At 43.3% G+C, this 144,179-nt stretch overlaps 3 protein-coding genes across 4 annotated transcripts in view; 2 read left to right on the top strand and 1 right to left on the bottom strand.

The window, feature by feature from the left end:
* PKD1L2 (polycystin 1 like 2) overlaps positions 1-5,337 on the bottom strand; it is a 61,617-nt gene extending 56,280 nt beyond the window's left edge. The window contains 3 exon segments of the mRNA XM_023752549.1: positions 213-442; positions 2,603-2,767; positions 5,037-5,337. Of these exon segments, the coding sequence (XP_023608317.1) occupies positions 213-442; positions 2,603-2,767; positions 5,037-5,337 (696 nt within the window).
* Positions 5,338-19,141: 13,804 nt separating this feature from the next.
* On the top strand, positions 19,142-55,238 carry BCO1 (beta-carotene oxygenase 1). Its single transcript, XM_023752582.1, has 11 exons — positions 19,142-19,205; positions 25,876-26,004; positions 29,533-29,662; positions 31,633-31,780; positions 33,632-33,795; positions 37,323-37,530; positions 40,336-40,593; positions 47,896-48,001; positions 51,511-51,605; positions 52,816-52,927; positions 54,806-55,238. The coding sequence occupies exons 1-11, from the start codon at positions 19,142-19,144 to the stop codon at positions 55,027-55,029; spliced, it is 1,638 nt and encodes a 545-aa protein (XP_023608350.1). The 3' UTR covers positions 55,030-55,238.
* Positions 55,239-77,546: 22,308 nt separating this feature from the next.
* On the top strand, positions 77,547-131,171 carry GAN (gigaxonin). 2 transcript variants are annotated; one of them, XM_023752581.1, is made up of 12 exons: positions 77,547-77,944; positions 106,614-106,728; positions 109,073-109,423; positions 111,109-111,326; positions 111,536-111,657; positions 115,537-115,649; positions 116,843-116,992; positions 117,875-118,011; positions 118,262-118,390; positions 128,265-128,374; positions 128,462-128,688; positions 130,276-131,171. In XM_023752581.1, the coding sequence occupies exons 1-11, from the start codon at positions 77,778-77,780 to the stop codon at positions 128,641-128,643; spliced, it is 1,794 nt and encodes a 597-aa protein (XP_023608349.1). In that variant the 5' UTR covers positions 77,547-77,777; the 3' UTR covers positions 128,644-128,688; positions 130,276-131,171. The 2 variants fall into 2 exon arrangements, with proteins under 2 accessions (XP_023608349.1, XP_006087106.1); XM_006087044.3 differs by having other exon boundaries at positions 128,462-131,171.
* The last annotated feature ends 13,008 nt before the right edge of the window (positions 131,172-144,179 follow it).

Here is a 144,179-nt window from a genome sequence, read left to right as displayed (position 1 = left end):
GTTTTAAATTAAGTTAAAAAAAGAAAGTGATGTTTCTTGCATCCAAGTTGGGTGGGGAGCAAAAGTGAAGGGGTGAGCTGTAGCTCCCTTGCTTCCCAGCTCAGTGCTGTGGCGGAGACTGGCTAGTTTTCCCAATGTTGGAGGCTCAAGGTCATATGTGAGGATTAGTGGAGCCTTCCAGAACCTGTTGCTGGGCGCAGGACACCAGGAACTGCCCTGAGCTCACAGCCAGAGCTGTGGAGCCCTTGGGCCCTACCTGACACCTCGTCCTTGACGCTGACCCAGCTGCATTCCTCCTCCAGGTCCAAGGGGCTCCCAGCGTCCTGGGTGCAATAATGGCGAGTCTGGCGCCCGTAGAAAGCATCCCGGATCTGAATGACCTCCCCGGAGCCACAGTGCATGGTGACATCATGGCCCTCGCAGGCCAGACTCTGGCTGACACCTGTACAAAGGTAAGGTGATACATAGGAGGCTTATGGTCATGGGTGGGCAAGTGCCTGGTTGATGGGAAGTGGAATAGTCTCAGGGGTCAGGACTGTGAGATGCAAGGACACAGCAGAAGCAGACTCAGCAGGGATGAGAGTAACTCTGGAGCCAGACTGCCCAAGAGCAGATCCAGCCTAGCTACCCAGTGGCTGTGTGACCTCTGCAAATTACTTAGCTTCTCTGTGCCTCCTTTGTATAGGGGGAGTCTACCCCATACTCCATATGGTCATTAGGAGGATTAAATGAGTTTGTACACTCAGAATATGGGCTATTCAAGTAGCAATTATTATTCTACCTATTTCAAGTACCTTCCTTGAGCCTTATTTGAAAACAATGCCCGGTACATGATAGATGCCAAACAAGCTTCTGTTGAATGAATGAGTGATTTCAATGAGTCTTTATACCAATCCTATAAGCTGAGCTATTATTCTCCCCATTAGGAACATGGGGCTCAGTGGGGTCACTGTGCCAAGAGCCCCACACCAACCCTGCTTCCTGGCACCTGCTCAGTAAACATTTGTTGCAAAAGAATGACCTGGCTCAGGTGTGCACAGCCAGAAAGTGGGAAATGCTGAATTCACACTCAGGCCTGTTTGCCTGGTGGGAAGTCCACAGAGTAGGAGAGACCAAATCTGTGTTCATTTTCTTATGGCTGCTTGTAACAAATTGTCACAAATTTATAATATTATAGTTATGAAGGTCAGAAGTCCACAAATGAGTATCACTGCACTGATATCAAGGTTCTTTCTGAAGGCTCTAGGGGAGAATCTGTTTCCTGCCTTGTCCAGCTTATACAGGCTGTCAGCATTCCTTGGATTGTGGCCCCCTCTTCCATCTCCAAAGCGTGCGTCTCTCTCTCTCTCTCTCTCTCTCTCTCTCTCTCTCTCTCTCTCTTTCTCCTCTCTCTCTCCCTCTCCCTCTCTTTCTCTCTCCCTCCCTCTCTCTCTCTTTCTCTCTCCATAGGCAAAACTGCTTTAGGTCTCATCTCTGTCACTTCCCAGCTCTCTGGCCTTGGACAAGGAACTTAGCCTTTCTGACTCTCACTTATTTTAGCTTTATAACAGGCCTATAATAGAATGGTGGACGGACTTCTATTATGGTGAAGAAATGTACATGGAGTGTCTGGCTCAGTGCTGGAACTTTTGCTTGATACTCATTAGTTCTTCATAGTGTGACCTCATGCCAGGGCTCCAAGACCCTGGGGCTGACAGAGTCTGAGAGACAGGCTTGAAGTTGGGGTGGTGGAGGGGACAGGGACTTGGGGAGGCTGTGATAGAAAGAGGCAAGTTGCATAATGCACAGACCAGGGAGGACTTCACAGGAGCTTCCACCTTTTCAGAAGTAGTCAGGCAGGGCAAAGTGCATCTATTTAAAACTAGGGGAGAAGAAGAATGGAGCAGGAGCTCCTGTGAATGTTCAACCCAGGACAGGGCCTGGGAACCAGGGGCTTAGAGCCAGGGAGGGGGCTGGACCCAGGAAGCCCAGAAGGTTCTATCAAGCCTGGCTTGTGGGTCAGGGGACCAGGAGGCTCAGCTCTAAGGCCAGGCCCCAATCCCAGTCCCCACCTGGTGGGTAGGACCTGGTATGTGGCTACATCCCATTCCGGCAGGGTCTCTTATACACAGTCCCCAGCATCTACATTGGGAGTCGGGCATGGGTAGCAGCTAGAAAGGGCACAAGAGAAGAACAGTTGGGAGCTGGTGGGATGTGGGCATGGGGGGCTCAGACTCAGGCTGGCCAGGGAGCAGGAGTTAAGGGTGAGTGGGCATTTCCCCCTAGATGCAGATATATGAGGAAGAAAGACAGAGAGAGACAAGCAAGACTAATAGGCAGGTAAATGGACAGGGAGAGCAAGGATATGAGCTAGGGAGATGGAGGGACACTCAGAGAGACTGGGCACATAGACAGAGGCAGGTGGGCATTTAGAGAGAAACAGAGATAGAAACAGAGAGACAGATAGAGACAGAGAGACATGAAGCATCACACAGAGACAAGTGGGCATTTAGAGAGACACTCAGAGAGACAGAGATAGAAGTAGAGAGACACACAGGAAAACAAGGAAACAGAGACAGGAAGAGACGGGGCAAAGGAAGTAGACTCTACAACAGAGGCTCACCAAACTCGCAGATGAAGGCGAACAGCTGTGCGCAGTTGTCTGAGGCAGCCCACCTGGCAGAAGGGTCTCTCCCGATGTAGCCGCAGGTGTCGGGAGCAGGAGAGGCCTGCCCTCCGTGCCAGTGGCTATAGTTCACATTTGAGGTGTCCAGCCAGACCCCCGGTCCTGGGAGGGAACACAACCACCAGGACTTTTTCTGATCCGTTTTATGTACAAGGCTTGTCCCAGCTCAGCTCCTTGTGAGCAGCAGGTGCTCAATCAGTGCTGAAGGCCTCTCCCATGCCAGCAATGGAGCATTTCCTACCCATGATCTTTCAACACTCAAACACAAGAACTCGACCTAAACACCGGGAACCCAAGTTGGAGAGCCTGTAGAAGTTGGCTTGACTAAATAAATGATGCTTTCAGCTCTATCTAACCGTAACCTAAAGAAGAGCACAGAGTGTGCCCTGGGGAGTTAAAAGGTATTTCACATAGAAATGGGGCCCTTGACAAATAGAAATGGGCAATGCTGAGCTACAGCAGACACAGTTTTCCTTACTTCAGGACTCTTCAGAGCCTTGAACCCAAGGATGTTACGTGTGTGTGTGTGTGTGTGTGTGTGTGAGAGAGAGAGAGAGAGAGGGAGAGAGCGCAACAGAGAGAGACAGAGGGAAGGAGGGAGATACAGAGGCATTTCAAGGATACTAGAGATCTAGAAAACACTAGATATAAAATATTTGCTGTAAAGACTCAAAAATGTATTTATTAATTTTTAAAAATATGTATATTTTTTATTTCGGAGAGGAAGGGAGGTAGGGAGAGAGAGAGAGACATCAATGAGAGAGAATCATTGATCGGCTGCCTTCTGCATGCCACCTACTGGGGATTGAGTCTGCAACCTGGACACGTGCCCTTACCCAGAATTGAACCAGTGACCTCCTGGTTCATAAGCCAGTGCTCAACCACTGAGCTATGCTGGCTGGGCTATTTATTAATTTTTTAAAGAAAAGAAATCCATACAAATGGTTAAAAAATTTTTAAAGAGTAAAAAGAGAATGAAATGAAAGCATCTTCCCTTTCCCAACCTATGAACCACTCCCATTATTGTTGTTTCTTGCGTGTTGTTCCACGTTGCATTTTATCTATGTAGCAGCACTCGTCAGTACCTGAATCTATTTACACAAATGCCATCATATTGCTCAGAGCACCGTCTCTTGCCTCTCAAATAACATTACTTATTGGAAGCTGTTACATATCAGCCTACTCAGATCTACTTCATTTTTTGTAAAGCCATGCAGTATCCCCTGAATATTTTAAATAGACCCGACTCCTTTAAATGCATATGAATGGAAATTCACAAATTGCTGCATCTACAAAGCAAAAAACCATTCAAGAGATATTGGCTGAAGACACATTGTAGAAATTGCATCCCTTTGGCTGTGAGCTTCCTCAAATGAGCTTCCCATCTGCCCCTTTATTAAAGCATTTCCATCCACTCTGGTATATTTCTCTAGGTACTTAGCACAGACCAAGTTTTTCTTTTCTAAAACCCAGTATCTTCCACAGAGCAGTTTGAGATGACGGGACACTGGCTCAAGACCTCACTGCCCTTCCCTAGATGTGTTTTCATGAGCAAGGCAGTTCCTCTCTCTGGACTTCATTTTCCTCACCCATAAAATAAGAGTAGCAAAGCCTACCTCATGGGGCCGGTGTAAGGATTAAATACGAAGGTTTATGTGTCCATTCTTGGATATGTATGGACACTGGGGGTGGGAGGGATTGGCCAGAATATGGTTCCTTCCCTTAAAGAGCTTATTGTCTATGGGGGAAGACACCTAAATAACAAAAGTCATGTCAAAAGGGTCCTACAGGTACATAGAGAAGGACTCAACTGGTTGTGCTGGGGTTGGAGGAAGGAGCCCTCCCAGAGAAAGGCTAAGTGAGAGTTCCTGGAAGAACCATTAACATGAGACTATCCCATGTGAACTGAACCACGCTAAGCACTTGACCTGCTTCAGTCTCATAGGGAGGAAGACATGTGGAAATGCTTTGAAAATAGCTTAGTAATTATTTCCCGAGGCTCAGTTTTCTCACCTGTAAAATAAAGACAGCAATAATAATTATATTATCAGTTATTGTGAGGATTCAACATGATAATGGACATGACGCACTCAGGATAGTGCTGGACACTATTCTAACAAGAACCAAAGAATTCATAGATATTATGAATATTAGGCATATGCAAAGCAATGCACGTCTCTGGTGTCAGCTCTGTGCCAGGCACTGTGCTAAATACTGTGCATGAATTATTTTATCCACAAAACAACCAAAGAGGAGGGTTTGCTTACTATGAGAATGGGGCATATTAATTTGTTTTATGGAGCTCTGGGTAGAAAGCAATGGGAGAATTGCAGCCACTAGCTCCCATAAAACATAGTATCACAGCACCTACCTTCTGCGGTTCCATTCTGAGCCGAGTTCCCTGTGAGTCCAATCCACCATTCCCTGTCCTGAGAGATGTGGTTTTGCAGAAACTGCTGGGTGCTTTCGTCGTGAATAAAGACCAAATGGCCTCCTCGCTCCTCACACCAGTTCTGGGCACCATAGAAAGAGTGGCCAAAAGGCACAAATTCATAGCAAGAGCCTCTGAAAGCCACTTGGTTCTTAGAGCAAACGCTGCTCTCCTCTGGCTTAGCGGGAGTGGCCATCAACCTCAGAGCAAGCCCCAGGAGGACCAAGCCTGCTGCGCTCATCCTTGAACCAGCTGGAGAGTCTGGATGGAGCTGGCTGTCAGTCCTTCATATGCTGTTGCCTTCACAGCCATCTGCCATCCATCTTCCTTTTCTCTTTGCATCAAATAATAGCGACCACCTCCTGTTTAAGAAACAATGACTCAGGATGAATGTGTCTGCTGTTTTGTTTTCCCCAGCTCTTTGTTTAATGCCAGTTCTAAATACAATGAATTTGCAGAATGTTCTTCTAGAGAAAGATAAAGCTGCTATCTCACCTGTCTTCTTGTCGTTTGCTCAGCTGTTAGCTTCCGATAAAAATTCCTGGCTATTGGTTTTATGTCGTCACCCTTAAAGGCCAAATGCTTCATTAGAAGCCATCAGCATGTGGGAAGGATGTGATACAAGAAAAATGGCAGGAAAGTTAGAGTTATGGGATTGTAAAAAAAACAGATTGCACTCATATCCAATCTTATTATCTAGAATAACTGCCGTACCTAAATGATAATCACATTTTCTCCAGCATGGCTTAAATCCTAATGGAGATTCCCCCTCACCCTCTCTGATTCATCACATTACCACTCATTGTCTGTTAGAGAATAAAAATTTCCTACAACATTAATTTGATGTTATTATGCAAATAAGCTTTAAAAACTTCTAACCTGCCCTGGCCGGTTTGGCTCAGTGGATGGAGCGTCGGCCTGTGGACTGAAGGGTCCCAGGTTCGATTCCGGCTAGGGGCATGTGCCTTGGTTGCGGGCACATCCCCAGTAAAAGGTGTGCAGGAGGCAGCTGATCGATGTTTCTCTCTCATCAATGTTTCTGGCTCTCTGTCCCTCTCCCTTCCTCTCTGTGAAAAATCAATAAAATATATTTAGAAAATAATAATTAAAAAAACAAAACAAAAAACTTCAAACCTATCCATCCTCATCCAGTGTTTAAACCCTCCGGTGGGTGTCATGGTCTGTGGATCAAGTTCAAACTTCTTTGCTTAGTATACAAGGCTCTCCATGAACTGGTAATTGACAATATTTCCAAACATATTCCCCAAAAGGCGGGGAACCAGGCTCTTTTACCCATTGCCAATGGAAGAATAAATTGGTACAACCTCTATTGTGAGCAGTGTTACAATATCTGTCAAAATTTAAGTCCCTCTCCCCAGCTGCTGGTAAGATGCTGGGTTCTTCCTACGAAGCTAAGGCCGAGTTGGGGTGAGGCCCTCACTCCATCCAGCAACTAGCACCCTGGCTAGCAGCACTCACCCAGCGCCCACCCACACCAGCTCAGACCTCATCCTGCAAAACGATGAGGTGATGGTCACAGAGGATAAGATCAGTGCCCTCATTAAAGTAGCTGGTGTAAAGGTTGAACCCTTCTGGTCCAGCTTGTTTGCAAAAACTCTATCCAACGTCAACATCAAGAGCCTCATCTGGAATGTAGGGGCTGGCAGACCTGCCCCAGTAGCTGGTGCTGTACCAGCCAATGGTCCTGCCCCCTCCACTGCTGCCCCACCTGAGGAGAAGAAAGTGGAGGCAAAGAAACAAGAATCTTTGGAGTCTGATGATGACACGGGCCTTGGTCTTTTTGACTAAACTTCTTTTGTAACGCGTTCAATAGAAAGTTGAACTCTGAAAACAAAATTAAAAAGCACAAGCGCTGTAATGTAGCAATTTCACTTCTAGGAATTTCACCTACAGATAAATCCATACATATGTGAAATGTACTATATATAAGATTATTTATTGCAGATTTTTTTAAGAAGGAAAAATTGAAAACAACCTAAATGTCCATTGATAGGAAATTGGTTTATCAAAATGTGGTACATCCTACATACCCATTAAAAAATGAACAAATTCATTGTATACAAATTTGGAAGGATATCTAATATTTTTGTTAATATTAAAAGCAAAGTATGAGACATTGTTGATGGTCTAATGCAGCGGTTCTCAACCTGTGGGTCACGACCCCTTTGGCGGTCGAACGACCCTTTCACAGGGGTCGCCTAAGACCATCCTGCATATCAGATATTTACATTACGATTCATAACAGTAGCAAAATTACAGTTATGAAGTAGCAACGAAAATAATTTTATGGTTGGGGGTTACAACATGAGGAACTGTTTTAAAGGGCCAGAAGGTTGAGAACCACTGGAATGCATTTACATAAAAACATATATGGTCCTAGCTGGTTTGGCTCAGTGGATAGAGTGTAGGCCTCCGGACCAAAGGGTCCCGGGTTCAATTCTGGTCAAGGGTTTGATTCCGGTCAAGGGCACATACCTCAGTTGTAGGCTCCTCCCTGGCCTGGACCCTGGTCGGGGCACATGCAGGAAGCAACCAATTGATGTATTTCTCTCACATCGATGTTTCTCTCTGTCTTTTCTCTCTTTTCCACTCTCCCTAAAAATCAATGGAAAAATATCCTCCACCCCATCCTCCACAAGCTCAAAGTCACAGCTCTTTCTATCTTCATCGATTGCTGGAGACCTTTCCTCACACTGTGTGCTCCTGTGCTGTCCCCTCGGCCAGGAGCCACTTTCTTCCTAGTCCTTCCCTGATCACCTTCAAGATTCAGCTCAAATCTCACTTCCTTTGTGAACTTTGTAGAACTTGCTTCATATAATATGCTTCTCTTCTCTGAATGTTTTTCTCTTTTTTCAATAAAAGCTTTACTAAGATATAATTCACATGCCATACAATTCACCCATTTAAACTATACAAGTCAATGTTTTATATTTTTTGTTTTTTTGTTAATCCTCACCCAAGGATATTTTTTCCATTGATTTTTTCTTTAGAGAGAGTGGAAGGGAGGGAGAGAGACAGGGAGAGAGAAACATTGATGTGAGAGAGTCACACCAATTGGTTGCCTCCCACATACACAAGGATTGAGCCTGCAACAGAATTATGTTGCCTTGACTGGAATCGAAACCTCGACCCTTCAGTCCATGGGATGATGCTCTAACCACTGAGCACCCGGCTAAGGCAAGTCGATGTTTTTTAGTATATTCATGAGGTTGTGTTAGAACATTTTCATCCCACCAAAAGGAAATATATTAGCATCTTCACCCCATTTCCTCCTTCCCCAAGCATCAGAGAACCACTCATCTACTTTCTGTCTCTGGATTTGCCTATTCCGGACATTTCATGTACGTGGCATCATCATACAATATGATGATGACCTTTTTGTGACCCACTTCTTTCACTTTAGCACAGTGTCTTCAAAGTTCATCCGATCTTGTAGCCTGTGTCAGTGCTTCATTCCTTTTTATGACTGGATAATATCCTATTATATGAGTAAACCACATTTTGTTCATCCATTCATCCATTGATGGACATTTGAGTTGTCTTATTCTGTGAATTTTTTGAGGGGAAAAAATAATGTCTCTTAAACTCTCTATCTATCCCATGGCTGGTACGTAGTAGGACTCAATGAACATTTGTCACCCAGGTCCCTGGGGCTGACTCTTGTCCCCCTTTGATTTCCCAGAAGCCCTTGCAAGCCCTCTGGAATATTCCTGCCAGACAGAGCCCAAGGCAGGATTCGATGTCATTGCTGACTCACAGGCTGGGCAGAATTGGTCTCTTATCTGTGGGAGCCAAGCTTCTAATGACTTCCATTAGAAAACTATGTGGAAGGCCTCACACAGAGATAATGTATCTTCTGGGTAAAGGCTTAATTTGTGCCGCTGGTGGAACGTGCTTGGAGACATTTGATAAGGAACACAATCTGCAGGCTAAATTCTATTTTCACATTCTTTACATTCTGATAAATTGCAGGCTCCTGGGCACAGAATCTGTCTTGATGATGTCAACTCCCAAAGTTCCTCAGCCTCTGTGTACATGAAGAAAGGAAGCAGGACATGGCTGGACATGTGTGAACGTATTTCCAACGATCTGAAGCAGCTGTCTGAGCCGCCAGATGCTGATTTTTGGGATCAGCAAATGAAAACAGAAAGAGAAGGAGTTTGGTTTAAATTGAATCATGAAAAGAACCATAAAGATGTTCATGCCCTGTGGCCCAGACACCCCAGTCCTGGGAATAGACCAATTTTAGTTTGGGTTCCCCCAAAAGCTAACTGAGACACGAATTCAAGCACCAGTAGGAAACAGTGGCAGGGGAGTGTGGAGTACATTGATCTATGTGAATTGGTGTTTTTATTTTATTTATTAAATCTTTATTGTTCAGATTATTACAGTTGTTCCTCCTTTTTCCCCCCATAGCTCCCCTCCACCGGGTTCCCACCCCACCCTCTGCCCTTACCCCCCCCCAATGTCCTCATCCATAGGTGTATGATTTTTGTCCAATCTCTTCCCACACCCGCACACCCCTTTCCCTCTGAGAATTGTCAGTCCACTCCCTTTCTATGCCCCTGATTCAATTCTATTCACCAGTTTATTCTGTTCATCAGATTTTTTATTCACTTGATTTTTAGATTCACTTGTTGATAGATATGTATTTGTTGTCACTTTGTTGTTCATAATTTTTATCTTTACATTTTTCTTCTTCTTCCTCTTCTTAAAGAATACCCTTCAGCATTTCATATAATACTGGTTTGGCAGTGATGAATTCCTTTAGCTTTTTCTTATCTGTGAAGCTCTTTATCTGACCTTCAATTCTGAATGATAGCTTTGCTGGGTAGAGTAATCTTGGTTGTAGGTTCTTGCTATTCATCACTTTGAATATTTCTTGCCACTCCCTTCTGGCCTGTATGGTTTCTGTTGAGAAATCAGCTGACAGTCGTATGGGTACTCCCTTGTAGGTAAGTAACTGTTTTTCTCTTGCTGCTTTTAAGATTCTCTCTTTGTCTTTTGCCCTTGGCATTTTAATTATGATGTGTCTTGGTGTGGTCCTTTTTGGATTCCTTTTGTTTGGGGTTCTCTGTGCTTCCTGGACTTGTAAGTCTATTTCTTTCACGGTAGGGGAAGTTTTCTGTCATTATTTCTTCAAATAGGTTTTCCATATCTTGCTCTCTCTCTTCTTCTGGCACCCCCATAATTCGGATGTTGGTACGCTTGAAGTTGTCCCAGAGGCTCCTTGCACTGTATTCATATTTTTGTATTCTTTTTTCTTTTTGCTTTTCCGGTTGGGTGTTTTTTACTTCTTCATATTTCAAATCTTTGACTTGATTCTTGGGATCCTCTAGTCTGCTGTTGGATCTACGTATAATATTCTTTATTTCAGTCAGTGTATGCTTAATTTCTAGTTGGTCCTTTTTCATATCCTCGAGGGTCTCACTAGATTTATCGGCGGTTTCTAGAAAACTCTTGAAAAACCTTATAACCATGGTTTTGAACTCTATATCCAGTAGTTTGCTTTCCTCTGTCATTTGTGACCTATTTCTTTGTCTCTGCATTTTGGCTGCTTCCCTGTGTTGATAGATTGGCTTTGTGTGCTAGGTGTCTTATAGGGCCCAGTGGCTCAGCCTCCCCAATTACCTGAGGTGGACACTCTTGGTGCACCCCTTTGTGGGCTGTGTGCACAGTCTTGTTGTAAGTAAGCCTTAATTGTTGTTGGTATCACTGGGAGGAATTGACCTCCAGGCCAATTGGCTGTGAGAATCAGCTGTGTCTATGGTGGGAGAACTACTTCTGTGCTGGAGACACCCTTATGGGGCAAGACTTGCTTCAGTGGGGCTTTGGTGCTCACTGAGTCTCCCCCTGAGTGTGTCCCTTATGGATCTGAGTAGTTGTAATCTGGGTGGTCCCACTCTGACCACTGGGTACACTGGCTCTTGGATCTCTAAGGAGGTGCTAATTTAGCCTCTGCCTGAGGCTACCCAGCAGGAGCTATGGAGAGATATGCAGAATCCTCTTCTTTGTTTGGGGTTTGGAAGTGCCCAGATGAGGCTCAGCTGTGAAGCAATGCAAGCTGCTGTGGGGCCTTGGGCTTTCTTTTGGATGTTCTGGGTCTCTCTGACCCAGCTGCAGTTTGTTAGGTAATTTTAGATTGCAAAGGGCCAGGCCATTCATATGCAATAGCCTCTGCACACAGCTTGGGTGGGGCCAGGTCTCAGGGAATCAACAGGGTGGAGCAAACAGCTATGGCTGATCCTCAGCCCTGCCCTAAGAGGCCCTGGGTCTCAGTGTCCCGCGGTAATCCCTACAAGCACCTCTGAGAGAAAGCCGCCCTCGAGTTCCGCCCAATGCCAGACAGTCCAGTTTCTCCCCATATGAGTCTGGGTCCCCAGAGACTCACCCGGAACTGGAGTTCAGAGCAGTTGGGAGCTTGAGACTCCCTCCCAATTGAGAAAGACAACCGTGTCCTCAGTTGCCAGCCCTTTCCACATGCGCCTCGGTACCTCTGCACTTTACTTCCTCACCTCCTCTGAGTCTCAGTGTGCTTTTCTCTTTCCTTTTAGTTGTAGAATTTCCACTCAGCCAGCCTTCCTGTGGTTCTGGATGATGTCCGTTTTGTCTTTTAGTTGTAATTTTGAAGTGGTTGTGCAAGGCAGCAATTTCAGGTGTTTACCTATGCCGCCATCTTGGTTTCTCTCGTGAATTGGTGTTTTTAATTAGTCATAGTAAATCTTTGCTCTCCACTCGGTTGAAAAGACAACTTAGCAAAAGAATTCTCCTGGTTCCATCACCCTCATACATTTTCAGTTCTTTGTGGTTCTCTTGAATGCTTCTTGCTTGAAGATAGACATTTACCTACGCACAACCGTAGTATACGTATCACTAGTTCACATTGCATCCTGCACTTCCCACTTAGCATCTGATGGTGAGTCTTTTCTATGCTGCTCAAGGGCTTTGAAAGCGGCATGGTGGTAGCTGTACCTCCTTTCTTTAAATGGACATCACTAAACCATCCCCACATTGCTAGATATTTTGTGTGGTTTTCATCATTTGTTTACCATGTGTTCAGTTTTGCTATTCTAGTCAACACTGGACATCTTTTTGCATTTACCCTTTAGCCTGGGCTGAGTTCTCTCCTGAGGGTTGTCGTAGACACTGTCAATGTCCCACCTTAACCCATCACACTTACCATGTAAGGCTTCTAAATGCTCTTTGCACCCATGGCTCTTTGCCTTCCTCTGCCTACGAGGGACAGGATGGAAGTGCCTGGAAGTTAACGCCTCTCATGGGAAACTCTCACCCTTGACTGACTGGCACTGGTGGACCAGTCCCCCATGTCCCTCAAAATCACTCTGCGGCAGGTTCACAGCATCTCCGAGTCCCCCAGCCAGACAGCTTCAGTGTCTGTGATGGCAACGACAATGTACCTAGTGTCTTCCCTCCCTGTTTTACTCCCCCATCTGCTGCTGGCCTTTCCCGGGTTCACCTCACAAATAAACCACTTGCATTTGAATCCTTGCCTTGGGGTCAGCTTCTGGGAGAGCCCACGCTTGGACAGGTCTGTTCCCACTGAGTTTGTGGTTCTTTGTTAAGGCAGCCTCAGGAAACGCTGCAACACGATGTGGCACAGTGAGGCCAGGTGCCAGGCACTGTGCTCAACTCTGGCTTTTAAATGGGAGAGTGACAGGATCGGGTGTGGATTTCAGCTAGGTCACCTGGTGGCAGCAAGGAAGGTTGATTGGAGGGACTGGGACTGAAGTCAGGGAGACTGTGAGGAGGCTGCTCCCAAGAGGCACACGGTAGTGAGGACAGTGGCTGGAGAGCTGGAGGAGAGAGGAAGAATCCGAAAGTTATTTAGGAAGTAGAAATGTCAGAACTACAATCCAGGCTATAACCTAGGAGTTATTATTTAAATTGAATTTTTTGTCCAGCCTCACTGATTGGGCCTGAGTACACGGTGGAAAATGTAGGTCTTCCAGCTCATTCATTAGAAGGAATTCTTTTTCTAACAGCAATACCCATTGTATTTCAATCTCATCAATTCTACCTCCCAAGAGTGGCTTATTATTATTATTATTATTACTGCTACTAATACTATTTGTATTCCTTTCTCCCTTGTTAGTCTCTGAGTTCATTGAAGTCAGGACCCCCCCCCACCCCCGCTTTTGTTTAATCTCTAATACCCAATATGACACTAGTCTCTGCTGTCCAGTAGGACTTTGTGGAATTAATGAATGCTCTTAAGTGTTAATTGCCTAATGTGTGTTCTTTCCTTTAGTGGTGAAGTGTTCACTCCAGGAGTCCCAGGGCTGCTCTCCCACCACTCCCTCCCTCCTGCACAGGCCTGTGGAGAACTGGGGTTTTCCGGAGCTCACCTCCAGTGCTTCTCCCTCAGGGAGGCGGCTGCACCTCTGCTGGGACTTTGCCTGCCACCTTGAACCTTGTTATCTAAGATTTCCACATTATCTGCTCAGCTCATCACCCTGGCTAATTAAAGGTACCATTTAGAAGCTAACTTAATTGGAAAACTGCAAAGTAATTTAGATATGATAACATTACCTCTGAAAGGGAAATATTAACTCACTTCAGGCAATAACTTTGTAATAGGAGCTACAGAATTGCAAACGAAGACTGCTGTTTTTTATAGCACAAAAATGTTTCTTTTTGAATTCAGCTTTCACTTTTTCACCTCATGACTGTTTTATGGACATCACACATATGTGGAATAAGTGGCCTCAGGGAAGGGTAGCCTCCTCCTCTGGAATCCTTCCCCCGATTTATGAAGTAAGAGGATGGCACAGTTCAAATCTTCTACCCTGCCACATGTCGTGTGATCTCTGGCCTAGGGGCACAACCTCACCAAGCTCCAGTTGCTTCCTCAATACAAAGGGGTTAATAATTGCCTGCCAGGCCTGTGCCAGGATTAGAAGATACGGTGTGTGCAAATCCAGAGCAAGGTGAACACCCTTCCTTCTCCCTCCTGAAGGGAGGAGACAAAGCCTTCCGGCTCACCCTGTGAGCAACTCAGACTCTCCAAAGGCCAACTGAAACCATCTATAAGATGAGTTACCTCCCTTCACGTGCCCATTGCCCTGTTCTCTTATGCACTGGCCAGTTTTCATCCCATTTGAGGCAGCAAATACGTTCTAAAAACATTGTCTGTGGAACATCCGCTTTTGCTCTCATATCTCCTCAACCAGGATCTTCAAAAGGTGGGAGGCACTACTGTGTAGTGCAGGGGTGGGCAAACTTTTTGACTCGAGGGCCACAATGGGTTCTTAAACTGGACCGGAGGGCCGGAACAAAAGCATGGATGGAGTGTTTGTGTGAACTAATATAAATTCAAAGTAAACATCATTACATAAAAGGGTACGGTCTTTTTTTTTTTAGTTTTATTCATTTCAAACGGGCCGGATTCGGCCCGCGGGCCGTAGTTTGCCCACGGCTGGTGTAGTGGGAAAGACTATGCATTGACCAGCTGTTGACCTTGACCCTCCGCATCTCTGAGTCTATAAAAGTAAGATTGCTAATGATTCCCTTTCAGGGATGGGTAAGGATTAGAGAAAAGACTGCTAATAAGATGCTTAGCATAGTACTTGGCATGTGTCAAGTGTCCAGTGAATGGCATTTATCAGAGGCTGGAGGATGGGCCAGGAGACTAACAAGTCCCTTGTCCTGCTCTTCCCATGTTAGTAAACACCTCAAAGCAGTGATCAGGCTTCCTCAGGCTCAGAGCAATGCCAGAGCTTCTTGTTATCTCTGTTTATAAAGAGGAAGGATGGAGGGTCAACATGAAGACAGTCCCTAACCCCTCTGGGAAATTCATGTCCTTTGGGATATGCAAACTCGACCCCAAACAAAAAGAACCTAACGGGAGCCCAAAAAGGCAGAGATTGAGTCTCACGGATCACCTCTGTATCCCTAGAACTTGGCGTGTAGTCGGTGTGAATTCTAAGAAGGCACAGAATTCGTGTTTTATTCGCTGTTGTATTTATAGCATGTAGTAGATGCTCAGTAAATAAATGTTGAATGTGAATGAATGTGAGAATGCATGAATGCTGTACTGCCTGTAGGTTGCCTATCCCAAGCCATTCCCTCCTTTTTTCCTTGGTAATGAAATCTTGATATCATTCAGGTGACAACCTGCTGCCCCCAGAAGAGACTCCTGATTTCCTATCAGGGCACTCCAGTTCCTCCTCACCAGGGATTGGCCTGGGATGATCATGTGACACAGTTCAGCCAATGAGACTAAGAAAATAATCAGGGATTCTGGGAAAGATTTTCCTTTAGCTTTAAAGGAGAGAGATGTGAAGAGAAAATGCCTCTTTTGTCCCCACCTACTGGTATGTCCCTGCTTTTGCATATTACTATGCCAAGACAATTCCTGGAGTGAAGGCAGTCATTCATAAGCAAAACTGAACAAGCCCACGGATGAGAAACCACCTCTCTGAAGATGGCAATGTGTCGGATGGAATGGATCCTGACGAGATGACTCAGGTGAGCTTCTGAGCTACCAGGACCCAACAGATGACATGATGTCCAAGATGAATGCACATTTTCAGGAGTTCAGCAGATATTCTTGTTAATTTCAGCCAAAGCATCTTCCATTAACTTGTTGAGCCTTCATGATATTGTTATGGGCTGAATTGTGTCCCCCCAAAATTCATATGTTAAAGCCCAAACCCCTAGTACCTCAGAATGTGACTGATAGCACTTTTATTTTATTTATTTTTAAGTATTGATTTTTTTTAGAGAATAAGCATTCATTGGTTGGTTCTTATATGTGCCCTGACTGGGGACCCAACCTGCAACTTTGACATATCAGGATGATGCTCTAACCAACTGAGCTACCCGGCCAGGGCTGATAGCACTTTTAAAGGGGTGATTAAGTTAAAGTGAGTCCATTAGGTTGGGCCCTCATCCAATCTGACTGGTGTTCTTCTTCTTTTCTTTTAAAATATATTTTTGTTGATTTCTGAGAGGAAGAGAGAAAGAGAGAGAGAATGAATCATCAATAATGAGAATCATTAAATTAGCTGCCTCCTTCACGCCCCCTACTGGGGATCGAGCCTGCAACCCGGGCATGTGCCCTGACTGGGAATCGAACTGTGACCTCCTGCTTCATAAGTCGATGCTCAACCACTGAGCTACAGTAACTGGGCCTGACTGGTGTCATTCGAAGAGGAAATTTGGACACACAAAGAGACACTAGGGATGCAGGCCCCCAGAAGGAAGACTATGTAAGGACACAGTGAGAAGAGGCTATCTGCATGCCAAGGAGAACAGCCTCAGAAGCCCTGCCAACACTTTGATCTTGGACTTCCCAGAAATGTAAGTAAATAAATTTCTGTTATTTAAGCCACCCAGTCTGTGGTCCTTTGCTATGGTAGCCCTACAAAACTAAGACAGATAGATATCTATCAGTATGATCAATATATTATCACCATTATTTAAAAAAATCCTTATCTCTGAATCCTTGTTCCCAGGGTGCAGATGGGTCCTAAATGAAGAGAGCTTGCCTTGGTGCCTCAGTATTTTGTAATAAGGCAATGGTATCAACTAAAGACTGGCTCTCTCATGGTCCTCCACTCGTCAACACAACCACCTGATACTTCATTCAATAAAAATCTAGCAAACATCCATCATGCACTGGGGCTGTGTGGAATTGTCACAGATTATGGTACACATTGAAGTCAGACTGCCTGGCTTGGCTTCCTAATTCGATCTCTTAATAGCTGTGTATCCTAAGGCAAGTTGGTTATCTTCCCTGAGCTTTCTCATCTCTAGAATGATGCTAAGAATACCCATCTCATACGATTATATAAGGCCAGAGCGAGCTGTTACATGTGGAGTGCTTTGCAAAGCACTTGACTCAGAAAATGAGCTCAATGGTTGGGGGCATTGCTTTTCTGAAGACACAAAATGGACAAGAAAGGAGAACATGTCAGTTTTCATTTATACCAGTGATTCCCAAAGTGGGCGCTACCCCCCCCCCATGGGCGCTGCAGCGATCCAGGGGGGCGGTGATGGCCACAGGTGCATTTGGGGGTGATGAGTAACTGCTATTAAAATTTTAAAAAAATTAATTTCCAGGGGCTGAGTAATATTTTTTCTGGAAAGGGGGCGGTAGGCCAAATAAGTTTGGGAACCACTGATTTATACTTTTAATAAAGGAGAATATGTCATGTTTTCATTTATAATTTCAATATAATCCTCCCAACAAACCTTGTGACATATGTATTGCCATCCAGTTTTGCCAAGTGAGGATGCAGCTTTCACAGCCTGGGAATAAATAACCCTGACATGGATACACATGTTTAGACCAGATGGCAGAATAAACTGGCAAGTATTACGGGACTTAATGGGAAATGCAGGTCAAAGGGAAGTGGCTTCTGAGAGAAGGGGCCAGAATAGGGAGGCAATAACATTGATGGATAACTGTTTGGGGCCAGGTGCTTTTACTAGATCTTTGATCTACAATAACCTTGAGATTTTGATATCATTATGCCCCCATTTTACAGTTAAGGAAATAGAGGTTCAAAGAGGACAAGACACACAGAAAAGGGAGGAATGTGAATCTGGTATCAACACAAGTTTGTACATCTGCCCTGGATGTGGGCTTCTCAATGTCTGCTGCACACAGAGAATCATCTAGAGCAGTGGTTCTCAACCTTGGCTGCACATTAGAATCACCTGGGAATCTTTTTAAAATCCTGATTTCTGGGCCTCATCCTCCAGAAATTCTGTTTCTTTGTTACTAATGTTGTGGCCCCACCCCATAACAAAGAAAGAATTTCCGGAGGATGAGGCCCAGAAATCAGGATTTTAAAAAAGATTCCCAGGTGATTCTAATGTGCAGCTAAGGTTGAGAACCACTGATCTAGAGACATTTTTAGGACATTAAATGGCTGGGCTCCATCTTCAGGGATTCTGAATCATGGCTCTGGAGTGGGGCCCAGCCAGGTGAAAGGAATGTGCAGCCAGAAGGAAAGCACAGCCAGCTGCTGTCGGAACTGAGCCCTGAGCTACTGGAACACAGTCTCCGCCCGGGCCTGACAGTAATTCCACTCAGCGGCCGCACCACCCTCTTTCCTTAGGGAATGGCTGGTTCTTTCTTTAAGCAGCACAAGTTAAGATGAGCTCACGAATTTATCACCCAACATTCCCAGCAACTGAATATAGATTTTAGGCAATGGCATTGCATCAAGATTCACAAATATAGGGAGATCCTAAAATCAAATTCAGGCATCCTTTCTCCCTCCTGATAGGCCAGGAAGTTAAGCTGAAGTTTGTTCTTGGTTTCCTCCATTTATTGTTTAAATAGGTACATAAAATATTTTATGTTTACTTCTCCAAAAGAGAAATACGAATTAAGTTGCTCTTTACGTATGATTTGGAGGGTGGGGATGGGGAGTGGGGTAGGAGGCTCAGCAACCTTTATTTAAAACCAAACCAAAAAGTCCTTTCCCGTCTCTGCAGAACTTCTCATGATGTGCAGCAGGAATTCACATGATTAGCGTGCTCTTGGCACCCCCTGATTCCAGGTGTCTTTTCTTCTTCTTCTTCAAGACAATATGAGTGCTCATCAATGAGTCCAGGTGTCTCTGATGGTCCTGACAGCCTCCCTCCTGATTATAAACCACCCCCACCTCCTGGTCGGATTATTTCAGATGGCTTACCCAAGCTGAACGCACTGCTAAATTGTCTCTCCAATCTAAGCCCAGCAAGAAACTAGCTTTTCTCCCTTAAACCAAAAGTGGAACTGGAAAGCGAGAGACAATAGGAGGATTAAAGATTAACTAGGACACGTGGCTGGGGAATTGACATTTGACCAAACATAAGAAGCCCAGGTGCAGCTTCCCCCTGGTAGGTGAAGAGATACCAGGCCCTCAGAGAAGGAAAAGCCAAGGGAGAAACAGGGCACGCCAGGAGGGAAGCTGCCGGAGGCGCAAGGAGGAGCCAGGGAGCAGTCGCCTTGAACACAGAGGAGTGTCTGCTCACTGTCAATGTCACTCTCCCTCGGGGCCTGTGCGATGGAGGTACTATTTGGCAGAAATAAGAAAGAACAACCAGAGCCTGTGAGAGCCAAAGTGACAGGTGAGTGTTTTGTACAAATGATTGGCTCCTCTGATGTTTAGATGTATGCTTTTTTCTGCTTTTTAAAGTTATTTCTGGAAAACAGTATCTGGGAGAAAATGACCCATAAACCAGACACATTCTCTGTGACAATCTAGGTGTGCTTTTGTATATTATAACTCGGTTTCCAAGGAGAGGGAACTGTCCTCACTATTTCCAGGAGAAAAGTCCCAGGAATGCTGCATCTGGCATATACTGGTATACAACGGGATTATTCTGCAAAATGTGGCCCATTCCAACTGGGTGCTGTATTTGTGCAAATGTGTGTATCCTGAATTAATTTCAAAGTGGTGCGAGAAGTGGGGTGAGTTCCCACTCCTGCATGTGCTCACCGGAAGGCATGGGGAACCTGATGTGATGTCCTCCCAGATACCACAGGGGTGGTTTGGGCATGGAGTGCCTGCAGAGCCAAAAGACCCATTCCTTGTGTCTCCTTTATTTCTCTGGCTTTCTCCTCTTCTGCATTGCAACTTGACTTTCTGGTACCGTCTTGTTTAGATTCTACATACAGGCTAGTGACTGGGTCTGAACTCTCGGGTCCCCAGCTTGTCGTTTGCTCTGTGTTCTGAGAACAGCATGTGGGGCAGCTCAGGCTCAAAGTTCATCTTTGGAGAAATTAACTGGATATTTTACGTGAGGAGAGGAAAACAGTGAGCATTCTTTAGGAGGAAGGTCAGATTGGAGCTTTTCAGCTGAGAATTTGCCTTGGAAATTGCATAGTGCTCAATAAATGTTGTTCCTATTATGTATCTATGACATTACCTCTATGCTCCAATTCACCTCTCACCTGCTCCTTCATCCTGGGTTTCTCTGAATAGTCCCCCCAAGGGGACTTAGTGTCCCAAGGCAAGAGACTTACTTGGCTTTTTTTTCCTCCCCTTTCCTCCATATTTTTTTTAAATAAATCTTTATTGTTCAGATTATTACAGTTGTTCCTCTTTTTCCCCCCATAGCTCCCCTCCACCCAGTTCCCACACCACCCCCTGCCCGTACCCTCCCCGCACTGTCCTCATCTATACGTGTACGATTTTTGTCCAGTCTCTTCCCACACCCCACACCCCCTTCCCCCTGAGAATTGTCAGTCCACTCCCTTTCTATGCCCCTGATTTGATTCTATTCACCAGTTTATTCTGTTCATCAGATTTTTTATTCATATGATTTTTAGATTCACTTGTTGATAGATATGTATTTGTTGTCACTTTGTTGTTCATAAATTTTTTATCTTTACCTTTTTCTTCTTCTTTCCTCTTCTTAAAAGAATTCCCTTCCAGCATTTTCATATAATACTGGTTTGGCGGTGATGAACTCCTTTAGCTTTTTCTTTTTTTTTTTCTTTTTATAAGCTTTTTAAAAAAAAATATTTTATTGATATTTTTACAGAGAGGAAGGGAGAGGGATAGAGAGCTAGGAACATCAATGAGAGAGAAACATTGATCAGCTGCCTCCTGCACACCCCCTACTGGGGATGTGCCGGCAACCAAGGTACATGCCCTTGACCGGAATCGAACCTGGGACCCTTCAGTCTGCAAGCTGACGCTCTATCCACTGAGCCAAACCGGTTAGGGCTCCTTTAGCTTTTTCTTACCTGTGAAGCTCTTTATCTGACCTTCAATTCTAAATGATAGCTTTGCTGGGTAGAGTAATCTTGGTTGTAGGTTCTTGCTATTCATCACTTTGAATATTTCTTGCCACTCCCTTCTGGCCTGTATGGTTTCTGTTGAGAAATCAGCTGACAGTCGTATGGGTACTCCCTTGTAGGTAACTAACTGTTTTTCTCTTGCTGCTTTTAATATTCTCTCTTTGTCTTTTGCCCTTGGCATTTTAATTATGATGTGTCTTGGTGTGGTCCTCTTTGGATTCCTTTTGTTTGGGGTTCTCTGTGCTTCCTGGACTTGTAAGTCTATTTCTTTCACGGTAGGGGAAGTTTTCTGTCATTATTTCTTCAAATAGGTTTTCAGTATCTTGCTCTCTCTCTTCTTCTGGCACCCCTATAATTCGGATGTTGATATGCTTGAAGTTGTCCCAGAGGCTCCTTGCACTGTCTTCATATTTTTGTATTCTTTTTTCCTTTTGCTTTTCCAGTTGGGTATTTTTTGCTTCTTCGTATTTCAAATCTTTAACTTGATTATTGGGATCCTCTAGTCTGCTGTTGGATCTCTGTATATTATTCTCTTTTTTTAATTTTTAAAATATATTTTATTGATTTTTTTACAGAGAGGAAGGGAGAGGGATAGAGAGTTAGAAACATCGATGAGAGAGAAACATCGATCAGCTGCCTCCTGCACACCCCCTACTGGGGATGTGCCCGCAACCAAGGTACATGCCCTTGACCAGGATCAAACCTGGGACCCTTCAGTCCCCAGGCTGATGCTCTATCCAGTGAGCCAAACCAGCCAGGGCTGTATATTATTCTTTATTTCAGTCAGTGTATGCTTAATTTCTAATTGATCCTTTTTCATATCCTTGAGGGTCTCACTAAATTTATCAGCGGTTTCTAGAAGATTCTTGAGTAACCTTATAACTGTGGTTTTGAACTCTATATCCAGTCGTTTGCTTTCCTCCATTTCTTTCATTTGTGACCTGTTTCTTTGTCTCTGCATTTTGGCTGCTTCCCTGTGTTGATAGAGTGGCTTTGTATGCTAGGTGTCCTATAGGGCCCAGTGGCTCAGCCTCCCTAATTACCTGAGATGGACACTCTAGGTGCACCCCTTTGTGGGCTGTGTGCACAGTCTTGTTGTAGTTAAGCCTTGATTGTTGTTGGTATCCCTGGGAGGAATTGACCTCCAAGTCAATTGACTGTGAGGACTAGTTGTGTCTACAATGGGAGAACTTCTGTGCTGGAGACACCCTTATGGAGCAGGACTTGCTTCAGTGGGACTTTGGCGCTCACTGAGTCTGCCCCCTTGAGTGTGTCTCTTATGGATGTGAAGAGTTGTAATCTGGATGGTCTCACTCTGACCACTGGGTAGACTGGCTCTTGAATCTCCAAAGAGGTACAAAGTCAGCCACTGCCCGAGGCCACCCAGCAGGAGCTACAGAGAGATCTGCAGATTCCTCCTGTTTGTTTGGGGTTTGGAGGTGCCCAGATGAGGCACAGCTGTGAAGGAATGCAGGCTGCTGATGAGCCTTAGGCCTTCTTTTGGAAGCTCTGGGGTTCTCTGACCCAGCTACAGTTTAACAGGTTTTTAGGGGGAGAAAGGCCAGGCCATTCGTATGCAAAAGCCTCTGCTCACAGCTTGGGTGGGGTTGTAAATTGGGTGGTGCGGGGGTCTCAGGGAGTCACCAGGGTGGAGCAAACTACAATGGCTACCAGTCTGCTCTGCCTTGGAGAGGTCCTGGGGTCTGTGTCCCGCAGCCCCGTGTAGGAACAGTGAACACTGCAAACACCTCTGTGAGAAAGTCGCCCTCACATTCTGGCCCAATGCCAGACAGTATAGTTTCTCTCCATATGAGTCTGGGTCCCCAAATTCTTGCCCAGAACTGGAGTTCAGAGCAGTTGGGAGCTTGTATCTCCCACCCTATTGAAAAAGACAACAGCCCCTTTCGAGCATGCCTCTATACCTCCATACTTCCACACCTGCACTCCTCCTACCGGACTCAATGCGTGTTTCTCTTTCCTTCTATTTGTAGAATTTCCACTCAGCCAGCTTTCCTGTGGTTCTGGATGATATTCGTTTTGTCTTTTAGTTGTAGTTTTAATGTGGTTGTGTGCGACAGCAAGTTCAGGTGTTTACCTATGCCGCCATCTTGGTTGTCTCTGTCCTTTCCTCCGTATTTAGTCCAATTCTGAGTCCTATGAGTTCTGTCATCCAAGTCTCTTTGCTGTCCACACTCCATAGCACAGCCAGAGACAACTTTCAAAATCCCAAATCTGAGCATATTTCATTGATATGAGATGTTCAGAAGAGGCAGATCCTTAAAGACAACAAGTAGATTAGTGGTTGCCCAGGGACTGGGGCTGGGGAGTGGGAATGACTAATGTGTGGGTACAGAGCTTCTTTTGGGGGTGATGGAAATATTCTGGAATTAGATAGTGGTGATGGTTGCACAATATTGGGAATATACTAAAAATCCCTGAATTATACACTTCAAAATGGTGGATCTTATTTTGTGTGAATTTTCTGAATAAAAAAAAAAATTGCACCCATCAGCAGACGAGTGGATTAGAAAACTGTGGTACATCTACACAATGGAATTCTACGCTGCTGTAAAAAAGAAGGAATTCTTACTATTTGCAACAGCATGGATGGAACTAGAGAGCATTATGCTAAGCGAAATAAGCCAGTCAGAGAAAGATAAATATCACATGATCTCACTCATTTGTGGAATATAATGAACAACAAACTGATGAACAAAAATAGAGCCAGAGACATAGAAGTATCGAACAGACTATACAACCTATGAAGGAAGGTGGGGGTGGGGTGAGGGGGTAAGAGATCAGCCAAAGGACTTGTATGCATGCATATGAGCAAAACTAATCGACACAGACAGTAGGGGGGTGAGGGCTTGAGGTTGGGGGTGGGGGTGGCAAAGGAGAGGTCAATGGGACGAAAAGAAGACTCATGTAGTACTTTAAACAATAAAGAATTAAAAAAAAATTGCAGCCGGGTCAGCATGCCTTAGTGGTTGAATGGCGACCTGTGAATCAGGAGGTCATGGTTCAATTCCAGGCCGGCACATGCCCAGGTTGCAGACTCAATCCCCAGTGGGTGGTGTGCAGAAGGCAAGGTGATCAATGCTTCTCTCTCATCCATGTTTCTATCTCTCTCTCTCCCTTCCTCTCTTTCTAAAACAATAAAAACATATTTTTTTTTGTAATGTCAAAAAAAAATCTGATCCTGCCCTGGCCAATGTGGCTCAGTTGATTGGAACATCATCCCGAACACCCAGAGGTTGCAGGTTCGATCCCTGGTTTGGGTGCATGTGGAAAACAACCTGTCGATGTTCTCTCTCACATCAATGTTTCTTTGTTCTCTCTTTCTCCCCCTCCCTTTCTCTCTAAAATCAGTAAGCATATCCTCAGGTAAGGATTTTAAAAAGTCTGATCCTATTATTCTCTGTTATAACCGTCAAAAGTGTCCCATTCTTCTGAACATAAAATCAAAGCCCTTGGAGTATGGTCTTGTTGACCTTTGTCACTTGGCCCCTGCTTACCTCTCTAACCTCAATACTTATGATGTTCTCACTCAAAAATTACAGTCCAGCCCTGACCGGTTTGGCTCAGTGGATAGAGCGTCGATCTGTGGACTCAAGGGTCCCAGGTTCGATTTCGGTCAAGGGCATGTACCTTGGTTGCGGGCACATACCCAGTAAAGAGTGTGCAGGAGGCAGCTGATCAATGTTTCTCTCTCATCGATGTTTCTAACTCTCTATCCCTCTCCCTTCCTCTCTGTAAAAAAATCAATAAAATATATTTTTTTAAAAAGTGTCATGAATCAATGGCAATACAATGTTTGTTGTTGTTTTTTTAAAAAAACATTACAGTCCAGTCTCACTCAACAGCTGGCACATCTCCTGGTCTTTAGACTGGTCTTTGATCTCTTGGTTTGGGTTCTTTCAGCGACAAGCATTCAGGTGTAAGTAGTTTATTTGGGGCTCGATTCTAAGAAATACTGGGAGGGAAGCCAAAAAAAAGGAGCATTTCAAGACACTGACCACTGGGAACCATTGGAGCTGAATCCTCTGGGCATAGTATAGCACTTGCCTCACATTGTCCCAGCTCAGGGCAAGGAAGTGGTGGCATTTGACCCCCCACGCCCCACCCACTGATGCGTGAGAACTGCCTCCAGGGACGTTAGCTCTCCAAGGTGCTTCCAGCTTGTCCAGCACTTGAGCAGAGCAGCTCCCAGCAGGAGAACAAAGCCCTCAGGGGAGGTGGGTGGGGACCAACACCATCCGCTACAGCACTCTATCTTTGGAGCAGTGCTGTCCAATAGAAATATTATGCATGCCATATGTGCAATTTTCAGTTTAATAATATCCACATTCAGAAAAGTAAAAAGAAACAGGTGAAGTTAATTTTAGTAGTATATTTTATTTTGCACACCAGACATATCCAAAATATGACCAGTTTGACATGTAATCAATATTTTAAAAACTGCTAATGCAATATTTTGTATTTTTTCATAGTCCCTGAAACCCGGTGTATATTTTATACTTAAAGCACATTTCAGTTTGGACTAGGCACATTTTAAGTGTTTAATCGCCACAGGGGGCTGGAGGCTACCATACTGGATTGCACAGCTCTAAAATGTTATTTCCTCCGGCAACTTTCCCTCCAGTCTCATCCAAGTTGCTTCCCCTAGGAAGCAGCTCTCACCCTACTGCACTCCCCTCACCTCCTGGCTGCATCTTGCATTGCCTTTAGCACAGTTCATTTTGACTGTTCATTCTTCTGTCTCTGTCTCTCAATGGACGGAGAGCAACTTAAGGACAGGGGCGATGCCTCTTCATCTTGGTATCCTCAGGGCTGGCACCATATCAGGCATATGACACACTTTCTGGAAATGACTGCTAGGTAAATGAATGGATGTAGTGAGTGGTATGGCCTCAATTCCCTTCCATGGTCATTTCTCCTAGCTTTTTGGTTTAGACATGGAAACTGGAAACTAAACATTCTTTCTCTTAACAGGCAAGATCCCAACCTGGCTACAGGGAACACTGCTTCGAAATGGCCCTGGGATGCACACTGTGGGGGAGACCAGATACAACCATTGGTTTGATGGCCTAGCCTTGCTCCACAGCTTCACAATTAGAGATGGTAAAAGCACTATATTAGCTTTCTATATGATGTAACAAGTGACCATGAATTTAGTAGCTTCAAATAATACAAATTAAATTTTTTTTATAGTTCTGGAAGTTGGGAGTCTAAAATGGATTTCACTGGGCTAAACTCAAGGTGTTGGCAGGGCTGCATTCTTTCAGGGCTCTAGGAGATAATTCACTTTCTTGCCTTATCCAGCTTCAGAAGCTACCAGCATTCCTTGGCTTGTGGCCCCATCTTCCTCTTCAAAGCCACCTCTCTCTCTTTCTCTGTTTCTGTCTCTCTCTCTGATTCTGTAATCACATATCCTTCTCTGACTCTAACCTTCTTATCTCCCTCTTATAAGGATCTTTATGATGACATTGAGCACATCAGATAATCCAGGATCACCCTCCCTCTCAAAGTAATTAAGTAATTACCTTAATTATATATATGAAGTCTCTTTTGCCCTGACAGGGAACTTATTCACAGTTCCAGGGACTAGGACATGGACCTCTTGGGGAGGTGATTATTCAGCCCACCATAAGCATAAACCTCCCTGGAAAGGTGGCCAAGGTTCCTTTTCAAAGAGTTCAACTTGCAAAATAATATGTATTCTCAATAAGGTGGGCAACCACAGGCAGAAGATTACAGGCTTTGGAATCAAACATGCATCAAATCAAAATTGGGGGAGTACGGAGCTGAAAAGATCAAAGTTGAATGCATTGCTCAGAAGAGCCATGTCACTCAAGTAATACATTCAGTAGCTCTCCCTGAGTGGACACAGAATATAGGGCAGAAAGTAGGGAGTGCCACCGATAAGGCGAAATTCTGAGTTCAGGGTACTGGCTCAAGAAGTGGATTGTAGCCCTAACTGGTTTGGCTCAGTAGATACAGCGGGTCCTGGGTTCAATTCCCGTTAAGGGCACATACCTCAGTTGCAGGCTTGATCCCCCACCCTGGTTGGAGAGCACGTGTGGAGGCAACCAATCAATGTGTCTCTCACACATCGATGTTTCTCTCTCTCTGTTTCTTCCTCTCCCTTCCACTCTCTCTAAAAATCAATGGAAAAATATCCTCAGGTGAGGATTAACAACAACAAAAAGTGGAGTGTAAACTCTTTGCTGTTGGCCACTGGCTGGTTTATGTCACAGCAGCATGAGCTGAGTTCTCCAAGAGGTCCAGGATGGCTTGCATGAGGCTTTAATAGGCTCAGGGGCACATGGTGGGAAAATTCATGTTCAAGAACTTCAGCTCGGTGAACTTTTTCTTTAACCCCTGTGCTTTAGGCTGGGCAATCTGTGGTCACTCACCTCCTTTGGCCTCTGCAGTGAAAAGAGCATAATCATCCTCCCCTGATTGCTGTTGTGATGCTTAGAAGTATAGATGACTAGCAAGGGCCTGGCACCTGGGAGACGCTCAGTAGATTAAAAACCATTATCACTATTTCTGGGGTTGAATCCCAGCTCCACCATCCTAGCTAACATGCACCTATGTTGTGTGACCTTGGCCAAATATCTCATAGAGTTGCTGTGGAATTTAAAGGCATTAATATGTGTAAGAAGCTTTGTATAATGTCTGGCATATAATCCGTGCTCAATAAGCATTAACAATTATTTTTGCATAACTATTATTTCTTCCAAGCCAGTCAGCAATTATTGACTCTATGCCAGCAATTTGCTCAAACGTTTCAGGAATGTGTGAAAACCATGAGCTCTGTTTGCAAAAACTTAGACATTTGACTCAGACTGCGCTGCAGAGAGGGTGGTTCCATATTTCCTGATAGCCCCAAGCTCTAACAATCTCCTCCTTTTCTAGACAGAAGTCACCAATGGTTCCGGGGGGAATAAATGCTGTGCTGGCTGAGGTGCCTAAAAGGTGGCTTCCTTTCTGTGAGGCTCTGCCTCACCAGCCTGCCAGGTCCTCTGTGGCCATATCTGGTGCTCATGTTGATACTGTAGGAGGTGTTCTGGTCCCCTCTTTGCAGGTGCAGAAATGGAAACTTTAGAGAGGTTGAGTGACTTATCCAGGTCGGGCTGAGGTCTCAACTTGTGTTGTCTGGAGTTTAGTTTGCAGCCATCCTCCTCCCTCGCCACACACACACACACACACACACACACACACACAGCCATTCCCTCCCCCAAACCAGACCTTATTCTAGAAGATTCCAAACAGGAGACTGTTTACTTGTGTTCCTTTAGAACAGTGGTTCTCAACCTTCCTAATGCCGCGACCCTTTAATACAGTTCCTCATGTTGTGGTGACCCCCAACCATAAAATTATTTTCATTGCTACTTCATAACTGTAATTCTGATACTGTTATGAATCATAATGTAAATATCTGATATGCAGGATGTATTTTCATTGTTACAAATTGAACATAATTAAAGCATAGTGATTAATCACAAAAACAATATGTAATTATATATGTGTTTTCCGATGGTCTTAGGGGACCCCTGTGAAAGGGTCGTTCGACCGCCAAATGGGTCGAGACCCACAGGTTGAGAACCGCTGCTTTAAAAGGAATGTGGCTAATTGGACTCTTCCAGGAGCGGGGGTGGGGTAGGGTGGGAGGTGACTCCTTCTTTAATGTCAGCCTTGAGCAATTCCAGAGACATTTTCCTGTGGCCCCAAGTGCTCCGTGCTCTGGGGCTGGTTGTTTACAGGAAATGGGCTGCCTGGATTGGGTGTTTACATTTCAAGTAAACAGAATTCAACATTTTAAGTAAAGCACCACAGGGCCAAAGCACCTTAGCCAGTGCCTGTGGGTGGTGACTCTCAGAGAGAGGCCAGGAAAGAACAGCCCAGTTCAAGGGGAGACTAGGATGTCCCTAGAGCAGCTTCTGTGTAGCATTTGGTTGAAGACCAGTGTGTGTAGCTTCACCAAGCCCTAACTCAGGGGTCCTCAAGCTTTTTAAACGGGGGACCAGTTCACTGTCCCTCAGACTGTTGGAGGGCCGGACTATAGTTAAAAAAAAACTATGAAAAAATTCCTATGCACACTGCACATATCTTATTTTGAAGTAAAAAAACAAAACGGGAACAAATACAATATTTGTATTTGCATGTGGCCCGCGGGCCGTAGTTTGAGGACCCCTGCCCTAACTGATCCTTCTGCCTCCAGGATTTTGTTGGACAATCCAGAATTTCAGCAGCCATCAGTTATCAATGTGTAACAATGGCCCAAAGCCTTGTCCACTCTACTCTGCATCTCAATAGCATAGGTAGCTTTTATTGAGCACCTACTATATGCCAAGTGCTATACAGGCCTTAAATGCCACAGTAATTCTGTGAGAAAGGTATCAGGATCCTCATGTCACAGTGAAGGGGGCTAAGCCTGCACATGACACAAGGTCAAGTGCATGGCTGGTAGATGATGGAGCAAGGATTCATATCCATGTGGAGACTTGCATCTCCTCAGGGGTAAAGCTCATGCCTATACTGCTCACCCTAATATCCCCCGGTAAAACCCCTGGGATGGCTGAAATCTTCGTGAAAGCCTGGTGAAGGTGTCAGCCTGCGATGATTCTGCTTCTTCTCTTTCAGGTGAAGTCTATTACAGGAGCAGATACCTGAGAAGTGATACCTACAATGCCAATATGGAGGCAAACAGGATTGTGGTGTCAGAGTTTGGAACAATGGCCTATCCAGACCCCAGCAAAAACATATTTTCCAAGTAACTGTCCATTTTGAATCTGGTCATGCTTTCTGATATCCTTGATGGTCAAAACAACCAGTGTTTGCTGCTCTGACGACGGCCTTTAGGGGAGATGAAAATGTCACGTGACCGGCCTTGGCCTGTCTTCACTAGGCAATTTTCGGTCACTGATAGCAAGAGAGGCAAAGAGCATCTGACAGATTATTAGGTATTCTCCCACATGGCTGGTGGGAGAGCAATTTGAAAGTGTCTATCAAAATTGCAAATGCACATTCCCTTCAGTCCAGAGGCATACTTGTTCCTGGTATCTATCAAAATTGCAAATGCACATTCCCTTCAGTCCAGAGGCATACTTGTTCCTGCTGAAATGACAAACACACAACAGGGGAATGGTTAGATTACTAACAGTAAAACTACAAAAAAAAAACAACAACAACAACAAAAAAACGTACCAGGCAGAAGTAAAAAAAAAAAAAAAAAAAAAAAAAGGATGTTTTCTATGTATCAAATGGGAAGATATATTAAGTTAAAAAAAAATCAAGGTATATAAATAGCAAATAAGTCCTGGCCGGGTAGTTCAGTTGGTTAGAGTGTCATCCAATATTCCAAGGTTGTGGGTTTGATCCCTGGTCAGGGCACCTATAAGAATCAACCAATGAATGCATAAATAAGTGGAACCACAAATTGATGTCTCTCTCTCTCTCTCTCTCTCTCTCTCTCTCTCTCTCTCCCTTCCTTCTCCCCCCCTTCCTTTCTCTGAAATCAATAAATAAAAATTTAAAGAGCAAATAATATGCTATATTTTGTGTAAAAAGGCAGGAAGAAATATAGATTTATTTTGCTTGTACATACAAAAAGAAACTGGAAAGATGCATAAAGGAGGTGGGAAACTGGCAAATGGGAGAAAAGGCTAGGGGAAGAATTTTAGTTGTATATATTTTAAATCATCTGGGTTATGATGCATATGAATGTATTACATATTTAACAATTAAATTGTTGGCCATGGAATCGGGCTTGCTGTCAGTATCCCCTTCCTGGTACTCTTTATATATTATAGAAGAATTATGAAACGTATTAGGGGTAGAGGGACCCAGAGATGGATGATGGCTTCTGCTTTTCCAGAATTGCTCTAAACTCACATTTGCAGGAGGGGGAAGAGGCAGCAAAGAAAAGGGGAGGGGAGGGAATGAATATAAAACCACCTTTGGGGCATCCTTGCTGTTATATTACTTGCCAGTAGAGGGAGCACTAACCAATACAGGAATCCAGGGTCCTTTTTTTTCTGCTTTGGGTTTGCCTTTTTTTCTTTTTCTTTTTCTTTTTTTTCAATTGAATTTATTGGGATGATGTTGATTAATAAAAGTATACAAGTTTCAGGCATACAATTCTATAATACATTATCTGTATATTGTAGTATGTTTACCACCCCAAGTCAAGTCTCGTTCTATCCCCATTTATCCCTTAACTTTCTTGAGTTTGCCTTATGATCAAATTAGTTATGGGTTCTTAACTTAAAATTAGTTTGCTTTCTTTAAAAAAACAACAACAACTCATTTTCTGGACAAATTTGAGGTAACCAGTGTGGACTCACATTCCTGCCAAAAGCAAAGATTAGTTGTTTTGCTAGTCTTTAGGGACCATTATGGGTACATGTATGGTTTCTATAGAGCTTCTTTAAAATCTTCAGAATAACCCACTAGTTCTTTCTGGCTTTGGTGCGGGAGACTTTTGGATTTTTGAGAGCCCAGGAGGGCTCAGTTGGTGGCCATGTTGTCCAGCTGATTGTCACTCCTTAGTTTATTCATTATGGTGGTACCTTTGGCCACTTGATATCTGAGTCCTCAAGTGACATTTTGGGACTCAGCACTTTTTCTGCCTTAAGTTGAAGTAGCACATTTTAAGTGTTAGGAAAACTAAAATCATCTCAAGCAGAATTTTCCAGCTGGGTAGACCCAGCCACTGACCCATCGATTTGCTTTCTTCCCCAGAGCTTTTACCTACTTGTCCCACACCATCCCAGATTTCACAGACAACTGCCTGATTAACTTCATGAAGTGTGGAGAAGACTTCTATGTGACCACGGAGACCAATTACATCAGGAAAATCAACCCACATACTCTGGAAACTCTGGAAAAGGTATCGGTGAATTTACAATGAGCATCAGTTTTTGACTCAAGACAGGAACCCCTTAAGGGGTGGCCATGTGGCCTGCAGGAACTCATGGCATTTACACTAGATTCTAAGCTTTTTTAGGGCTGGGACTGTGTTTTTTTCATTTTTGTGGCTGTTTTCGTTCCTAGGGCTACCATAGCAAGCGCCACAAACCAGGTGGCCTAAGACAATAGAAATTTGTTCTCTCACAGTTCTGAGGGCTGAAAGTCTGAAATCAAGGTGTCATGGAGCCATGTTCTCTCTGAAGGAGGACAGTGTTCTCTAGGGGAGGATCATTCCTTGCCTCTTCCAGCTTCTGGTGGTTGCCAGCAATCCCTGGTGTTCCTTGACTGATAGATAGGATGTATCACTCTAGTCCCTTCTAAGGATATAGATCATTGGATGAAGGCCACCCTGATCTAGCATGACTTCATTTTAACTTGATTACATCTACAAAGACCCCATTTCTAAATACAGGTACCAGGAGTTAGGACTTCAACATATCTTTTTGGAAGACCACAACTCAACCTTTAACAGAGTCCATAATTCTTGGCTCTGAGTGGTAGCTCAGTGAGTGTCTAAGTGAATGGCTATGCTGGACCTCCCAGGAATTGCAGTGGCCCTACCTTGTATTGACCTGAAGAGGGAGGCATTAGACAGAGAGCAAGAGTACAAAAATAAATGCCCAAGCAGATGCCTTTCCTGGGCCGAATCAAGTCAACATTTTTGTCAAAATCAATAGACCCACTTTCAATTTTTTTCCAGCTGGCCGTTCAAAGCCTCAATGACTTCATCATACATTTTAATGATCTGTTAAAAGGAGCACTTTTCTTAGCTGTGAAATTATATCCAGCTCTTTTTAAGCGAGGTGACATAGGTCTAACTGATGTATGAGTTCCACAAAGTCACAGAGAGGAAATACTAGGAGAGAAAGGAGTATTACTTGAACAGAGGATTGCCTGACTTTTGGCTGGGGGCTGTGCTGTACTGGGGAGGAAGGGCATACAGCAAGTTCCCAGGCCACCGCATTGTTCTACAGCTGTGGCTTGTTCAGAGTGGGCCATTATTGAGCTTGCTAGTTGAATTTTCTTTGACCACATTTTTTTTTGGTCTTACGTGTGTATTTTTTATTACTCCTCACCCAAGGATATTTTTTCCATTGATTTTAGAGAGAATGGAAAGGGGCAGGGAGGAAGGGAGGAAAGAGAAGAGAGAGAGAGAGAGAGAGAGAGAGAGAGAGAGAGAGAGAGAGAGAAACATTGATGTGAGAGAGACACATGGATTGGTTGCCTCCTGCCACCCTTTGGTGCACAGGCCGACACTCTATCACTTTGCCACACTGGGCAGGGCTGAACAAATGTTTTTGTAACCTCTCCATTCCCAGAATAATCCTATGAGAGAGGCCTGGAGATTTCTGCCTCTGTGGAATGCAAAAGGAGATGGTTTAAATGACTTCAGCAGAATGACACAGAGCCGTGGCCAAAATTAGCACTATGGCTGCCTCTCTGCACAGGTCATTGCTTAGAGCTCTCTGTGGTGAGGTGTCCTGTATTCACTCTGAGGACCCCGACAGGGCCAGGAAGCAGGATCTGAAAAACTGCCACAGAAAACACACGGCTCAGTAACCCCCTGCAACCTATTTGCTGTAGAGGCCCCCCATGAGGTTATATCAGTTCACAAGAATAAACCTTCTCTTGAAAGGTGAAGTCTGCCTTATTTTCAGATGAGACAATGTGCAGAACTAGCCTTCATCTCTTTGAACCTAGAATCAGTCAGCTATTCATAGGATTTCAACTTCTCTTCTTTTTAAAACCAGGTGCCTGTCATATTTTTCAGGTTGATTATCGTAAATATGTGGCTATAAATCTGGCAACAGCACATCCTCATTATGATTCGGCTGGAAATGTTCTCAACATAGGCACATCAATTGTGGACAAGGGGAAGACAAAATATGTGATCTTTAAGATCCCTGCCGCAGCACCAGGTAGGTCGTCCTGGGGGTACAAGAAGCACGGACACCAGGTGGCTCTCTCTGAAGAGTTCTGACTTTTGTTCATGACACAGACTCAGTCTGACACTCCCTCCCAGATGGTCCAGATGACCATGAGCTCTTTTCCCTTCTCTAGGAGAAAAGAGATGTTGCTGGGCTTTCTTTCAGAAGAAGTGAATCCTTTACTATTCTAACCTTTTCTGTAGTTTACAGTTTGTTTGTTTGTTTGTTTGTTTGTTTGTTTGTTTATTCATCCTTCATCCACCCATCCATCCACTCATTTGTCATCCACACATCCATCCATATATTTCTCATCTACCCATTTCCCTTTCCTTCCCTCCTCCCTCCCTTCTTTCCTTTCCTCCCTCCCTCCCTTCTTTCCTTCCTTCCTTCCTTCCTTCCTTCCTTCCTTCCTTCCTTCCTTCCTTCCTTCCTATCATTTTTTTAGTCTTCTGACCAACTTTTATATGTCAGGGCTGTGCCACCCACTTTCATGCCAGCCCCCGAAGCCAGGTTCCCAGGGTTGTTCAGGGAGCTCAGCCCTGCTGGGATCAACTCCAGTTCCCCACCCTGCTCTGCAGGCCTTCTGGACCTTCTCCACTTAGCACAGGGATCCTGGAGGGAAGCCCAGGCCAATTGCGATTGCGTGTTCCTGAGGGGGAGGAAGGTGGGGCTTGTGGCCTTATTTTGTCCAGGACCCTTGTGGGCACCTCACCCAGGAGACCAGGCCTCCCGTGGTGGCTGGAGATAGGGCAGAACTATACGGGTGCTTGGCTTGGCCTCCTGGTTTAGGAAAACTGATTTTCATCTGTGCTCCCGGCTGCTCCCTCTCCCCAGTCCTGTAGGACCTCCTAGGCAAGCTACCAGGCTCTGATGGCAGATGTGAGCAAGCCCCTGAAGTCAGAAGGTGCAATGAGTATTCTTGTTAAATGGAACTCCTATTAATTAAAGCAATAAATGTATCTAGGGTGTAGCTTAGAATCCTAGAATGTCAGACCTGGGGGTGGTCTAGGCATTTGAGTTTACCACCTCATATTACAGAGGACTATGAGGCCCAGGGGATCAGGTGACATGCCACGGTCACAGCTTACAGTAACGTCATGCAAGCAGCTACCGCGAGCGCCTGCTCCCTGCTGGTGGCTTCCCTGGGATCACACCCATCTCCTGCCTGCCAGGCCAGGGTGCTTTTCATTTTGGTTTGCTTTGTGCTTCATTTGTTTTGTGTAAAAAAGAACTAACCCGCAACCCACAGCCTCCCTCCCACCAGCCAGCTGTTCACAATGTGCACAGGTGGCCACAAGGAAGGGAGAGACGCTTGCAGACAGCTCATTAGAAATCAGCCCCAGGCCTGGGAGGGGAGGCCTTTTGGCCCGTGGGTGACTCATGCTTGCAGAGGAATAAGAAAACTGAACATGTACTGAGCACCTTCCGTGTTTGGGCACTGGGCGAGGTACTTGGACTACTCCATTATCTCACTTTTCTCGTCCTTCATGCTGTGAATGTTATGACCCCTAACACATAGCAGAGGAGGTAGCCAGGCGAAGGGGCTGTCTTCTTGGTTTACCCTGTAACTTTGGCCATAATGATAGATCATTCCACCAAGTCTCAGGTTCCCATCTGTAAAATGCGAATCATACAGCCTACCTTGATGGTCACAATATATGGAAAAACCCCTCATCACCAATAGGTACTTAGTCTCTCCCAGGTGTTTCAGAATGGGCAATGGCAAGAGAAATTCATGAAACCCTCTGAAATACATGTCTGTATTAGAAAAACTCCAGTTTCCCCACCTTTGTGTCTCCTTCACTTTGACACTCCAACACACTCCCAACAGTTCTGACCCTGGCTGGGGGTGAGAGGTTCCCCACACCAAGCAGTTCTCTGTGATGCCCACTGGTGTCCTGTGATTTCACTCAGTCCTAAGGCTATCTACTTGATAGTGACAACCCCATAGGTTAAGGCAGGGGTCCTCAAACTTTTTAAACAGGGGGCCAGTTCACTGTCCCTCAGACCATTGGAGGGCCGGACTATAGTTTAAAAAAAAACTATGAACAAATTCCTATGCACACTGCACATACCTTATTTTGAAGTAAAAAAAACAAAACGGGAACAAATACAATATTTGTATTTGCATGTGGCCCACGGGCCATAGTTTGAGGACCCCTGGGTTAAGGGCTCAGTCCCACAAGACTGCTCCTACCCCACTTCAGATGCCAGTCACAAGCAGTAGGTCCCCAGGTTATCCACAGCTTCTGTCCGACTTGGCTACAAATCAGGGCCCCCGCCCCCCGGTTTCAATTAATTTGCTAGAACGGCTCATAAAACTCAGGGAAACATGTTTGCCAGTTTATTAAAGGCCACAATAGAGTATACATATGAGTATACAGATGAAGAGATGCAGAGGGTAGGGTCTGGGAGGTTCCGGGGCTCAGGAATGCCTGTCCCATGGAGTTGGGGTACATCAGGCTCCCAGTGTGCATGTGTTTGCTTACCTGTAAGCTCTTTGAACCCCATACTGTTGGAATTTTATAGAGGCTTTCTTAGGTAGGCATGATGGATGATTAACTCCATTTCTAGCCCATCTCTCCTCTCTGGAGGATGAGGGATGGAGTTGAAAAATTCCAAGCTGTAATTATGACTTGGTCTTTCTGGTGACCAGCCCCCATCCCGGAGCCCACCCAGAGTCACCTCAAAAGATGCTCCTCATGCTCTTATCACTTGGGAGTTTACAGAGCTTTCAGGAGCCCGGGGTCATGGGTGGGGTCAAAGACCAAACATTAGAACAAGAGATGTTCCTCATGCTCTCACTATTTAGGAAACTACACAGGTTTTAGGAGCCCCATGCCAGGGCCTGGGGGCAGACGCCAAAATATACTTTTTCTATTAACTCACAATGTCAGATGAGGGTCCTCAGCTAAATATCCAAGCATTAGCCTGAGAGCTGGCCCCTCCCCTGGGCCAGCCTGATGGAGCCTCAGGCCCAGCCCGCCTGCTGAGCCCAACTCCATGTTTCATTACGCGCCTCAGCTGATCCATATGCACATCAGAGTTTGAGAGCATTGCTCCAGAACAGGGGCTGACAAACGTTTCCAGTAAATATTTCTGAGAGTCAATATTTGAGGCTTTGCAGACAGGTAGTCTCTGTTGCAACTACTCAGCAGCGCTGCTCTGGCTCGAAAACAAAAGCAGCCGTGGCCCCTGCATAAAGGAGGAAGCATGCTGTGTTTGTAATAAACCTTCATCGAAAAGCAGGTGGAGGCGGGTTAAACCTGAGGCTGTGGTTGTGGACCCCTGGCCCAGAGGTCTGACTGTGGTTCAGTTTTCAGATGCAGAACCAGGTCTCAGAGTGGGGTGGGCCTGTGCCCCGCATCAGCTAGGCAGCACCCCTTCACCTGCTTTCCTCGTCAGCTCCTTTTCCAAGGTTCTTAGTGACCAGGTCAGTTTGAGGGGCTCTGCTGCAGGTGATGGTGCTGTGGTTTGGGCAGCCAGGCCCTGCTTGGTGCCTGAGGCTTGCTTTTCTCCAGACAGAACGAAGAGGAAGAGCCCCCTGCAGCACACGGAGGTGCTCTGCTCCATCCCCTCCCGCACCCTCCTCTCCCCAAGCTATTACCACAGCTTCGGGGTCACCAAGAACTACATCGTTTTTCTCGAGCAGCCCTTCAAGTTGGATATTCTCAAGATGGCAACTGCGTACATCCGGGGAGTGAGCTGGGCTTCTTGCCTGGCTTTCCACAGGGAGGACAAGGTAAGCCCTGGCTGGGCCTCATGAGGACACGCAACATGAGGACAGCCAGAGTGAGGTGTCCCTGGACACTGAGACGGAGGTCAGCACGGAGGAGGTTTCGTAGGAAAGGAGGAAGTAAGCTACCATACAGCCTCCCCGGAGGCATCAGCCAACCTTCCAGAGAGTTCTGAACTTAGGGTGGTCCTTCAGAGAGGTCCTGAGTTAGGGCAAGGATGCTGGGCCTTTATGGTCCCAAATCAATAAGTCAGTGAAGAAGACTGTCCTGAAAAGGTAGCCTCATCAACCAAGGCAGTCCCCACTCACCTCAGTCCTAACCAATATCTGGGCTCCTTCAGCCTCCATTGTCCATCGACAAGGCCTTTTCAGCACCCCTGTGGCCGCTGTGTAATGTCAGGGCAGGGGGGCCGTAGATTGTTCAGACATCATAATGAGAGCGTTCCACCAGACGGTACAACAGAAACATCTTCCATGTAGGGACACCTGGGTGCACCAAGTATGTATGTGTGGATGCATGTGAGTGTGTCCATGTAGGTATGATGTCTATATATGTCTTCACATGTGTATATGTGTATAAATGTGTGTATGTCTATATATATGCATGTACATGTGTATGTATGTTTTTTTTTGCTGCTGTTACTTGTGAAATATTATCAAGTAATTTCTATACTTCCGTGCCATTCAGATAATATGGAAGTATAGAAACCAACCTATTAGGCCCCTTCCCACCTCGTCCCCACTCCTCCCCCCCAACCATTGCCCTCTCCAGAGAGAACTACCATATCCGTTTGACATCCTTCTGTTCCTCTTTCCACGCACCACACGCATCTTTATGTACATATACAAATGTGTATCCCCCCCTCCCCTGCTCTTTAAGGCCTATCTTTTCTTCTCAGGGAGAAGAGTAAGGTGTTCAAAGGAACAAAGGGCTTAGGTGTGGTCCCTCCTCTGCTAAGGCCTTCCACTTATTTTCCATATTCCTTGGAATAAGATCCAAAGGCCTCACTCTTTGGCCTGTAAATCCCTACACACCTCATCCCAACCAGGGGCTCCCTGCTCACTCCACCTCCTCCTGTATCTCAAACCAGCCACACACATTCCTGCCTCAGCACCTTTGGGTTTTCTATCCCCTGGAATATTCTTCCCCGCATGGCTTCCTACCGAAACTACTCTAGGTCTCAGCTCCAGCCCCCTGACCTCGAGGCCTTCCTTGGTGAACTTATCTATAACAGACCCTTCCCCAGGCTTCTCCATCCCCGGGTCTGCTTCACTTTTCTCAGTAGCGCTCATCATCCTTGACAGATGATATATTTGATCATGGGCTGTCGGCCTCACCCCAACTGAAATATAAATTGCAGGAAAGCAGAGGCTTGGTTTTATTTTGTCTCTCTAGTTCCTGAGAAATTGCCTATGTCATAGACCCTCTATAAATATCTGTGGAATGAATGAGTGGGGCAAGGGGGCGGCAGGGGAGCCAGTTAAATCCCCCAAACACTTCTGGGAATGGCGAAGTTAGGCCACATTGTTTACTCATAGGGTGAACCATAGGTAGTCTCTTGTGTGCATTCCATTGTTCTGCCTCCCCACGTCTCTGACTTCTCCCAGGATGTCAATTAAAAAGGGGCTGAGCTTTTTGTCAACCTGTCTGCAGTGTTTTTCATTTATGTGTTCACTCTCTTAAAATGCAAAGAAAGACTGCTTCCTTAGAGAGTGCTCATACCAAAAATAAAAAATCCTCAAACACCTGAGGCGCATCCCACTGGCAGGAGCTGCAGGGCCCTCTGTGCCTCCACCCTGAGGCCCCTGGGGATTGCCCGGCTCTGGAGGGCAGGCTGAGAACCCTGGGAGAGCTTTGGAAGACATTTCGAAGAGAACTTTCTGAAAGACCCAGGGATTGGGATCCTAGGGAAGAAAAGGCCTAAAATAATTACCCCTGTACTCACTGTCCTGCTAACTCCCACCACCATGCTATCAAAGCTTTCCTCCTCTGCACCCTGCCCAACATTCAAAACTTGATTCTGAGGAAGGTAAGAGAGAAGCAAACAAGCAGGGAGGAGGTGGTGAAACATCAGCCCGGAGTGGTCCCTCCCTTCTTTTCAGGAGGAGGGTGATAGGGCCAGAGCTGCCAAAAGATAGAACCACCCCCCACCTTTTGGATTAGGCAACTGGGGCTGCAGATATGGCTAATTACCACCCAGGGTGACACCATCTCGTGACACCCAGAGTGTGTGCAGCGGCCTCATGAGCAGATACCCGTGTGGGATCCTTAGCTAGAACCAGGTCACTCAGCCCTCCAGGGCAGGGGTGTTGCTGTGGCAACCGCATCCCGGTTGTAGGGTGCAGGTTGGAGAGGGGACCCAAAAGGGAAGGTGTGGTTTCAGAGTGTTAGGGGCTCTGGCTGTGGATGGAGCCTGGGAAGCCCTAGAGCTCTGGCACCTCGCCAGTTCTCTCCAACTCGGCCATTTCCAGGGAGCTGGCATGTTGCCGCCCACCTGGAATCACAACCAAGGGAAACAGTGCACCCCCCGGGGCCTCCCCCAAACACTGTCCTGGTGACACAGAAGCCCTGGCCCACAAACTTCCTCTCGGTGGGAAAGAGATGATCCCAGACATGCAGCAAGTGACAGCCCCACATACTCAGTGCTCTGCGGGGCTGGCACTCTGGAGAGGGACACAAGGTCGGAAGGGGGAAGGGACACTCAGGGCATAAGCCAGTACGTGACAGGGCTGGGTCTTGTCCCGTACCTGAGGCCACCGCGCTGGGCCAACAGAGGGGGAGCTGACCACTGGCTGTGCCTCTTCTTTCAGACTTACATTCACATTGTCGACCAAAGGACTGGGAAGCCCGTGTCCACCAAGTTTTACACGGACCCTATGGTGGTCTTTCATCACATCAACGCCTACGAAGAGGACGGCTGCCTTCTGTTTGACGTCATCGCCTACGAGGACAGCAGCCTGTACGACTGCTTCTACTTGGACAACCTGAAACAAGGCTTCGAAGGGAACTCCAGGATCGTCCCTGTCCCCACCCTCAAGAGGTTCGCCGTGCCCCTCTGCACGGACAAGGTAATGGCTTAAAGGAAGGCTGTTTTATTCCTGGGGAGACATGAGTGCCAGGTAGGAAGCTGAGTTGGTTGACATTGAAATCCAAAATGAGTTGTTCTTAAAGAGAGACAGAAAAAGGTTTTCATTATTTTCCCATAGTTAGTAGATAGTCATAGTAGAAACTAGAAAATATAGATTAAGTAAAAAGGAAAGAAATTCCCCCATAAACCCCTTGTAGATATATTTGTATTGCCCACCCCCCAAGTCAGTCTCTCTCTCTTTCTCTCCATAGCTAGCTAGCTAGCTAGACAGACACACTGATATATATATATATATATATATATGTATATATATATGTATATATGTACATAATTGATATATGTATACAGTATATGTATATTATATATACTATATACATATTGATATATATCTTGATAAAGTGATTAAACTTATGTAGTGTGATTTAATTTTACAAAAGGAAATCAATCACACTGTACATATTTTTAACTGCTTTATTTATTTGTTTATTTTAAATCTATTTTTTATTGATTTCAGAGAGGAAGGGAGAGGGAGAGAGAGATAGAAACATCAATGATGAGAGAGAATCATCAATCAGCTGCCTTCTCTACGCCCCACAATGGAGATTGAGCCTGCAATTCAGGCATGTGCCCTTGACTGGAATTGAACCCGGGACCCTTTAGGCCACAGGCTGACACTCTATCTACTGAGCCAAACCAGCTAGTGCTAACTGCTTTATTGAGATATAATTCAATAAAGCCATATAATTTACCCATTTTCACCCATTTAAACTATAATTCAATGGCATTAATATATTCACAGAGTTGTGCAATTATCACCACAATCAATTTTAAAACATTTTTATTACCCCCAGAAGAAATCTCGTACCCCTTAATCATAACACCTCCCAAATCCCTCCATCCCCCTGCCCTAGGCAACCACTACTCTACTTCCTGTCTCTGAGGATATATTTCTCGGGCATTTCATAGAAATGGATCATATGGGAGTGGTTTTCCATGACTGGCTTCTTTCACTCAGCATCATGTTTTCAAGGTTCATCTGTGTTGTAGTATGTGTCCATACATGGCCGAATGTGTACATACTCTTTTGTGTACTGCTTTTCCCACCTATTTGTATATCTAAGTATCTTTCCATGACATTAAATGTTCTTCTACAACATCGTTTTGCTATTTTCCTGACAGCTTATGGCAGGGATTCAACACCATTTGCCTACCTGGTGCCCTGCTGTTGAATAGTTCTGTTCTTGCATTAAAAATGACCACTAGGTCAGATATTATCCTTAATTAGGGTGATGCTGCCAGAGTTCTGGACTTGGTTTTGGAGGCTACAGAGGCTTCTGGCTCCAGAACTCACTGACTTCATGACTTAATTAATTTAAATGAAGCCAAATTCATTTCAATTCAATTTTGATGGCTCATATTTACTAACTGCACTCTATATGCCAGGTATTCTGCTAAGTGTTTTATTTTCCTTACCTCACTTAATGATCCAACCAACCTGTGGGAGAGGTCCTTATATTAGACTCATTTAATTGATGAAGACACTGAGGCTCAGAGATGTTAAAGAATGTGCCCAAGGTCACACAGCTCAGAATGGCAGGGCCAAGGTTATTATCTGCACCAGCCTGTCTCTAAACCCATCCTTATGGATGGTAAGGGGTATGACTCCTGGAAAGAACCCCCGATGGGTCGCACTGATGCCTCTTGGGGCTCTGCAGGCCTGAGGGGTAGGGGACACTCCCACAGCGCCCAGGGGACCTCTCCCACCCTCACTGCCAGGCTCCTTACTGCCAGGCTCCTCAGTGCTGGCGTTTAGGCATCTCCCAACCAGTGAGCAGGGCCTGCATTTAAATACCAGGTCTGTTGGTTGTTCCTGTCTCTCTGGCATTTCCCCATCTGCATATCTCTGTTGTGATTTACACCATATTTCCTATCACCTCTATTTAACATTTACAAGTCATATTTTTGTTTAAATCACTCACTGTTGAAAGAAAACCTATCACTACCCAATGGAAAGCCAGCCTTGCTTGCTGCAAATAGCAGGCAATCATGAGCATAAAAAAATGGAAATAAAGCAGTGGTCTTACGCTCTAGCCAAGACTTCATGTCTTTGTTAATAAGAAAGTTCCAAAATGTATTACCTGTTAAAGACTTAGTGGCACCTAACTGAGACTTGTTCCTTGACCTGTCAGAAAGCTTGGAAGAGAAAAAGGAATTAGCTTTCTCCCTGGGGCTATTGAATGAACTGGCCTTGTCCCACATAATCTTCACATGAGCCACCGCCCTCTGTGCCCCTTGCTCTGGGCAGGGCCTCAAACCGCAGCTCCTGGTTCCAGGAAGCAATGGGGGTGTCACAAAGCTCACAGGTGGCAAATTCCAAGGCCCAGCCCGCCCCCGCTTCATGTCGACCTCAGTCCGGGGAAAGACAGAGAGGAAAGACTCCCTCCCACTGCCCACACACCACCGTATTTTATAACCTTTTGTCACGCTCGAAAATGATTTGCTTCCTTGGAACCAAGCTAAGACGTTTAGCATGTATATTTTTAAAAGGCGCCGAGTGAGCCATCTGCTGCTTTGAAACTTGTGAGGGAAGAGTGAGTCTGGGAAGGGTAGCTCTGGCCACGCGTTCTAATTGCTATTTATTGTCCCTTAAAAAATGTCTCCTTGCTTCACTTTCAAGTCGCCCCGCCTGCATATTGAAATCTGGAAATCAATCTGGCCTCTATGCCCAGATCCAGCAGCTCTCATTTCATCCCATCCAAAGGCTTATCAGGGAAGAACTGCAGGCCATGCCCCTCTTTCTCTAATGCCCTTCAGTCTGGGGCCTTTGCACATCCCTGTCCCTCCGCCTGCAACTCCATTCTCTTCCCATCAGATCTCCACTCCAGTCCTGGCTGCAGGTCGGACTTACCTGGGGGCTCTGAGACCACATCACCTCCTGCTGGGCCCCAGCCCACATCCTCCAGGAGTGGGGTCCAGGGGTGGGCATGGCCTCAGAGCCCGCAGTGGATTCTAATTCACATCCAGGAAGCAAATTCCTGGTCATCCTGCAGGTCTCAGGATCCTTACTCCCCTCAGATGAGTCTGTACACTCTAATGGCACCTTCAGCTCTTTGTAATGAACTTGTTCAGTCTCCTTTTCCTGCTGAAGCTATTATCTGAGGGCCAGGACTCTGTTTTGTCAGCAGTTTATCCCCTGTACCCCTCACAGCGTCTGGCATTCAGAGAGTTCTCATTAAGCTCTTAAATATTTTTGAATGAATGAAAACATGAATCAAGGTCTCCAAAAGGGCACAAGGTCTGCCTTTAGCATTTGGAACATTTCCCAAGTGTTAAGTGTTTGCCTTGTAGAATGAGAATAGTGAAGTATATTCAGAAGTCTGGGGCCTCCTAGCTGCCCCAGATTCTCTTGTGTTTGGGCCAGCTGGGGTCAAAGGAAGGAGAGGCTGTTTATGTAGAGTGGCGTGGGGATTGTGGAAGGCAGGGCTGGGCTGGGAGGGGCGTAGGCGTGTGCAGACAGTCCCTGCAGGTGCCCTGCCCTTGTCCTGCAGGTGGGTTCGTAAACACTGACTTCCCTCCTGACAGCCATCCACACGTAGGGGCCGTCACGGGCAGGGGGTGGGAGGAGGGTAGGTATCCTGGACCTAGAAAGGGTAGCTCAGTTGGTTTGGTTTTTGTCTTTTCTCAAAATGTAAAAATGACCCAATATTATAAGACAGCCACCATGAGAGTTCACTGTGTTCCAGGCCCTGTGTTAAGATGACTCTTCTGCTCTTAGACCTCAGCAAGAGGGGCCCCTGCTCTGGCCTCTCTCCAGCAGTTCCCCTTCTCCCCAGGGTGAGGAGTTAAAGGGCTATGGAGTGATGCCCACCCAGAGGGACCCTCCCCCACCCCAACCCTGAACTGGCTACCCTGGATCCCTGAATTTCCTGCCCAAATAGCCCCAGCCTGCTTGCAGCGCCTGCTCCTGTCCTCCTCAGGCCCACGCGGTGGCCAGGGCTGGCTGCTGGCTTGGTGGTGCTGGCTGGGGCATCCATGCAGTGGGAAGAAAAGGGGCAGGGGCAAGAGAACCTGGGCCTAGAAGCTGGCCCTCATTCCGCTACCCTATTCCAGCTCCAGACTCCAGGAGTTCCTAGAATTTTTAATTCACACTCGGGACCAGCACCATGCAATGGAACCTGCTACAATGAAGGAACACGTATCTGTCCACCCAACGCAGTAGCCACCAGCCACATGTGCTATTGAAATGTGGCCAGTGCAGCTGAGAAACTGAATTTTAAATTTTATTTAATTTCAATTAAACATTAAATTTAAATAGCCGCATGCATGTGGCTAGTGATTGCCGTATTGGACAGCACCGGTCCACCACATTGTGAAGGTCTGTGTGCCAAGGCAGAGAAGAGAATGGCCTTTTACTTAACCATTGGCTATGTTTAGACCTGGGGTTGGTGGGCCTCATTCTCATTGGGGTCCTGCAGTTTTAGGGGTGGTTACATGCTTTGCAAGCTTCTCCTCATCTCTATGACAGCCCTCTGAGTGATTCATTATCCCGTGACTACAAATGAGAGCCACCTGCCCAACATCGCGGAATTGTCAGTGGGATTTGAGTTGGAGTTTGAATGCATGTCTGCCTGGCTCCCAGTTACTAATTATGATGGGTCTGGCCCTGGACCAGGTGTTTTCATAACCATTATTTAACTTAATCCGAGCCATTATCCTCAGACGCAGGTCAAAGGAACCCGCAGGTCAAAGGAACCCGTCCAAAAGTTACGAATGGCCCCCCTGTTTTACAAACGAGGAAGCGAAGCGAGGGAGGAAGGGGGCCCAGGGAGGCTGAGCAAGTTCACAGAGAAAGCTGTGGAGTCAGATTTCACACCCAGGGCTGCTGAACCCCGAAGTCCGTGTTTCGGGGAATTACTGAGATGACTTCTCCCTTGCATTTAGGGATTTCAAAGTAAGCTCGCAGAATTTTTGTTGAATTCTGGCTGGAAAGCCATTTCTTCCCAAAGCGGAGCATGTTGGCCACTGAAAGCAGCCGAGTCATGTTCATTACTGCTGTGTGTGGAAAAATTCAGTTTATCCCTCAACCAGTCTGACCAGTTTCAGGCTGGAGTTCTAAGCTCTGCAGATCGACTCCCTAAGAATCAAGCCCAGGACATGCACGAGAGGCCTATTGCTGTCATGTGACTAGCAAGTCACCAGGAGGGGCCTCCCACCTATTGGCTGTGCATCACAGGTGGAGGCATTCGGAGCTTTTGTTTATAAGAAACCGTAGATGTGCTGGGTGCTAAGTGACTCTTTAATGCACTTTATCGCATTTAATTCTTACAACCACTCGGCAAGGCACGTTTTGCCCCTTGACAGTTAAAGGGAAAGCTTACTGAGTCATGTATTCACTCATTTGTTTAGCAGTTACTCCCTGGGAGCTATGTGCCATGCACTGAACAAAATCTGGTCCCTGTCTTCACAGGGAAAGAGCATAAAAGAAGGAAGCAGCTCCCTAAGGAGATGATTGCAGGTTGGGGCACACACCTCAGAGACCCTGCAGATTGAGTCGTTGGGGAAGGGATGTTGAGCTGAGACCTGCAGGATGGGAACGGCCGGCCTCCGGGCCTTTGCACGTGCTTTGTCCTCTGCCTGCGGTGCTCTTGCTTCTGAGTAGAAGAATCGCCAGGTGAAGGTCTGGGCTCAGACTCTGCTTCTCTCTGTGTGTCCTTGGACAAGCCACTTTCCTTCTCTGGGCCTCAGTGTAGTCTTCTGTCAATTGAGGGATTGAACTAATAAAAATACCTTGAAGGGCCCCTGCAATCTAATAGCTAGGATGCAGTAAATTTCCTGTCCTTCCCAGCCAAAAGCAGCTATTGTTCAAATAGGTTTGTTTTAATTATAAAAGCCCATTTTGGAAAAGTTGGAACGTAGAGAAAAGTTTAAAGGAAAAGTCAACCATAACAATAATTCTCCCCAGTAAACTCTGTGAAGACAGGGGCTTGTTTCTCATTCTCTCCCCGTGGTAATGGCAGTAATGTAGGAGTAGGAGTACTAGTGACAATAATACAACAGCCATATCATCAACAGCAGCTGATTATCTAGCACTTTCTGCCAACCAGGCTCTCTTTAAATTATTTGCATGGATTATCTAATCTGCACAACAATTCAGAGACACATATACTATTCCTACAATGCGTATACTATACTCCATTATACAGGTGAAAACACTGAATTTCAGAGATACTAAGTAACTTACTCAACTCACATAACTAGTATGTGGAGAAATAGGGAGTGGCAAATGCTCAACAAATATTCAATCAATTGTGTTAAATCCCTCTCCTGAGTTACAATGATGGCAGTAAGGTACGGAACAGAGCAAAGTCTGATTGAAACTTGAGACCAAGGAACATCCTTGATAGATATTTTTCTCCTAAGTAAAATTTATTGCATGTTTATTTTATTTTCAGCGGTGATACATTTTCACAGGAGACTATACCAAAGATATAGATAAACATAGAAAAAGAAATAAGGTCTTCATACTGCCACTGCCTGCTATATTGTTAATATTCGGTATATTTCTCCCCAGGCTCTTTTCAATGTAATTATTTTAGCTGGCTGAGGTCAGGCTGCGTATGCAATTTACTCTGCTGCTCTTTTCACTCAGTATTCTATCATGAGCATTTCCCATGTTATTATGAACTCTTTATAAACAGTCTTTTAATGACTGATGCAGCCTTTTACAGGTGAATCATCCAGTGTTTAAAAAGTACATTAATTTCACCTGTGAGGGATAAGGTGGCCCATGGTAGAAAAAAAAGAGCCACGGTTTTAGGGGCCCCTGCCTTACCATCTACCAGCTATCCGATCTTGGAGGAGTCACTTACAATCTCCAATCCGCATTTTTAACTAAGAATACCAGTTACGTAAATAACTGCTTCCTGTGAGTAATGTGAGAACACAGCAAGATAACATACACAGGAGCATTTTTAAAAAAATGTACACAGCTGAAACCGGTTTGGCTCAGTGGATAGAGCGTCAGCCTGCGGACTGAAAGGTCCCAGGTTCGATTCCGGCCAAGGGCATGTACCTTGGTTGCAGGTACATCCCCAGTAGGAGATGTGCAGGAGGCGGCTGATTGATGTTTCTCTCTCATCGATGTTTCTAACTCTCTATCTCTCTCCCTTCCTCTCTGTAAAAAATCAATAAACTATATATTTTTTTAAAAATGTACACAGTAAAACAAATGTTTCCTCTGGGTAACAAGTTTTCATTTTTGTTGGAAAATTGATTCTTTCAGAATGCAGAAGTGGGCTCAAATTTAATCAAACTGGCATCTACGACAGCAAGAGCCCTGAAGGAAAAAGACGACCAAGTCTACTGTCAACCAGAGTTGCTCTGTGAAGGTAAACTACATCCTCTATCCCTGTGTTTAGGGAAGAGCAGAATTTCATGAAGCTCCCCAGGCTTCTTTATGTAACCTCCTTCCAATTCAGAGATACTAAGCACGGACAAGGGACAAAGAGGAAGGCTCTTTGGGTTGTCCCAGTGCAAAGCATTTTGGGACAGTTGTCTTTCATATGCCCTCAAACCCCACCCAGGAAGGCACTCGGTGGTCATTGGACCTGGTGATTTTCACGGCTGCCCCTCCCCCCAAATGCTGTGCTGTACTGAATGCGGACTAACAGGCACAGCACGTTTGGATCCCTACCTCTACACATTCACAATAGCCCACATAACAGGTGCTGTCAGCATGTCACAGAGGAGCTAACCAGGCCTCAGAAAGGTTGAGCTATACACACAACGTAAAATCCTTGAATAGAAGTCACGCCCACTAGAGCAGGGCTCCTCCACCGGGCACTGCTGATACCTGGGGCTGGTCATTCTTTATGGTGGAGCCATCCTGGGCATTGTAGGATGTTGAGCCGCATCCCAAGCCTTGACCTACCAGATGCCAGGACCACCCCCACCCTGAACTGGAATAAGCAGAAACATGCCCGGACATTGCCAGTGTCCATGGGGGGCACCATGGCCCTGATTGAGAACCTCTGCCCTGGAATATAACAAGTCCATGGGGCGGGGACCACACTTTTGTGCTCAGTGTTATCACCATGTGACAAAAGTCTGGGTCTGAGCTCAACACTTGAGTTCGTAGTGAACGGGCTTGCCCAGGATACTCGGGGCGTGGCAAGGCGTGGCTCCCCAGGTGGCTGTCCCATGCCAGGTCCAGGCATCTGGAAGGGTGCTGGTCTGGGGACTCTCCTAGGATGACCTCAGATTTGACCACTAACAATCAGTTCTGTAAACAGTGCCCCATGGATCCAACAACCAGTTCTGTGTGGCACCCCAGACTCTTAGAGTCTTTAAAAGTGAAAATACAGATCTCGTGTTCTAATTCTTAAAAAAATTTCTTTTAAATCCTCACCCAAAAAGTGAGGATATTTTTCCCCCATTGATTTTTAGAGAGAATGTAAGAGAAGGGGGGGGTGGGGGAGGGAGAGAAAGAGAGTATATATAGAGAGAGAAAAACAGTGATGTGAGAGAGACATCGATTGGTTGCCTCCTGCTTGTGCCCCAAACAGGGCCAGTATTGAACGTGCAACCAACTGCCTTGACTGGGAATTGAACCCGTGACCCTTCCATCCACAGGCTGGTGCTCTAACCATTGAGAAAAAATGGCCAGGGCCGTTTCTAATTCTTTAAATATATATATATTGCTGATTTCAGAGGAAGGGAGAGGGAAAAAGAGATAGAAACATCAATGATGTGAGAATCATTGATCAGCTGCCTCCTGCATGCCCCCCACTGGGGACTGAGCCTGCAACCCGGGCATGTGCCCTTGACCAGAATGGAACCCGGGACCCTTCAGTCTGCAGGCTGATGCTCTATCCACTGACCCAAACCAGCTAGGGCCCATTTCTAATTCTTAAGGCATCAACTTCCATTTTCTCTCATCCACCATGTGGTGTGGGAGATGGAGACTTAAAACATTATAGTCCTTTTGTTTCTGAGAATTCCTGTTTATTATAGCAACCGTGGGCAATACTGTAAAGTATGGCAATAAATAAATCCCTCATAATACCTCCACCTGTGACAACCCTTGGAAATACCCACCCAGTCTCCTCTCTTGTGTGTGGACTGCTTGGTGGATGCCAGGCCCTCTTCTAGGAACTGCTCAGCCGTCCTCTCCTTTCATCCCAGCACTTCATCCTGTTGTCATCCACATTCAACGAGTTCACACACGAGGGGCTGAGCTCAGGGTAGTGAGAGTCCGAAAGATGTAGCCGTTACTATTAGAGCAACTCCAGCAGGCGGGTGTTGGCACGACCTCTTCTTCTTTTAGAACTGAGGACAGCAAAGCTGAGGACAATATGGTAACAGGCAGCAAAGCCAGGATATGCACCCAGGTTTCTCTGACTCAAAAACCCTTAACCTCTGCATTTATACTTTTAGGAATGTGTACTATACCATACTATCTAGAATGTTCTGAAATGGCTTCTTCTTCAAGAATGCGTCTTTAATAGCCATGCAGAATTTGCTGGGATGAGTCAGACTTTACTTAACCAAGTGCCTATGGTTGGCCATTTACAGTGTGGGGGAAGGAGTCCCAGATCAGGATTGAGGGGCCAGGAGCATCATGGGAAGTCTCAGGCTAACTTTAGGCCTGACTATGGGCATTTTTTTATAGATATTTTTATTGATTTCAGAGAGGAAGGTAGAGGGAGAGAGAGATAGAAACATCAATGATGAGAGAGTATCATTGATTGGCTGCCTCCTGCATGCCTCCTACTGGGGATCAAGCCAGCAACCCAGGCATATGCCCTGATGGGAAATTGAATCATGACCTCTTGGTACATAGGTCGTCGCTCAACCACTTAGCCATGCTGGCCGGGCTATGGGCATCTTTTTCGGATTTAAGTGTGTGGGAGGTCTCTCCTCCTGGCGTTCATCATGACCTGTGTCTTGGAAGTTTCATGGTTATTCACCTGTAAGATTATATGTCTTCCCATCTCAGGAATCCGCTCCCCTTTGCTCCTCAGTGAGCCTGAGAAGCGTTTATGCCTTGGTCCTTCTCAGGAGGCCTTTCTGTAGCAGCTGTGCCCATGCCTGCTTCCTCTTTTCTTGGACATTATATTTTCATCAGCAATTGGCTCCAACTACCTAGCATATTTCATCAGAGGAGGACTTTCATTTTTGTATTCAGCCTTAGAAATTGAATTTGACACAACAGGCATATATCAATATGGACAAAATTTTAAGGATTTTTTAATTATAAAAGCAATAAGTACAATGAAAGAGAAACCTAGTGTACAATATGAAACATAAACTATAAGGAAGTTATCACCCCAGCAATGCTTCTAAACTTTTCTCTTTATTTTTTAGCATAGTGGATATAATTCTATAATCAGCCTTTTACACTTAATATTATGATATGGACACTTTCCCATGTTATTAAAATTATTTGTAGATATTATTTTAACATAAGGTTCTTATATGAATTCAACAAATTTATTTAATTGTTCCCCAGTGACACTCCTTTACACAGATTCAGAAGTTTCTTTTAACACCCACACACACGTGTGTGCACACATGAGTACTTTTTTTTCCAAGAGCTTTAAAAAATTGCAGTGGCTTCTGATTTTAATCGTGCAATTATTTTTGATTTCTATCTTGGATAATTAAAGATTTTTATATACTTAAGTACCTTGCTCCTGAACCTTCTACTAGAGCCAGGATAATTATCAGAGGTTCCTTCCCCCTGCCTGGTGACTACCCTGATCCAATCCAGGGCCTGAATGGAGTTCAGGGATCCTGGCCTGGGAGATGTTTTTGTGGAGAGGGTGCCCAGCTCTGCACAAAGGGCGATGTCCTAGTTCTCAGGATGGGCCTTTGTCAGCTGTGTCATTCTTTCTAGGCTTAGAACTGCCTCAGATCAATTACGCTCACAACGGGAAGCAATATCGGTATGTCTTTGCTTTTGAAGTTCAAAGGAGTCCCATCCCAAACAAGGTACTGATTCCTGGGTAATCACCGCTTGCAACAGTCCTGTCTGTCTACAAAGCTAGGTTCTCAGACTGGGTGACCTTGATTAGAAGATGGAGGGCAAGAGGGAGGTCCCCTGGGGGACAGGAGGTAGGTCAGGGAGTAAGGCCAGTTTGGAACCAAATACATTTGAAGCAATGATGAGCCCAGGGAGGGAGCCGTACCTAGTGGGCTAAAGCTCAGGGAAGAGGCCATGGCTGGAGTTTATCCATTGATTTCTTTATTCCGTATGTGTTTTTTGAACGCCAACTATGTGCTACAAGGTAGTAGGCAATGAGGATAAGGAAGTATACAGGGGGATCCCCTGCCCATCCGCTCAAAAAGGGAGGGTATAGCTGAAACTTGGAAGATTTAGTTGTGTTTTTTTTCAAACTAGTATTTGTGGAACACTTGCTGTATCCCACGGAATAGGCTAAGTGCTATACAGATACCACTTTTATCTTCATTTTTAAACAATAAAATGGGAAGTCTGAAAAAATATACAGTGCAAAAAAGTACACACTAAGAAAATAAAGTTTTCCGCACACACGTACACACCCCACAAGTTACTTCCCACTAACCCCATACCCTAAGGGAAACAGGCGTCCTGGTGATTAAGAGAAGTCCAGTGATCTGTACTTTTAAAACAACAAAAGAATTGTATTATACTTTATTTTTTAAAAAGATTTTTTATTGATTTTTAGAGAGAGGAAAAGTTGAAGGCAAGAGACAGAGAGAGAGAGAGAGAGAGAGAGAGAGAGAGATCGATTGGCTGCCGCCTGCAAGTCCCCACTGGGGATCAAGTCAACAGCCTGAGCATGTGCCCTGTCCGGGAATTGAACTAGCAACCTTTCAGTGCCCGGGGCGATGCGAAACCAACTGACCCACACCCAGGGCTGTATTATACTTTAAATGTTTGCATTGAATATGTTAGTTTATTTAACTATAGAAAAATTGCAATGTGATACCAAACACCAGATAAATTCAGGATTTTTGTTTTGAAAAGAATTCAGTGTGTAGTGTCAGCTACGTGGTGGCAGGAGGACCTTTGCTTCAAGTTAGAGGAGGAAGCTCATTGCTTTCATGACTCCAAGATGTCATGTTGGAGTCTACATTGGAGGGGCTTAATCCTCTTTCTCTGTGGGATAAGCATGCTTTCCAACAAGTCATCTCCATGTTTTCCTCTTTGGATGTGCAGATACTAAAATATGACATTCTCACAAAGTCATTCTTAAGATGGGGAGAGGAGCACTGCTGGCCGTCGGAACCCGTGTTTGTGCCTACACCAGATGCCAAAGAGGAGGATGACGGTAAGACCTGGGGAAGGGGAGCCCACCCACTGTACTCTGCCTGTGATCACATCCTCAGACAGAGACATCATTTGGGGACAGTGGCCCCGCCCACATCACACAGCTGGGGGAGTCACGCTTTGAAACCCAGGTCTGTATGAATCCAGAACTGCAGGGTTAGGGAGTCCTCAAGACCACCCATACCTCTGACACCAACTACGAGTTTTGTGGTCCCTAAGACCACCCTTGGTTTCAATAGAAGGGATCACAGAACACACTGAAAACTGTTCCTCTCATGGTTACGGTTGATCTCAGCGAAAGGATGCAGATCGAAAGAGAAGAGGTGTGGGGGGCAATGTCCAGCAGAGTTCCATGCATGGAGCTTCAGTTGTTCTCTCCGGGAAAGTCATGGATGCCACCTTCTCCCCACAATACCCGTGGAGTATCACCAACCAGGGACACTCCCCGGAGCCTTGGTGTCAGAGCCTGTGGGGAGTATGGGGTGGGGGGGGCTTGGCCATGTAACTGTGGTTGACCTTTAGTCTTCAGCCCCTCTGGAGGTCAAGCTGACTCTGGCTTAAAGCTCCCATCTAAGTCCCTTTGTGAGGGTAGGTTATCTGGCTGGCCCCAGGTTAGCCATCACCTCCTGGCATTGAATTATTCGCTACACAAAAGTCCACTTCCCAGTGAGCAGCACCACCCTTTCCCAGAGTGTAGAATCTTGGTTTTAAAATTCACTTTCATGGCAGGGTCAGAGTTCTTCATTATCTAAGCGTGTAACTTTTGGGGGAAGGAGCACCTAGAAATGTGTGTTTGAGGCCCACCTTGCTTTTCTGGGTTTCCACATGACAGATGGTCCTTTCCCTCCTTGATTCTGACTTTGACCCAGAAATGCCCTGCCTACACCCATGAGGGTGCTAAGGATGGTAACAAGAACCCTGGGTGGGGCTGCCCCACGGAGCCTGCCAGCTGCTTCCCTCAGGTGAGAAGGGAGCGGTTTTCTACCTACTGATCATGCATGGCATGGCTCCAGGCTGGGGATCCCGTGTCACTGTCATCTCTGAGGTGGGGGGTTGTGGGTACCACCTCCTGCTGAGGCCAGCCTTCCACTGGGCTATGAGAGTGTGTCCCATCCATTTTCTCCATGGGCAGGGAGTAGCATTGTCTTCATTTCACCACAGGAGAGGCTAAAAGAATGAAGTAACTTGCCCACGGTCACACGCCCAGTGCCTATAGAGATAGGATTTGAGACCAAGCCAATCTGACTTCAATTATGCTCAGCCACTCTGAAACCTGGGAGGCCCTGGGACAAAGCACAAATGTTAGCTGGAAGTTTATGTGCATTATTTTGTTTAACCCTCTGTTCCTTGAGAGTGAGGTGCTTAGAAAGTTTCCATTGTACAGAGGGGGAAGCTGAGGCTGCCTTGAGGTGAATTGGGCTCATTCAAATGCCATTTGAGTGTAACTAGTCTGAATTTAGCCACGTGACGCATATTAGCCTAAATGCAGCATCAAAACCAATTCTCTCTAATCAGTTTCTAAATAGTAGAGAAATAGCCATTCTGCAGCACATGCAGTAATTTACAAAGTGCTTTTATGATTCATCATGCAAGAGATCCCCTCAGCAAGCCTGTGAGGGGAGGGACATTATCCCACTCTACAAATGAGGAGACTGAGGTAAAGGGACTGGCCTAGCCAGGGCTGGAAGCAGTTTCCTGACTCCCAGTTCCCTGATCTTTCTCTTCTGCTCACACAGAATATAAAATTCACTTTCCTTCTGTTTTGATAGATACTGACATTCATAGAGGATGGGGGGACATAGCTGAGAAGCTCATCCCTCCAGCTGGAGGAGGTTCAAGGCTGCACTTTTACAAAGTGTCTCTTTTTGTTTCCCCAAAGGAATTCTCTTATCGGCCATTGTCTCCTCCGATCCCCAAAAGCTGCCTTTTCTGCTTATTCTGGATGCCAAAACTTTTGCAGAACTAGCTCGCGCATATGTTGATGTGGACATGCACCTGGATCTCCACGGGTTATTCATCCCGGACACAGACTGGGACCCAAGGAAGCAGGCCCCTTCCCAGGAAGTCCAGGACAGGGCTTCATCGCAGACAGGACAGGCGTGAGCGGCCCCATGGGTAGGCTCCCGGGGACACAGGTGTGATCCCTCTCTGGGTCCTTCCTTTCATTTGGTGCTTATTCTTTTGGTGTTTGCTTTGAGACGAAGGTTTGGAGATAGAGCTTACCAGTATCTTTCTTTCATTTCATTTTGGCCATAAAAACCTTGTTTGAGCATTGATCAAATATTTATTGATAGCTCTAGCACTTCTAAGAAAGCCCCTTTCTGCCCTAGCCAGTTTGGCTCAGTAGATAGAGCGTCGGCCTTTGGACTGAAGGGTCCCAGGTTTGATTCCAGTCAAGGGTACGTAGCTCAGTTGCAGACTCCTCCTTGGCCCGGGCCCTGGTCGGTATGTGCAAGAGGCAACCAATCGATGTGTTTCTCTCACATCGATATTTCTCTCTGTCTTTCCCTCTTTCTTCCATTCTCTCTAAAAATCAATGGAAAATATCCTTGGGTGAGGATTAAAAAAAAAGAAAGAAAGAAAGCTCCTTTCCTATAAAGACCATGACCATAAATCAGAAATTATGTTGTCATGTATTCATCGCTCTTAGAATGACAGAGAAGAGATAAACATTTATCTTTACTTCTTCCTCTGTCCCCTTCTCTCCCTTTCCTCCCTCCATTCTTTCCAGTGGGCTAGATTGTATGTCTGGGAGTTCCAGCCTTCTCTCCATGCCCTGTTAGTAAATTATGTGGCCAGGAAGGCATGTTGCTTTGTGGTCATTCTATGCAAGGCATGACATACTATAAAATAATAAAAACTTTAAAGTCTCTTCAGACCTTATTTTATTTTTACATGGCTTCCTTCCTCTGAAGTTCTTCTAAGGCAATAAAATACAGTGGCAGAGCTAGATGGTTGGTAGTAAGCTTGATGGCTCATTGTACAGCCAAAGCTTCAACAGATGGGTGTGGGAATCGCCTTTTACAGGAGGGGGTTAAAGATTTGGACACTGACCGGAATGGCCATGGCTAAGGGCCCAGGATCCAGGATTGAGTCCCAGGCCAGGGCTGGCTTGAGGAGCACTTGCCTGATGCTGAGAACCAGGGCAGCAAGCCACACCCATGTGTACAGGAAAGAAGGTTCTCCAAGGTGAATGTGCTGTTAGGACAGACCAGGCATTTGGGGCAGAGGTGGAAGGAGCATGGTAGTGGGGATGTAGGAAACTAGGAGCAAGCCAAGCATGGTCCCATGTGAATACTGCAAGCCCCAGGGATGTGCCTGGTGCCTGGTGCCTGGTTTAGAGAACCAAAGGCAGGCTGGGTAGTTCCCAGATACCTATGGCAAGGGGTCAGGGAGGCCTGGGATTCCACCCTTAGTGTTGCACCTGCCTACTCCCGAGTCTAGATTTCATTCAGTCACCAGAGGGGATTCATAACATGTCACAAGGATGGGATGGAATCTCCCATGACAGTGCATGAATACTCCAAGGGGGAGGGGGGTAGATGGTCTTGGCTTTTGCTCTGCAGCTACCCTGAAGCCATACTTAGTTTCTACTCAAATGTAGGCACCATCAGGTCAGGGACATTTTTTAAATTTAAACTTTTATTGGAATAATTATAGATTCATGTGCAGTTTTAAGAAATGGTAACAGGAGATTCTACATGAACTTTAAAGTTTCCCCCAATGGTAACATTTTAGTACAATATCACAATCAGACTATTGACATAGACCAATCCACAGATATTATTTGGATTTTCCCAGTTTTACCTCTGTGGGGGTGGGGGGTGGGGGCAGGGCAGTGTGTGTGTATGTATAGTTCTGTACAATTTTATCACATGTATAAGTTCCTGTTTCCAGCACTACAGTCAAGATACTGAATAATAGTACACTGACACAAGGATGCCTCGGGTTGCTTTTCTATCACCACACCTACCTCTCTCCCATACCTCACCCCTGGCAACCACCATTTCTAAAATTTTATCATTTGAAAATGTTATGTAAATGGAATCACACAATATTGACCTTTGGGGATTGGCTGTTCTCACACAGCAGAATTCCTTGAAGATTCATTCAATTTGTTCCCTTGTTGGGTATGTTTTACTCACTACTTTATCCTCAGCATCTAGAACACTGCAGGCAGGTTCAGGTTCTCAATAAATATCTGTTGAATGAATGAATTCCCTCAACAAACAGATTCAACTCGATAATGTATCAACAAGAAATGGATATTTGTTTTACTGAGGATCTCCTGGGAAGATGAGGAAGACAGTTCACATGGACCCCAATGACAACACACAAAATTCCCATGCAAGTTCCTGCCATGTGTGATCTCTAGCCTAGCTCTTCCCCTATTAGTCCCTCAAAACCTCTTCTGTCCTCCCAGAATTTCCATTTCATGCAAAGCTTACAGATCTCACACAAAAAAACCCGGACCCTAAAGATGACAGAATGAAGACCATCCCATCTTCCTCAGACTCTCCCCAGAGGTCTCGGTACCTCCAGTCTTGCAGGGCACATCAGGAAATGCCATCTGTGGTGGCCAAAGAAAAGGGTGATTGATGTCTGTATTCAGGTGGCAGGAGTGGAAAAGGGTTGTGACAATGATAGTCACTCACCTACTCGTTATTCTACTTTAAATATTTGAGAAGAGGGCGGAATGAAAAAATGCTTCCCCACCTCCATTCTACTCAATTCCCATTGCCAAACAGCACCCAGACCTAATCATGAAAAAGGGTGCAGTTCTGCGGGGAAGAAAAATATGTCCGTGGTGGTTTGTTTACCTTGTTTAAGATGAGAGGTGAAATACCAGACTGATGAGGAAGCTTGGCACAACAAATCCTTTTTTCTCAGTTTCAAAAGCACCAAAGGTTAGTTCCCATGATATCTGACTTTTCTGGTACCTTAATTCCATCGCATTTCATACACAGGCCAGGGTAATGAGCTCAAAATGCTGCAGGAGCTAAGACGCATGTGCCTTTCTTCAAAGCACCACAAGACAGTCCATCCTATCCTCGAGCCTGTCTTGTTATGCTCCAGGTGGGTGGAGTACGTGACCAGGAAGCTCTACAGGAAAAATCACTCAGCTGTTTATTGCTCTGGGAAAGCCACAACATTTCACAAGTGCTCTAAGATGGAAGCCCAGGCACACGGTAAGCTCTCAAGTGTTTGCTGACACACTCCCCTTTTCCTTCAAGGGTTTCTCTAAGTTGATTCCAAATCAGGAACAAGCTGGATCTATATCCCCAGACAACTCAACTCATGGAAAATCTAAGTGCATTCGAGCTACATCAGCAGTATTGGTTCATGTTCATTTCTTCCCAACCAAAGTTACCAAGCATTGGGCTGACTCCATTAAGAAGGTTGCTTGTCCAGGTTAAAGACAAACACCTTTGATCACTTCTTAAGTTGTTTGAAGACTGTTTGGGTGGTTTTTAAATGAGAAGTCTTTCCCATGGCAAATCAGGACATGCAGACAGAAAAGTCATGGCCACCTTCCTCATCATCCAGCAATAAGGGTGAGACCATGGCCTCAACACCAACTTCCTTCTGGGGGTTCATTTAAAATTTTTTAAAATTTATTGGGGTGACATTGATTAACATTAGCATAGAGATTTCAGGTGTGGGTTTCAATGTTACAAGATCTGTATATTGCACCCTGTGCCCACCACCCAAAGTCACATCTTCTGTCACCATATATTAGGACTTCCTTCACCTCCCACCCCCTTCCCCCTGGCAACCACCACACTGCTGTTTCTGTTCACGAGTTTCCATTTTATATCCCACATATGAGTGAAATCTTATGGTTCTTAGCTCTTTCTGACTGACTTATTTCACTTAGAGTAGTGTTTTCAAGGTCCATCCATGTTGTTGCAAATGGCGCTATTTCATCCTTTCTAACGGCCGAGTAGAATTCCATTGTGTATATGAACCACATCTTCCTTATCCAGTCCTCTATCACAGGACACTTTGGTTGTTTCCGTGTCTTGGTCACCGTGAGCAATGCTGCAATAAACATAGGGGTGCATATATCTTTGTGACTATATAACTTCAAAGTTTTCGGGTATATACCCAGGAGAGGGATTGCTGGGTCGTATGTTAGCTCTATTCTCAATATTTTGAGGAATCGCCAGACTGCTTTCCATAGTGGTTAGGGGTGTAGACTCATAAGCCAGGTGCAGACACACACAGGCCTGGCTGCACCAGCTGCTGGGCTGCATGAGGAAATGGTCTCTTGAGGTCAAGCACCAGCCAAGAAGCTGGAGATTTCCTCAGACAAGGTGAGCAGAGGGATATGTGGCGGCATTGTGGGGCCCCAGCCAGCTTCTTCTCCTTCTGGTGATCAGGAAAGGCTTCCTCGAAGTGGTTGGACGGAGCACCCAGCAAAGTCCTTGTAGGCTGAGGGTGCAGCTCAGGATGAGGATTTGCAGGTGGATGTGGGTTAACTGAACGAAGCAGGTGGAGAGTGAATTTCCTAAGAAACAGCAGTGGAGTGAGAGAACTGGGGGATTTCCCTCCCTCTGGTTATTAAAGTCCTATATGGTCATTGTAGAACACCTGGATACATTAAGTCCCTCTGGTTATTAAAGTCCTATATGGTATACCTGGGCTCCTGAGCATTAAGAAAAGAAAATGAAGGCCCTGGCCGGTGACGCTCAGTTGTACCAAAAGGTCACCCGTTCGATTCCTGACAGTAGGGCTCCATCCCCAGTAGGGGGCATGCAGGAGGCAGCTGATCTGATGTTTCTTTCTCACATTGATGTTTTTCTCTCTCTTAATCTCTACCTCCCTTCCTCTCTCTCTAAAGTCAATAAAAACATATTTTTTTAAAAAAAGAAATGAGGAAGACACCACAAAAAGGAAACCCCCCAATCATTCTGGTGTGGGTATTTTTCCCCCAGTTTAACATTTTTTTGTGTGCACAGTTTGCATATTAGCAATCACTTTCTAATCTACTCATCCGTTAATAACCTGTTGTCGTTTTTTCACAACGAATGATTCACGCATTTTCCCAGGTCACTAAATTCTTCTAATGAGTATATATTACTTCATCTTTGGGACGTGACACGATGTGCACTACCCTGCTGCTGGACATTTAAGTTGGTGGTGGTTTTGGCTGTTACAAGTCATGCCAGTTTGGTAGCTCTGTGCCTGGGTTTCAAGAGCTCACCCCTCTCCCCGGCTCTGTGTTCAGGTGCTTGTTATTTTCTTTGGCTAGATTCCCAATTTAGGATTTCTGAGCCAAAGTTAGAAAAACAAGGTTTAGGGTGTTCTTTGAAAGGCCAATGGGTTTGGTTTGATTCATAGGAAACGGAGTAGCCATTCTAGAATCTGAGAGACTCAAATGGTCAACGTGGCTGTAGGGCTGAGAAATCTTTATTTCTCAGAAACAGAAAAAAAGTGGGTATGGGTACATGCTAATATGACTTTAGTCCAAATCTCCCCTTCTTCCATTTCCTTATTCTTTCTTATTCTTTGTATCTTTCCACTCAATACATATACTTGTTCTTTTTCACTCATATATTCATTTCATTCATTCATTCATTCATTTCGTGTTGGCATGTAATTGTAAGCAAAACCAGTATCTCAACTGTCCTCAGGGAGCGAATGGCATAGTACAGGACACAGTACCAAGGAAACAAGCCAACACAATTCAGTGGAATGGGGATAAGAAAATGCTGTGCTGGGAGCCAGGGACGGCTGACATGTGAAGGATAGTACCAGGTAACTAGGTGATGTGGGTGATCCCGATAAAGAAAGGGGCGGTGCCTGGATCTGGAATCAGGAGACAACATGGGAAACTTGAAAAAGGAGGACCACAGAAAAGACAAGTTCCAACCAGACCCCCAATTTATCTATTCTCAGGTGACATGGAATTGGCATTAACTGAAGAGAAGTCTCCAGTGACTTCTTCAAGGATGGACAGTCATTTTTGAAAATAATACCTTTTTTTTTGAGATCTAATTCACATACCATAAAAATCCACTCATTTAAAGGTTTCAGTATATTTTAAATTGTGCAACTATTGCCACTAATTTTAGAACATTTTCATCACCTCCCAAAAGGAACCCTGTACCCATTAGCAGTCACCCCTTATTCTGCACCCCTCTTCCCCAGTTCTAGGCAACCACAAACCTACTTTCTACTTTATATATAGATTTGCCTATTCTGGACATTTCATATACATTGAATCATACAATGTTTGGGTTCTTTGTGACTGGCTGCTTTCACTTAGCCTAATGTTTTCCAATTTCTCTATGTTGTCACATGAACTAGTACTTCATTCCTTTTTTGGCTAAGTAACATTCCACTGTATGAACAGACCATATTTTGCTTATCCATTTGTCAGCTGGTAGATATTTGGGTTGTTTCCTTTTTGGGATTATCATGAATAAGGCCGCTGTGAACATTCATGTGTAAACTTTTTATGTGAACATATGTTTTTAGTTCTCTTTGAATCTATTCCTAGGAGTGAAATTGCTGTGTCATATGATAACTCTATGTTTAACATTTTGAGAAACTCCCAAACTGGTTTTCTAAGTGGCTACACCATTTTACAATTCTACCAGCAAGGTATGAGAGTTTCAGTATGTCCACATCCTCCCTCCTTGGTTATTGTCTGCTGTTTTTATTTTAGTCGTCCTAGATACAATGGAGTCTCATTGTGGTTTTGATTTGCATTTCCCTAATAACTAATGCTGTTGAACATCTCACATGTGTTTACTGGTCATTTGTACGTTGTCTTTGGGGAAATATCCACTCGAATCCTTTGTTGTTTTTATTTTTATTTTTTAATGTATATTTTTATTGTTGACAGTATTACAGACATCCCCATTTCCCTTTCCTTTGCCCCCCTCCACCCAGCTCCTACCCCACCCAGGTTTTCACCACACTATTGTCTGTGTCCATGGGCTGTGCATATAAGTATGTAAGTTCTTTGGTTAACCTCTTAACCCTTTGCCATTTATAAACTGAGGTATTTGTCTTTCTATTGTTGAATTGTAAGAGTTCTGTATATATTGTGGATTTAAGTCCCTTATAAACACATGATCTGCAATATTTTCACCTATTCTGTGTGTAGTCTTTTCACTTTTTTAATGGTGCCCTTGGACATACACCAATTTTTAAAGTTTTATGAAGTCCAATTTATCTAATTTTTAGTTTTTCTGCTTTTGGTGTTAAATCTAAGAAATGGTTGCTCAAGCTAAAGTCCCAAAGATTTACTCCTATGTGTTCTTCTATTAATTTTACAGTTTTAGCACTTACATTTAGCACTGTGATCCATTTCAAGTTAAATTTTATATACAGTATGAGGTAGGGGTCCTACTTCATTCTTTTGCATATGGATATCTTGTAGTCCCAGCATAAAAGTCACATTTTAGGGTTTATAAATCTTCCAGGAAGGGAAAAAATGTAGCCCCTATTTCTCCATCATTCCCTAGAAGATGTTTCCTTCAACCAGTGAGAAACAACTCTGGGGCAGTCCTCTACTGGTCCCAGCAAAGCCTTGGTTCACAGACATGAAGACCAAGATGGAATCCTGGTTGCCATGGCTCTTTCTGCAATGGAGATTTAGATCTTTTCCTCATCTCCATCACCATCACAGGGTCCTGGTGGAGCACCAGGTGAGTCCAGCATATAAGTGCTCAAGTCAGACTCATACACCCTGGTGGGATTTTCTAGAATTTTCTTTTTTTAAAAAAAATATTTTTTATTGATTTCAGAGAGGAAGGGAGAGGGAGAGATAGAAACATCAATGATGAGAGAGAATCATTGATTAGCTGCCTCCTACATGTCCCCAACTAGGGACCGAGCCCACAACCCGGGCATATGCCCCGACCTGGAATTGAACCAAGACCTCCTGGTTCACAGATTGACACTCGACCACTGAGCCACGCCGGCTGGGCTAGAATTTTCTTTCTTTAAGTACACCCACTGTGTTCCAAGAGGATTAAAAGTGACCAATGTTCCTAGATCTCCTACTCTATTCCAGGTGTCTTCCGGACAGGTGAAAGGCATGGATGGGTTCCCTGATTTCCCCTTCAGTCTGACATTTGGGTTAAGCAAACAAGAGGTTTTACCCTAGTTCAGGGTTCTCTAAATTACCATTATAATTAACATCTACATCGTTGGTGCATTCTTCTCTATTTAAGGCCAGGAACTGAGCTTTCTTATAATAATAATAGCAATAATATGACAACAACTGATGTGTATTGACAATTCACGCTGTGCCAAAAACTGTGCTTAAGCACTTCACATGGTGGTTCTCATGTAATCCTCACAACAACCCTGAGGTAAATCCTAGTGCCATTCCCATTTTATGGATGAGAAAACTTAGTATCAGAACAGTTAAGTAACTTGTCCAAGATCAAACAGATGGTTCCTGTGACTCCAAAATTCAATTTCTTTGGGATGGGGTGGGGGGGGCATTTTTATTTTCTTATTTAAAATTTTTTAGAATTTCAATTATAGTTGCCATGTATAATATTATGTTAGCTTCAGGTATACAATACAGTGATTAGACATATTTATAACCTACGAAGTCATCACCCCAATGAGTCTAGTACAAAGTTCAACTTCTTAACCATTTACTTTTATTGACTTAATCTTATTCACGTCTTCATCTTAGGGGCTTGGTACAGTTCCTGGGACAAAGTGGGTGCTTAAGTTACATGACAGCACAATGGGTGAGAATGGGCTCCAGGTTCACAGCCCGGGTTTTATCCTCTTTGTCCTCAGTTTCATCATCCATAAAATAGACATAGTACTTTTCTCTCATTCAAAGAGTTGTTGTGAAGCTTAAATGAAGAGTATCTGACACATAGTAGATGCTCAATAAAACTTAATTTTTATTAACAAGCCTTAAAAGCAGTGAAGAGGTTGAATCTTGGCACCCAACCCTTACTGATCATATGACCTTTGACCGTTATTTAATCTCTCTGTGCCTGTGTTTTCTCATCTGTGAAATGGGGAGAATACTAAAACCCCACCTTATAGGGCTAAATTTATGTTCTGAAAACCCATAGCAGAAGTGCCTGCCATATAGTCCCACCTCTGAGTTAGCTAAGATTATGTGGGCAATTCACGTAGAGGATGCTATTCATATAACCTTGAATGAAGGATGTCACCCTTTCTTTGGGAAGAGCCTTACTCCTGGTGTGGTGAGAGAAGAAGGGGTTAGCTTCCCAGGCACCCAGAGTAGTACAATCCACATAGGAGTCCAATGGCATCGGAGGTGACATGAGCAAATAGAGCCACAAACCCAGTCTAATTGGGCATGACCAGAAGACCCTCAGGTGGTTAAAGAACAGGGTCTCTGAGTTACACAGCCTCATGTAACAACCATCTCCTAGCACTGGTGTGCAAAGGGATTCTGCAAATCCAGGGCACAAAACAAGTGGTCAAGGATAGGACGTCACATGGCAGGGATTTTTGTCACTTTGGCGCATTACTATATCCTTGTCTACAATAGCACTTGTAGTAATTTGCTTCAACAAATTTCCACAAATGTGGAGGCGTAAAGCAGCACAGGTTTATGCTTACAGTTCTGGAGGTCAGCAGTCCAAAATGAGTTCTATGGAAATAACATGAAGGTGTCAGAAGGAGGCTCTAGGGGAGAGTCTGTTTGCTTGACTGTACCAGCTTCCTCATTCCTTGGCTGGCGGCTTCACATCACATCACATCACATCACCCTTCTCCCCCTCCTTCCATAGTCACATCACTTTCTTCCCTTCTATAGTCAAGTCTCCCTCTGTTTCCTGCTTATAAGGCCCCTAATGCATACATTTAGGGTCTGCCGGAAAATCCTGGATAATATCCCTATCATAAAATCCTTAACTTGCCCTAGCCGGTGTCCTCAGTTGGTTGAGCGTCGTCCCATGCACCAAGAGGTTGCCAGTTCAATTCCTGGTCAGGGCACATGCCTGGGTTGTGGGCTTGATCCTCAGTAGGGAGCATGTAGGAGGCAGCCAATCCATGGTGCTTTCTGATCCATGTTTCTCTCCCTCTCTCTCTATCTCAAATCAATAAAAACATTTAAAAATAAAAGAATTTTTTTAAAAAAAATCCTTAACTTTATGACATCTGCAAAGTTCCTTTTGCCCTAAAGGTGACATTCACAGGTTCCAGGAATTAGGACCTGGGAGGGTTTGGGGGCTGTTTTTTTAGCCTACCTCAAGTAGATCTTAATGCACCCAATAAATACTTGTGAGTGAATGCCTGAATATTAGCCATTTAGTATTGTTACTGGCATCTTCTTGGCAGCCTCCTTGTCTTCAAGCCTTGCCCAAACCTCACCCAAGTCTTACCTTCAGTGAAGATTTCCTGACCCTATTGCAACATTGCAACTTGCTTCCTCCATCACACGGCCTCCCCATCCCTTAATCCTGATTGACTTCCTTTCTTCCCCCTCCCCACCAGCACTTTTTGCCTTCTGACGTACTGTACAATTTATTTATTACACTTAGGGGTATTTGTTCATCTTCCTCACTAGAATATAAGCTCAATTATTATATGTGGGACAAGATTTTTTCTCTGTTTTAGTATCACATATATCTTAGGGGTCTAGAACAGTGCCTGGCACATAGTAGCTGCTCAATACACAAGTGTTGAATGAGTATGTGAATGTCATTAACAAGTTTCCTTCCAGCAGCGAGTCTGGTTCTTTATCTTTCACACCTGATCGTGGCTTACATGACAGCGAAGGCATTGCCCTTGGTGAAGCCAGTTGATTCTAGATAACTATGTGTTATCCTATTCACCAGTCTCCACCCTGTTCCATTAACACGCTGGCAATTTTCATCTCTAAAACACAGATGACCTCAATTTTGATTTCCACCAAAACTGTCCAAAAGCTGGTAGGGAAAAGGATGGCTTGGCTTTGGATATTCATTGAAAGATAAACTTTCCACAATTGAGATGATTGCAGAGTTGGGAGTGTAGGCTGGCCCTGGCTGAAGTTGCTGAGGTTTGCTACGTTGGATGTACTGTTTCTACTCCTCTGCCTGGAGCTAATGAGTTTGTGGTTTCTGCAGTTGGTCAGGCTCAGGATGTCTGCTGTAGAGGGGTCTTGAGCACCTGAGGGGGCATGGTAGAGGGCCTTCAGGGTGCCCACAGGCTTCCTGAAGTTGCATGTGAATTTATGTGTGTATGTATGTTAAGGAGATTCAAGTCCATAGCTTGTTTCAGTTTCTCAACAGGGAAAGTGAAGAACTTCTGCCCTGCCCCAGCTATGTGGATTCTGGAATTTTATGGCCCATGACTTGTAGCTCAATTAGCAGGCTGTACACAGCTCAGAAAGGAAAGGCAGTAATTTGAAAGGCATGTCCTCTTCCCCTCATCCTCACCCCCTAACACGTCCCCAAGTTATTGTGTTAAAGATGCTGAACCAGGTGCAGTTTCAAGTTGACCAATCTCAGTTTTGGCAAGACTCTGGGCTTTTCTTGAGGCCTCATTTTTTTCTCAGAGGCAGAATTGAGATGGCTCTACTTTCTTTGATTTTTGTGTGAATACGAAAGTGCTTCAAGGGTACAAAATGCCATAGAATTGCAAAGTATTAATGACCAAGGGAATATGTGCCTTTTTTTTTTTTTTGCTATGTGGCAACAGACTGACTTATTCTCTACTCCATCCATCCGTCCATCCATCCATCCATCTGTCCCATGAACATTCATTTCTTCACAACATGCATAAAAGCTACTGTATATATGACAAAAGCTTTATGTAAAACACTGATTTTCATAAACCTCATAAAATCATGAATAAACTCATGTTCAGAGAGCTCAGACCACTTGCTCAAATTCACATAGCTGGAAAGTGATTAAAAATCTAATTCTGCCTGATTCCAACAGTCATGCTTATCACCCACCAAAACATTCCTCAAGACAGAGGAGAGGGAGCCACCTAGCCTAGGAGGAAGACAGGGGGAAGGGTCTACCAAATATAGCACCTTGAAATTTGTTTTACCTAAAATGCATGCACATAACAGATTATTGTTATAGAACTGTAACATGCTCATACTTGCAAAGAATTCCCCAGCAATCTTTTTTTAAAATATTTTTTATGGATTTCAGAGAGGAAAGGAGGAGAGATAGAAACATCAATGATGAGAGAGAATCATTGATAGGCTGCTTTCTGCATGCTCCACACTGGAGTTTGAGTCTTATCTTCTGGGTTGGACCAGAAGCTCCTGGAGGGCAAGATCTGAATCTGCTTCCTCCTGACGCTCAACCACTGAGCCATGCCAGCCAAGCATCCCCCAGTAATCTTGAAGTACAAGTGATGCTTTGGGACGGGGGTGTACTGGGAGATACAGACAAGTATGATGGGGTCCCAGCTCTCAAGACATTTACAACTGGGCTGGAGAGGTCAAGGTTCCAGAATCTGCTTGAAAACAATCTTCCTAAGACTGCTGGTTGGGACTGTGATACAGCAATAGAGGAAATGGTCTGTAATTAGACAACAAAGTTTCATTAAATAGGGCAAATTTTGTGAAAAGTGACAACCTGTTCCTCTGGAAAGGTAGCATTGTGTCAATTAAAGAGCACACCTTGAAGTCACAAAGTATAAATTATTGATGATGAAACTGCCATTTCCCAAGAGGGAAAAGTGGAAAGCACCTGCTCTAGATGCTATCTGTTAGCCTGGAGGGTCTCAGCCTCTGGTTGCTTGACCTTTGATGGTCACATTCGAGACTTAGCAGTGCAAATAAGCCCATGCTCCTTTTACCAAACTTGGGTAGGTTCTGGGTTTATTAGACTCCATTCTATTCATCAAATGTGAGCTCACTGTGATGTGATGGGATATGTAATTAGTAGCTCACAAACTTTGCAATGAAGCAGGGAGTCAAAATCCTGGTTCCTCAACAAATCAGCTGAGGGACATGGGACAGAGTTTCAGCTGTCTGAGCCTCAGTTTTTTAAACCATAGCCTGGAGAGCCTAGTCCTTACCTTGTAAGTTGCTGTAAAGATTCATTGGGGTAATGGACATAAAGCTCCCTGCAAAGAGAACTGCACTAGGACCTCCACAGGTGGGTACTAGTCCCAGTGGCAATTGTAGAAAAATTAAGGAAGTGATTTATAATCTAAAGAAAACACCTGTCTACTGAAAAGACCAATATATTAGCCGATAAATGTCATTTGTATGATGGTTAGAACTATTTTTATTGTTTTTTAAGCAAACAATTACTGAGCCCTTACTATGTGCTAGACACTGTGTTAAACAATTGCACCTGGATAATCTCATTTATTCTGCACAAAACCATCCATACCAGGATCCACAACCATTCCCACTGAAGAACAAGAGACTTGGTTGGCAGTTTAGGTAACATGCCCAGGGTCACAGAGCTGGAAAGTGACAAGCGGGGCTCAAACCTACCAGTCTGGCTCCAGAGGTAGACTTCAAGGCACAAACAATGAGACAGAAAGGAACCAGGGGAGGCTTCACAGAGGTGGTGCTGGAGCAGTGAGCAGATATTCAGACATCGGTGTCATGGGAGGAATCCAGGCAGAAGGAAAGCAGAGACAAAGAGCTGGCAGGATGAACAGCTCGCTCTGCTCAGGAGTTCAGGTGTCTGTGCAGAGGCTGTGGGATGGAGATGGAGGGGTCTAGAAGATGAGGGTCAGGAGTGAGGAGGGGCCAGATGGTGGGACACCTCATGTACCAAGCACAGGGACTAGGGCTTTTACTTGGAGGACATGGGGGCAATGAAGGACGAGAAAGACAGGATCACTGGCATGTAGGAAATGTAATCTATCTGCCTGTGTTCAAAGAGAAAATGACTCTGGGCGGCACATCTGAATAATTAGGCCATCTCATATTTTCCAACTAAATTACTACTTTCTAGATGTTGTTTATGTGCAAGTCTCACCCTTTCCCCTGTTGGCCAATAAGTGCCTTAAATGTTGACTCTAATTGCTTTTGTTCTCCCACAAGTGCCTGATATATGATAGGTGATTAAAAATTCTGTTAAATGAATAAGTGACTGAAAGAATGAATGAATGAATGAGTGAGTCTCTGAAAAACTGAATTTTGAGTTGTTTTTTTTAAAGAAATGCATGCATTTGAGGTGGATCATAGACCTAAATGTGAAAGAGAAAAGAAAAGCTTCTAGAAGAAAGCATAGGAGGATAGTATCATGATTGCAAAGATTTCCAAACAGAACTCACCATAAAAGAGAAGGTTGAGCCCTGGCCAGTGTGGCACAGTTGGTTGAGCTTAGTCCCATGCACCAAAAGGTCACTAGTTTGATTCCGGATCAGAGCACATGTCCGGGTTGCAGGCTCGATCCCCAGTGGGGATGTGAAGGAGGCTCGCTGCTCCAGCACCACCTCTGTTTTTCTCTCTCTCCTTTACTCGCTCTCTCTAAAATCAAGAAAACATATTTTTAAAAAGAGAAGGCTGATAAATCAAACTTCATTAAAATTAAGAATGACTGTTCTATTAATTTGAAAGGATATATGCACCCCTATGTTCACTGGAGTGTTATTTACAATAGCCAAGATTTGGAAGCAGCCCAAGTGCCCATCAGTAGATAAGTATATTAAAAAAGCTGTGGTACATTTACACAGTGGAATACTTTTCAGCCATAAAAAAAGACATCATGGATGGACCTGGACAGTATTATGCTAAATGAAATAAGCCAGTCAGAGAAAAGCAAATACCATACGATTTCACTTATATGTGAAATCTAGTGAACAAAATAAACTAACAGACAAAATAGAAACAGACTCATAGATACAGAGAACAGATTGGCAGCTGTCAAAGGGAAAGGGGGTTAGGAGGTTGGGGGAAAAAGGTGAAGGGATTATGGACAAAACAAAACTCATAGATACAGACAACAGTATGGTGATTACCAGAGGAAAAGGGGCTGGGGGAGTAGAAGAGGGTAAAGCAGGAGATAAATGGTGACGGAAGGAGACTCGACCTGGAGTGATGAACACACAATACAATATACAGATGATGTGTTAATAGAATTATAAAACTTGAACCTATATAATTTTATTTACCAATGTAACCCCAATAAATTCAATAAAAATTTTTTTTCAAAAAGAAAAAAATAATGTCTGTTCATCAAAGACATCAGTAGGAGAGTAAAAAGGTGAGTCACAGATTGGGAGGAGAAATTTGTTTCCATATATATATATATATATATATATATATAAATAATAAAGAACTCCTCCTAAAAATCAAATTAAAATTCCATTTTTTAAAATGATGCAAAACTCGAACAAATACTTTTTAAAAAGTTATCCAAGTGGTCAAAAGCATATAAAATGGTGCTCAACATCATTATTCTCAGGGAAATTAAAACAAGATGTCACTTCACACCCAGCAGAATGGTAATTAAAAGACTGACACCATCAATTACTTAAGGATGTGGAGCAACTGGACCTCTCACATGTGACTGGTGGGAGTATAATTTGATACAATCATTCTGGAAAACTGTTTGGCAGGATTTGCTAAAGCTGAACATATGCTCACCCTATGATCCAGCAACTGAACCTGGGCACAGCTACAAGAGAAAAGAGGGCTATATCCACCTGATGACTTGTTTAAGGATGTTCATACAGCTTTATTATAACAGCCCCAAACTGGAAACAATCCAAATATCCATCAACAAAAAATGGATAAATTGTGGCGTATTTGCACAATGGTATAGTCCCAGTAATAAAATGGAAGTATTTCAAAGACCCTGTATTGAGTGAGAAAAGCTAAATGCACAAGCAGCAAAATGGAAGAATTTCAAAGATGTAGTATTGAGTGAGAAAAGCTAAAGAACAGTAAAAACTAATCAATAGCAATATTGTCAGAGCAGTGGTTTCCTTTGGGAGGTATTGACTGGAAATGGACTTGGGGGAACCTTCTCGGTTACTGGAAATGTTTTTTTTATCTTGATCTGTGAATCACTTGGTGATTTCACAGGTGTATCCATATGGAACAATTTACTGCATGATATATCTCAATAAAGATGTTTTTTTTAAAATTTTTTTTAAAAAGAGCCCTGGCCAGTGTGGCCATCTGGTTGAGCATTGTCCTGTGCACCAAAAGGTTGCTAGTTTGATTCCCAGTCAGGGCATATTCCCAGGTTTCGGGTTTGGTCCCCAGTTGGGGTGCTGACAGGAGGCAACTCACATCCATGTTTCTTTCTCTCCTTCTCGCTTCCTCTCTGTAAAATCACTAAAAAGCATTTAAAAATGTGAAAGTTAATTAGTTTCAAAACTTGCTGGCTAAAGAGGTCTAACATATTTCAGAAAATATCAGATGAATATAAATGTTAAAAAATAAAATTAAAGGCTGGAGCATGAAAGGAGTCGAATGAGATGTCTAAAGGACTGGAGTAGGAAATTTAAATGTCAGATGGAGTTAGAAAATAAATTAAGTTCACCTAAAGCCTAGCATTAATGTCAGGGAGAAACAAGAAGTGAGGTTGTCAACTCAGACCTGGAGAGGATGTAGCTGGTAGGGCCCTGACTGTAGAGGTGAAGAGACTAGATTTTTTACTTGAAAGTAAACTAGAAGCTGGGCAAGAATGGTGATTGATAATAAACATAACAACACTTAGCATTTATTGAGCACCTACTATGTGCCAGACCCTGTTGTCAGCACTACTCCTATCCTCTCATTTAATCCTCACAACCACTCTCTAGAAGTTATTATGATTATCCCAGTTGTACAGAGGAAGAGACTGAAGAAGGGTAATAACTTAATCAGAGTCTCCAAGGATAGAAGAAAGAGGGGGAGGCAGTGAGGAAAACCAATGAATTAAAGAAACTCAAATGACTTCACAGACGTTTAAACAGATCTAAGTGTATTGGCTAGAATTTTAGGGGGAGGACAAAAATTCACTATCTTTTATATGCTTTTGGGTATATAAACAACATCCAACACCCAAATCAAATTTACAGAGTACAAGTGCAAAGTGGTGTACCTTTAGGAAGTGAAATAAAGTTTCTTGCACTGGACTTAGTTTGGAAGACATTATTGGGGCAACCTATGCCCAGGGCTGTTATATTGTAACCTTCTAAGGTTTGGAAGTTTCCTTTCAGGGCCTTTGAATCATTCTTGATAATTCATCTTCCTGTAAGATTGGTAATGTCAGGTTAGATAGAAAGGGATGAAAAGGTCCAGTAAGCTTTTTCTTTCTCCCTCACCTCCCTCTCTTCCTTCTTCCCCCCTCCTCTCCTCTCTTCCTCCCTACCTTTCTCCCTCTTTCTTCCTTCTTTTCAGTATGTTTATTGAGTACATTTTATATCCCATGCACTGTTTTAAAGGCTGTGATAAACAAAATAGTTCCTGCCAGACCTCATGAAACCTGTATTATAGTAGGAGACACACAATACATAAACATGTATAATATTAGGTAGTAATTAAATGCAATGAAGAAAAATGAAACAGGTTAAGGGGAGGCATTATACAAGATAAGAGAAGGCCTTTCTGATGAGATGACATCTGAGCTCTGATCTAAGTAGAAGGAAAGAGCAAGCTATGAGAATGAGGAAAGAAACTTTCGGGCTGAGAAATCAGCTGATGAAAAGGCCCTGGGGTGGGCATATGCAAGGCCTATTCAAGGAAGAGCAAATTCGCCCTTTTGGTTAGTGCACACGGAGGGAGAGGAGTGTTAGGAAACAAGGTCACAGAGGAAGTACAAGGCCAGATCATATAGGATCTGTAAGGCATGGTAACGACTTCGGATTTTTTTCCTAAGTTTGATGAGAAGCCATTGGAGGGTTTTGCACTGGGGAATGACAGATTAACTCGATCTGATTAAAGGGGTAAGAGGAGAATCAGGGAGAGCCGCTAGGAGGCTATTACAGGAGTCCAGGTGGAGTTAGCGTCTGGACCAGGGTGGTACTGGTGGAGGTTGTGAGACAAGGCAGGATTCAGGAGACAGTCTGTAGGAAGAGCTGCAGGGTTTGTTGGTGAATTGGATGAAAGGTGTGAGAGACAGAGGTCAAGATTGTCCTTAAGTTTCTGTCCTTTGGTGCTGCCATTTATTTGGGGAATGATTAGGTTTAAGGGGTAAAATCAGAAGTTTAACTCTGACATGTTAAGTTGCAGGTGTTTATTAGATATTCAACTGAAGATGTCAGATAGGTTGTTGGCTGTACCAGCTTGGAGTTCAGTGGGGACTTATGGAAAACAACATCTTAAGTAATCCCTTATGGATAGAAAAACCTCAGTTCTCCTACCCATTCACATTTATTCATTTGGCAAGTAGTTATTGAGCACCTAACTATGTGTCTGGCATTGTGCTGGGTGCTAAGGAGTATAGCATCGATTTCGACAGAAACAGTCACTACCTTCATTACAACTTAATTAGTTCACTGGTTTCTGAGACACTTCTCTGAATATTGTATAAATATAAAGAAGCAACTAAAGAGTTATAAATACTGAGATGTTCTCTGACTCAGCAATTTGGAAGAGCTTAGATTTTTGGAAAGAAATGGGCTATATATAGATTTGGATAAATGGCAGATTTACCCAATAAAATATATGCAGACCGCCTTAAAATGAATCAGAAGAGACTGTCTCAACCAAATTAACGTTTACAAAGAGTCAAGTTGGTGTAATGGAAAAGCTTACAGAGCTGGGAGGCAGAAGCTCTGGGGCTGTCTGTTCCGCCCGACGAGGTCACATGTATGACCCTGACCAAGCTGTGTGCTCATCTTACTTAAGTTTTCTCTTCAATAAAATGAATCCACTGGATTTGATGACTTGTAAAGAGCTTTCAAACTATTCATTTTTTTCCTGTGTATTAGTTCTTTTACTGGATTCCCATTCCTCTTTTTAACATTTCTTAAAAAATAAAACCCCAGGATGATTCTTCTCTTCTTTGGGGGATCATTTTTTCAAAGCAAAGCAAAACTGTTCTCTTTTCTTTTTGCAAGTGAAATTGTTTTCTTATTTTTTTCTGATTGTAAAAAATGATACATGATCAGAAAAGCACAGAGAATAAAAAATCTCTACAATGATACCACTGAGGTAATTATGTTTTCATCATCATTGTATCTGCAATGTGTACCAGATAGCAGGTGCTTAATATCTGTTGAATGAGTGACTACTGTTAATATCTTGTGAACATCCTTTAAACCAAAAACAAAACAAGTCCTATTTCTGGGGGTTGTTTAGCCTCTAAAACAGAAGGGGACAGTTATAGTCACCAGAGACTGAAACTGCTGGGATGATATCGGATCTCATAGATTATATGTTTCACAATAGCTGGTGTCTTACATCTATGGAATGTAGAAAGACAATAACAACAAATACACCATTCTGATGGCCATAAATAATATCAAAGCCAGCTCAGTTTGAGCAATATCAAGAAAGGCTGCAAAACAGTCCATTGCCCAACCAGGAGTGGCTCCTACAGCAGATGGAAGGGTAGGTTCTGCCCCTCCCCAAAATCCTTCTTCCCTTCCTAGAACACTAGGATGAGTTTTCTTGGGGCAGGGCACCTGAGTTCAACTCAACAATGTCTATTGAGAGCTTAGCATCCTTTTGATTGTTAACTCCCTTCTCAGTAAACCAAGATGGGTTTCTGATTACCTCTGGGAATGAATTAAAACCAGATCCTGTCTGCAGACATATGCTGCATCTTTATTTCCCAAATGGAATTAGTGGCTAACGTTGGAAGAAACATCCAATATGTGAATCTGAATGTTCAGATCCCTTGAAAAATGGCTGGATTTGGCACCACTGGGCACGTGCAATCAGCTGAGGAGCATCCTCCCACTTGAGACGGGTGTGTGTCCTTCAGCTCCCTGTAATCCCACCTACCCCTATTGTGTTATATCCTGCCTCTCCTGCTCAATTACTCAACTTGCTACCTCTAACTAATTAAGTAAAAGAACGAGGGGGCACCCACTAAGCACTCTGGAGAAGCACACAAACCAACTTATAAACCAGTTAATTACAGTGCGGTGAAGGCCATGCAGCACAGAACACATGAACATGGCATAGCATGGGGACTCTACCATGAGAAGCTGGTTGGAGGTTCCCTGAAGGTCATTTTGAGCTGGGTTTTGAAGGATGAATGTGAGTTATTCAGGCAGGTGGGTTGGTGGGGAATACTGCAGTGAGGGTGGTATTGAAAGCATATACAAGTTCTTCTGCTGATTAGCTGCCTGTTGCATGGGTGACCCTTTGAAGCCAGCAACTACCTTGCACCTGAGTGATGCTGGTCTGTCTACAACCCTCTAACCAGGCCCTCTCATTCCTTCCTTCTGTCAAAACATCAGAGAAGGTTCATCCTTACCAGGAAGGGCCTGCCTGACTAATCCCCACTCACCTCTTCAATTAAGGCAACACTCCCATTCCGGGATAACTGGTTACCTGAGGGTGATTCTGTTATTTGAGCTCTTTGTTTTGTTTTGGAACCTCTGACATTGAAGAGTAGACTGGCATTCCAAGCAATGAATCAATAAGAACCCATCAAATGTCTACATGGTATAGAGAACTCCCTCTGTCCTGGGTATCATTTTGACCTTAAAAACAACCCAGCTGAGAAAAAAAGACAAATACACTAAAAATATAGAATGCGATTCAGAAAACATTTATTAAGTGCCTGGTATTCACAGTTTTTTAGATTCCTCCATAAACCTGCCCTAGCCCGTGTGGCTCAGTTGGTTGGAGTGTTGTCTCGTGCACCAGAAGGTTGTGAGGTTGTGGATTTGATTCCAAGTCAGGGCACATACAGGAGGCAACCTCCTGATGTCTCTCTTTCATATCAATGTCTTCTTTTCCTTCCTTCCTTCCTTCCTTCCTTCCTTCCTTCCTTCCTTCCTTCCTTCCTTCCTTCCTTCCTCTCTCCTCCCTTCCTCGCTCTCTAAAATCAATTAAAAAATAGTAATCCCTCCATCCAACATTCACTGAGCACTACAAGGCACTGTACTTGGCACTTGGAAACAGAGACACACTAAAATACACAAGCTAGCAGGTGACATGAATAAATAAACTCATTACAATAAGTTTCCTGCCAAAGCAATGTTCGAAACACAGCAACAACTTGGGAGAACAGTGTTGATTGCTCCCTGGGATACTGGGCAGGTATCATGGTGAAGAAAGGCTTGAGTTGCTTATCTTGTTTTTTACTTATTTTACAACATAAACATACAGAGACTAGTACAACAAACCTCCATGTACCCATAACCCGGCTTTAACAACCAATCACTCACAGCCACTTTTGATTCACCTGTACCCGCACCTGCTTCCCTCCATCCCTTCCTTTTGTTTTGAAGCTAATGCTAAACATTTTTGTCATTTCACCCATAAATACTGAGCTGTGTTTGAAGAAGGGACTGTACATTTCTGGATCTTTCACGGGTAACATCCTTCTTCTCATCTATCCTTTTGCCAGTGACTCCAGCGGAGTTATATACTCTGATTCCTACCAGCAACTGCAGAGCCTTGGCTGATTCAGGGTAAAGACCCAAGACTTTATCGGAGCCTTGGGCTGAAAGAAAAGGCTGAGCTGATCCCTTGAGAACCACATCCCTCCTTATCAGGAATGCGGGTCACATTCTTCTGGCCCTTGGTCCTCGTAAAATTGCGATTTCTTTAGAAGCTTATTGAGCACCTGTTTGCAGGAAATAGCGGCTACATTCCCCATTCCCACGTGCCCTTAGCAGCCTCCGGGCAAACCTCGGACAGAACAGGGCTCGCCCTAACAGTCAAGCGGACCCAGGGTGGCTTCCTGTCACCGATGATGTCTGGCCTCTCTCGCTTCCGCCCCTTCAGCGTTGCCTCTCTCTGAAAGGTCCCAACACCCAGGCAGTTACTCAACCCAGAACATTATCCTGGACTCCCCTTCCCTCACAATCCTGTCTACTCTTTGCAAGCCATCCACTGTTGTCCACCGCCATCATCAGCCTTCCTTCTAGGCCACTGTTCCCTTCCCTCAAGTACTGCAATATAGAAGCATCATTCTGTCTCTGGAACACACGAACACTCTCTCTCTCTCTCTCTCTCTCTCTCTCTCTCTCTCCCCCTCCATGCAGCCGCGGAGTGATCTTTATAACAACCACCACCCGCTCAAAGCCCTTTCCCGGCTCCTAACACCCGCAGGAACCAAGACCAACTCCCTTCCCACGGCCAAGGAGGCCCGGCAGAACGTAAGACCTGCCGCTTCCTTCTCCAGCTTCCTCTGCTACCTCTCCTCCCTAGGCCGCAACCTAATCGCTCTTTCAGAGCCTGTGTTCTCGCGTCTCGGCTCGGACTTGGGAAGCGGCTTTTCTCTCAAACATAATGAGAACTACACCTACTGCGTCCTTGCTCACAGGCTAGTCCACAACACTAAGAAGTCATCGTCTTCAGGCTGCAGACGGAGAGGTGAGGATGGGCACCGTGCCCGTGGCCACAGCTAGAGCGCAGGAGCCGAGACTCGGGGTCCAGAGGCCACCGGCTCCACCACAGAGTCCCCGCCGGCCGCACAGCCCTCCGGCGCCGCAGCGATCCCTCCCGGCCGTGGACAGCCTCTGACGGCGCGGGGGCGGTACCCGAGGGCCCTACAGGGGAACGACGCTTCTGATTGGCTGCCTCCAGCGATGGCGGGCGAGAGGGCGGGAGCAAGAGCGTGGGGGCGTCGCGGAAAAATTACGTAATGCCGCGGCTCCTTAAAGGTACCGGCCCCTCGCGCCGAGGATGGCGCAGGCGCGGTCCGAGGGCTCTCTCTAGTTCACGGATCACGGATACCCGGGCCGGACGGGCGCGCGCGCGCGGGCAGTGTAGACGGGAGCGCGCCGGACGTGGACAGCCCCAGGGGTCCGGCGAGGCGGCGTGGGGAGCAGGTCCGGCCGGCTGACTAGCGGGCGCCGCGATGGCCGAGGGTAGCGCCGTGTGCGACCCTCAGCACGCCGCGCGCCTGCTGCGAGCGCTCAGCTCTTTCCGCGAGGAGTCCCGCTTCTGCGACGCGCACCTGGTCCTCGACGGGGAGGAGATCCCGGTGCAGAAGAACATCCTGGCGGCGGCCAGCCCGTACATCAGGTGAGGAGGGGGCCGGGCGCGGCTGCGCTGCCCGAGCCCGGGGGCGGGGCGGGGCCGGCCGGGCGTGGCTCCCGAGTCCCCCCGCCAGCCGCCTGGGTCCCTCCCGGCAGACACCCCTGCTGGGCCCCGGGACAGCTCCGGTGTCCTCGCCCACCCTCATGCAGGGCCCCACGGGACCCTCGCTCCCCCTGTAGATGACCCCGGACCCGGGCCGCAGTCCCTCGGCCCTCCTCCGATTCCCACGGCCCAGCGCTCGCCCGGGCCTCCGAACCCCGCAGGCCCCCAGACGCCGTCCCGGGCCGTCCCGGGACTCGGACCCGCGAGCAGAGCGGGGCCGCGCCCTCGAAGAGCCGCCCCTTCGGCCGGGCCCAGCCCTCGGATTCCGGCTGAAGTTTGCCGGCGGCTCGCCTCCAAAGCGACGCGCAGCCGGCGGGGCCCGCGGCCGGCAGCGCCGCTCCGGCGCGGCGAAGCCAAACAAGCTCCAAGCCGGGTGTGGGCTGAGCGAAAACCCTCTGGTCCTGGCTCTTCTCCTTGGGTTGGCGATCCGACCGCCAGGGCTGAAGTTCTGTCCAATGTGTCTTTTCCGCTTCCTTGTGGGAACTCCATTTAAAGGAAGGGCTGTCTGTGCGTTATAGACACACAGGTCCAAGCAAACTATAGGGAATTTTAAGACGACTGCACTTCTCAGGATGCGGTTACAGCTCGAGGACCAAGCGATTTTAGCGACTCAGAAAGCATTTTAAAACTTCAGTGAAACAAAGCTTAACCTGACTTGCCATTCCAACTAACCTGGTTAAAGGTTGATGAGAGAGTGATTAACCAAGTGTATCAGCTCTTGCGGGGGGGTGGGGGCTGTTTACTTTCTTACAGCAACTTTCTTGCAAACTAGGTTGCTCTTTTAATAAAAGAGAAAAAAGTGCTGAAAGCTGGAGAAACTTCCCAATAAGCTGGTTAAATATAGACTGATAGTAGAGAACTCACTAGAATTGACAAGTCAGAAAAAGCAAAAGGATGCGTACGGCATTCTTAGTGCTTTGCCTTAGCAGAACTCAGCATCCAAACTACATTTTAATCTTTGCATAAGGAGACATTTGTGCTAACTCACAAGCAGTTCAAATGCTCTTGTAACTTCTCAGGGCTCTTTTGTAAATCAGTTTTCTTTTTTTTTTTTAATGTATTTTATTGACTTTTTACAGAGAGGAAGGGAGAGAGACAGAGAGTCAGAAACATCAATGAGAGAGAAACATGGATCAGCCGCCTCCTGCACATCCCCCACCGGGGATGTGCCCGCAACCCAGGCACATGCCCTCGACCGGAATCGAACCCGGGACCCTTCAGTCCGCAGGCCGACGCTCTATCCACTGAGCCAAACCGGTTTCGGCTGTAAATCAGTTTTCACTCTGATTTTAAAGCTGGGGTTGTGGTGGGAGTCTTCGTTAGTAGGGTGTTTAGATTGCTGATATGACAACTCATAGCTGGCATTTCAGAGGTTTGAGCAATCATTCTCAAATTGGAATCAGTGGCCAGAGTCTTCCCGGTATCCGAAGTGTTCCCTGTTTGGGGAAATGCTTAGGAAAAAAAACTCTAGATGCATTATTATTGTAGTTCTTTAAGTGGCATCCAGCCAGCTTAAAAGAATATTGCAAATCCCCAAACACATGCTCTCTATCCTCTTTTCATGTTTTATTTTTCTCCATAGCACTTATACTGCAATATAACCTATATTTTACTCCTTTACCTTGTTGCTCTTTCCCAACCACAATGTAAGTTCAGTGAGGCCAGGGGTTTTTCTTTTGTTCATTACTGTGTCCCTGGCAGCCAGAAAACAAGTGCCTAGTGGTTTAGCAAATTCGAAGGAGGGACTGCCTGCTTTTCTGCCACAGCCGATTGGACATTGGAAGGTTGGCCCTGTTACATTTCCACTTCAGGTGCTCAGTTATCCCTGACTGAGAAGAGCATGGGAGCTGCTTTCTCCCTCCAGCTTTTACTCTTGCAGCTGTGCGTTGTTGTAGATGACTTGATCTTGCCTTCAGCTCGCTAGTCCGATAAGTGAGGGATAAAATGTGTCTTCATCTCATTTAATCTTCGATCCATCCTGTGAAGGAATATGTAATAATGCTTTGAACATGGCACAGGTCTGTGTATAAGTCCATAAAAGGTGGTAGTATTCTCTGCTCTATCTGCTGAATTATGAAAGCTGGGGTATCCACTTGTGACATGGTGGCACACAATGAGGATATTTAGTTATGTGAAATGCTATTTATTTAATACAGTAATTTAGGTATGAAATATTACTAATCAAAGTAGAGGAGCCGGAAAGGACTTCAGATGTCCAGTTCAATTCTGTTACTTTCCACAACAAGAAAATGGGGCTCAGTGGGCATCAGTGACTTATCTTACGATGAGGTTATTGGTGCTTAATGGTTGAACTAAGATTAGATGCCAAGCTAATGACACCATGTCTCCTACTCATTTACTGTACCAACTTAGAGCATTACTTGTATTTACCTATTCTTTGTGTACACTCTACTACTTGCTGACATATACTGTGTTATGATTTCAAGTGCTTATCAAGTACTTTCATATACTGTCTCATTTTGATTTTCTTTTTTCTTTTTATGAATTTTAGAAGACGTTTATGAAAGCTGGGGACAGTGAAACAAGGAAGGACTGGGGAAATGAGCCTACGCTGCTCTGCTTTGGCTCATTAAGTCAGAGAAAAGGGGCCTTGGGAACAGGTTCAGGGAGTTTGTCTGGGACAAATTGCTGCTGCCCATCATGGGGTCTCTGCGTTTAGGAGATGCATGCCTGTAAGGGGTGAGGGGCAGCGTGCGCGTGCTCTTGGGAGGAAGACCGCACCTTGATTTTTATTTTCAGCCATCTTGTGCTGTAGTAGGTAGGGCAGGTGGATATTTTTGAGGTTTTGCAGATAAATATGAATCAGTCAATGTATGTGTGTGTTTCAGTGACTAATTGCTTGAAGTTTATTTGGCTATTGAAGTGGTAGAATGTTCTTGGGGGGTCTTTTAAAATTATTAATCTCAAGGCCACTTAAAAGTAATTTGACTAATCTGTATTACCTAGGAACAAAGTGTTTAGTAATTTTACGATATTAACGATATTGGGCTTTTAGAATATTTTAGGGGCCCAGTGCACGAATTCGTGCACCTTGAAAGGAACTATGGGCCACAAGGCTGCAGTGGGCACAGGGGCGGATCTCAGCCCATCCTCCGCGCCCCTGCCTGGCCCCTCTCACCACGGCCCCGGTCCCCTGTCTGCAGGCAGCCCCGCTCCTGTCGCTGCAGCTCCCACATGCTGATGGTGCTGGCCCCACCCCCGCTTGTACCCGCTCACAGCACAGAGCGATTGGGGTCAGTGCCAGCAGTGGGTGTAAGCGGGGCTGGCGCCATCAGTGGCTGCTGCCCCGATCGCCTCTCAGGAGCAGAAGGAAGTGGAGAAGCCCTCAGGGGAGATTGGGGCCAGCAGCCACTGCTCGCACCTGCTGACGGCACCAAGTGATCAGGACCCGTGCCAGGCGCCTACAGTGGGTGCAAGCGGGGCCGGTGCCGGCTGCTGACTCCGATTGCCTCTCAGGAGCAGGGAGAGGTGGAGAAGCCCTGAGGGGCGATCAGGGCTGGTAGCTGCCACTCGTGCACCCATTGATGGTGCTGAGTGATCAGGGCTGGCACCAGGCGTCAGCAGCAGGTGCAAGCAGTGGCTCCAGCGCAAGTAGCGGGTGCAAGCGGGGCTGGCGCCAGCAGCAGGTGCAAGTGCCAGGCGGGAGCAAAGAATTTCCAGTAACCACCAGAGGCTCGCCCACTTTGGTCTGGCGACCCCGCTTACCTGCTCTACTATCCCGCCATGGTCGACGTCCGCCATGTTCCACGCTCTGCCACCTGCTGCCAACGCCCGCCATGTTCCACGCATGCCCCCTGGTGGTCTTCGCATGTCATAGTGATCGGTTGTTTGGTTGTTCCACCATTTGGTCTATTTGCACATTAGGGTGTTAGATATAGAGATAGAGATAGAGATAGAGATAGAGATAGAGATAGAGATAGATAGATATAGATATATAGAGATATAGATAGATCTGTTTTGTTTGAACAGAACTTTAAAGAATTATATTGAAACAAAATGAATTTGTATATTCCAGAATTTGATGTTTCTTACTTTCCCTTTTGAAGCTTAAGCATTTAGGTCTGTGATGTTATTAATATATGGATTGGGTTTTCAAAAGTTTGCTAGTCTCCAAAGTTTTATAAAAATCTGAGTTTTGTTTAAAATCTATAGTTAGCCTAGTTTTAGTAACTGTCATAAGCTTCTGAAGGTATATGTTTTGGAAACAATGTTGTATATTGCTTCTATACAATCCAACTTTGTAAACTAGGAATTAAAGCAACTCATTTGCATACTTTCTACTTACTATAGAAAAGTCTTTTCACCTAACTTACTGGTTTAATCTTTTCCTGTGCTTTATCTTCAGTTTAGCATTTGTTTTTCCTCTTGATCATCTTAACAATCAAAACCGCACTAGAAAGCCTTTTCAGTATAAAAGGAAAAAAAACAGAAAACTCAACTTTAGCAACAGAACCCAATTGATAACCTGAAAAAAGGTTGTGTAGAGTATGTCATATAGGCTTAGGATACGGATGCTACGGGAAGTCAGGCAGGACCTTGTGTAGTCCATCATGTAAGTGAGATGCTGTTTTCCCAACATACCCACTTCCCAGCTTCTCCTCATTCTGATCTCTGAATGACATTTTTCCTTTGATTTAATGGGAAAAATGAAATCTAAACGTAGCTGATGACCTTTAAGAATGACGAAGTTGATAATCTTTCCATTCTCAGCAACTCTGAGACCTTCTGGGAAAGGTTCCCTTTCCCTTTCTTCTGAATATTGCAAAGTTTGCTTTGCTCATGTCCGAGGCTCTTCTGCTCTGGCACAATCCCATAGATCTGATTTGGAGTTCAAATCAGAGAGACTCCTTTCTCTCGTGAGCTGTGGTTCTTAGGAGTAATGTATGTGAAAAGGATTTGAAAGTGGATTGCTTTGTGATTCCGCAGTAACATAGTGGCTCTGTGCAGGTTCCAACCCTGTTTTTGCTTTTGAGAATTTCAGTTTTTCTGGGGAATGTTTAGCTTTTAGTACTGGAGAGTAAAGGAGAGATCTCCTCTACTCCCAAGATCTTGAGATCCTTTGATGAGTCAGCCAACAACAAGAATGGCAATCCCCTCCCCCGCTCAAGGTTTTTATAGAAAGCTGTTCTGATGAGAGTGGAGGGGAGACATTGGGCCTAGAATCCAACCTAAGTCATATTGGACAACTTTTCTGAGACTTAGTTTCCTCATGTGCAGAGTGAGGTTGGTTGGGTTACAGGAATAGCAAAGCCCCTGTAAGTCTAAATTGTGTGGCTCTAGGCTATTTTTGTTGTGTTTTGTGTGTGTATGTTGTGTGGATGGGGTCTATTTCTGTTCATTTAAGTTTTGTTACATATTGTATATTTAAGTTTTGTTATATATTGACAAATATGTAACAAATGTATCATTTAAGTTTTGTTATACATTGACATTAAAGCATTCCCTTTGCCCTGTCATGCAGGCCTTCTTGGTGGGGTACTCTGCTATATAAACCCAGCCCTGAAGAGTTGTTTTGTAACAAGCATTTATTTTATGCTGCTAATCTGGATGTGTTCCAGGGCCTATATTAAATATAAAGTTTGACTCATAGATGATGCTGATGAAACTACTTAAGGAGACTAATATGATCTCTCTAGGAGTCCAAGTTTCATAGTAACACAGAAATTATCATCCTTTCTTTGGATACCTGAAATCTGCCCTGTAGTTGATGGGCATCAAGGTCCATTGGTATTGTACGCTGTGTGCAGAGCATGCTAGTAGTCCCCAAGTCCCCTTTCTTCCACTTGTGCTTTGAGTTTAATGTCACCTTGTGTAGACAGCAGCTCCCGAATGATTGTCATAGGAATTTTTTAACAGTACAGAAGGCTTTTATTTATGTCTTTTATACTTATCATGCCATGAATTCACAGGGAATGGGTTCCAGCAGCTCAGCTCCTTTCCACTGGTTCTCACAAAGTGTGCTTGTCTGGGTGGAGCAGTCTGGCGCTTCAGGTGAATCCAAGTACCTTTCTCTTTGGCTTCCTTCTTTTTCTGATCTTTTCCTTCACACGTTTCAGGAAATTATCTCAATTTTTAGAGGGCTTACTATGCTCAATAGGTACATTAATTCTCCAGGCAAGAATCTTGCCCTTTACTTGTTTGTTCACAACAATGCCCACCACATGCTGGGTGACATTGTAGTCTCTCCCAGTTTTTCCATGGGAACATTTGTGGGCACTCCTTTTTGAACAGTGCCATTCCCTTGATGTCTACAATATCACCTTTCTTTTAGATTCCCATGCATGTAGTCAAAGGAACAACTCCATGTTTTTTAAAAGGCCTAGAGAACATATAGTGGGTACCTCTCCTCTTTCTCTTGTGTTGGTCATTTTGGCCAATTACTGGAAGATGGTGGTTCCAGCCCAAAGGTGATTGTCAAGAGGATTTTGAATAGCGATTGTAACTAAGTTTCTTAGTGCTCAAGGGTTCAGGTCGAAGCTCCAGGTTCTGAGACCCTTGCATTTGACTGGATAGTGGACACACAATACAATATACAGATCATGTATCATAGAAATGTACACTAAAAACCTATATGGTCGTGTTCAGTGTCACCCCATTAAATTTAATAAAAAATAAAATAATAAAATAAATCGACTATACCTGTCTCTTGCTGTACTCTTAGGGTGATGGGAAATAAGTGGGTCCTGATTATCTTTTAATGAATCTGGGCCTTGTTTGTTTTTATCCACCTACTGCAAGGCATCCTTAACAACTGCTTAAAAAGATGAAATCTATCCTGAAGGGCTTACAATCTCATGGTTGAAAATTAGTTTTTCTCTTCCCCCCCCTCCTTACCTTTTTTCTAGTATTTACAATTGTGTTTGATTAAACCCTGTTCTTATGTGAGTTTTTCAAAAGTGATATTAAAGTATGTTCCCTTTCAGAAGATCAAAGAAGTATTCTCTCTGGGCTTCTAAGGAAACAAAGCACTTGTAAATTGGAGCTCTAAGTTTAATATAGGTTACTCATTTCAGCTTTCAATTATTTGTTTATTTACACAAGATTGTGGTGCCACTGTTCATAGCAGCAAATGCTCTAATTCTGGAGAGGTTTTTGGAAGGTTTAAAATGATGAAACAAATCAATAAAATTCTTGTTAGACTAACACACGATGAGTCCAAAGAAGGAAGTGAATTTAACATAAAGTGAAGTATTGAATGTTTAGGTTTATTGAAAAACTTTTCTGAGGATTATTTTGAGTAATAATAATGTGATAAAAATAATACCTAGCTCTAATGAATACTAACTGGTAAGTCCTCACTCTTCTACCTGTGCCTTTACACTTCTACCTCTTCTTGAATCTGTATTTTCCCCTACAAGTCCTTTAAATGTTCTTAGAGTCATTTTTATTATGTATTTTAGAGAGTCAAGCAAAGTGCTTTTCCACATAGAAATGCTAGGTCTTTGGGTTTAGATTTGCGTTATGTAGACCAGCGGTCGCCGACCAGTGGTCCGCGAACCACTGGTGGTCTATGAGGTCCGAAAGGTTGGCGACTACTGATGTAGACTAAGCATCCAGATTACATAACCACTTTATCCATTGTTTAAACTGTTTATCAGTTCAACTCATGATATCAAAGCGAGGCTTAAAATCTATTTATAATCCATAAAGAAAACATAATTAGGACAAATAAAGAGTCATTGGGCTTATGAGTACCATGCTTAAGTCCTTTAGGAAGCTGTATCAGCCTTCTGAAGGATACAGGTCTATCATTTTGTGTACTGAAGGTACAATAGAAATGAATAATTTGTAAGTTAGAATTCTAGGTTAAGGGTGGAGATGTAGGGCTGCAGGGTGTGACAAGGCTATGGTTGCAACCTTGAATTTGAGTGCTTCCCATGGTTTCTTTGCCTCCTAAAACACGATGAGTCCAAAGAAGGAAGGACATCAAAGGCTCAGGTAAAAGGCGACAGTTGTAGCTCTATGGAGGGTAAAGGTCATGTGTCCACCTAAATGCCCTTCAAGGCTCAGCTGTAGCTCTTGACCCCTTGTGCTCAGAAAAGCAGAGTGAAGTCCTCTTAAGTATTTATTGCCAAAGCGTGACTTAGCCATAAAATGATCTAATGTTTGCTGCTTCCATTTCTCTGTGGGAATACATTATAATATGTCTTACTCTATTGAGAGATATTAGAAATAGAAGACTTAGGGAAGATCTTGGTAAAATGTTTTGTTAGATAAAAGAGTTAGCCTTCAAGCAACAAAGCTTTGAGAAGCAGGGCATATCATAAATGGAAGATGGAAGGACTGGTTTTAAAAAATAGACTGTTGAATAAACCTTAACTGCATAATTTTGCTCAAAGGTATTTTGTAATTCTCTCAACTATTAAGTATTTCTGTATCTTTTTAGGAATGATTTTAAAAACAATTTGATGCTTGTGATTTTTATCTTAACATGGTAAGGCGAGCAGAAATATTGTGAAACATAGTTTTATTTCAATCAATCCCTGAATTGGAGGGAACCTCACATTTAGGATGTGATATGTGGTTGGTTAGAGTCTCTTCTAGCATGTAGAGCACATTCTTCCACAGGGAGTAGCCAGAAGTTTGAGGAAAGTAGGATGGTGAAGAGTGGTGAGAATCCTTAGAAAGTTCATTGATAATTGTTTCCATTCTCCCCTTCCCATTGCCCACTTCTACTTCAGGGGTGGAATTGAAGGCCAGCAGGACCCGTGTCTTCTTGCATAGCCTTTCATTTGGTTGGAAAAAGAAGTTTCCCACCAACATCCAGCTTTCCCCCTACACCAAAGCTAGCATGGGAAGTGCAGACTTACCTTAGCAGATTAGGAGCTTCCCTTTGGGTGTGGTTTGTTTGTTTGTTTGTTTGCTTGCTTGCTTCTTTATTTTCCTGCCTGGCCTGGGTGAGCAGAGCCACCTACTCTGTCCCCTGTGTGGAAATTATAATCCCTGTTGGCAGGGAGGGAGGGAAATTCTCATTTTTTTTATCATGTCTGCAGTGGGGCAGGAACAGAGTAGTTGTCTGCTTCCTTTGTTTACCATCTTCTCTCCGATCGATGGGAAAGGGGTTTATGAAAACATTCCCCACTGTCACAGCTGTTACTGCACTCTTTAGAAATGTCATCACTGCTCGTGGGAACGTGCTTACCATTAATAAATTACAGTTCAAGAATTGGCATTGTCTGAAAGTATCGAAGTGTGCTGTGTGTTAATTCATCACAGATGCAGTTCCCAGTAAAGGTACCTTATGTAATTAATGTTGACTGGGGGCTTGATTATAGGTTTTCATTCATTCAACAAATACACAAGAGATGCTCAGTATCAGCAGCAGTAGGGGCTAGGGAGACAGTGGTGACAAGAGACAGACAAGGAGTTTACATTTCAGTAGTTTGCGGAGAGTTATGATTTCATTTTCCTGCCTGTGTGCTGGCTGCCATTTGAATGTGTATTCAGTGGTCTCCTACCAACAGTGTCAGAACTGAGGCCGTGGAGACCTAAATCACTCAGCTTATTTCTTCTACCTCTATGGGGCTAGGAAAGGAAATAAATATAAAACCAACGGTTTTTAAATTATTTTGATGTTCACTCAATCTTTCAATACTGTATATATATCCTAGTGTTATATAGTCATATCAGAATTTCAATAATGGGGGAAAGAAGAATAGATTAGTGTTATTTTTGGAGTAGACACTCTTAAACTGTACTCTAAAAGTATATTTAAATGATTTATCTGATCATTCACCACTATATTAGTAACCCCAACGAATCACATTTACAGAAATGACTTTAAAAAATATTTTTATTGATTTTTACAGAGAGAGGAGAGGGAGAAAAAGAGAGAGAGAAACATCCATTTGAGAGTGTAACGTCAATCAGCTGCCTCCTGCAGTTTGGGGATCGAGCCGTATACACGTGCCCTGAGTGGGAATCGAACTGGCCACCTTTCGATGCACAGGATGGGGACAACACTCAGCCAAATGAGCCACACTGGCCAGGGCTATAGAAACAACTTTTTAAAAGTAGAGAACAGAGGTTTCTTGATTAAGGTTCCCTAATATGCTCGTTCATTCACTAACCTTTCCTCGAGTGGTTATGTGTGGCACTGCCGTGCACTGGGCAGACGGCTTCGGCATGCATGGAATCCTGCTCTGGAGGCAGACAGTGGAGAAGTCTAGTTACAGAAGTGTGAGGAGTGGACATGGTTGCTGCTGTAGACTGGGTGAGGGGAGCACCGCTCAGAGGAAGATCTAAGGGAGGAGGAACAGAACTGGGCTGGGAAGGTGTGGGGGAGGCACAGGGAGGCATGACAGGATGGCGAGCAGTTGGTAGAGTGGCATGAAACAGGAGTAGAGGGGTGGGCAGGGTCCCAGAGTCCTGAGTTCAGGTTACAGTGCTCCCCAGTGAGATTTCAGCTTTTGCTGGAACATTTCCGAGTTGCTGAATGTGTATTGGGACCTGGTGGGATGTGGGAAAGGGACCCATATAAATCTTCCAACTTAGTTTAGTCTGCGTGAGAGTGTAAGTTTTATTTTAAGGATTATGGGTAGGTATTTCCGGGTTTTCAGAAGAATATGTAGTCTTATTAGGAGGGTACTGCCGTCATTTGGACAGGAAATCAGGATGCCTTGGATGACGGTTTGTCAGTGGAGTTGGAGTGAAGTGACTGGATTATAGATGTTAGCAGTAGGACTTGTCAGTGAGGGAAAGGGAACACCAAGTTCTTTATCACCAGTAAGCAATGCTTATCATCACTTACTGGGAGTGTTAAACTAGGGACAGTGTAAAAGATATTCTGTGAAGTCCAGAACCTGTTCTTAAAGTTTAGAGCTTAATTGTGAAAAAACAAATTATGGAACAAAAGCTATTTTAATTGTATGGATAGTTCTAGCTGTGGGAGTTCTGAGGAGGAAGAACTACTTGGGTGATTGCATAAGCTTTCCTGGAGGAAACAATTTGAACAAGACCTTGAGAGGAAGAGGAAGTGGTGGGGGGTAGATAAAGAGAAGGGCAAGGAGGATCATTCAGGTAGAACACAGGTGTAAGTGCAGGAACATAGGGCAGTAGGTACACTGGACTGGACTACAGGCTTGCACAGGAATCGTGGGAAGTGTGTATGGGCGGGCAGGTAAGAACAGTATTCTAGAGCAGCGGTCGCCAACCGGTGGTCCGCGGACCACTGGTGGTCCATGAGGTCCAAAAGGTTGGTGACTGCTGTTCTAGAGTGCTGAGTTAACTTAGATTTTTATTCAGTTATTAAACAAAAGTGCTCTAATGTGAATGGAGCTCTATTTTAAGAAGGTAACTTGTTTGTTCTCAGGACTGGGAGGAAATGAGACTGGAGTTGCTAATTCAGATTAGCAGTCCAATGGCTGATATCTGGGGTTAGGGAAGAAAGCACCTGTCTGCTATTTGCATATGAGGAAGAAGGAAGAGATAACAGGTTTTGAACCTGGCTGCTTAAGGAAAGTGAGGAAGATAATCTGTCTTTGATGTGTTAAATTTGAGGTGACAATTGCTGTATAAACACCTTAATTATACTCTTTTAGTTCTTGAAAATTCTATGTAGTACTTCATGTATCTATGAATATGTGTGTTTTTGCACGTTCTTCTTCTTCTCTCTGCCTTTCTTGACCTCCTGCTCTTTTCTGGCATATCAATTTGTATTCATCCTTCAGGACCTTGCTCCAATATCCCTTCCTTTGTCACATTTGTCCAATTCTGTGAAACAATCACTCCCTCCCACAGGCTCCTTGAGTGGTTTGTGTACCTTCAGTGTGCCTTAGTGATCAGTCTTCTATTCAGGGAGGAGAAATAGAACAGACAGATGGCCTGGATGCTTTTAAAGCCCATCTTTTTATCTCAGGCCCAGAGGCACCAAATCCATTAGTGAAATTCTGTACATAAGAGAGTTGAGTTGACTGCAGTTTGCAAGTACTGATGAAGTATAAGATCAGAGTTCAGGATGCTATATGCACACTGCTTCTAAATAGGATCAGTCTTTTTGCTATAACATTTTAGTAGCTGAATATGTATTGAGGACTGGGGGAGAGGGACAAAATAACCCATCTAACAGGGGAGGGTTCACTTTGGGGCTGTTTTAGATGGTACAGTCAGCTCCAACCAAGTCCATTTCTGGTGCCAAGAAACCGGGAGAAGAAGGGACCAAATTCTTTATTCAGAAGTAGTAGCTCCAGTGAGAGAGCTTTTGTTACAACACGACTAAAGAATTCATTGAGAAGCATTCATTCCCTTGACAACACTTTGGAAGGCACTTTCCAGCTTCAGGTTGTTTGGAGAAGTTTATGACAGTAGATTATAAATTAAGGAGTGCCAGAAGCAAAAAGGTGGTTTTAAGATTGAGTTTAAAAATGCTAACGTGAAGCTGAAGCAGGAGCTGCTCTCATTTATTAAAGGGAACTGAAAGGGGTGTGTAGTTTTTGTTCTCCCTCTCCCCCCATTTTGGGGTTTTATTTTCCCTACTCCCACCTCTCTTTTTTTTAAAAGAAACAAAGAGATCATTTCTTAACCTTTACTTAATACTTTGATTTGAGCTGCTTTGAAAGGATAAATTCAAAGACAACAAAAAACTCATATAAATTTTTACTTTCTCTGTGAATTTATTCAGGAGCTCTACTTCCTCTGCCTGTGAAAGGGCCTGAACCTTTCTTATAACTCTCTACATTGGGAAAGAGAGAATGGAAAATGCGTAGAAATATGGACCTACTTCTGAAATACGGAACTTCTGTAGTATTTCGTGCCATTTGTATAGAGCAGCAAAAAGAACCAGATCTGCCAGTTTTTAATTAGAAGACTTATAAGAGTGCCCCCAAATAAAAGGGGCTTAGAGATGATCCTTTGCATGGGGTCTAAGGTTATAGAAGGAGCCTCCTTATAGCATCTGAAAAATCATACGTAAGTAAAAAAGCTGGAACTGTATGACAGGTCGAGGCATGAATATCTTTCTTTTATGTCTATTTCCAAAAGGTCAGGGTGTGACCAGAACAAGGAACCCGGCTTGTTTCATTCTAGAAGAATTTTCTGCTTCACAAGTTGCTGCATCATGATTCTGTCTTTGAACTCATCTTAAAATTTTTAACATGCATTTTCAGACCTTGTCTTTCAAGACATAAAATTTATAGACTGCTTTACTATAAAAATTACAAGAACTAGATTTAAATTTTAAGCATCTATTTTTTTACAAAAAAAATTTATGGGAAATCACAGGAGAGTTCAATTATTTATGTCACCCAAAATTAATTCTGTTTCTGAACAGTGTCCGTAATATATTGTTAGAGTTGTGATCTATATACACATTATGTTTTCACTTGAAGTCATTTCATATCCCTCTTGTATCTCAATGTAATGCCCATAATCATTTTTAATAGCTCTTTGTTATTACATCATATTGCTGTTCCATATAATTTGCTTCATCATTCCCCGGTTTGACATTTTAATTTCCAGTTCTCTTTTCTTCTGAAACAAATCAGAAAAAAACTTTGGGTATATTTTCTTTGTATTTTTGTGGGTGCCAGGAAACCGACTTTGGGGTCTGTGTCCCAGGTACTTCTGTTTTTGAAGATAGACACAGACTTCTTCTCATTATAAGAAATCAGATTATTGTCTAGAAAGACACATTATCATATAAAGGTTATAAGATGAGTGGCATCTGAAAAATCATATCTGAGTAGAAAATCTGGAATTTGCAGTGTGTATCTGATGTTTTTTCTCAGATCTCTCACCACTGCCTTGTCACTTTTGCAAGTGGTTTCTCAAAGTTGTTATTTTGCACATCTGTTGGGCTGGATTTTAAAATGTGTGTTTGCCATTGTAGAAACATTTAGAGCAGGGTTTGGCAAACTTGTTCGGTAAAGAGTCAGGCATATTTTAAGCTTTCCAGGCCTCATGTGGTCTCCATCACACATTCTTTGTTTTGGTTTTAAAAACCTTTTACAAATATAAAAACCATTTTTAGCTCAAAGGTCATACAAAAACAGACTGTGGGTTATAGTTTGTCCACCATTGATCTAGAGTATTAGATTTTAAAAATTTCGGTCTGAAAACTTTAACTCTGAAGATCAACTTTGATGCTGTTTAAATGTCATGTAATGATTTGCATGTCAGTCTTCTGTAGAGCAGGAAGTCAGGGCTACTTCTCCCTGACCCTCCCCCCACCCTACCTCCCAGGTCACCCACCCATATTCTCCCTTTTCTTCTAGGATGTTGTTCTGTTGTATATCCTCATCCTTCTCTGGTGTTTTTTGCTTTTTTCCCTTCTCTTCTGGCTCCTTTCTGTAGCATAAAAGTATGCTTAAGTCTTTTCCAGTGCCTGGCATTTAGGAAATGTGCAAATGTTGAATAAATGCATCTGTTACAAGCAAGCAGCCTCTGTGTCCTCTCCTAAGTGCATGATTTCCTTCACTTTGCAAGCAAGATTCTTGAAAGAAATGTTTATCTTGTCCACAGTCTCACTTTCTGTTTTTTCCTTCACTTTGTACTTAGACTCCTATCTTATCACTCCACTAAAACTGTTCTTTAAAGTTTTGCTAAGTATAATCACCAAATCAAGTGAAAACTTTTAAGTATTTATCTTACTGGACCTGTCTACTATATTTGTCACTCTTGGTCATTTTCTTGACACTTGGACTCTCAGGGCTTCTCTGACCTTTTGACCCATTTCCCCTACAGTCTGTTTTTTTTACTCTCCTCCTTATCTGTCCCTAGACTCAGTGTGGCACAAGATTCTGTCCTCGCCCTCTACTCTCCATGACAACCTCATACACCCCAAAGCTGCCTCCACCTCCCCCTCTCTCCTGAGCCTTTAACTCCAACTTGAGGCCCTGTGCACGAAAATTCGTGCAAGAGTAGGCCTTCCTTCCCCCGGCTGCCGGCACTGGCTTCCCTCCGGCACCTGGGACCCGGGACCTGGGCTGCTTCCCTCTGGTAGCCGCTGCTGGCAGGTGCCTGGGACCCAGACTGCTTTGCTCCGGCCCCGGCTTCTTCCGGAATGACACCCAGAAGGATGTTCGGTCTAATTAGCATATTACCCTTTTATTATTATAGATAGCCCACTACACGGCCACTCTAAACTCAGGCAGGCCCAGCTCCCTCTGCCCCCAAGAAGGTTGTTCTTCATTTACTGAGGAGGGTAATATACTACCAGGCTCCCCAGGAGAAACGTGGGATCCTTGAGAATGTCACCTCTTCCTCCATTCCTCAGCATCTCACTGTTGCCAAGACCTGTCATTCAACCTCTCAACTCTCTGGAATCTGTCTCTTCTTCACCATTGCCAGTGCTCACATTCTAGCTTTTATTAGTTCTGAATTATGATAGGATAATACTGGTTGGTCTGCCTTCATGCTCAGTTCCACCCTGCTGCTGCCGGAGTGATGTTTCGAGAATGTAGTTAGATCATGCTTAAAACTAATGTCTTTGGAGACATGGTTGGAGAAATAAACCACGAACCTGTAGTATTTGTGCCAGAAAGTAAGGAGGTGCTCGAAAGAAGATCAACATAGAAGCCAATCTTAAAGAACTCCCAATGGCCACCCCTGCAATAATTTGAGCTAGAAAATGAGTATCAATAACATTGCAGCTCAGCCGTCATGGCTCAGTGGTTGAGCATCAACCTATGAACCAGGAGGTCACAGGGCACATGCCCGGGCTCTGGGCTCAATCCCCAAAGTGGGGCGTGCAGGAGGCAGCCAGTGAATGATTCTCTCTCATCATTGATGTTTCTCTCTCCCTCTTCCTTCCTCTCTGAAATCAATTTTATATATGTATGTATGTATATATATATATCTCATTGCGTTATAATCCATAGAATAAAATAAACACCCATGTATCTAGGGATAAATAAATGAAAGATGAATAAAGAAATAAGTGGGGTTGAAGAGACTACTCTTACAGATGAATTTCAATTAATAAATGTAGAAGGAATAAGAGAACAGAAAATCATCCTTTGAACACCATAGTAATAACTGTAGGCAGGATCCACCAGTGGATACTAAAATTAGGGGGCCAGAGTGTGAGGAGAAAAAGGACATTTGTATATTCTCAAATTATCTCCTTCAATATACTATTTATTTGTAACAAAGGGGGAAATCGTAAATTTCACATTGTAGTGAAGAAACCCAACAGACATCACCATAGCCAAGTGGCTGAGTTTAACATCACCAGTAATAATGCATATTGACATCATGTTCTCCCTGATGTGATGTGGAGGAGGGCATGACAACACTTCAATATTGTTTCTGCCAAAAATGCATCAGCTCAGTGTCATCATACGTTATTAACAAACCCAAGTTGAGGGACTAAATAATTGACCAGTATTCAACAAAGTGTCAAGGTCTTTGAAGTGAAAGACGAAGAAAGATTAAAGAAATATCACACTGTAGAGACACAACAGCTAAAGGTAGTTTGGAACCCTAGATTGGATCCCAGAGCAGAGAAAGGACATTCTGGGAAAAACTGGTGAAATTTGAACAGTCCATAGTTTATTTAATAGTATTGCACCGATCTTTATTTCTTAGTTTGATAATTGTACTATTTAAGGTTATTTAAGCTATTAACATTAGTAGAAGCTAGATAGGAGTATACAAGAACTCTAGTTCTTTAAAACTTTTGTGTAAGTCTAAAATTATTTCAAAATAAAAATATTTTTATTTTTTAAAATATTTTGTTGATTTCAGAGAGGAAGGGAGAGGGAGAGAAAGAAACATCAATGATGAGAGAGAATCACTGATCAGCTGCCTCCTGCATGTCCCACACTGTGGACCGAGCCCACAGCCCGGGCATATGCCCTGACCAGGAATTGAACTGTGATTTTCTGGTTCATAAGTCAATGTTCAATCACTGAGCCACGCCAGGCAGGCACAAAATAAAAATATTTTTAAAACACTAAAACTAGTCCTGAGCTGCTCCATTTCCCTCAAGCTGAAATCCAAAATCATTTCTGTGGTGTGCAGGTCCTCCAGGAGCCGGCCCCTCTCCACTCCCTTCTCCCATATATCTTATCTCTGTTCTCCCTTCCTGTCTTCCTAAAGGACTTGTGCCTGTCATTCATTGAATATACAGCTCTTTACTTCTAAGCCTTAGCTGTCCCCCTTCTTGGTGTGCTGTAAATGCTGTAAATAAGCCTGTAAAATACTCAGCTAGACCCAGATCAGGTGCCACCTCTGTGAAGCCTTCTCTGCCAGGTCTCCCCAGGGAGCTTTTTGACTCCCTGGTACTTTGCATAGCACCTGCTTCAAAGTTTACAATGATTCACTTGTCATGTCCCTTGGTTTCCTTAGTCTATGACAGTTGGTCAGCCTTCCTGGGTCTTTCATGGCCTTGGCACTGGTGAATACTGGTCAGTTATTTTGTAGAGTGTCCCTCAACTTGGGTTTGTTTGATTTCTTACAATTAGATTGAGGTTATGGATGCATTTTTGGTCAGACTCACACAGGAGGACATTGCGTCCCCCTCAGTGCATTATGTCAGGGGCCCATGATGTAATTTTGTCCCAACATTGGTAATGTTAGTTTGATCATGTGGGTAAAGATGGTATTCACCGGGTTAATCCACTACTTTTTTCTTTGTAATTAATAAGTAAATTATGGGGCAGTACTTTGAGATTATGTGAATATCGTATACCTCAGAGATAGTGCAGGTTTAGTGAATTCTCAGTAATGGGAGTCACAGATTTTTTGGTTTCCTCATGTATAGACAGTTGTGTTTACACTGTACTGTAGTCTAGGAAGTGTGCAATAGCATTGTGTCTAAAAATATGCATACCTTAATTAAATAATTTTTTTCTAAAAATTGCTAACCATCATCTGAGTGTTCAGTGAGTCATAATTGTTTTGCTGGTGGATGGTCTTACCTTCAATTTGTAAAAAACGGTAATATTGGTGAAGTGCAATGAAGTGAAACATGCCTGTATTCCATTCCTCATCAACTTTCACTCGGTAGGTTTAGCATCCACTTACACTTTGTAACTCAATCATTCCTTTTGTGATTTGTTAGTTGGACTCCTAAATTTTAGGCTTAAGCAGCTGGGCAGAAAATAGTGCCATTTCCTAGTAAGATGGAGACAATGCGGGAAAAGAAATAGGCTTTCAGGTTGCGGCAGGCTGGGAAAACAGGATTACTGTGGGACATACAGGCAGTAGGTCCTGGAACATAATGCTACTAGAAATGGCTGCAACATTTCATTTTACTGACATGAAACGCATGGTTAGAAGTGATGGCTTGCCAGTTCCTCAGAGGTGGGGACCACCAGCTAGTTGAGATCCAATTTCTGAGTCCATCCCTAGAACAGTACTTAATACTGCGCCTGGACACTGCGGTTTTTATTGGTTTGACCATACTTTGTCCTTTCCCTCCAGGGATTGCTGTGCTGCTGCCAGATGTAATTAACATCACTTGTAGTTGTGCATATCCAGTCCCTGTGATATTCTGTGTGTCTTGCCTCCTCTCCCTTCCTCCCGGTCCCCCAAACACAAAAACAAACTCTAGTTTCCTTGAGCTGTTCCCTGCTTAAGATGTAATTTGCACTTTCCATGTTCTCTCTTTAGAAAACATTATCTCCCCTCAGATAAATTGCCCCTTTGTTCAAATCACATGACTCTCAAAGCATATGCTTTTTGTTCTCGTATGTCTTCCAGAAACTGATGTATTTAGACATGATTACTTGGAGCTGGTCAAAATACAAAGTGCTGTATTTCTTCTTAAGAGTGGATGATGTAATATCAAGAGAAAATGGAAGACTTTATGAATCCTCTTGTGTTGCATAGTCAGGGGCAGGGAGATTGCCAGGGAAGCTGTGGACGTGGCCTCATTGGAGTAGTTGATTCTGCATCCTCTATGGAGAAGCAGCTCTGCTTCAGCTTCATTATCACAGGGTTGGTTGGTGGGGTAACACCTGGGCAGTAAACCCTTGATTTTCCAGAAACCTTTCCTAATCCTTGCAATTTTCCATCACTTAGATTCCTAATTTTCCCATGCAGTGCACTGGTGATGGTGAGTAGAAGGCAACGGAGCAAGTGAGATGGCCCACTGGATAATTAGGTTTATTCACAGACTACAAACCTCCTTGACAACCAACCTTAGAGTCCAGTTGGCCTCAGCACGGAGGTGGACTAGTGCATCACCGTCATTTGGGTGGCTTTGCAGTAGTGGAGCATTTGACATCCAGTTCTTGAATTGCTGGCTCTACAACACACCCTGGGTTGGGTGCTGTGGGGAAGCATCTCCCCCTTGTGTGGACGAACCTGCAGGATGCAGTGTAGGGCAGCTCACAGCTCACAGCCGTTCTGCTGGTTACTGATGCCATTCTAAACAGTTGTGCTCATTTTGTTTGAGGGCCACTTTATTTCAGTAACTGACGCTGCAGGGTTAAAATCCACTGGTTCCGAACCTGGCTGTGTGTTGTGACCATGTCCGTACGTATTTATCAAGTGCCTATTCAGTGCCAGAAGTGAATGGGGATAGAACAGTGAGTAAAACAAAGTCCCTGTTTTCCTGGATATTGACATTAAACAAATGCAGTTTCTTAGATGGTGATAAATTCTATGAAGAAGAATAAAGCAGGGAAGGGAGTATAGGTGTTATTTTACATAGTGTGGGACCTGGTCTGCTCTTTGGAGGTGTTATTAGAGCATTCACCTGAAGTCAGTGAAGGGTTAAACCAGGTAATAGGAGAGTGGGAGATGGAGAGAACATTCCAAGAGGAGGGAATGTATCAGAATTAGCTGGGGACTTTTTAAATATACACAGTCCTGAACCTGACTTAGTTTCTCTGGGATTGGACTCAGACCTGGAAAAGCTCTCCAGAACATTCTAGGAAGCCAGGCTGGGGAGCTACTCTTAAAACCCTTTCAACTTCTGAGTCATTCCAGGATCTACTAGTATATGAGGGAAAAGTTTTGATGGTAAAGAAGTAAAAACCGTAATCTCTCTAGGTGAAAAGAATTGGAGGCAGAGAGACATGAATAGAGGAAAATAAAAATAAAAATAATGAAGGAAAAGAAATAGTATGGAATTTCCATTATAATTCCACTCTGTAATAAAGTTCAACTCCTAGAGTTGTAATAGGAGGAATGTAGCCCCAGTTGTACCTTTTCTTGGCCACCTCCTGATCTAAAGTGTATCAACACTAGGCTGGTGACAGACACAGATGGGTCACCTAGCATAATGCCTGTGCTTTCTTGTGATTCCTTCTCCCCACTGCTCCCCTGGCTTTGGTTGGCCTTGTAGGAAGAGAGCCTCAATGATTAGTTACCCTGAGTAGGTGAAGGTGCTATGGAAGGGAAGCTTCCCTAGAAGTCAGTCTGTAACATCTGGTTCATATCCCACCATGTGCCTGGGGCTTCCTTGGGCCTTCCTCTAGGGTCCCGATCATGTCTCATAGCCGTGTAAATGCTCTTCTTCCATGTAGATGGAGTTCTTGGGTGGCAGGAACTGCGAGATCGATGGAAAAAGCAGGCCATAAAAAGCCTTGACATGAGAGGATGCCATCTGTTGATGGAAATATTACCTGCAAATTTTTATTTTATTAAGTTGAATGGGGACTAAAGAAGTACACTTTTAAAATAGACTTTATTTTTAGAACAGTTTAAAGTTCACAGAAAAATTGAAAGGAAGGCACAGAGATTTCCCATATACCCCTGTCCCTCACATGCATAGCCTCCCCCATTATCAACATGCCCCACAAGAGGAGTAGCTTTGTTACAACTGATAAATCTGCACTGATCCAACACTCACCCAAAGTCCATAGATTACATTAGGGTTCACTCTTGGTGTTGTATATTTTATGGATTTGGGTAAATGTACTATAAAGACATGTATCCACCACTATGGTATCATACAGAGGCGTTTCACTGCCCTAAAAATCCTCTGCCCTGAAGATCTTTTCTATTGTTGTTAATTCAGAGGATATTTTTCCATTGATTTTAGAGAGAGTGGGAGGGAGGGGGAGAGAGAGAGAGAGACATCAACGTGAGAGAGACTCATCTATTAGTTGCCGCCCGCAGGTACTCTGACCGGGGCCGGGGATCCAGCATGCAACTGAGGTGTGTGCCCTTGACCAGAATCAAACCCAGAATCCTTCAGTCTGAGGGCCGACACTCTGTCCACTGAGCCAAACCAGCTAGGGCCTGAAGATCCTTTTTTGATACAGTTTTTAGGAGCTCATAAAGACAAAGGGAGGCGGGGGCATCTGTAAAGCAGACTCCCACAGGAACATAAATTATTACTTAGGCCTAACTGGGCAAATAGAGTGGTGGGCCCAAGCCCCTCTGCACATATCTCAATGAGCCTGCTCTTGGTAGCTACATAGTTTGATGTGATAGGAATCATTTGAAACTGTATGAGTAATGCTACAAATCACCCTTGACTTCTTGAACGTTACATTCTCTTTCACTCTTTGATTATGTTTCCTTGCTTTTATTGCAGACAAGCTTTTGCATCAGAGAGGAAGAAAAGTTGCTTAGACTTATTCTTTGTTCACTGTTACATCAAATCCTATTCAGTAATGTCTAAAGCAGCGGTTCTCAACCTGTGGGTCACGACCATCGGAAAACACATATAGCACATCAGATATTTACATTACTATTCATAACAATAGCAAAATTACAGTTATGAAGTAGCAGCAAAAATAATTTTATGGTTGGGGGTCACCACAACATGAGGAACTGTATTAAAGGGTCACGGCATTAGGAAGGTTGAGAACCACTGGAAAGTGATTCTTGGAAGAGAACAACCAGGCCTGATTATCTGGGGTGTTTGTTATGGCATTTAGACACATGGAACTTTTTCAGGAATTAGAAGCCAGTAATAACAGGACTGTATATATAACCAACAGAACTTTGGCTCTATTATACGTATTTCAAAGTTGTAGACCTCATTCATGGGTGTAAAACTTCAAATAATACCAGCTTTATTACCAGCTAGTAGCTGACAACTTTTTTCTTACAAAACCACTTTTTAGTGTTGTCAAAGAAAGAAAATTGATTTTGTTTTACCTCTGTTCAACTTTAATGGAAAATAATAAACTTCTACCGCATGCCTGATAGAAGGCATAAATCCTAGATAACTGATTGAGTTGGGTGGACCCTGTCCTCTAGGACTCAGCAGGATGTGTCTCCAGAGCAATCTCTGTAGTAAGTGCACGCAGCCTGTTCCAGCAGGTTAGTCCAGCAATGTTCAGGGAGGAAGAGCTCACAAATCACCTCATTTTACCTCTTCTTTTTACAAATGAGAAAATGGGCAGAGAGGGGAATGTCTTGCCCTAGAAACAGAAGACCGAGGAAGAATGTGATAGGCATGGATATTTATATCTGAATACCTGAGGCCCAATTTTACCATACTCCTAATTATTTCTCATTTTTTCAAAGAGGGCTATGAAATTCTGAAAGTGATATTTATGACTGCTGCATTTTCTAAGAGGGAGTTTGTAAATTGACAATCATATAATAAAAACAAAGATATTGTGCTATTTACATATGACTCTATAGCCTGCTGGGGCAGAGATGGAAGAACATAGAAAAGAAGAGTTAGCCCATATAGCTTAGCTTTAAAAAAAATTCATTAACTCATTCAATCCAGTTCATTGAATTCTCGGTTATATTTGGCAGAGGAGCTAGAGAGGATGTGCAAGGTAAAAGCTATGGAGAGAATGTATTGGGCTAGAGGAGTGCTAAGGATAGCCACCTGGTAGATATTGGGGAAAAAATAGCATATAAAAATTAGGGTATTCACTGAAGGAAAGAAATGTAAAACAGAATGGAACAAAAACTAAAGGGATGGGGGAAAAGTGAAGACAAAAAGGGAGGATAAAACAAGTTTATGAGGTTACTAAATAAGAAAGGCATGGTGACTAAGAAATGAAAGAAGGAAGTAACTATGAATAACAATAGGTATGAACCAAGACTCACAAATTTTTAAAAAAAAATTTTTTATTGATTTCAGAGAGGAAGGGAAAGGGAAAAAGTGATAGAAACATCAATTATGAGAGACAATCATTGATCATTTGCCTCTTGCATGCCCCATACCAAGGATTGAGCCTGCAATCCAGGCATGTGCCCTGACTGGTAATCGAATCTCAACCTCCTGGTTCTTAAGTCGATGTTCAACCACTGAGCAATACCAGCTGGCCTTTCATGATTGATTTGAGTGACTCTTACCATCTAATATTGGAAAGGACTGCCCTAGCCAGTATGGCTCAGTGGATAGAGCGTCGGCCAACAGACCAAAGGGTCCTGGATTTGATTCCAGTCAAAGGCACATACCTCGGTTGCAGGCTGCTCCCCAGCTTGGGCCCTGGTCAGGGTGCATGCAGGAGGCAACCAATCGATGTGTTTCTCTCACATTGATATTTCTCTCTGTCTTTCCCCTCTCTCTTCCACTCTCTAAAAATCAATGGGAAAATATCCTTGGGTGAGGATTAAAAAAAAAAGAATTATGAACTACAACAGGAGATTGGAGTAATGAGAGATTGGCTAATCCTATATAATAAAAGGGTAATATGCAAATTGACCCTAACAGCAGAACCACTGGGAATGGCTGGTCACTATGACACACACTGACCACCAGGGGGCAGATGTTCAATGCAGGAACTGCCCCCTGGTTGTCAGTACAGTCCCACAGGGGGAGCTCTGCTCAGCCACAAGCCAGGCTGACGGCTGCCAGCACAGCGGTGGTGGCAGAAGCATCTCCCACTTCCTCAGCAGCGCTAAGGATGTCCAACTGCAGCTTAGGCTTGCTCCCCGCTGGCAAGTGGACATCCCCCGAGGGGTCCTAGACTGCGAGAAGGCACAAGCCAGGCTGAGGGACCCCCCCAAGTGCACAAATTTTTGTGCACTGGGCCTCTATTAACAAATAAAGAAAACTAAAAAATACAGGAATCCCTGATAAAAGATGTAGCCACCATCCCCAGCTGAGATCTAGAATTTTTTGGATAGGCACAGCCATGGCTCACTGCATGGCAGAGAAGCCACACTGGTGGGACTTGATTTAAACCAGCCCTCTGAAATCTGCCCCCTAATGTGTTCATGGAGAGGTATCTCACCAGAAACACTCCACCACTGAACTGCCTGAAGGAGATTCTGGGGAAAACTACTGGACACTGAAGTAGCTGTGTACTGCAGGAGCTTGACGCTGAAATGCAGGCTATGTTGTAGCAGGAGCCTGATGCTGAAATGCAGGCTGTGTTGTAGCAGGAGCCTGATGCTGAAATGCAGGCTATGTTGTAGCACGGTGGTTCTCAACCTGTGGGTCACGACCCCTTTGGGGGTCGAACGACCCTTTTACAGGGGTCGCCTAAGACCATCGGAAAACACATATATAATTACATATTGTTTTTGTGATTAATCACTATGCTTTAATTATGTTCAATTTGTAACAATGAAATTGGGGGTCACCACAACATGAGGAACTGTATTAAAGGGTCGTGGCATTAGGAAGGTTGAGGACCACTGTTGTAGCAGGAGCCTGACACTGAAATGCAGGCTATGTTGTAGCAGCCTACCTAGCTGCTGTACCAGAGCCTGGAAGCCGAACTCTTTCTCCTCCAGTGTCTTCCAGCTCCCTCTACTGAAAACCATAACATCTTGTCAGTTGACAAAAGAATCATTTTTAAAAGCTCAGATCCACTTTCACAGAGCCTGCAAAAAGGGTGAACTTGGGCCCTAGCTGGTTTGGCTCAGTGGATAGAGCGTCGGTACGGACCGAAGGGTCCTGGATTTGATTCTGGTCAAGGGCACCTACCTCAGTTGCAGGCTCCTTCCCAGCCTGGGTCCTGGTTGGGGCACATGCAGAAGGCAACCAATCGGTGTGTTTCTCTCACACTGATATTTCTCTCTGTCTTTCCCTGTCTCTTCCACTCTCTCTAAAAATCAATGGAAAAATATCCTCAGGTGAGGGTTAAATAAATAAATAAATAAATAAAGCCCTAACTGGTTTGGCTCAGTGAATAGAGTGTCAGCCTGAGGACTTAAGGGTCCTAGGTTCAATTCTAGTCAAGGGCACATGCCTGGGTTGTGGGCTTGACCTCCAGTGGGGGGCGTGCATGAGGCAGCCAATCATTGATTCTTTGTCATCATTGATGTTTCTTTTTCACCCTTTCCCTTCTTCTCTGAAATCAATAAAAAACTATTTGAAATAAATAAATAAATGGGTGAATTTGGATCCGAGAATTGGTACGTTGATAACCAGCACAGTGACTGAAAAAATATAGTCATGACATCCTAAGTGAAACATTTTTAGAAGACGCATCTGCTGCCAAAATAGTACATGATGCATTTCAGAGCCAAATATTAATGTTTTAGGTATTATTCATACCACTTATACTATTTTTCTCTCTTGATTAAGAATTGACTGAAATTTTTCTTCATTTTTAATGAAAGTGTTAGGCATATAGATAAAGCTAGGGTACAACAAGTAAGCAATGAAATACCTTTTGAGTAAAACAGTTCAGTAGAAACTATAGAGGCAGGAATAGCAGATATGAAATATGGGGAGGAAACAAAGTTACCTGAATATCCTCTTTATACCTTCAGGTCATTATATATTCCATCAGTTTCATATTTGAGGTCTTCCAAGGTCTTCTACTGACACCAAAATCGACTGGCTTCCTTGTACTGGTACATAGCTGTTAACCTAACACCCTCCTTCATTATTCCCTGTTTAATATCCAGGGGATACTAAATGCACTGACTGCCTTGATGCACTGCCTTGTTTGTTGGGACACATTTTCCAGCATCATTCTGAGAAAGGTTTCATGGGGGATAAATTGTTTTGAGACCTTGTGAAGCTGAAATTGCCTGTTCTCTGCTGACATTTGATTGGTAGGCTGGCTGGTTATAAAAAAAAAGCTAGGTTAGAACCCTAGTGTTTTGGCTCAGTGGACAGAGCATTGGCTCAAGGACTGAAGGATCCCGGGTTCTATTCCTGATCAAGGGCATGTACCTTGGTTGCAGGCTCTATCCCTGACCCTGGTCGGGGTATGTGCAGGGGGCAACCAAATCTCTCACATCGATATTTCTTTCTCTCTGTCTTTCCTCCTCCCTTCCACTCTCTAAAAATCAATGTAAAAAATATCCTCAAATGAGGATTAACAAAAAAAAACTGTTACAAGTGTGTGAAGATAATGATGGTGTCAGTCCTAGAGTGTCTGGGCAGCATCTGGCGAGGCAGGGCCTCTGTCCACCCTTGGCCTGTACACAGCCTCATCTGTCTGCCCCAAAGTAAGGTTACATTTTCTACGAGTGGTGTGACATGAAGAAGTTTCAGAAGTGCTGCTCCATAATGTATTGGAAGCCCAGAGCCTGTAAATTAGGCTTACTGACTGTGGGTTTCGCTGTTGCATGATCAAGCAAGGTTGTTTTCTAGGGGCAGATCTATGTCCATATCTTTAAGTCTTTCCTTTTGAGCTGATCAAATCCTTCAAAAGAGTCTTCCAGTTTCTTGCATGGAGGCCATAGGTCTGGCTTTCAGCATTTTAGGAGCAGAGATGAGAAAAAAGATTGGTAGTCTCAGCATTCAGTATGGAAACACTCTCTTAACTCAATTTTTGGCATGGTACACCTATCTCAAATGAGCCTAATATCATCCTGCCCATAGACCCACCCTCAGTTTTATATTTCAGAATATAAACCACTTATCTTCCATTGGAACTGGGGAGAGCCTTACTGAACTGTGCAGGAGAGTTGTGTGTATATGCGGAAGAAGGATCTGGGAATTCAACTATTTCTTAAGACTTTTTCAATCCATTCTTCTATTTTTAGCTCATCTTTTACTCTTCTACTAGTATTCACAGCTTCCTTATACTACCAGTTCCGATCCTTTGGGGGATCTTAAGTGCAATTTAGACAGTGTCTCAGCTTTCTTCTGCTAAATTAGGAGTATCTTTTAGACTTTGGCTAAGGTACCAGTTCTTAAACAAGACACAAAAAAGCATTGACCATGAAAAATTATCGTTCATCACGTTAAGTGTCAAGTCTGCCAAAAGATTAATATCAAGAATATAATAAAGGACTTCTCCACCTCAATATGAGAAAGACAATGTACTCAGTAAAAAACTGAAGAAGAAATTGGAACTGAACATGTGTTCCACAGAAGAGGAAATACATGTGACCACAAACATAAGAAGAGATGTTCAGCACCTGGATTGTGAGGGAAATGCAGATCACAATGCAATGAGAGATTATATTTCACTCACCAGATTGGCAGAATTTAGGAAGTATGACAGATTCAAATGTCGTAGAATTTGTGGGTCTACAGGTTCTCTTGCACATACGTGATGAGGCTATAAACTGCTCTAACTACTTTGGAGAATCATTTACTATCATCTCATACTTTGGAGAATAATTAGCATAATTCTCCCAGAGGTACCACCAAGGGAAATTTGTTTTGCCTAATACAAAAGAAGACATGTACGAAAATAGTCCTAGCAATACTGTTCACAATACTGAAAACCTGGAAATGGCCCAGAGGCCCGTCAACAGGAAAGTGGAGTATTGTACAGTAGAAAGAACAGAGAACCAGGGTGATATGCAGCAATATAAATGACTCTTAGCAATGTAATATTAAATGAAAAAAAGCCCCAAAAGATTATAGACAACATGAAACTCTTTCATAAAATTAACAACTTAAAATTATATGTAGATACATTTATTTACATATTATATATTTCATGGATGTTTATATTATTATATTTCATGGATACAATAATAAATATGTGTATATTATATATTTAATGAATACAATAATATTGTGTCATATATATTTCATGGATACAAAAAGAACACAAGCCAAAACCGGTTTGGCTCAGTGGATAGAGCGTCGGCCTGCGGACTGAAGGGTCCCAGGTTCGATTCCGGTCAAGGGCATGTACCTGGGTTGCGGGCACATCCCCAGTAGGAGATGTGCAGGAGGCAGCTGATCGATGTTTCTCTCTGATCGATGTTTCTAACTCTCTATCTCTCTCCCTTCCTCTCTGTAAAAAATCAATAAAATATATTTTTTAAAAAAATCAACAAAAAGAACACAAGGGAAAATTGAACATAGAATTTAGGGTAATAGTTACTTCAGATGGCGGAAGTAGAAGAATGGAGTGGTGAAGAGGAACATTGGTTAGAAGCAGGTTGTTGTCAGCATCATAGCTTTTGTTTTGATTGGTAGGTTTGTGGGGTCCTAGTTACTTTATTAAAAAATAATTGGATAATTAAATACATGAAAAAATAAGCTGAAAGACCTGAGGTTCCCAAGGTGAAGTAGTAGAGATCCTTGTTCACATGGATCTTATCTGGTTGTCTTGTTTGTTTGTTTGTTTTGTGTGTGTGTTTTTAAGAAGTAGCATTTTGAGTCCGGGAACAAATGTTTAGGAGTTGAAAGTTATAAAATATATATATATTAATCTAAAGTTAACAAACTGAATTTTCTAGGTGGGGTTCATATACTGGTAATTATCATAAACTTTATAGAATATTTAGTGCATAATTATTTATGCCTATTTGTTCTTTCATAGAAATTTTACATTTTTTTTTCCTTTCTTAGGACAAAGTTAAACTATAATCCTCCAAAAGATGATGGATCAACCTATAAGATTGAACTTGAAGGGATATCGGTAATGGTTATGAGAGAGATCCTGGATTACATCTTCAGTGGGCAGGTATGATGAGACACAAAGGAAGGAAGACTAAGTAGAGGCTTCTCAAGCTCAGGGTGAGGGTCTCCTTTCATCCATTCTGTGACCACGTAACCTTCATCTTCATCTTCTGTCGCCATGTGCTTGCCTGGTCTCTGCTCCTGTTAATGGCGCCCACATGTGTTCTTCCGGGGCTCTGCTCTTTACAGAAAGGCAGACTGAGCAAGATCTTCCCCAGTCCCAGTTTTTTATTGTACATCCTGAGCTCCACCTTCTAGCATGAGATGTGAAGACCGTGGAATGCTCCCTTCACTGCTGTCTTTTTGTTTTTAAATCTTAATTCCAATTTTGCTTTTTTCCCATTCTGTTGAGAAACTCATTCTGTCTCCATAGCATGGAAATGGGAACTTCCTTGGGCAGGGGGGATATTTAGAAATGAAGAGTTCTAGACTCACAAATGACAGGCACCTGCATTGTATTCATGATTGGTCCTGTTGCCTGAGCAGGACCAGTATCCCTGCACCACCCCTATTCTTCCTTTCTGATTTCCCTTTATTCCCACTTATGTTTCTGGGGGTTTAATGAAACCTGGGGAGGAAAGTGATATGTGATTAGACTTCTTTTCTTTGCCCTCTTCCAACCCTCTGCCTGCTATGATTGAAAGTATAGCATGAGGACTTGTAAGAAAAATCTTAGGTGTGAATTAGGGCTCATTTTTTTTTTTAACAGGAAGAAGTTAGTGAGAATGCATTTTATCTTTACTCTTTGAGAGCTTGTTTCTGACTGTCTTTATTCCTTCTTCATCATATGTTACTTTTACTTTTTGTAAAGGTTGTGTCTCCTACATGTTTCTAAATATTCTGAGTGTGCTGTTCACTTTCTCTAAATATATTCATTCTGTCTAGTCAAACTCGGCGATTGTCATCCTTTTTGAAGTTTTTGGTTTAGTTTCATGATGTTATCTCCGTTTCTGTAAACACTAGGTGGTGGGTGTGTGGATGTAAGGTTATGTGTTGTACGATTGTTAAAAATAAATGAATTTAAATTAATTTTAGGGCAGCCCTTAAAATCCTGGAGAAAACCAGGCTTAGGACCAATCTCTTACCTAACTTGTAAAATTGATTCAGCAGCAGTTGTAACAACTTATGAGCCAGTAAGAGCTTACTCATATTAAGGCTTAGGTTTGAAACCTGAAGCCTTATTTACAGATTTTGTTCCCAATTTAAATTAATTGTGGTTTTAAAATCATAGTTACAAGGTAAGTTATAGCAAACTCCTGATATGGCAGTTTAGTTTTACTGAAATAGAATTTAGTGGGGGTTTTTTGTTTTTGTTTTTGTTTTTTTACATGCCTACATTTGAATAGTCTACAGCTATCCACTGTCTTGTGGCTAAAATTAATGTTATGTAAATGGGAAATTTCTCCATACTTGTAGCTTACCCCATACACTTCTTCCTATTTTTGTTGCTCATTTTCCAAGGTGGTTGGCAATTATACATTTTTTTAAATCTGTGGTACAAATGTGTAAAATGTAGTAAAGTGTTTCTTGCTGTTCTGTACTCTGAGCCCTCTCCTCCCATTTCCGAATGGAGTTATGAATACCATTCTTGGGACCACTGGTGATCATGGCAATATCTTAGAGGCCTGTTTCTTTACGTCGCCTTACTGTTGAATAGAAAAACTGTCAAGTGGGTGGAGGAAGAAGCATCAGTCAGAAAACTAAGAAAATTAAGGATAAGTAAATGTTCAAAATTATTATTAAAGTCTTATAAAAGGGATTCTTTCCAGAAAGTAGCTTTGGGACCAAATTGAATCTGTTTTACGAAGCCGAGTACAGTGTTTGGTGTTCAGACAAGGCTTCTAAGACGATATGGAGCCCCTTTCTTCAAGGGGCTTACATTCAGCTTGCGTACCATTTGGCAAAGGCATGAACTTAATATATTGGAGGCAACATTTCCCATAGCCCTGGTGCTACTATTTAAAGAAATCACCTTCAGTTTACCATAGAATACAGAACTTTCAATTTCCTAAGCATTTCAATCATTTAAGGTTTTTCTCTAAATTGAGTATAGAAGTAAGCCAACTGGACAGCTCACCTTGAAGAGTTATTGTTAGTTAACATTGGTAAAGCAAGGGACATGGTAGGAAAAGTTAACCAGCCACCACTGCTTATGTTATTCAGAGGTTCCTTGGGGCACTTAAACTCTTCTTGGATAAAAGTACAATGTTAAACCATATGAAATTGCCAATATTTTATCATCTTTGACCTACAAAAATGGAGCTTTCATGTGGTTCAGCCTAATAGATTCGTGGTTTGGGTTTTAAATATATACATTCAAATGTAAAATATTTATGAAATTCTGACAGATCCGGCTAAATGAAGATACCATCCAAGATGTTGTCCAGGCAGCGGACCTGCTCCTGCTGACAGATCTTAAGACTCTGTGCTGCGAGTTTTTAGAAGGCTGCATTGCTGCTGAGAACTGCATCGGGATCCGCGACTTTGCACTTCACTACTGCCTGCACCACGTGCATTACCTTGCCACGGAATACCTGGAGACTCACTTTCGAGATGTCAGCAGCACAGAAGAATTCCTAGAACTGAGTCCTCAGAAGCTTAAGGAAGTGATTTCTCTTGAGAAGTTAAACGTTGGCAATGAAAGATACGTATTTGAGGCAGTAATTCGATGGATAGCACATGATACCGAAATGAGAAAGGTACTTGTAGTTTATAATGTTGTCTAACTTTGCCTTTTTACTTATTTCATTGATTTAGTTACTTTTAATCCAAATTATCAATGTCTTTCTCCTTCAACGTGAAAGACTTGCAAAGTTACGTTCTAAAAGATCTCCGTAAAGCATCTTCCCATAGGATCATTAAAGCGGTTGGTGTTTCAGAACATAATGTCCTCTGTATGTTGTTCTTTATGGGAAAATGCATTTCCAGGTTAAGCTGGAGATTATCGAAATGCAGTGTCCCCAGACTCACTTTCATCACCCTAAATCATTGGCTAACCTCTTCAGCAACTCTGATGCAGGCAGCAGGGCAAGGGGGGCACTGGGAGCTCTGGCACAGGGGGGAGGGCTGTGGGCTCTCCCTGGAGTGATTGACACCACTGGGGAGAAAGCAGGAGAGCACTCTGAAGTTTTCATGATAATGCAGGTCCAAATAGGAAGGTTCTGGGAGTGAGCCTGAGAAGGAAGGGTCTTCAAGAATATCAGACTTTAGATCCATATTGTTGTTGCACTGGGAGAGGGAGCAAAATCACAGGGCTTTAAGTCCAGTACTTATCAATTAGATGCTAGCTTCAATTACTACACTTACAGTGAAAACTACATTAGGTTTTAGAGCAGTTTTCAAATGTACAATTGCATTATTAATTTAAGTTCTTGATAACCATTGACTTAGGTTTTAATGATTATTGTATAATTATGTAAATTCTGTAGATCTATGAGTATGTCCAGAAACTATGCTTGTAGACTCAGCATAGTTATACAGTTGATGTTCTATTTTCCACATTAGTTGGGTAAGTTAGGAAAGGAGATAGAACATTTTCCAGCTTGTGCCATTCACTGAGTCCACTATCAGTAGTTTCTCCCTTACCCTCTTCTTGCTGGAAAGTGATGAGGATGCTAAGGTCAACTGACTGCTGGGGAAACAAGAGGCAGTTTTTCATCCTTTGGTTAATCTGAACATGATGCTGTAAAAACTGTTGCCTTTTAATGCTCAGGGTATAGAATAGTATACCTTAAAATGACTATTTCAAAACCAAGAAAGACTATCATTAAAGAGTTTCACCTTATGTATGTAGTATGCTATAATCATTTGGTTCAAATTTAATGATGGATCATGAAAAATATATAGTTCATATTTACATGTTAGATATGTTTAACAATAATTACTTAAGAAATAATTATATAGTACTCAGGATTTTTTTAAACTTTGTCTTTTCTAATTTTTTCATATAGTAATAATGTTGAAACATTTTCACTAACTGGTTTACCATATTGTATCAAGCTATTACTGTATATAATACTTCTATAAACATGATTTAATTCACAGCACATTCAATCAAATTGTAGCAGAGTTCTTGCAAGTTTTCTTATTGCTATGGGAACCCTATAGGGTGTAAAGAAAGCTGCTTGAAACTTTGCAGTGATACATCAAATATAAATATGAATTGATGATTTTTTTAAAATTAAACTTTTTTAAAAATCAAGGCTATGGGAAATAGAAAGGAACAGGGCTGGTAAGCATATTCACAGAGCACTAGCATTTATAACTTGCCTTGTGATAGTCTATCAACAATTTCAGTGTTCCATGAGTTGAGAAATCCATATTCTAAAAGCTATGTATTGCATTCTCCATTTTTCCTCCCCATCCTCTCTACCCTCTTCTGCAGGTCCACATGAAGGACGTTATGTCAGCACTGTGGGTTTCAGGATTAGACTCCAGCTACTTACGGGAACAGATGCTGAATGAACCATTAGTACGAGAAATTGTCAAAGAGTGCAGCAATATACCACTGAGCCAGCCACAACAAGGAGAGGCAATGCTGGCCAGTTTCAAACCCCGGGGCTACTCAGAGTGCATTGTGACCGTTGGTGGAGAAGAAAGAGTGTAAGTATGGGTGTGTGTTGTTTGAAAACGGTATAGGGGAAGAGAGATCTTTGTGTGAACAAGAATTCATAATATTTTTCAGTATCTAAAGCATGATAGCAGTAGATTTTTTAAATGGTTTAAACATTTTTTGGAGTGGCAAACTAGTCATAGTTATTGTAGCAGAACTACATAAAACATATTAACTGCTAATCTATTTCCCTTTTTAGTTCACGGAAACCAACAGCAGCAATGCGCTGCATGTGCCCTCTTTATGACCCTAATAGGCAGCTTTGGATTGAACTGGCCCCGTTAAGCATGCCAAGAATTAACCACGGAGTGCTCTCAGCAGGTACTGTTCTGTGGCAAATTTTACTTAAACACATGATCAAGTAATGTGTAATTTCTGGGTTGTGCAGAACAACTCAGCCTTTATTTATTTATTTATTTTTTCTTTTGGTTAATCTTCACCCAAGTATATTTTTCCCATTGATTTCTAGACAGAGTAGAAGGGATGGTGGGGGGGAGGAGGGAGAGAGAAAGTAAAACATGAATGTAAGAGAGACACATCAATTGGTTGCCTCCTGCACACACCCCAACTGGGGCCAGGGATCGAACCTGCAACCGAGGTAGATGCCCTTGACTCAGATTCGAACCCTCGACCCTTTGATCCTTCACTTCACTGGCTGATGCTCTAACTGCTGAACCACACCAACCAGGGCTGACAGCCTTTTAATATTATCTCTCTGTGATGACATTTTTAATGTATTTCTAACTTTTAAGACTATGGTAAGAAGAGTGTCTTCTGTCAGTCCTTGTTGTCCCCAAATTATAATACATAGCAATTTTTCAGACTTTAGTATATTAATGACCTAACTCAGTGGTCGGCAAACCGCAGCTCACGAGCCACATACGGCTCTTTGGCCCCTTGAGTATGGCTCTTCCACAAAATACCACGTGTGGGCGCGCACGTACAGTGGGATTGAAACTTTGTGGCCCATGCACAGTAGTCGGTTTTCAGCCTGGGCGAGTCTATTTTGAAGAAGTGGCGTTAGAAGAAGTGGGGGGTGTCGGTCGGCACGGGAGATGCGGTGAAGACAGGCCGCGGGATACGCAGTGCGAGGGAGGTACATTGTTTTGAGGTACGTTCGCTGAGGTCGACCCCTTCCAACTCTCCTATCCACACTCGTCTTGTATACTTGTTTCAGATAGACGAGTGTGGATGGGAGAGTTGGAAGGGTTCGACCTCAGCGAACGTACCTCAATCAGATTGAGGACGTTTTTAGCAAAGGCCAGCTTAGGAGTACCCTAATTAAGTTAATAACAATGTACCTACCTATATAGTTTAAGTTTAAAAAATTTGGCTCTCAAAAGAAATTTCAATCATTGTACTGTTGATATTTGGCTCTGTTGACTAATGAGTTTGCCGACCACTGACCTAACTGGTAGAAGAGCAATGAGCTGTGTGACCATACTTGGAACACAGAATTTCTCTGAGCTGTGATAGTCACATCATCTTTGAAATTCAATTTAGAATCACAATATATAACTGTGTCTAAAATAAGAGTATATTGTAAAAGCAGGCATTTCATATGAGACTCTAGAAGACATTACTTAACAATGGCATAAAGTTATTTTACCACAGAAAGGATGTTTTAGTTGACCTTTATAAGTTTGAAAATAGCTCCATGGTATTCAAAGCTCTTACTCAAGGAAATGATAGAAAAGGTTGTCTTTGCTGCCTTACCCCTGTTAGCCTCCTTTCTCTTAATCTTGGATCTGCCTTTTGGGTTCACCCCACAAGTACCATTTTACTTCATTCTAATTTTTGTCAGCAGTCCTTCTGGGATCCTTACTTTATTTTTTAAAGCTATATCACACTGCCCTAGCTAGTTTGGCTCAGTGGATAGAGCGTCAGCCTGCGGACTGAAGGGTCCCAGGTTCGATTCTGGCCAAGGTCACACGCTCGGGTTGCGGGCTTGATCCTCAGTAGGGTGTGTGCAGGAGGCAGCCAATCAATGATTCTCTCTCATCATTGATGTTTCTATCTCTCTCTCCCTCTTCCTTCCTCTCTGAAATCAATAAAGAAATATATATTTAAAAAAATAAATATATCTTTATCACACCATACCATGTTATAGAAATGGCTAAATCTATACTATAGTGTAGAAATGGAATAATTTTCTGGGTGCCAGGTTAATTGAAGTTATTGTCAAAATAAACAGCTGGATGGAGTGGTATAGCCAGTAAGATGTAGGGCTGATTTCTCTGTTCTACCTTTCAGAATTTGCTTCCTTAAATTTTCCTCCCATGATGTATATACATATTTAGAATTTTCTCACATGCACACCTACCACAAAGGTTCCTATATCATTAATTTTCAAAAGTTTCCTAGAGAGTTTGACATTTCAGAAACTTTAAACCATGAGGAGAGGAATTGTGTTCAGTTGTATGGACTGAAGTTGTGAAATGATTGAAGTAGTTCCTATTTGCCCAGCCATTCTGCATTTCTTCTTTTCTTGCATTTTTTAATTGATTGACTTTTTTGGTCATTTATTCTTTCCCTCTATACTAGTTTAGAAGTTATATTCTTTGTGTATATTCCTTTGAAGGTTTCCTTAGAAACCAGAGCCTATTATCAAAGCCTAAAGTTAACCAGTACTTTTATACTCTATTTTTCATGTTTTCTAGTTTAGTAGTATTAAAATACATGATCATTTATAAATACAATATTTGCATATGTACATGTTTCATTAATCTATGTTTTATATATGTATCTATAGGTAGATTGTGTAAACTTACCCACATGTTTACCACTTTGTTTTTTCTTCCTTGCTCCTCAGACCTTCCATTTAGGATCATTTTCCTTCTCTCTTTAAAATTCATCCGTTTGAATTTTCTTCATTGTGGTTCTATTGGTAGCAAACTCTTCACATTTATTTGTCTGAAAGTATCATTACTTTGCCTTCATTTTTAAAGGATATTTTTGCTAGGTATAGAATTTAAGGTTGGTATTTACTATTTTTCAGCACATTGAAAATATCTTTCTACTAACTTCTGGCTGTTATTGTTGTCAGCCTAAAAATCTATCTTTTCTCAAGATTGTATTTAAAATATTTTTCCTTAGTTTTCTGCCATGTCATTACAGTGTGCCTTCATGCACATTTTATTTGACATTTTACCATATTTGGGGATTGTTGGTCATCTTGACTCTGTGGCTCAGCCTTTTGAATCTGGATCTTATTCATTATGTCTTCAAAATATTGCCTCTGTTCTCCTTTCTTCCTTTGATTTTGGAAGTCAGATTAAACATGGATAGACATTTTTACTCCATCCTCTGCCTCCTACCATTGCTTTGTTTTTTATGTTTTTGCCACACTGTATTGCTTTCTTTATTATTTCTTTTTATTTATCTTCCATTTAATGAATTATTGCTTTAATATGATGGATCTGCCATTAAAACCATCTCTTGAACTTTTAATTTTATCTGTTTTTTATTTTTTATTTCTAGAAATTTTCTTTAAATCTTTTTCAAATCTGCTAGTCACTTCTTTAGTCCTATTTCCAAAGAGTTATCTTCAAATTTGTCATTATTTCTTAAACATAGTAAGCATTGTTGTTTAAGTCTTTTGATTATTTCAATATTTGAAATTTGAATTCTTTGCAAGACTACCTCCTATTGTCTGCTTCATAGAGTCTAGTTTCTTTGTATACCTGAGTACAGTATTAATTTGGAATTACTATTAATCAAATTCAAATCTTGAGATTTCCTGGCTAGGCAAGGAGATTTAAATCTGGTTTCTAGTTCTGGTTGGACTTCATCCTGAGGGTTAAAACTTCGGAGAGGCACATTTGCTGTGGGCCTGGGGTTTAGATTTGTTTTTTTCATCCCCTCAAAGCCATTAAAAGAAAGATTGAATAGTTTCCCAGAATAGATGAACTGAGATAACCCAGAGCTGCTTGGTGGGTTGAGTGGGTGGTGTCTTCCTTTTATGCTGTAGGCTAGAGGGAATCCATTCAAACATACTGAGTGAAGTAAAATGGTCAGTGACTCAGACTTCCTCTCTCACCAAGGAAGGAATGGAATCTGATAAAGATCTCATATCTGTTGTTGTTATCAGAGAAGGTTTCTCCACATTCTCTCTCTACAGCTGTGGCATTTATACTCAACTGGAGGTGGGTATTGAAGATATGTTTCAACTTTCTTGTGTGTCTCCTTTGATTTTTGCAGAAGGATTTTTGTTTGTATTTGGGGGCCAAGATGAAAATAAGCAGACCCTGAGCTCAGGAGAAAAGTATGACCCAGATGCAAATTCATGGACTGCATTGCCACCAATGAATGAGGTAAAACATTGCTTTTTTATTTGTTCGGCATGTTTTTCCCCCCCCTTTGGCACTTTTGTTTTGCATTTGAGTATAAGAAAAAATGTAGCGACCCTGCCAGGCCCCCTTCCTAAGGCCAGTGCCTGCCCTCCCAGCTCTCCTCTCTGTGCCATCCCCTTGCTCAGTCTGATCTCCTCGCAGTCTCTCAGACCTAGAAATACTCCTGCTTCAGAATCTTTGCCAGATACCCATGTTCTTTGCTTCCTTCAATGTTTGCCCGTATAGCACCTTGTCAGGGCAACCTTGCCTCTGGCCCATCAGTTCTCCTGTCTCCCCTACCCTACCTTCTTTCTCTTCATACCATGTAACACCTTCTCACATACGGCAAAGTTCACGCAAATTCTTTTTGTTTTTTTGTTAATCCACACTTGAGGATATTTTTCCATAGGTTTTTTTAGAGAGAGTGGGATGGAGAGGGAGAGACAGAGAGAGAAACATCGATGTGAGAGAGACACATCGATTGGTTGCCTCCCACACATGCCCCGACCAGGGCTAGGGATTGAGCCTGCAACTGAGATACTTGCCCGAAATCGAACCCGGGAGTCTTCAGTCTTCAGGTTGATGCTCTATCCACCGAGTCAAACCAACTAGAGCATTCACACAAACTCTTGATGGCAGGGGAGTTTGTCTGTGTTTGGCTGACATTCTATCTTCCGTGCTAGAATAATGCTGGGTGCATAGGGGACACTAAGAAAATATTGACAAATGAATGTGAAATGCCTCCAGCTTCTGTCATTGCCATAGCCTTAACACAGACCTGTTTCCCACACTGCTTCTCTGCTGCAGACAGTCCTGTTACTGTGGTTCTTGTCTTTCACACATCAACTTGGATACACTTGCACAAAGAATCTCACTGAACCAGAAGTTAATGTGTGTGTTTTTCTATTTATGAGCTATTGTGAGTAAAAAGTACTGATTCTGACCGAGAATTTACCATGCAGGTAATTCCCTTGTTTTGAGAAATTTCTAGGCTTGGGTTCTCTGTCTATTGTGATAGACAGAAGGAGCTGCTAGGGAAAGCAGAAATGTTTGAGAGAGAGGGTTTTGAGCATGGACTTCCTTGCTGGAACATATCTGTAATTTTTATTAAATCCATAATACTGGCTTTCATTATGACAGCCTTTTGTATACAAAGATCTTTGATGTCTTTTCAGGCAAGACATAATTTTGGAATTGTGGAGATCGATGGAATGCTGTACATTTTAGGAGGAGAGGATGGTGAAAAAGAGCTAATTTCCATGGAGTGTTATGATATTTATTCTAAAACCTGGACAAAGCAACCTGATTTGACCATGGTTAGAAAGGTGAGAACCATATCTTGTGTTTACAAACTGGATTTTACAGTGGATGTTTTTTTATTTCCTACATAAGTCTTTTAATACAATTGATAGTGTTAAAAGAATTAATGTTACAGAATTCTGCTTCTCTTGGTAGTTTGCCTTTGCTATCAGCCATACACCAAGGTGGGAAACGGAGGGTGTGTGAGCATATACCTAACAGTGGCTGTCTGGCACTGCTGTGTCCAAGGCCTACACTTGATAAATGCTTTGTTAGTGCACTAACTTAGGAAGCAACCACATCTTCTAAACCTATTTTCTTAATCATCATGCAGGACGAGGGAGAAACATTAATTTTGAGGTAAAGAACTACCATTGCTCACTGGGTAGAATAAAAAGACACAAATGGTCACATTGGCTCTATAGAGCATCTGTCTTTATTTATACTCTCTGGGAGAGCAGTGAGTTTATCATCAAACCAGAGTTTTGTCCAGTGCTGTAGGTATGTCCACCTTTAAAATACTGACATGTACTCATAATATGTTCTCTCACTGTCTGTGCCCTTTCAACTAAATTATTTGGGCAGGAATTGAGTGACATCTTGCTCCATAGAATTAAATCTTGGAATCTTTAACAGTGATGAAAAGATAGAGAGACCAGAAAGTTCCCTGAATAAGAGGGTTATTAATTATCTTAGTGAAATAGTATTAGATGAAGTTAATTCTTTTCTGAGGATTAATAATATGTGTAGTACCTTGCTCTTTTTCTCATTTTTAAATCATTTGTAATATTGGAAAACACCATAGTTTTACTATTAGAAGTCTTACAGTGCTCTTAGATAAGTGAATATTAATCTATCTAACTTTAATAATAAATGTTGCCTCCCCCACTGTTGCTTTCTTATTTCAGATTGGCTGCTATGCAGCTATGAAAAAGAAAATCTATGCCATGGGTGGAGGGTCATATGGAAAACTTTTTGAATCTGTGGAATGTTATGACCCAAGGACCCAGCAATGGACTGCTATATGTCCGCTGAAAGAGAGAAGGTGAAAGAATGTGCATATGGACTTTCCCCCGAACCTGGCTTTTGCTCTTCATTTCATTTAAATGAACCTTTTATTTGACTTGGCATTTAGTTCATATAAAATTAAATGAATAATCCATTTCCTGAAAAAGGAAGAGTGCATATTCACCAAACACTGAATATTGCAGAATTAAAACAAGCAGAAGAGGAATTAGGGAATTGGGTCATGAGTTGTAAATCAAATGCCTAATCAGCTCTGTGTGGCCTTTCAGATTTGGAGCTGTAGCCTGTGGAGTTGCCATGGAACTGTATGTATTTGGGGGAGTCAGAAGTCGTGAGGACATCCAGGGTAGCGAGATGGTAACTTGCAAGTCTGAATTCTACCATGATGAGTTTAAAAGGTAATTATGAATTGTTTCACGTAGCTTCTGCAATTTTTTTTCCTTTCAAAGTCATGTTTTAGGTTTATTTAGTTTTGTTTTCAAGTTACTTCATGGAATTGTTATTGGTGGGGTGTTCTCTTATTTCCACCTGTTGCTGGTGGAAGTGGGCTTCTTGTGATGTCATGAGAAAAGGAATTTTCTGAGACTTGCATAGGAGAATGAAAGATACTTATTTGCATGGAATTAAACCCCTGAGTTTCCAAGATCCCATCTCCCTTTGTCCCACAGGAAAAAGTCCAGCTGTATCTTAGCAGAGTTAGAATTAAAGCCACAGCCCAGAGCCTTCGTTCCATATTTGCACAGCCCAGCATCAGGCTAGGTTAGCTTGTGTTTCCATCTGCAATCCATTGTGTGTGGGGTCTGCATGGCCTGGGACTTCTAGGGCCACCTGGCTATGGAGAAAACATGGGCAAGTGCAAAGAAGCAGGAGCAAAGAGAGAGAGAATTCCTTTGTCTTGGGATTTTGTACTCCCAAATTTTCATGGGCTTGCTTTGGCTCTACCCAAAGCCAATGATCTTTGTTCCCAGGTTAGAGTGACAGACCAGTATTTTCCTTATGTCACCCCAACTTGACTCTACATGCATCCATCTTCCCCTTTGTTGAACCCCTTCCCAGTCTAAAATTGCAGCTTCCTGGTGAAGTTGCCAGATAGCCATGCTTATAATGTCTGGCCTTCCCTTTGCTCCTTTCCTATTAGTAAGTAGCTAATTACAACGTTAACAGAATTATCTCATCTATTTAGGATCTATGTCTAATGCATATTAGATATTGAACTCCTTAACTTAGCATATTTGGCCTTTTGTGATATGACCTTTGGCTTCTTTTTCTGCTACTGTTCAACCCAGTATATTTCCCCCAAAAACATGTCATGATTATCTGTGCTTTTATACTATTCTTTTGCCTAAAATTTCCCTTCCCACATTTATCCAGTTAATTTGGCCTCTTCCAAAACTCTGCTTATTTATCACTCTCTAGAGGTCTGATTGGGTTCCTCTGTCTGTGATTTCATAATGCTCTGTACATGTCTTCCTCTTGGATTGTTGTTCACCGTAAGCTCCATCAGGGCATGGTACAACCATGCCAACTTTAAATCCTACCTTCAGCTTTACAACTGCCTGTATTAGACATTCAGCAAAATGCTAATTAACTGAGTGAAGTGTTGTGCCAGAGACTACCTCTGACAGGCTGCATAAATGTCTTAGGGAGTAGGTAGCATTCTTCCCAACCTCCCCGCCTCTTCCCTTCTCTCATAGCGTTTTTGTGGTATTTTTTGTTGTTGTTGTTATAACCACTAAAGAGTATTCTTATTGCAGTAATATGTTCAAATCCTGCAGGGAAGCTGCCATGCTAAAATTAATCTTGTGATAGTGTTTCAGTCCTGTTACCAGAAGGGGGTGCCATAATATAATGTTTAATTTCATATTTTTTAAAAAGAATTTTTATTGATTTAGAGAGAGAAGAAGGGAGAGAGAGAGAAACATCAGTATAATAACGAAACACTGATGGGCTGCCTCTTGCATGCTCCCTACCAGAGATTGAGCCCACTACCCAGGCATGTGCCCTGATCGGGAATCAAACCGGCAGACTTTTGGTGCAGGGTAAGTTGCTCAACCAACTGAACCATACCAGCCAGGGCTCATGATTTTTTATTAGAGCAAGCAGTGAGCACTTACCAAGATTTTAATAAAATGTAAAAATATTACCTAACTTAATGTATTGTAAATGTAGGGTATTTGCATAGCCTTTTTCCCCCTTCAATTACAGGGGTAAACTATCTTAGGAGAATTTATTAGACAAAGTGTGAGAACAATTTAGAGGATGTTTGCTATGGTGGGGCTGGGAGGCAAAATTTCAGACTTTTCTAGATTTCTCTTCCTTAACATACTACTACTATGAGGGTTGACAGTCCAAGGTATGAAGTAGTATATTAATTTCCTGCCCTAATGAATCTTGAGATAGTCTGCCCCGTTTCATTAACAAGCAGTGGACAGTGTGTTTGGTTTCTGATAAAGTATTGATACAAGCTTTTTTTTTTATAATGGCTGAATTACTGTTTAGATAGTACAAGCTAGAGAGCTATAATAATCAAGGTTGGAATAATCAAGGTTGTTTATGATTTTACCATTTTCTGTCCCTGTTTTGAGTATATAGGACTTAAATCAGGCTGCAAAGTTTCTCAGTCTGCCCTTTATATTTCTATCAGGTTTTATATTTATAGTTGATAAGCTTTAGATGTCAGTGTATTGCTTTCAGCTTATAATGGTTAAACATAAGAGAATTGCTCCTTTCTTGCTATTTAAAAGCACTTCCAAATAAAATGCATGTATCTTTAGTTTTCTTATTTCTAAGCTCTTCAATGTTAGTTCATAAATAGAAAGAAGAAAGCTGAATTTCTGTTGTTAATATAGCATACAGTTCACCCTTGAACAACATGGGTTTGAACTATGTGGGTCCATTTAAATGCAGATTTTTTTCCCAATAAATACATACAGCAATATAAATGTATTTTCTCTTCCTTATGATTTTCTTAACATTTTTTCTCTAGTTTATTGTTAGAATACAGTTTATTGTTAGAATATGTGTTAATTGATGGATTATGTTATCAGTAAGGCTTCTGGTTAACAGTAGGCTATTAGTAGTTAATTTTGGGGAGAGACAGAAGTTATACACAGATTTTCATCCACAGGGGATGGTGTGGAGGTCAGTTTATATAGAATTCTTACTTGTTCAGATGACACTAAACACATTTGTACCTCTAAGCACCGTGTATTAACTCATTCAACTCATTTAATCTTCACAACAACCCTCTGCGTTATAGGTACTCTTTTTGCTCCTTTTATTATTTGTGAGGAAACCAAAACACACAGAAGTTAGGTATCTGCCCAAAGACACACGGATAGCCCGTGGCAGAGCTTGCATTTGAACTCAGATATTTTGGCCCCAGAGTCAGCCTTCTCAGCTCCCATACTATCTTGCTAAACATAGGCTTTCCCATAAAAATCTATAGAAATAAAGTAACATTTTTTATTCCTTAAAAGAGCAGATGTTTCCAAGTATGTTATATTTGCATTCTCTGGAAACTGTTGCCAGATGAACAATCTGTATAAAATCGGATTTATTGTTTTTAGATAATCTCTTGTCTTTCCTGCCTTTGTTCCCTATTTTTAGGTTAAAACTTTCCTGGAAAAATGCCATATCTTATTATTTTCTGTGTTTCTGACTAAAAAACAAACTGAAAGAGAGCAAAGAAATTGCCATAAGTTAAACCCAGTCATAGGAACGACTTTGTCAGAATGACAGTGTCTCTACTCCTGTTCCTTATGCCCCCATTCTTTTACTAATGCTACCACCTCCCCGTTGTCCATACTCAAAAAGGTCCTCTTTGATCTCATCAGCTGTCAAGTCTTATCTTCTTGTTTAAACTCTAATATGTTTTACATGCACCCCACCTTTATTTCTCTGCTCCTTCTTCAAGGCATCCGCTTTCCTCTGTGCACGTCATTAGCCCCTAACCCTAACCCGTCTTCTCTAATCATCTCACCCACTTGTGCTTCTGAAGGAGTAATGTCACTCTGATCTATCGTCTCCTGCGGAAGTCTTCCTGTTTCTCCACTGCTTACCAAATCGAGCTAACCATGTTCAGCACCAGGACAGGCCTGTAGTCCCTCCAGCACCCTCTGTTGACAAAGCCTACCACTGCGTTTATCTTTCCCAGGAACCAGCTGTTGATGGTCATTTCTCCACCGTGTGTTTTCATTCCATTGGCTTCTGCTTCTGTCTATATTGTTCCTTTCCTTTTACTTAGGGTTTATTGTGCTCCTCCTTTCCTAGCTTCTTCAGGTAGAGTTTTTCATTTTTTTAATTTCTCTGCTGAAACCTCCTGTGTTTCATCATAAGCACATTTTCCTCTCCCTTACTGAGCAGAGTCATGGTAGCTGCGTTCAAGTCCCTGCCTGATAGATAATCTCAACATCTGAGTCATCGCAGAGTTGGCGTCTGTTGATTATTTATTCCCTTGAGAATGAGTTATTTTTCTGGCTCTTCTTTTGTTGAGTAATTTTGAATTGCATCCTGGACGCTGTGAACTGAACATTGTCGAGGCCCTGAGGACTCTTATGTTGCTTTAGAGTGCTCTGAGATCTTCAGCAGGCAGTGGACTTGGTTAGATTCAGACTGCAGGCTGTCACATCCACAGCGGGCGGCCGCTCATAGTCTATCCTTCAAGCCTTAGTCACAAGCATTCATGGTTCTGGGGTCAAAGACTTGAGAATTGAGTGCCCATAAATTTAGGGGTTCTTCTCTACCTCTCATCTTTCAGAGATTCCCCTTCCCCCCCAACACACACACACACACACACACACACACACACACACACTTTAGTGATTCTGGTTGCTCTGTCTACCCCGATTCCAATGGCCAGAAAGATGGCAGTGTTTTCTCTCGGAGTTTCAGCTGCCCCAAGCCACTGCCCTCCGGTAAAGCTACCAAGGAATGGAAATACTCCACGTGAGATGCCTGTTCAATTTTCAGCGTCTGCCCCAACTCTGCCTGCTTTTGTTCACACTCCAGGCCCTCAGGCAGTTGTTTGTTGTATTTTGTCCAGAGCCTGTAGCTGTTCCTTGCAGGAGGTTCAGCTTGTTAAGAGTTCCTTCCTGACCGGCCAGCGTGGCTCAGTGGTTGAGCATGGACCTATGAACGAGGAGGTCACGGTTCAATTCCTGGTCAGGGCACATGCCCGGTTTGCAGGCTTGGTCCCCCGTGTGGGGCATGCAGGAAGCAGCCAGTCAATGATTCTCTCTCATCAATGTTTCTCTCTCTCGCTCTCCCTTTCTCTCTGAAATAAATAAAAATATGTTTATAAAAAAAAAGTTCCTTCCTCCCTAAAAGCAGAAACCTCACTAAAGCTTCCTCTTTCCTTCCTTTTTTTTTGTTTTGTTGATCTTCACCCAAGGATATTTTTTCTTTTGATTTTTAGAGAGAGTGGAAGGAAGGGAGGGAGTGAGGGAGAGAAAGAGAGAGAGAGAGAGAGAGAGAGAGAGAAGAAAAACATTGATGTGAGAAAGACACATCAATTGGTTGGCTCCCACATGCACGCTTGCTTACTGGGGTGAGGATCAAACCTGCAACCCAGGTATGTTCCCTTGACTAGGAATCGAACCCGAGACCCTTCCTTTGGTGCATGGGCTAACACTCTAACCACGGAACCACACCAGCCAGGATTCCCTCTTTCCTTCTCTCTCCTGAGTTGATTTCCCCTTCTTCCCCCATCCCTCCTTCCTTCTCTCCTCTCCTTGACTGTTTCCCCTCCTGCTCTCCTCTCTCTGAAGCTTGCTGCTATTGAGCCCTGCTGTATTTTGAAGTGTTGTTCTAAGGGAGCATTCTTAATCCTGAGTTACCAGCAGACTCATCATTATAGCCTCCATGTCTAATAAGCCTGTGTTTAAAAACCTTGTAACTAAAGGCGTAACATTGCCTTGGCCATTATAAAAATCTACTACTACTTAACGGTGCCCGCTATGCACTAGACACTATGCAAAGTGCTTTATGTTGGCAATTTCATTTCATCCTCTCAACCGTCACTTGAGGTTGGTGATGGTGTCTGGTATCCCTAACTTTAAAGATGACAGAACAAGACTGGGTTAGCTAAATTGTCCCAAGTCAACGAGGTGATAGGTGGTAGAAAAAGAAATGGAAAACCATATGCCTTTTATATCAACAAAGCAACAGCAAATACGTGCTCCAGTTTTCATGTTAGTTTTAGTTAATTTGAAGCCTCAGCACTATATAAAATAGATCACCTAACCGTGGTCGGCAAACTGTGGCTCGAGAGCCACATGCGGCTCTTTGGCCCCTTGAGTGTGGCTTTTCCACAAAATACCATGTGCGGGCGCACGTACAGTGTGATTGAAACTTCGTGGCCCATGCGCAGAAGTCGGTTTTCAGCCTGGGCGAGTCTATTTTGAAGAAGTATTGTTGATATTTGGCTCTATTGACTAATGAGTTTGCCGACCACTGACCTAGGATGACTTTTCTGAAACCCAGGAAGTCTGACTTAGAGATCTGCTTTTGGTACATCATCCACATAGACCAGTTTCTTCAGCATTACTTATTCCAGAGAAGGATTGTGTTAAGTTTTCAACTCTATAAAATTACTCCAAAACATTGTATCCTGATGTGCTTTTTCTGCAGATAATGTAGTCATAATTTCTTAATTTAGAAGTGACATTGACCTGCTAAGCACACATGGTCTTTTAATGGGTTTGTTCAGAAAAGTTGTGTGTGTGTCTCCTCTGGGATTGGCCCTGCGGTGCGTTTCAGCGGCTGACAACGCATAGGGATTTTCTTCAGCTTGTTTGATTCAGAGCCTGGGAAAAAAATTAAATGTCGGGGTTTAGATATTTATGTTTAGCCCTAAAGACAAAAAATGTGAATAAGCCAGTTAGTTATTGTAGTTTGACATTTCAAACTTTTTCTTTCAAAGGCCTATTCAGGTCCCTGTTTCCACTTTTCAGTGAAAGCTGTTAGATTTTTCACCTTTCCTATTAACTGTTCCCAGTCCCAGCCAACTATTGGATACTAGTCAACATTCAGGTGTTAGATGATTCAATGGTAGATGAAGTATTTAGAAATATGGCAGCTCTTATTAGCTTTGCTTCTGACTTGTATAGGATCTTGGACAAATCATTTGCTTTCATGTTTCCTGAAATTCAAAATTATGGAAGTTACTTTTTTATAACAATCTTGGAATAGTATTCATTGAAATAAAGGTGCTGTTTGCAGTGAGATAGTTTTGCATTTTTATTTAGCATCGAGATGCTCTCAACTACACCTCTGGCTTATTAGACACTTCATAGAGAGTTAGAGATAACAGGAGCAATGCCCGTGCATCTGTATGCTCCAGCAATGGGTGTCGGCCTGGACTTCAGTGATTCTCAATGGTTTAGAGACATTTCCAAGGTCTGACTAATATCTACTCTGACCAGGTTGTGCTTTAGCTATAAAAGGGAAATTGGTTAGATTACCATGAGTGAGCATCATTATTCAGCAGTCTAGTTTTGTGTGTGTGTAAGCAAAAAAAAAAAAACACACACACACACAAAAACACCCAAACTTTTATTTTGGAATAATTTTAGACTTGTAGAAAAATTGCAAAAATAGAGTTCCCATAAGCTACTCACCCATCTTTTTCTTACGTTAACATCTTACATAAATACAGTTCAGATCTAAAAATCAGGGTATTAACATTGGTATATTATTAAGTAAACTACAGACTTTATTTGAATTTGACCAGCTTGTCTCCTGCTGTCTTTTTCCCTCTGCTCCAGAATCCAGCTCAGGGTCTGACAGTACACTTGGTTGTTGCATTTCTTTAGTCTTCTTTCATGTATGACAGTTCCCCGGTCTTCCTGGTCTTTCACAATACTCTTGAAGATTATTGGTCAGATTTTTAAAGGATGTCTCTTAATTTGGGTTTGTCTAATGATATCTTGTGATTTGGCTGTAGTTAGGCATTTGGGGGCAGGAATACCACAGTAGTGGTGCCATGTCCTTCTCTGCACCACGTCAGGTAGAATATGATGTCAATATGTCGTGTTACTGCACGGCTGGTGTGGCTCACGGTTGCACATCCACCAAGAACCAGGAGGTCATGGTTCGATTCCTAGTCAGGGCACATGTCCAGGTTGTGGACTTGATCCCCAGTAAGGGGCGTGCAGAGGCAGCCTTATCAATGATTCTCTCTCATCATCAATGTTTCTATCTCTCTCTCCCTCTCCCTGCCTCTCTGAAATCAATAAAAAAAATTTTTTTTAAATATGTTGTATTACTGTGATGCTAACCTTGATTACTTGCTTAAAATGGTGTCTGTTGGGTTTCTCCACTATGAAGTTGCTATTTTTCCCTTTATAATTAATAAATATCTTGGAAGAGAGAATTTATGAATATGCATGCATTGTTTTTCCTCAAACTCTCACCACTAATTTAGCACCCATCAGTGGACTAGCCTGCAATAGTTATTCCTGTGGTGTTTGCCTATGGTGATTTTTCTATTACTCTCATTTTTTCTACATTTATTAACTGGAATTCCCTAAAGAAGACCTGTCCCTTCTCCCTATTTTTTAATGTATTCAATTATTTATATCAGTATGGATGCATTGGTGTTTATTTTATTCTGAGTTATAAATCTGATACGAGCCTTATTTGGTTGCGCAGTTTGTTCCAGCTCTGGCCATTGGGAATCGGCCCCCGGGTCCCTCTGACACACCCCATCCTTACTTAAGCACTTCCTCTCTGCCAGCACAGGATGCTCCAGGCTCATCTTGTATTTTCTGTCTCAGCTGTGGAACCAACCACTTCTTCAGGGAGCCCCAAATCCTTTTAGTGGTTATTAAATTGATTTTCAACAGAAGTGCTAAGGCCATTTAGAGAGGAAAGAAACATCTTTTCAGCTAATGATGCTGGAACAACTAGATACATATACAAAAAATAAAAAGAACCATGCCTCTTTCTTACCTCATACTATACACAAAAATTGACTTGAAATGTATCATAAGGCCTAAATGTAAAAGTTGGCACCATGAAATTTCCAGAAAAGAGCACAGGAGGAAAATATTTGCAGCCTTGGAGTAGGCAGAGATTTCCTAGAAGGACACAGAAAGCATGACCTATAACAGAAAAAAAGGATGAACTGGAATGCATCAAAATGGAAACTTCTGTTCTTCAAAAGGCTCCATTAAGAAAATGACGGCAGTCTACATGCCGAGAAGAATTTTTGTGATATATGTATCTAACAAAGGACTTGTGTCCACAAACATAAAGAATATTAAAGTCAATAGGAGACAGAAAACCCAATTTTAGCATATCTTTGAGCAGACATTTCACAAAAGAAGATATAAAATGGCCATTAAACACATGCAGAGATGTTCAACGTCATTAGTCTGCAGAGCAGCGCATACCACTAACACAGATAAAATGACAAAGACTGGCGGTAATGCCAAGCAGACGGACTTCTTACACGTTGCTAACCGGAATGCAAAGTGGCACAACACACTGGAAAATAGTGAGGCATTTTTTTTATCAAGTGAAATATACTTTTAACCATATAACCAGTCAAGTTCATAACATAGGCTCACAAAAGATTTGCACTCTTAATGTCCAAAATGGCATTATTGCAATAACCAAAATTAGACACTACCCAAATGAGCATTAGCAGGTGAATGTGTAAACACATGCTGGCATGTCCATATAATGGAATACTACTTGGAAATGAAAATAAATTAGTAATGCAGGCGACACATGGGTGAATCTCAGAAACATTGTGCCGAGCAAAGGGACCAGATTGAAAAGTGCATATTCTTTATGATTCAATATATATGACATTCTAGGACAGGCAAAACTAATATCTAGAGTAACAAAACAAATCACTGGTGTCCTGGCCAGGTGGCTCAGTTGGTGGAGTGTTGTCCCATACACCAAAAAATTGCAGGTTTGATTCCCGATAAGGGCACATACCAAGGTTGCAGGTTCATTCGCCGGTCAGGTGCGTACGGGAGGCACCTGATCGATGTTTCTCTCACATCGATGTTTCTCTTTCTCCCTCTCCCTTCCTCTCTCTCTAAGATCAATAAAAGCATATCCTCAGGTGAGGATTAAAAATAAAGAAGTAAAATAAAATAAAAAGAAAGCAAATCAGTGGTGGAGTGTTGGGTTGAGATGTACTGGTGTGATGCCTAGTACTGTGGGAGGCTCACCAAGTTTTATTGTCGCTGGAGTCTTCCTAGATGTGTGGTCATCCTTTGATGTCCTTAATCTTGTCCGTCTGTTTGTTTTCAGGTGGATCTATCTTAATGACCAGAATTTATGCATCCCCGCCAGTTCCTCTTTTGTTTATGGAGCTGTACCCATAGGAGCCAGTATTTATGTTATTGGAGATCTTGACACAGGTAAGAATGTGACGGTGATTTTTGTCAGGACTGTTTCCTAGTGATTCTGAGGCATGTTCTCTCATCGCTGCTTATTCTGTGGTTTAGGTACCAATTACGACTACGTGCGTGAGTTTAAAAGGAGCACAGGAACCTGGCACCACACTAAACCACTCCTTCCATCTGACCTCCGCCGCACGGGGTGTGCAGCCTTACGTATTGCAAATTGCAAGCTTTTCCGCCTGCAGCTTCAGCAAGGCTTATTCCGTATCCGTGTTCATTCACCTTGAAGAGGAAGCAGAGCCGAAGCAGAGCTCCTGACCAAGCACCATAAGGTGGCTCTATGCGAGGGGGACAGAGATGGCAGCCAAACCTTGCTCTGCGTGCCGGGCTTTGTGTGGTAACTCTGGTGGTTTTATAATGCTTAGACGCTTGAGCTTCAGCTCTTGTTTGGGAGAACATGTAACTGTTGACAAACTGCCTGGGAGGAATTAGTTCCTCCAGTTAGGTGTGTCTATAGACAAATGGAGGCTAGTCAGTGTCAAAAGGAAGAGGGAAGTGAGAATTGGCATAATGGAAAATACTAAAGTTAAAATACTAAGGTGCATTTTCCCTGAAGGGAACTCGTATCTGACTGCTGTGTACCTGGCTTTGGTAAACAAACAAACAAAAATCCATATATGCAAATCAACATACCCAAAATACCAAGACTGCTCTCTTCTGCACTTGGAAGGAAATATTATGCCTAACCCTGCCCAACAAATTAAGGATTGTGCCTAAAATGTTAGATTGTACTGTATGCCAGCTAGTCTCCATTTACTATTAGTATTCTGTGCTGAGAATATTTTTTAAACTATATTATGATGAATTGAAACTAAGATAAAATTTGTTTGGTGACATTCTATCTTAGTAATGTAAAGACTCAATAAATGAGTGAGTCAAGTTGCAGCCCTCATGTGACTTTAAAGGAAGTTGCTAAAATCTGTGTTAATTTAGATTAAGGTACGTCATGCCATACTTTCTGGGTGGTACTGGTGGAGTTGGGAAGGGTCTCAGCAGTGCCACTCGTCCTTCAGTTCATCAGAACCGTTTTCTAAATCGGAGGCCGTTAGAGAGTAGGAGATTTTATAAAAGAAAGGCCTGAGTCAGACAAATGAGAAAGGTCCGCTGTGACTACAAAAACATACAAAAAAAACTGTCCAGGCAAAATATAAAGGGATCAAAACTTTTTTTAAAAAATCTGTCTGAAAGCACACACAGTCTTGTTTACTACTGTTTAGGATTTGAAAACTTGTCTTAGAATGCGAACATGTGTTCAGAATCTAGTCTTTGTAGTAGAATTTTCTCAATGCCGTTCACTAGTAAGAGTTTTAGACAAATTATGATAAAGTTTGGCTGGTAGAATACACTACCTCAACCTAATTTCATTCTGTTCATAGTAGAGCAAATTCATCTTTTCCTCCTTTCCTATCTCTCACTCCCATGCCACTCTACCCACTTCCTATGGGGGGAACGTCTGTCATTAGTAGCATTTATCTTTAAAGATATTTTGTTTCCCATTCAAATTATACCACCTTAGTGTGAAATCAGGGACTTCAAAGTGCTTGATTGCTTCATCATTTGAATTTTATGCAATATCAGGTTTCTAGTCAATTGAATATAGAATGCTTCATTTTTAATTGTTTTCTACAGCTTTTTTCTCTCTCTTAGAATATGGCTCTATGCATAGCATTTTGTCATAAAGATTAATGTATAAATGTATCTATCCTCTGGTTGCAAATTTGAGACCAGGAATTTTTTTAGGAAACTGCTATATGGAATGTTTGTATGTTGTTAACATGCATATGAAATGTCGCTTGTGTTTTCCCACCATGACAGAAATAAGAGTGAGAGTTTTTGTTGTTGTTTTTAATACCCATTAGAAGTCAACACAATGCTATCAAAGTTGCTGAAAGGAGCCTTGCCTGTGGGGGTTCTAAAGAATGTTGTGTGTGGCTCATTTACTCTCCATTCTGGCAGAAGAGTTGGTAAAAGAAGGTATGAGGTTTTCATATTCTGTGTCAGGGCACGAGGCCAGGTTTGCCACACATTTATGTAACAGTCAAATTCAATCTGTAAATCAAAGCCGGTCTTTTTTCTTTGTGTTGTGTACCAGTCAGCTGTCCGCACACTTTCCCAAGGATACTTTGGATATTTATTAATCAAAGCAAGCTCCATGGCCACTGCAAAGAAAGAAAACTTGCTTTTTACAATTAGGTATCAGTTTTAGAAAAGATAAATTGCTGAAAAAATGAATTTGCTTTGGTAAAATATCTTGTACAGAACACAACTTTGACATTCAGAAGCTGCAGATGAGGTACATTACAGTGGTAATTGATATCTTATTAAAGCCATGACAATCAGCAGTTCTCTCTTTTTTTAAAATTTCTGAAGTTTAAAATTCTTCCCGGTCTATGCCAGGCCTTTCCAAGGAGACAGTTCATTGTCCAGGCGTGAATGGGTCCCGGATGCAATATTGTCAGTGCCTGCATGACTTGGTCAATTCATTTTATAAAGTATTTTTTTAAATTCAGTTTGATGACACTATTGCTGCAGAAATTAGGGAATGTTTTATAAAATAAACTTGCCACATAATATGGGATGCAACAACTAACAAAAGCTGTTAAGTGCCAAACTGTTTTTTACTATATATAAATATAAAAATATTATGTTGGAGTGTAGGGATGTATTTAACTTTATTATGTTCCAAAATTAACCATGACTTTTTTTGTAAATTACAGTTATTTCAGTATTGTGAAATAAATTTTAACTTATTTCATGCAGGTTTGTGTTTTAACATTCCACTTATGACTTGAAACATCTTTTCTTGATAAATTTTTGATACTTCTTTTTCCATAAGGCACTTTTACCAGGAGTATGTTGGAATTGGCGGCTAAGGATAGATCTTAAAATTTTAAATATAATATCTTTGGGGGAAGTGCAATTTATTTTCATTATCCCACCAAACAGAAGGAAAGTTGTCTCAGGTTAGAATAAGTGAATATTTAAAGGATCTCTCCTATGCTACAGTCAAAAGTAGATTTGTTTGTTTATTTGTTTAACACATCCAAATGCAGATTTTTTCAAATATTTTTAAGTGTTTAATTTACATTGAAGTTTTGTGTGATTTTTTTTTTTTTGTGATAGTACTTATATCCTGTGAGAGGAAAAGTGTGAGAAGAGAGATGAGAGAGTGAGAGAGAGAGAGAGAGAGAGTGTGTGTGTGTGTGTGTGTGTTACGTGACTTGGTAAGTCTGTTTGTGTATGTTTCCTTTGAAAATTGTAGTCCAGACTACATATATTACTGTCTCCTGGTGCTTCAGATAAATTCTGAGCCTGTGGCCCTTCAGTTTATACTACTGTGTTACACTCATGTTGAGTGTAAATATTGATACATTTGTAGTTTTACTTGGTGTTTGCATTTCTTTTCTTTAGTGGGATTAAAAACAATGTTTACCAACTAGTAGTTGGTATGCTAAAGATTTGGCCTAAGAAATTTCTAAATTCATTGTGTATTTCATTAATTCGTTATTTCAGTAGGCTTTTTTCAAACTATAACAACCAAAAAGGGACATTTGGGGGATGTTGGACGGTGTATTGTCTGTATTGAAGTGTTCTATTATATTGCACTACCACTTTAATATGGCACTTTCTTCAGTGGTGCTTTAGAAGTGCCTTTTTAATCATAAGTGTGGGGGGTTCCCTAGGTGATGTACAGGAAATACATTCTTTATGCTGACATGGTAAAAATAGGGCTGTCTTTGCTATGGCACCTCAGTTACTCATGGCAGTGAGTTAGGTTTTTAGAGAAATACGTTAGCTGCCTTGGTTCATTGGGGTTCCATTTGAAGCGTTCCTACTTCAGCGTACCAAACCAAGATCCCAAAATGTTTTTCAGGGACCACTAAAAACACTGCAGTATTACCTTCCAGAATGTTGGCTTTCTTGGTTCAAGAGGAGGCCTCCTGTGGTCAGATGAAGACATTTGATTATCTGGGGAGAGAATAAGATGCACTTCACTGCACATTGCATCGATTTAAAGAGTGCTGGGACCTCCTTAAAAAGCACCTGGTGGAAGGGAAGGGCGAGGTTGTCCTTGTTCAGTGGCTGCCCCTCGAGCCTCCGAGCCTTGGAGGAGGCTCTGATTAGTGCAGAAAAGCCTGCTCTGGGTTTTTTCAACAAATTATTGAGCACCTGCTAACAATTCTGCTTGGATTTCTGGGAAGCAGAAGAGTGAGGCAGATGTGGCACTGCCCTTCCTCTGAATTGTAAGGTCCTGTGGGCAGGGCCGTCCCTTAATCATCTGCGAATCCCAGTGCGTGCACACAGTTGGCAGTCAGTAAATTTTGATGGGTGAATATAGAATGCTGTGATCAAAGTGATGTTCTTCACCGGATGGAAAAGTACCCTCCGAGAGTGACTTAAAATTTTTCTGGGTTTTAAATGCAAAAGTTTGTGCACAGATGGCTGGCCTTATAAAGTGGGAAACTAGCACAGAATAAAAAACGCAAAGTGCCTGACATGTGACGCACAACTCTATGGTCTCCACTTGTTCTGTAGGATTTTCGAGACCTCTGCTTGTCATACCTGATAACGCTTATCCTAGTGGCTACTGAGTTATATTTACTGCTCTTTATATGGGACTCTTTGATCCTGGCATCTGTGTGAAGGGGTGGTGCTCCCCACTGGACAGAGAGCAGTCCAGGGCCCAGTGGGTGCAGCTTCACTCCACTGCAGAGCAGCAGAATCCAGGCCTTGGGATGATCATTTCATTCCTCAGCCTAGTAGACTATCACTTACCTTTCTAGGCCGACAAAGATGTTTATAAACATATCATAACCATGAAACCCCCAACCATATTTTTTGCAAGTTGCACAGATATAAGATGAAAGATCTTAGGTTTTCTTTATCAGTTAGCTATAGGAAATTTCAGAATTTACTAAAAGAAGTAATGTGTTTGAAAGAGAAGCTACTTTTGCGTTAAAGAGCTGAATCTTCGTTTATACTTCTCTTTCTTGCCACATGTAATCAATAAGGGACAAGAAATTGTGTTTTAGAATGTTGAGAAAAGCATTTCGCTAGTTTGTTAGTAACCCCTGAAGTATTCTTTCTGGCCAGCTCAGAAATTACAGAAATGTGTGGTGTAAGGTGAGGAATAGCCCCCTTGCCCGTATTTGAGAACATGAACTCTGGTGAGAGTTGTCCTGCCTGTTGGCAGTGAAGTCTCAGTAGTATTGACCTATAGATTTTTTTTTTCAAGCCAGCTGACATCTTTTAAAAATGTTTGTATTTTTCAGAAGGAACTCTTGTTATTTTCATTTTAAACTTACCAACTTTGTCTCGTTGCAAAAATCCCATTTCTGTGACCTCTGAGGCGCTCAGTTATGACTATATTCTTTAAGAAAGGTTGTTCTTTCTTAATTCTGTCATTACAAGTTATCTAAGGGATTGGATCTTTAAATTCTATCTCTTTTAAATATCTAATAACAAAGTTTTAGATAATCAAATACCTAAAACAGTGTTGCATAATTATCTAGTGAGAAATGTCTCTTGCCTTCTCTCTCTCTCTTTTTTAATCCTCACCTGACGATATGTTTCCATTGATTTTTAGAGAGAGTGGAAGGGAGGAGGAGGGACAGAGAGGGAGAACCATCGATGTGAGAGAGACACATCGATTGGTTGCCTCCCACACGCGCCCTGACCTACTGGGGCTGGGGATCGAGCCTGCAACCGAGGTACGTGCCCTTAACCCAAATCAAATCTACAATCCTTCAGTCCATGGGCCAGTGCTCTACCCAAACCGTGAGCCAACCCGGCAAGGGAGCCTTCTCTTTTATTTTGAAATAAAAACAAATCTTTTTAAATTGCCACTCAACTGAAATTTGGGCTAATTTTAACTTTTTATATTAATGTCCTCGTGGCCCAACAAAGTTGTAAATTCTTCAATCACTGTGATGTGAATTAGAGAAGGTCCAAGCAGGAGGAAATTGACAGCCCAGACTTTGGGCCCACACCACATAGATGGGAAGACGTGAGCCAGTCCGTCAGACCCTGGTAATAAACAGCCACTTCAAATCATTCAGATCCCAAGTCTGTAGGTTCATCTTGCTTTCTGGTTGGTGAATTACATTTATTAGAACTTTATTTTTAGCATGTCAGAACAAATCGTAGGTTTTAAGTACCTTATTTTTATTCTTATTCATTAATTACACATAAGGTGTACCTAAAAACCTTGGGTCATACTTTCTTAAGTTAAACCAATGAACATGGTTTAAATATAACTATGTGAAGCTTGCTTTATCATGTTTCCTGTTTAATCGGATGAGAATTACATGCACTTATTCCCTTGTTCTTCATGTTTATTGGAAAACTCTGTTCTCGGCTACCTCATTATGTGGTGTTGTGCTTGATCCCCTGCCAGTTTAGAAGAATTCAACACATTCTGTCCTTTGACAAAAGCCTGGAAGCAAGCAGTCGGCGGCCTTGAGGAACACAATTCTCTAAGGCGTATTTTCCATTTTACTGTTTTTATTTAAATAGGCACTTTTAATCGGGAGGAACAATAATTCTCCTAGAGCTGCTGCAAAGCGATTACTTGAAACTCAACTTGAACTTTAAAGTCTTTAAAAGACTATGTTTCCATAACGTAGAAAAGTAGTATATTTAAACACCACTCTGTGTAAAATGAGAGCTTCATTTCCATCCTTGTTAGGATCAGACAGGAAATGTGTCTCTCTGTAATCTGACCCATTGTTTGGAACTTAGATGCTCGGGGCTACTGTTTTTCATTTTCTATAAGGTGCTATCATGAGCAGTTTAAGGATCTATTACATTATTTTCATGAATTTGTTTCCCAAGAATCTTAACTTCTGATGAAAATCTAGGCTCATTACTGGATTCTGCTCCTTTAGTTCTGATAACCTGGGGTCTTAAAAGGCGGCTCTGAAAGTGTTTCCCAGGTGCAGGGTTGCGGCTGGCCGAACAACATAGAGCTGCATTATACTTAAAACTGCGTGATCAGATTTGCTGCTGGGCCAGGGAGGCATCCCCACCTCCTCTTGTGTGTGCCTCCTCCACGTGGCTCAGCTGGGCCCTGCCAGCTGACCTGCGAGGCTCATCCGTTCTGTCGGCAGTCCCGCCCTTCGGGAGCTGCTTGTGATGGGAATGGCCCGCTATCCCTAGTGCTCAGAAGCGTGATGCCCATTCCCGAAAAACACGCATGCTAGGGATAACATAGGAGGTGAAACCTGAAAACGTAACCGTCCTTGTGCGGGGAGGTTTCCCTTTTACACTTGTGCTTTTTAGAGGCTTTTCGCAGGACCGCTTCTGACAGTAGAGTGGCCGTTTCTCCTCAGCCGACACCCGGTCAGCACCGGAGGGTCGGCAGCAGGCCGAGACATTTCCTTAGTGGTTTCCAAGAGAACCAAGGCTCACCCCTCTCAAGCCCCAGACTTTTTATTGTAATGATTTTGAGGAAAACATCCGCAAACATTGACATAGTTTCCTGAGCGAACCTAGTGGTTCCAGGCAGGTGCGGACTTGCCGTGCCAGGTGCCTGGGGTGTGAAGACGTCCCCCACTGGTGGCTGTGTGACTTCGGAGGCCCTCTAACTCTGAGGCTTGGTTCCCTACCAGGAAGTGGGGTGACGGGCAGGGCTGCTGTGAGGATGAAGTGAAGAGGGAAGGTGAGAACTTGGGCTCCTGGGACCCGGCACACAAATGGCAGTGGTGGTGATGGCCATGGCTGCTGTTGCCACTCATCTCAGCCTCTGGTCTGACTCTGTCACTCCTGTGGGGTAGGGCTGCCCTGCGCTGTATATCCCTGCTTTAGTGCGTCCTTCATTCTCGTGTCTACTGCGCGTGACATACAAGTAAATGTGTATTTGTGTCAATAGGAGTGTTTACTTTCCAGACCCACGCTACCACTCTCCTACTTCTCCAATATTTAAGTTTAAAGGGATTCTGGGTAGCTGAAATATCCCAAAATATGTGTTTAGTATATTTAGAGTTGTTATGAATAACCCTCAATTCAGAATTTGCCTCATGAAGCCCTCTAATAATACTTAAAGCTTTTTACCCTAAAATATCAAAAATAGTAGATTCTATTGGTCAAATAAACTGGATATTTTCTAGGTCTCTGTCTGAGATCAGTAGACCTAAACTATGCTCTCATAACTTAGATGCAGTGCAAAACTTAAAAACAAGCAAACACAATTTGTTACCAGTGTGAGTGTGAGTTTGTGTGTGTGTAGAACTTCTGTACCTTAAAAATAAAGAAGGATATTTAACAGAGATACAACAGTGAGCTACTTAAGCCTTTTATCCTTTTACAATAAAACTTTCTTTTCAGTTCAGATTATGGGACTGGTAGATTTATTAGTATGTGACACGCCCAGCTTATCATAATTTCAGTAAGACATTTGATAAAGTCAGGAGAAAAGGAAGTAGAAATAGGGTTGAAAGGGCGGAGAAATGGATCGAATAGCCACACCCAGGCGGTGTTGAGAAGAATGGATCTTTGTCCGTGTGGAATGAGGTACACTAACTGTCCAATTTTAACATTTTTATTACTCACTTGTATAAAAAAATAAAAGGCAGACAAAAATACTGGGACAGATTAAGTATTAGGTGTTAGGGTCTATAGTGCTCTGTATAGTCTATTAAAATGGCTGAATATAAAGTCTTCTGTCTAGGTTCAGAAAAGATAGTTCCTCATTGAAAAAGAAAGAAAATGATGAGGTGGGGAGGGGGCAGATCATTGATAATTTGAATATAAGCCAAACTGTTTTTAAAAATAACAGCACATGTTTGTGTGGGGGCTGGTAGCTAGAAAAGGAAGTCTGTTCTGCTCTTCCATCCGCCCATGGGCTGCATTGCTAGGCCCCTGGACCACTGCATTTAGTTGCCCTTCTAGGCACCACCATTTGGGAGATCTGAGCAAGTCTGGAGCCCCCACACCTACCCCCAACCCCAAGGATGGCAGCCAGAGTGGTGAGCACACCGGAAACCGTAACCAGAACCTTTGAAAGCCTGAGGCTCTGGCTGCAGGGAAGTCATATATATCATATATATATATTACTCTATTTCAGAGAGGAAGGAAGAAGGAGAGAGAGATAGAAACATCAATGATGAGAGAATCATTGATCGGCTGCCTCCTATGTGACCCCCCACTGGGGGGTCAAGTCCACACCCGGGCATGTGCCCTGACCAGGAATCAAACCGTGACCTCCTGGTTCATAGGTCGATGCTCAACCACTGAGCCACGCCAGCCAGGCTACAGGAAAATCTTTAGAAAGACCAATGGGTGTGCTCCACGATGCCTGGCTCAGGCCAGTGGGCAGAAGTTTGTGAGTTTTAGAACTTTCAAATAGAATCACCTTGTGGTAAAATGGGTGCTTTCTGTGGTTCTGAACACTCATCTCTGAAAGTGCTCTCAAGGGGATTCCCGCAGCTATGACTAGGTCAGTGAGAGAGTTCCTGCATTATGGCAGGATATTGGTTACCATCTCCAACACTCCCGCAAACAGAGATTCTGTAAACAGTAAAAAAGAAAAAAATGATCATGTTCGTACTTGAACTTTCACATTGTCTTCGAGGAGGAGAGTCTTGGTTCCTTTAACCAGCCCTCTCTCCCCTGTTCTTTCCTCCTCTCCATTCCTCGCTACCCGCCAGTTCACCATCTCTTGATTGCGACCACTGGCCAACAGTTACAGCTGTCTTCAACAGAACTTTCAAAAATATATTTCTAGAGATTTCCCTTAAACCATATTGTCAACTAGAACAGTGATTCTATATGTTTTGTTTCAAATCTCTTAGCATCTCTGCAGATTTCAGAAGCTATAAGTAAAAATTGTATTCTATCCTGAGAAGAATTCCCACGGGACCCGGTTTGTCTCTCCCTCTTCTGTGAAGGCACAATGCCGTCCACTAAGGAGGGAGGGAGGGCCCTCCTGACCCCGTGGCCTTTCGAAAGATCTGCCCCGAATCAGAGGGAACAAGCAGAACCTGGGACACCCACCCCTGTGCTCGAGAGGGAGCCATCTGTTTTTTTCTTACTCATGTTTTCTCCCGGTTTCTTCTCTTAATAATAGCCTTGGGTTTGAACCCGTGTTGTTTTTCTTCCATGTCCTGTCGTGGCGACCCCAAGATACCGCTAGGTGCACTCTGAGAAAATGGACCCTCCCAACAGTTGGCACCTCTTTCTGTGCCAGTGGAGAGGCTTTCAAGGTGAAAGCGGTTATTGTGGTCACGTTAAGAGTACTCTCTTTACACCCTTTTCTTGGCAATCGCATGCCACCTTGCCCTCCGTCCCTCATCCCCTACCTCTCTTACCTGATGTTTTAACTGCTTGAATTATGTATTCAAAAAAAGGGGTGGGGGAGAATCTTCTAGTTCCCCAGACCATTAGCCTGAAAATATTTGTTGCAAAGGCATTCTTCTGGGAGCCCGGACCTGGGCTTTGTGACTCGCACTTTCCACAGCCAGCACGTCCTGGCTAAAGAGAGCCAGACCCGGGGCCCGGGCCCGGCGCTCCCCGAGTCTGCAGCAGGTCAGAACCCAGCCCAGAGCTTCTCCCACCTGAGGCTCCTTAGGCAACTGGAGACTAGGACGGCCTCCCTGGGGTCCAGGCGGTCCCCTTCCTCGCCTGCGCGGAGGCCCCCAAGGCTCCTCTCTGGGCAGGAGAAGGGGCTCCAATGCCACATGTACTACCTCAACACCACCCGGGAGGCCCTGTGCGGGCCCCAAACTGTCTGAGAGGTGGGCCAGCAGCTCTTGGGAACTGGCCTCAACAGGAGCCCCCACGCGCCTGCAGCCCGAGCAGGACGTCCGTGCGGGCGCTGTTCTGCGCCGCTGCCGCTGGCTCCGTCAGGGCAGAGTGGGGCCAGGGCTTCCCTTTCTTGAGCTCTGGCTGAAAACACCGCACTCCAGGTTGCGTAGAGTCAGAAATTAGAATTGTTTACAGTAAGAGAGAGGCCTTTTCCTATTTTTTCAAAAGGAATTTTTGCTTTAGAACAAACTCCAGAAAATAAATGTATTATTAATCTAGCTTATGCTCATTGAATTGGACTCTTATGCTTTGTAAACATTATGTAGGCTGTAGTACATGGAGCAGAGGGGTTCCATCAGTTTAAAAACAAACCTCAGTTCATGTGGGTGCATAGCATCCTCTTCCTGCAGCGGGGGGTGGGGTGGGGGCTCAAAATTCACGTTCTACATGAAAACAGATCACCCCCAATCCATGGGGCAGATAGTCTTATGGTGGGAAATGTGTCAGGTGGCCTTTAGTTGAAAAACCACAGGCTATTTGGGAAACTTGCTTAGTAACCAATCCGTGGTGTTTTCTGCTGACGGGATCTTTTCATTCTGACTCACCTGTAACACAGCTTTTGTTTGGTTCCTCACCCCTGTACCCCCGCAAGTCACCAGTGGGGTGGTGATGCTCATTTTGTTTTGAATCATTCCATTTATGAACCGTGACAATCACAAAAAAAATAATCGCGGCTTTGGCAGAAATGGTGAACGACCATTGCAGCCAATTCTGCAGTTTGTATTCATAGAACTGGGAGTGAACTTAGAAAAGCGCCTCCCTCCTCTCCCCATTTGCTCTCGGCCTCATCAGGAACCATTGCAGAAGCGCCTGGAGCAGGCTCGGCAGCCTCGTCTCCATCGCTGTGTGTGCCTGGTGACAGACATGCTTGTATCTGTGAATGAGACCCATCCATAGCTCATGTTTTCTAGCACTGATGTCGGCCTTCTGTTCTGAGGGGAAACTATCAGGGGAGTTCCTGAAAACAGGGTTGTAAATCCAATGTGACTCTCCCAGACTCAGGACCGATCTTTCCTGAGGTGGCCAGGTCCCTCCTATTGGCTGGTGCCTCTGCAGTACCAGGTGCCAAATATGTGACAGTCACACTTGTTTGTCAAAAACCGGTTTTTAGCACCCTCTTGATTTGTCATTTTGTTGCTTTTAATACCATAAGGAAAATTCTATAAATACCATATAAATAGCCAATTCCCAAAATACCATATCAAAATTCATCCTGTTAAACACAAACCTTTTTTTAATGAACATATCTATCTCTTCTTATGGGGTACATACAGAATAGTTTTAAATTTAAATCCTGCAGCTTTTATTATCTAGTAAGATTCCAAGTTGAGAAGTCTACTTAGGCATGTGTTCAGATTAGGTTGCATTGTGTGTGATAAGGTATCCTGATCTTCAAAGAAACGCCTGCTACTGAAAAACAGGGATTTGCAATGAGAAATAGATGAGCTAAATGAAAGACATTGTACAGAGAGTTCAAAATATCTGAAGTGCCAGGAAGTGGACACTCACGCAGTTGTACTCCCCTACTTCAGTAGCGAGTAGAGAAACCGTGCTGATGTGATTCAGTGAAACGTCGTGTCTCGGACATCCCGGGGTCCAAATGTACTTGTTCCGTGGAGTAATTTTCTATTTCTTTGCTGGTATGACATTTAGTGAAGCCGAAGTAATTTTGAATTAGTAACCTTTCTTACAAAGTTGCTTTGTGGTTTACAGTAACACTGATGCAAAAAGGATATGTTAACTTTCTTCGATGCCTAGCACGTGCTGTGTTTACATGCTTCAGTCTGTCGTGGGGTGACTGTGGGTCGGTCCCTTTTCTGAGCACAGGACTCTGTGCTCTGGGAACACATTGCCATTGTGCTGTTCTCTTGTACTGAGGATCAGTGAAAGTGTTTTATCTTTTTTATGTAGTTTGTATTGACTGGATTTTATAACTGTAAGAAAACAAACCAGAGTGTTGTATTTTGACCTGAAATTTGTGTATGGTAAAGTGCTTTTGTTTTATGTATTGGAAGTTCATTAAAACTTGAAATATTTTCTAGAAGGGTACGGAGCAAAATGGATTGTCTTTAAGCTGTTTAATTAACCTAATAAAACAATTTGACGGGGAAGGCATTCTCATTGGCTCTCATTTGTACCGTGGTTCCTGCTAACTCACCGTTCTTGATACAGCTTGACGTGATTTACGAATGGAATGTTGCCTTTTTTACGTCACGACCTAAACAGTTGGGTGTCGGCCCCCTGGCTCCTTGGCAGCCACACCCCAGTCATTGCCCGGGTGTCCTCCACCCCCGTCAGAATCCATCTCCACACTGTCTTCCCACAGAACAGTGTCAGATTCCTTTCCTCTGAAGAAAGAGAGAAATTAGACTTCAGAGCAGTAGAGAACCTTGATGTCAAGGGTGGAGTTACATGTTGGAGAATTCCGTCTGTGGAAAGTAGAATTCTCTATCATTTCCTCCGGCCACCCTGCCAGACACTGTAACCTGCAAAGACCAGTGGCACCAAAACAGATGTCAGAGGCTGGCCTCCGCTGCAGGCAAGCAGCAAGGAACTTAGAATCGCCCAGCGATGTCGAGTTACAGCAGTAAAGCCCCCTGGAATCACTCCCAAATCACGGAAAACTAGAAGAGATGGGATAGTCAGCGTTAGTCCCATGGCAGGACATAATACAGTTTTGGAAGTTGGTTTTCATTTCCTTCTGCCTTCCACAGCAAGGTTGCAAGGTCTCCAAGCCTTTTTATCGCTGGAAGTGGGAGGGTTGCTGTGGAACTTTCTTTAAACAAAGTCTTAGCCAGAAACATCTGGATGTAGAAGGCGCAGCTGTCGGGAGCCTGAAGCTCTGCCCTGAGGTGCCCAGGCCTCCCTCCAGCAGCACCGAGGAGTCCTGGCCGGGCCCACCCACCCACTGCGAACTCTCAGCCTCCCTTTCTTGTCTCTAAAATGAGACTGAATCCCTCGATTTCCTCGTCTGGAGGACAAAGGTAGTGAGTGAGTCCTCATTGTGTTGAGCCAGCGCTTTGAAAGGGAGGGATAAATCGTCACACACACTGGAATGGCTCTAATAATATAATGCAACAACAATATAATAATTCAACAGCGATAATAATACAACAGCAACAGAAAATAAGTGTTGCCAAGAATGTGGAGAAATTGGAACCCGTGTACATCGCTGGTGGGAATGTAAGGTGGTGCAGCCACTGTTGCACCCAGAGGCGGTTCCTCAACAAGCTAAGAGTCACCATGTCCCCCAGCAGTCGCAATCCTAGGTGTATATACCCAGGAGAAGTGAAAACGGACTCAAATACTAGAACACAAACGTTCATAGCAGCCCTGTTCACATTAGCCTAAAGTAGAACCAGCCCTAAAAATGCAGCGATGGGTGAATGGATTCACAAAATGTCGTCCGTCCATGCAGTGGACTATAGTTCATTCTGAAAGAGAAGGAGGCACTGACACAGGCCACAGCGTGGATGCACCCTGACAGCATGATGCTAAGTGAAAAGCCAGACCACCAAGGACCACACAGCATAGGGTTCCGTGTATGTGAAGTGACCAGAATGAGCAAATCTGCAGAGACAGCGGGCGAGGAGTTACCAGGGCCTGAGGGGAGGGGCATGGGGAGTGACTGCTGATGGGTTTCCTTGGGGGTGATGAAGTGATGCTCGCACAACACTGAACGTGGCAGATGCCACCGAATTGCACACCCATAAATGGTTTGTGTTCGGTGACGTTTATCTCCATAAAAAAGGAGGGATCAACACAGGGAGCAAATAAGAAAAAAGATCCACACACGGGCCCTGGCCAGTGTGGCTTGGTTGGAGCATTGAAAAGTTACAGGTTCGATTCCAAATCGGCACATACTTGGGTTTCAGGTTCAATCTCCAGCCCTGGTCGGGGCGAGTGCAGGAGGCAACTAATCCATGTTTCTCACATCAATGTCCCTCCCTCTCTCCCGCCCCCCACCTCAAAATCAATGAACATGCCCTCGGGTGAAGATTAGAAAAAAAGATCAACACTGGGTGCCACGTGGTTGGGAAGATGGAGGACATGGGGAATCCACCTTCGTATCCCAGGTGGTGTGCACTGTAGACGGCCCTGGGTGGCGAGATTCAGGCTGGAGGGGGCCAGGGGTCTGGTGTGTGCGGCAGGTTGCTCTGCGCGGCCACTATGTGTGTGTCAGCCAGTGTTGGAGGGGATCTCCACACCATCAGGAAATTGAAAGGAGCCTTTGAACTACTTTTCTAAATTACATTCAAGAGGACCCAGACCACCAGTTCAATGCCAGCCTGCTGAGTTCACATCCAGCCTCCGCCACCACCTCGTTCTTTGGCTAGTTCCTTACCCCTGTACCCCAGTCTCCTGGGGACAATGACAGGCCCTCCAGCCACAGGGCCATGGTGAGAAATAAAGGAGCTGCCATGTGGTACCGACAACCAAGGCCGGCACACGTGAAGGCCTGTGCTGGTCCCTAGGCTTTTGTCTCAGCCCCACCGGGGCTGCTGCTTGTACACGGGGCTGACGGGAGCCGTGTTTTGCACACTCTCCCCACTGCCTCGCCCAGGCTGCTGCTTCCCCAGGGGCAGTCACAGCCTCCTCTCCGTCCCGGGCACGGCAGGGGGCATGGCAGGACAGCAAAGGCCCGGCCCGTTGGTGCTGCCCGGGAACCACAGCCACTCCTAAACTGTTTGCAGGACACGGCTCCCCCAGCTGGAGGGGGTGCGGAGAGAATTCCCAGCCTGGGGATCTTACCGTAAGGGTGGATGTATTTTTATCCAGCAGGATATACTTATCAGCTACGGCCAAAGGGGAAACTGACAAACAATTCCAGGCCGGCCAGCTCCTCCAGCCACTGTAGCTGCTGATTCCCCAAGGCAGCTGGAGGGCTGGGGGGAGGAGGAACGGTGTCAGCTGTCTTTCCTCCCATCCTAACACTTAACATCCCAGGCTCCAAGGTGGG

This window comes from Myotis lucifugus, unplaced genomic scaffold, assembly GCF_000147115.1.
Source record: "Myotis lucifugus unplaced genomic scaffold, Myoluc2.0 scaffold_35, whole genome shotgun sequence".
Lineage (NCBI taxonomy): Eukaryota > Metazoa > Chordata > Mammalia > Chiroptera > Vespertilionidae > Myotis > Myotis lucifugus.
The sequence above is the reverse complement of the archived record's forward strand: the minus strand, read 5'-3'. Positions and strand labels throughout refer to the sequence as shown.

What these genes read in the sequence shown, in the direction of transcription:
- BCO1 (XM_023752582.1), top strand. Translation starts at nt 19,142, where the DNA reads ATGGAGGTACTATTTGGCAGAAATAAGAAAGAACAACCAGAGCCTGTG. An exon ending in TGCCCCTCTGCACGGACAAG is followed by an intron (nt 40,594 to 47,895) that starts GTAATGGCTTAA and finishes TGATTCTTTCAG; the next exon opens with AATGCAGAAGTGGGCTCAAA. An exon ending in GGAGTCCCATCCCAAACAAG is followed by an intron (nt 51,606 to 52,815) that starts GTACTGATTCCT and finishes TTGGATGTGCAG; the next exon opens with ATACTAAAATATGACATTCT.
- GAN (XM_023752581.1), top strand. Translation starts at nt 77,778, where the DNA reads ATGGCCGAGGGTAGCGCCGTGTGCGACCCTCAGCACGCCGCGCGCCTG. An exon ending in ATTTGACCATGGTTAGAAAG is followed by an intron (nt 116,993 to 117,874) that starts GTGAGAACCATA and finishes TTCTTATTTCAG; the next exon opens with ATTGGCTGCTATGCAGCTAT. An exon ending in TATTGGAGATCTTGACACAG is followed by an intron (nt 128,375 to 128,461) that starts GTAAGAATGTGA and finishes TCTGTGGTTTAG; the next exon opens with GTACCAATTACGACTACGTG.